The sequence below is a fragment of the Diceros bicornis genome, chromosome 37 (genome assembly GCF_020826845.1).
Source record: "Diceros bicornis minor isolate mBicDic1 chromosome 37, mDicBic1.mat.cur, whole genome shotgun sequence".
In the NCBI taxonomy this organism is placed as follows: Eukaryota; Metazoa; Chordata; class Mammalia; order Perissodactyla; family Rhinocerotidae; genus Diceros; species Diceros bicornis.
In genome coordinates, this window is record NC_080776.1 from 24,970,991 (window position 1) to 25,092,886 (window position 121,896).

General features: G+C 51.7%; 3 protein-coding genes across 3 annotated transcripts; 2 read left to right on the top strand and 1 right to left on the bottom strand.

The window, feature by feature from the left end:
- The first annotated feature begins 14,522 nt into the window (after positions 1–14,522).
- Positions 14,523–70,856, top strand: MLPH (melanophilin). Its single transcript, XM_058533488.1, is given in 18 exon segments — positions 14,523–14,574; positions 19,519–19,652; positions 36,545–36,766; positions 36,922–37,028; positions 39,110–39,148; positions 40,950–41,056; positions 42,506–42,625; positions 44,165–44,369; positions 46,536–46,675; positions 56,162–56,245; positions 61,181–61,375; positions 61,377–61,406; positions 61,686–61,841; positions 63,308–63,400; positions 64,286–64,363; positions 66,012–66,069; positions 68,545–68,645; positions 70,830–70,856. Coding segments are annotated over 17 exon segments (1,872 nt in total). The 5' UTR covers positions 14,523–14,574; positions 19,519–19,542.
- Positions 70,857–91,668: 20,812 nt separating this feature from the next.
- PRLH (prolactin releasing hormone) lies at positions 91,669–92,440 on the top strand. The gene is made up of 2 exons (XM_058533444.1): positions 91,669–91,768; positions 92,277–92,440. Exons 1-2 carry the CDS (start codon positions 91,669–91,671, stop codon positions 92,438–92,440), a joined length of 264 nt encoding a protein of 87 aa, XP_058389427.1.
- Positions 92,441–97,055: 4,615 nt separating this feature from the next.
- Positions 97,056–119,595, bottom strand: RAB17 (RAB17, member RAS oncogene family). Its single transcript, XM_058533282.1, has 6 exons — positions 119,462–119,595; positions 113,169–113,328; positions 104,616–104,767; positions 103,296–103,421; positions 98,266–98,359; positions 97,056–98,005 (listed from the first exon to the last, which is right to left on the bottom strand). Exons 2-6 carry the CDS (start codon positions 113,323–113,325, stop codon positions 97,893–97,895), a joined length of 642 nt encoding a protein of 213 aa, XP_058389265.1. The 5' UTR covers positions 113,326–113,328; positions 119,462–119,595; the 3' UTR covers positions 97,056–97,892.
- Between the last annotated feature and the right edge of the window lie 2,301 nt (positions 119,596–121,896).

A 121,896-nucleotide genomic window follows, 5' to 3' on the forward strand; every position in this document is an offset into this window, starting at 1 on the left:
GGATCGGGCTCCTGCCGCATTTGCCCTTTGGGACATTCCATTTCCCCCATTCCAGGATGAGCCGCCAGTAGGCAGAGACCTCCAGGTCAGACCTGTGGCCACTGCACTCCCAGGTGAACCCCTGGAGGGCCGGCGGTCCGCCTCACCCCAATGCCAAAGGGGCCGCCAGAGGGCTGCAGAGGGGAGCCCTGCACTGAAGGCTCAGCAGGGTAGAGCCAGGGTCTGAGCGTGCAGGGCCTGCTTGCCCCTCCTGCCCCTGTCCACCCTGCTCTGTGTCCCAGACGCTGACCTCTCTGGCCTGCACCAACTGAGCCCCTGCCTTCTGGCTTCCCGGTGGGCTCAGCCAGCGAGGGGCACCAGCTGGGGCTTAGAGAGCAGGTAGAGAGACCCTGTCCTCATCCCCCTCCCTCCCTGCCTACAGTGGCCCCTGGCTCTGCCATACCCCACAGTGCTGGGGGCGCAGCCTCTCTTTCAGTTCCACAGTCCATGTGCCAGAAACCATTCCCTCGCCTGCCCCTTAAGGCTTAAGGTGACAGTGGCTTCCACTGTGGCTAGCTCTTGGAGCAAGTCAACCTCCCTTGCTGGCTCCCCTAACTCTGCCCACACTCTGTGAGGGTCCCTGGGCAAAAATCCTTCCGGCTGTTTTCTGCTCCAACTCTGGCTTGCAGGGAGTCCCTCAGGGAAGCCCGTGGGGTGCACCGCCTCGAGCCTCCCCCCCCATGAGGCTAGGATAAGAGTGTGGGCTTTGTTCTTGGGCTGGGAGCCCTTAGGTTACCAAGTCCCCCTGGATGGGACCAGATGGAGCAAATCCGGAGCAAGGCGCAGAGGTCCCAGAGCTGCCCAGACCTTGACCTGCTGTGGATAATTACATCAAGTGACAGCCACGAGGGGGCACCCACCCACGAGGGAAGCCCCCTCAGGCAGTGGGTGCTGGGTGTGAATGGACAATGAGAACAGAGCTTCCCAGCTTCTCTGCAGAGCCCTCGCTCAATTGCCTGGAACCCAGGACACATGTTCCCACAGCCACAGTGGCCTGCCCCTCGCCAGAACCCACATAACCCAGGACATGACTAAGCCGCCAACAGGGATGGCCAGCTTCCCATTGTTTCCTGGGAAAGGCAGACCCGGGTCCCACCCATCTGCCTCTGGAGAGTTAGAAATACTGGCCCCTTCACCCATCCAGCCCTCCTGGTCCACCCACCCGCTGCCCCCTGCCCTGCAGCTGTGGCCAGAAGTGATGCCCCCTTCTGATCTGCCCTGTGGGGAGGCAGAAGCCAGGCCTCTGCAGATGGTTCGGGCCAGACAGGGAGTTGCTGGGAGCTGGGTCTTCCTAGCAGTAGCTGCTCATTGGGGTGGGGGAGAGAGGGGGCAGCCGTGGGTGGGAAGCCCCAGGCGGCTGCGGGTGGGTCCCCGGAGGCCTCCACAGGCCTCCAGCTCTTGCGGCTGCAAGGGGCGCTGGGCCAGGGATCTTGACTCTGCATGGGGGGTGGTGGAGGGAAATCCCGGCACTCCAGCAGCCTCCACCCTTTGAAGGCCCGAGGACTCCCTTAGGGGGACTCCCTCCCTCCGGGAGCAGGTCAAGTGATGCTATGTGCTGCTGTGGCTCCCACAGGTCCCCAAGAACAGCCTGCTGGGAAGTTACTTCCCAAGGGCCCAGCACACGGGGCCTTGGGCCACCAACAAACTAGGCAGGGACATTAAGAGATGAGATTTTTGTTTCTTTAATCTGATGTTGAAAGCAAAAAGAGAGCATTCAAGTAACGACTGTAGATAAAAACTCTTGGCTGGAAGGTTGGACTCCATAACTTATTTATGGCTTGGTCTGGCTTTATTTCGAATCACACAGTGGGGAGGACCTAAGAGCAGAGTTAACTAATATACCCATTGTTCTGGGCTTCAAGGTCCTAGTCGCCACTGACTCCCCATAATTGCATGGTTTTGATGAGGGTCTCCTTGTAAAAGTGCAGGAAGCTGGCCCTCCGTTCCCAGGACAAGTAAGTGCCCAGGCGGCCCCTGAGGGTCTGCAGGCAAGGACTGGAGAGCTGAGGGCGGGAAATCCGGGATTCCCTGCTGCAGCCCGGCTCCTCCAGAGGCAGGGGCCCGAGGGGCCACAATCAGCCTCACCAGGGGACAGACTGCGCGGGCGGGCCAGGCGCCTGCATGCTTGTGGGGGGCTCACCCTCCGGCAGAAACCGCATTCCTGCCTTTAATTATGCTTTTGAGTTAAGCTCTTTGGCCACAAACGGAAAGCCTTTGAGGCCCCAGCAGACCCAGATGGAGGCGGTGGGTAGATTTAGGGGGAGTCGGGGAGGGAGGACTAGTGAGAAGGTGAGACGCGACCTCATTCACTCTGCACGGAAATCTCATTCCTTGCACGGAGACCTCATTCGCGTTGCACTGAGACTTCATTCCCGTTGCACGGCACTTTCCCAAAGGCTCAGTTATGCCCTCTGAGTTCAGATGTCAGAGCGCGGGAATGTGTCCCCGCGTTAATTGTGGGGAAACTGAGGCAGCTCAGAACAGGAGTCCGGGCCATCTTCAGCCGGCCTCAGCGGGACGACACCCCTGGCCCTGCCTCCCCTTTAGGGCAGGAGGTTGGGCACTGCGCGCCCTATGGTCCGCCGGCCCTCGGCCTCTGTCGCCCCCTCTCGGTGCGGAGGAGTCACAGCAGGAAACGGCCCGGAAGCCGGTTTGGGGCTGTGCCGCCGCTGTCCTTCTCCTGAGGCTTTGCCAGACAGGGCCCGCTCTGCCGTCCCCAGGCCGACATCAGGGCAGGATGGCCAGAAGAACCTGGCATTAGTCGGAGGGCCGTGCGCCAGTCCTGGGGATGTCAAGGATAGCCCTGGAGGATGCGTCTGACCTTCGTCCCTTGCCCTAACCCCAACAGGTAGACGCGTGGTCAGGATGCCGGAAGGAGGGAAGAAAGGGGGAGAGGAAGGGAGGGAGGAAGTGTCAGTGTGAGGAGCACTGTCCTAAGGGCTTTCACACAAACACACAGAAATCTGCTGCTGCAACTGTAACAACGAAAAAGAAAATAGTAACTGCTAACGTCTACTGAGCCAGCACTAGGCAGGTGGGGTAGATGCATTCCTGCTCCCCTTGGTACTTGCTGTGCATCTTAGACAAGCACCCACACCCCCATTTAGTCCTCTCTGAAATGGGGGCGGTACTGGTACCTGCCTCATAGGTGGCTGTAGGATTAAATGTGACTGAACATGTATATCCCTTAGAACAGTACCTGACACTAAAGAAATTGTTGCTACCACTCTCCTTCTCATCTCCTTCATTAAATCAGTTAGGAAAGCATTCAGCGACAAGCTCAGAAAACCCAACTGAGAGTGGCCTAAATATGTGGCTGTTTGTTTTTCCCCGATAACAAAGAGCTCAGAGGTTGACTGTCAGCCCGGGGCACAGCTCAGCCATGCCGTCAGGGCACAAGGCTTGTCCTTCTACCCTAGCATCCTGAGCATGTTGGTTTTTGACCTCTTGCCTGTCTCCTCTTGGTTGTCAGATACCTGCTGCAGCTCCAGGCCTCACGTCCAAGTTCCAGGCAGGAAGAATGGGAAATACAAGACACGCAGGGCTTTCCCCTAGTGAGGCTTTCCTGTTTTGTTCTGGAAGGGATGCTCTCCCCAGGAACTTCTACTCCCACATCTCCATTTTCCAGAAGTATGTCATGTGGTTCATCCTAGCTGCAAGGGAGGCTGGAAAGCTGCATATTCTTAGCTAGATACATTTCTTCTTTCCACAAAAGCGGGTTCTATGAGTACACAAGAAGGGATATGGTTGTTGGGTGGGCAACCAACAGCGTCTGCCTCTGTGCTGTTGTGTGATTCACCTTAGCTGCTGGGTGAAACATATTATTTCCACCTTGCAGACAGAGAAATCGCAGCTTAGTAAGGTTGAAAATCTTCTCCAAGATCACGTAGCTAGTGGGTGGCATCCTGGTCTCCTGATTTAGAGTATTAATGTTTTATAAATTGATGATTTGTAATTGATTATGGAGGCATTTTATGACATTGATTTTGAAGCATTGACATGGATTTATGAAGCATATTTATGACAGCTGCTTTAAAATCCTTGTCAGATAACTCCAACGTCTGATTCATCCCATTTCCCAGTTCTTTGGCCAGAGAAAGCAGGCTTTTCTAGGTTTTTGGTTTTTTTTAATCTATGCCTGTTGGTGGTTCCAGTTGCAGGGCTCTGTGGCACCAAGTCCAGGGACATGTGGGAGATAAAAAGAAAACCCAGGGAACATCGTTTCTCCAGTCCTGAAGTCTCCGGCCAGTCCACCTTCTTCTACTCAGCTTTCAGAGTCTTTTTATCATGGTCTGTTGAATAATTCCCAGGGTATTTAGTTGTTTTTAGAATAGAGGAGCGGGGGAAAGTGGGTCTAGCATCTTATTCCAGAATCAAAATTCTAAGTTGTTTTTAATCGCACATTCTAACCTATCTCTCACCAACTCCCACTAAATATCCCAAAATACACACGAATTCCAAGGGGCTGGTTGGTCTTCTCAGGGGATGGTGCCATGTAAAGGACTCAGCATCAGTCATATTCAGCAACAGAAGCAGCTAGATCAGCCTTGGTGAGAGGGACCCAGGCAGCTGGACCCATGGTGCAAACACGCAGGTGACCAAGGACAGAGGCTGACCTCCAGAGGACATCCCCCAGGATACCCATTCGTTCAGTGTCCCTCCTGCAGTAGATGGCCCTGGGGAGCATTGACATGGGTACAAGATTCACACCTGGTGCCGACTCCCCAGATCCACGCGCATGCCTCTCTGTCTCCAATCTTTCCATCTTATTTCCTCCGGTTCCCTCACCAGCCAGAGAAGTTTGCATTGATGCCTGCACCTGCTGCAGAGTTCCCCCATGCTCTGAGCCCCACTCAAACATGCCAGCCTCCCAAATCACTCGCTAAATGGATTGGAGCAATATTCCCAAGTGAGGCGTATGCTACCTTCAAAAGCCAGAGTTTTATCACATGCTATGGCTCTGTCTCTGTGGTAGGGACTGCAATGTGCATAACTTGCCTTTACCTTAGAGGGTATATCCCAGCATACTCTGGATCATTAGACCCCTAAAAACTTTGCCAAAGTTGCATACCCCTGAGTCTTTGTAGGATTTGCTTCTAGCTTCTGATGCACACATGTCTTGCCTAGGCAACCAGTGTCCTTGTCACTTCCAGTGCACTGGGTCTAATTAGGAAAATATCATCAAATGTTGAACAAGCACGCTCAATGTTCCTGGGAATGATACTGTGACAGAAATCAGAGTTAGGATAGCCCTGTGACAACAGACAGAATGTGTACTGCTGTCCCTCTCATGTAAAAGCTAGCTGCTTCAGATCCTCTTTCCTGATGCTGGTGTGGTGGCTCCCCTGATGAGTGTCAGCTCAGAACCTGTATCCATCCACCCTCCAGAATGTGAGTATTTCCCTTTTCTCAGTACACAGTTTCTCTGGTAAACAGTCATAGACCCCTTTGCAGGGAGGAATGTGGAATATTTCTGGTATATATTATAGTGACATTGTAAGGTCTGTCCTCAAGGGGACCTGGCTTCTCCTTTAGTCCGTGGGCTCTGGGTCTAAGACCTGATTTAGATCTAGAGACTGGGTGGGATTGTGATATTTCATTACAGCATCTGCTCTCAGCCTCCTGTTCACCAGTTCCTGAATTCTTCTGCATACACCAATCAAGCAATGCCCTAGTTGGATGCCAGTCTTCTGAGCCCCAAGGAATGCTGTGTCTATTAGCCAGCCCCATCCACACTTATGGGCAAAGGGGCCTGGTCACCTTCCTGGATTTTCTGCCATGATGGCAGTTTTGTCCACCTTGCCTCTCATAGTCAAGCGCCTCCTCCTGAACTCTGCTATTTCAGAATCCCGGCATCCCCTTTGATGCTAGGGAATGTGGTTCCATGGCACAGTCTCCTACTGCCAACACTACAGAGCATAGCCAGTATTGAGTTGCCCAAGGATGCAGGCACTGCTGTCATTAGTGGGAGCCTGGGTGAGGGAAGTGTCTTCTGGGCAGAGTCTTTCATCTTACACATAAATCCACTCTCACATTCCTACTTCCCTAAGCCCGCTAAGCTCTCACTCCATACTCTAGCAATTCAATTGCAGCAGCATCTACATCGCATTTACATCATGCCAAAGCTTTGCAGAGCCATCTCAGCAGTGTATTTGGATAGTTTCCAAGTGTCCTTGCCGGGAAGTCAAGTCCTGAGACATGGAGAGTTCTCCGAAATCAATAAACTCAATTCACTGTCTCCAAGGTCCATTCCCACACACTCCCCCTGTTGCTTGGTAATACATATTAGCGTGGACCTGCAGTGATGTCATTGAAGATGCCCTTTATTCCCAGAGCAGGAATTTTATTTTCCCATTTGGGCTTAGCTGAGACCCAAGCCAGTGGTCCTAGCCATTGGTCCAGAAGAACTAGGGAGAGTTGGGGACAGATCTTGGGGAGAACAAGCACCCTATTGTAAGACACCCACCTCAGGTGAAGTGTTCACCCGGTGTCCAGGCACCAGCACCTCTGGGAAGAGGGAAGGGGCTGCTTCTCTGTGCCCAGAGGGTTCTGGAGATTCTGGGTGTTCAAGCTTAGACTCATCGCCCAAATGTCCCCATCCTAGGTCACAGGATTCCACCATTCTCCATCAAGGCTCTGACGTGAGCATAGAAAACCTACTCAGAGTGTTCCCTTCATAGCTCTAGCGTGGGTTTGCCAATGTCAATACAAAATGCCCAGTTAAATATGAATTTCAAATAAACAACAAATAATATTTTAGCATAAATAAATATGCCCTGTGAAATATTTAGAACACACTTATACTAAAAAAAAAAAAAACTGTTTATCTAAAATTCAAATTTAACTGGGCAGCCTGTATTTCGTCTGGAACTCTACACTGGCACTCTTCCAATTAAATTCTGGCTCTGATTATCAGCACAGTCTGCCCTAAGGTGGCAGGAGGCACGGATTTCTTTAAACATCACCATGGAGGCCTCCTGGCTTCCACAGCATGCCCTGAGGAGAGAGACCCGAGCCTGCCGTTCTAGTTCCCAAGTACGTGTTAGGTTTTTATTACAGTTTTTACATGACTTTAAACATCAGAAAATTCTAGTCAAGTGTCTCCAGAACCCCGAAATACATTTTCTCTTTTTGTTTTTTTGTTTGTTTGTTTGTTTGTTTTTTTGTGAGGAAGATCAGCCCTGAGCTAACATCCATGCTAATCCTCTTCTTTTTGCTGAGGAAGACTGGCTCTGCGCTAACATCTATTGCCAATCCTCCTCCTTTTTTTCCCCAAAGCCCTAGTAGATAGTTGTACGTCACAGTTGCACATCCTTCTAGTTGCTGTATGTGGGACGCAGCCTCAGCGTGGCTGGAGAAGCGGTGCATCAGTGTGCGCCCAGGATCCGAACCCGGGCCGCCAGTAGCGCAGCGCGCGCACTTAACCGCTAAGCCACGGGGCCGGCCCCTGAAATACATTTTCAAAGCGGATTTCAGAACCAGTGACCTCGCCGAGGTCATGTAGGATCTGAGCCAGTTTGGAAGGTTAATTTTGGAAGGGTGGAGGAGAAAAATCGAAGGCACAAAAGCGCCGTTTGACATAACGTTTCCACCCTGAATTGAAGGCGTGTGTGGTGCTCCAGGAAACAAGGTGCCCGTTTGGATCTGTGGGGTCAGGAAGCTGCGGGAGATGGGGCCGGACATTTTAACTGGGTTTAGGGTCAGGTGGTGGCGAGGGTGTGGGAAACTGGATAGTGAACGTGAAGATTGGGGTGAGTGTGAGGATGCTACAAGGATGAGGGGGAGGACAGGTGGGCTAGGATGGGGCTATGGGCACATTTCTTGGTGGTGGTGGGCTTTTGGGTCTGGCTGTAGGATGGGGAGAGGCCTGGGTGAGGTATGTCGGAATCTCCCTCCTGGTTCAGGGTTGGTTCCCGGTTGGCACTGACCCCCGAGCCCTGTACTGACGTCAGCCTGACCTGAGAGGGAGAGGGTGGCTCGAGTGAGAAATCTTGTGACAGACTTCACTGCAGACAAGGTCATTAGCAACACTGCAAACATTCAGGAACATTCTACAAGAGTTTAATGTGAAATATGAAGTGCAATTTACTTCACTGAAACCAAAATTAGGTCATTCTGTGAATTGTGGGAGTGAAGGAGGGTTGGAAACAGTGTCACTGTGATGCCTGACGTAACCGTCAGGATTTGGGAACGTGGGGGTCGGGGACGATCACCCCCTGATATAGGGCAGGGTGTGCTCGGGGCTAACTGGGCTGCTGTCTGCCCTGGTGGGGAACCGCCAGAGGGCCTCTGGGTTTGAGTCTCTATGTCTGCTCCTCACAGCTGTTCTGCCCTGGCTGTGCTGGCACCAACTGAGCTGGTCCTTCTGCTGTGGCAGGAGCTGCCCTGGGCGTGGCGAAAGTTCTGGCTTTGAGACACTCAGGCCTGGGTTTGAATCTGATCTCAGGGGCCGGCCCCGTGGCTTAGCGGTTAAGTGCACGTGCTCCGCTACTGGTGGCCCGGGTTCGGATCCCAGGTGCGCACCGACACACCCCTTCTCCAGCCATGCTGAGGCCGCGTCCCACATACAGCAACTAGAAGGATGTGCAACTATGACATACAACTACCTACTGGCACTTTGGGGAGAAAAAGGAGGAGGATTGGCAATAGATGTTAGCTTAGAGCCGGTCTTCCTCAGCAAGAAGAGGAGGATTAGCATGGACGTTAGCTCAGGGCTGATCTTCCTCACAAAAAATAACTAACTAACTAACTAAATAAATAAATAAATAAATCTGATCTCACCTCTCTACCTGTGTGACCTTGGGTAACTGCCTCAGCTTTCTGACCTGCACAACCCTATTGACACTGTATAGGTCAGGCACCCAACATAATTGATATCATAAGTCAGACACCAGACAGTGCTTGCTCAGCACACAGTAGGTCTTCAGTGAGGACCAACTGCCTTCATGCTCCTCCCCTTCATTAACACACAACAGAGATTTCCAGAAGTGGGTCTTCTGAGAGTAGAGCATAAAACATTGTTTCCTGAATACTTTCCCTTCCCTTGAACCATTTCTGCTCAATTCCTGAATCCCTGATAGTGCAAGCTCCTACTTAAGCTCATTTGGGAAAGACAAGTGCTCAACGGCCCATGCCTCACATGAACTGAAGCTTCCAGAATCCCCAAAGCCTGAGCAGTCTGATGGTTTTAGTCAAGGGCTTCATTCCTCGGGAGATTGTTCCCTCTTCTTGGCTGGGCTCTCCGGCTTATTAGAGCTCCCTCTAAGCACTTTTCAGGATCTAATTCCTTATGTGTTCAGAGGAGGGGAAAGTACCTTGCCAAAGAGAGTTTGCAAATTCTACGCTTCTGAGCACTTGAACCTGTGGTGGGAACAGCAAATGAAATTCTGTTGAGCTTGGAGTAGAAGGGACTGTTTCTGGCCCTCTAACACATTCTTCCCGGGGAGAGAAAGCAAGGATGGTCTCAGACCAACTCAAGATGAGGAAGAGGCTGAGTTGAGTTGGGGGCTGGTGCCTCAGAACACAGGAAGGCCCATGAGGGGAGAAAGCTAGAGGAGAATGACGGCCCCAGAAGTAGCAGAGCGCTCCGTGGGGGCGATGCCCCCCTCGATCTCCCAGCCCTGTGGACCCTTCTTCCCCAGGAAGACGCAGGAGCACTGAGAGGTGAGGGCAGAGCTCTGTTTGGAAAATATCGATAGTCAAAATTAAAAAATCAAGGATATCATCAAAACACATAATTATAATTATTGAACAGTATGCATTCAACAATCGTTATCAAAGGCCTACCATGCGCCAAGCACCATGTAAGGCAGCAGGGACATCAGGGTAAACATCACAGCCCCTGTTTACCCCGAGATCAGAGCATGGGGCAAAGGCATTCACAAGGTCATCGTACGAACTCGGGAGATAAATGATGAGGCTGGTTCTGCAAGAACACACAGGGGATAATGGGATCTGGTGGTGGGGAGGGCAGGGCAGTCAGGAGATGTTTTTCCGAGGTGGGGACAGTTGAACTGAGATCCAAACCGAGCTGGACTTGCGCAAGGGAATGAGGGGACGTTCTTCAGAAAAAGTACTGGAAACGGTGCCGGACGGCAACTAGACTGTGGGTGGGGAACACCATGCAGTCTATACAGAGTCAAATATAATGATGTACCCCTGAAATTTATATAATGTTCTAAACCAATGTGACCTCAATAAAAATTTCTTTTAAGAAAAGAAAAACTACGGGAGCTCAGAGAGCAAGGGGAGGAGTGGGGCGAGGTTGGGAGGCGAGCAGACAGGTGCTTTACGGAGGTCCCGACCCCCACGAGAAATTCAGCTCTGGGGCCCGCGTGTGTCCTCTGCAGTCTGGAGGACAATCACATGGCCCTGTGCACTGAGGAGCTGGCGGGAAGCAGGGTCAGGTGACGCCTCCTCAAAGGCCCAGGCCCCTCTTGCGTTACCTATGATTCCCCGCCCAGCTGAACAACCACAAAGCCAAGAGAACGCTCCCAAAAATGGGATTTTTCCCCAATTTTCTAGATTCACAAAAGAAAAAAAATTCATTCAGTATCTGATGAAGACATATTTTCTCGTAATTTACAGATTGTCTCCTGGACATGGCTGGGATTGGGGGCAGTATTTTGCCTGTGTTCAACTTTCTCGACATTCATCTCAAAAACCCAGATGCCCTGGTTGACCCGAGGCCAAGTCGGCCCTGAGGATTTAGAAAGGGGAGGATGAAGGATGGTTTTTACTGCTGCCTCCCAGTGAGCTAGAGGACCCAGGAGGGCGGTGGATGGGGGACAGCGGGCCTTTCCTCACTAACCCTGGACTCTGCCATTGCGGAGGAGGCTGGCGCTTCCAGACGCTATAGATGCTCCCTGGTGGGCCAGGGACCTCCTCTCCCTCAGGGCCCCCTCTCGATGAGCAGAGATGAGGTAAATCCACACCCAGCCCTCCTGGCAGACTTGCCCGCCTGGCAATCCCTGGAGATGGGGGACTCCCAAACTGTGAAATTAAAGGCCCTGAGGCCCATCTTCCATGGTGAGCTTCCCTGGCCAAGACAGCGATCCTTCCTACCTTGTCCTGTCTGCTCCTAAATCCCAGCAAAGACGGGGTCTCCGGACAGCCTTGGTAGACAGGAAGGTGGGCAGGCGCTCTCTACTGCCCTCTGCTGTCCACCCACCAACCAGACTTCTCGAAGGTTCACGGTGGCTGAGTGAGAGGCTCACTATTAGAGAGAGAAACCGCCTGAGACTCTGCACGACCTCCACCCGCTCCTGGCATCAGTTTTCTCATCTCTAAGGGACAGGATTGAACCAAATAGTTTTGAGCAAGAAAAAGCCAGCCCTGAGCAAGTGAAAAAGGAAGGACAGTCGCAGGGACAGGGACGAAAAGTTGGGGAGCCAGAGGGTCCGACCCAGGGCCACGCTGGGACCCCAAAGGGGAGGCCTAGGCGAGCAAGAATGTCAGGGTGAGGAGCAACAACCAAGACCCCAGATCCCAGCCAGGAGCCCCCACGCCCCACTGCCTTCCTGTCCTCTCCCTCTTCTCTGTGCCCTCCAAGTTCCCCCAAAATAGCTGAATTCAGAAATCAAGATATTTTGAACAGGATCCTCTTGTGATAACAGACATTATTCAGACAACTGGCAAAATTCAAAAAGGTTCTCATGATTAGATGACAGCAACGTATCATTTACTGATTTTGATGGTCAGATTGTGGTTTTGTAGAAGATAGAACTTGTTTACATAAAATATACACTAAACCATCATGTCAGCAACTAACTCACAAATGGGGGGAAGGAGCTCTTTGTATCGTACTTGCAAATTTCTGTAATTTTGAGATTGTTTCAACAAGTGAAAATTTTCTCATTCTAGAATTTTCTCTTAAAAATTGCCTACATCCTTTGATGCAGGAATTCCAATTTTAGGATTTTATTCTACAGATATATTGGTATAAGTGTGTATGTACAATGATACATATCATCATAAACATGTTTATTTCAATGATATTAAGTATTATCTACAAATATTTATGGCAGAAATATTTAAAATCGCAAAAAATTAAAAGTTAACTATCTATCAATAGAAGACTGGTGAAATAATTACGGTAAACTCATGCGTGGATACTCTGCAACCACTGAAAAGAATGAATGTATACTAATAGTTAATATTTACCGGGCACTCACCCAGTGACAGGTCTCATCCAGGTGCTGTATATATGTAGCGATTCAGACCAACCCTGTTATGTAGATCTATTACTATCCTCACCATGTGGAAGAGAGAAGTGAGCCTGTGGGAGGTGAAGGAACATGCCCAGGATAACACAGCTAGTAAATAGTATACCCAGGTGGGAGTCCGACTGTTGCAGCTGGATCCAGAGACCACATGCTTAACCACACACACACACACACACACACACACACACACACAATAATTCGAGAAGAATATGCAAGACACTATTAATAATTTGGAGTGGGGCTGGGGGTAGGAATAAGAAAATTTAACTTTTCATTTTATACTCTTTATATTCTTTACATCTTTATCATATATCATCGTATCGGTTTTATACGTTTTTAAAAAAACCATAGTTGAAATAACCACTAAAGTATAAAATGTAAAAAAAAAAAAAAACTTGGGGTGGCCCAGTGTTGTAGCGGTTAAGTGCACGCACTCCGCTGCGGCAGCCAGGGTTCGCAGGTTCAGATCCCGGCGCGCACCGACGCACCGCTTGTCAAGCCATGCTGTGGCGGCGTCCCATATAAAGTAAAGGAAGATGGGCACGAATGATAGCCCAGGGCCAATCTTCCTCAGCAAAAAGAGGAGGATTGGCATCCCATGTTAGCTCAGGGCTGATCTTCCTCACAAAAAAAACTTCTGCCCTTAAGGAACTTAACAGTCCTGATACCGACTTGCAAGGGATTTAGTAATTTTACAAGCAATTGTAAAGTATATGCTGAGGAAATGAAAAACATGAGAACCGGATCATATGGGTTGTGGAAATTGGTTTAAGTGTGAGTGGCCCCCATTTCCAGGGTTGGCACACTCCAGTTGACTGTGTTTGGTGACAGTGCGTATCCTAATGTAGCCCAGGGGCCTGAAATACTCAATTCACCTCCAGTGCGCTGGTGGGCACGCCAGGCTACCAAACGCTGTAACCTGACCAGCATTTTGCGGCTTTTGAAAGCTCCTTACAAATTATCAAATGTGACATCACAACGATCCTATAAAGTTTAGTTTCCTCGTCTGTAATATGGAGATAGTACTATCTGTTCACTTAATAGCAAAGATTATTTGTGTATTTATTCACATTCCTATCCTCATTTTGCAGATATGGAAACTGAGTTTCACAAGTAGTTGCTGGGAGAAAGAACGTACTTGCTGCTTGATCTTTTTCTCATGACAAGCGACAGGGAGGAGGGGAGAGTGCTCTAAGGGGCCCACTTCGGAAGAGAGAGGGAAGATGCTGATTCCCTTAAGGACCCTGGGAATTGGAAGGACAAGCAAGCCAGGTGGGTGGGAGCGGTGGCTGCGCTTGGGACGGGCTGGATTTGAAGCGCTGGAGTCCGGGCGGGGAGAGTGCGGCGGCGGCGGCGCAGCTCCCTGGAGGTTCCCCAGCCCCGCGTCCTCGTGTCCGCACCCGCCCGGCCTGCGCGCGGATCTTGATCCGGCCGAGGGCCGTGGCTGTGACCTGCAGGACTTTTCTTGGTGGACACGGCCTCGGTGCACTCCCCGCGGCAGAGCTACTGGCGCTGTGGGCTTCCCCGTCCAGCCGCGTCCTGATGCCAGGCAGGATGGAAGGCGGTGAGGGCATGGGGTCTGCGCGAGGAAACCCTGGGCCCAAAGTCCCACTTACCAGTTGGCATTCCCACTTATTAGTTAGCGGCTGTGGGTAAGGCGCTTTTCTGTGCCTCAGTTTCCCCATCTATAAAGCTAGAATAAATAGCGTTCTCCCTGCAGACTTGGCATAGGAATTAAACGAGGTACCGCATGCTCTCAGGGCGCCTTCAGGCAGGCGGGTCCCGTCGTGCTGAGGACAGGACCTTGGAGTCTGCATCATCCCGGCAAAGTCGCCGCAAACGCGCGACCCTCCAGGTGTGGGCTCAACCTTCCCCTCCCTGCCGCCGCCTTTCTCCCCGAAGCTGGCTCCGGGAGAGGAGCGGGGGTCTCCTCTGCACGGTCGCCTCCTGCGCGGGCGCCTGGGGTGCCCGCTCCTCCCTCCCCTGGGCCAGCACCCGGAGGTGCCCAGTGCTCCCGGAGCTGGGCGGGGCGCAGCCCACGTGACCCGGGCGGGCCGCCCGGGACCTCGCCCGCTGACTGCTCGGCCAAGGCAGGTCAGGAGCCCCTGCCGCCGTGCGCCCTGCGCCCTGCGCCCTCCCTGACTCCTGTGCGCCCTGCGCCCTGCCTGGCCTGGATCATCCTGCCTCGTCCCAGTGCGCCCTGACCCGACACCCCTCCTCGTCGCCTTCCTTTCCCTCCCAGGACGGGAGACGGGAGAGAGCAGCCTGGGGGTCCGAACCAGGGCCTGCACACCCCCTGGGAAAGGAGTAGGTGAGTGCGGGGAGAAACGGGAACCGCGGGGTCCGGGTGGTGCCCAGGACAGGGGACCCAGGCTCACGGAGGGTCCGCGGTGATGTGTGCAGCTCCTATGGTGTGAAAATGCCCCCAGGCCCCGGTCTAGGCTGGTGAGGGGACCGTGCCCAGCCCACTGAGCCCCAAACATCAGACCTCACCTGGATGCTCTGATCAGACTGTTCAGAGCCCTGGGGAAGCCCACTCTGAGCAAAACAGTGGTTTTAATCAGAACCCTATCCTGGGTCTGCGAGCAGATGGGGCCAGGGCTGCAGACCTCAGAAGAGACTCACTCAGGCTGGACCCCCAGGGGCCCAAAGCTATTCTCTCTCCTGGGCTGTGGGGCTGATCTTGGGGTACAGAGCCCAGATGATGTCTTGGCGTGGGAGGAGGGTCCTGGCCTTCTTCCCAGCCTCCATTATTGGAATCATCTTATGTTTGTGGACAGCCCCCCATCCTGGCCCACCCAGCCTGTTGCAGAGATGTGAGAAGGGTCTGTGGGGATGGGCATCAAAGAATGGGCACTGGCCCAGGTCCTCGCCTGAGCGACACCTCCTTATAAATCCCAAATGGTTTCACAGGCTTAGACCTTTGCCAAATATTGACAAACGCACTTCATTTTCAGTTGGGTTGGGGCCTTTATATTTTCTTTCTTTTTTTATGGGGTGTGGTGTTTTTTTTTAATCTTATTTACATATTTCTTTCTAAGAGGTTCAAATGATAATGAGGGGAGGTGAGGCCCCCACTAGCCCACTAGCTGCAAAAGCCAGCACTGCCCCGGCCCATGGCTGTGAAGACAGGGCCAGGCTGGCAGACCACGGGCAGCTGAGCTGCCACGTTGCACATGTGCGTGGGGACAGTGGCAGCACACAGACAGGGAGCCCCTGGGTCTCACTGATTAAGGCCTTAGTGAGTGAAAAACTAAAACCAGCTGAGTGGGTCTGAGAGTTGGAGGGTTGGGAGGTGGTGAGGTTCCAGAACTCGGTAGGCTCATGGGAAAGGTGACTTTGGTGCTCTTGGATGACATGTGCGCCCCAGCTCTGTGGTGGGTTCAGCCTTCTAGGGCCGACTGTCTTGTTCTTTTCAGAAGCAACCTCTGGAGGAGGCGCTCTCCCCCTCCGCCCCACCGTATGTCCAGCCACCCACTCCCCACACACACCTTCAATTCTAACTCCCTGGCATCACGCAGGGCTGGAGAGGGCCAGAGAGGCCATGGGGCCCGCCCCTTGTCCGTGGCACAGACGGGAAAGCTGAGACCCAGAGCAGAGGAGAATTTGTCCCAGGTCACGGGGCCGGCTGGGGCCTGAACTGGGATGGGAAGCCAGCTGCTGCCTCTCAGCCCCATCCTGGTCCTGCAGCCTCACCCTGGGACCCATCCTCGCTGGGGAGACGAGTGCTGAGGCTTTAGCTGCAAATGCAGATGAGAGAGCTGGGAGAGCAGAGAGAATAGCAGGTAGGAGGGCAAGCTGCATGCCGTCGCTGCCAGAGCCGTTTCAGAGCTTCACGGCTGCACCACAGGTGTGTCAGGTGCACCTGCGAGGGGGTCTTCTGGGTGGAAATGTGCTCACTTTGCAGCTGACTAGGATTGGAGTTATTTATAGAAATAAACACACAGGCCAGCTCTGAGGGCAGCACTGGGAGACAGCCAGCAAGGGTTAACACAGAGGGCCCCAGCGTTGGCACCTCTGCCTTCCCTCAGGAAGGCACCCCCCACTTTATCAGCAAGAACAGCACCACACGCCTTGACTCTGAGTCAGAGAGCACTCCTGCCATTGTTAGTGGGGCATTTAACAAGGAACTTGGACTTGCTTTCCGCCTTCATTTGCTCAAGCAGGTGACCACTAATAATCGTCATTGTTCCCAGGCTCAGGGGGCAGACGGCCCGAGAGGTGGTCAAGCCAAGTTTCCTGTAGGAGGAACCCCCGCCCAGATTTCCCTTCAATTTGGCCAAAATATGAATTCAAATCTTTAACAGACAAAGATGACACACCATTGAAATTCAGTGGTCTGGGTCCAGGATACCCATTTTATCAAACCAGTTCCACTGTCTCTTTCCAGCTCATTAACCTCTGTGTCACCCTCTCTTCTCTCTATTATAATTATTAAATGATTGCAGAAAGCTAACAGTCTCAAAGATTAAAAATGCGATTAAATCTGAGCAGTGGAACGGGTGCAAATTGAAAGTGTTTTGTTCAGGAACCTCATGACTAGGAGTTATCTACGCCAGAACAAAGCCAGGAACAGATAGAGCGTGACAGAGTCTGCCCTCCCCAACACACGCCCTGGGAGGTTCCCCCAGGCTGGGGCACCCTTTGTGGTCCAGCATGCCCTCTGCTCCCATGTTCCTCCTTGACTGTTGTGGGTGGAGGGGTATCAAGGGGAAATCCAGGTCTCAGTGAGCAAGGAAAGCAGGGAGTGATGGAGAGGAGATGACTGTGGCTGAAAGGCTGTCCCCTCCATGGATGCACATGGGCCCCATGTCTGCCTGTGCCTGGCAGAGGAGCTGCTCCTTCACCACACTCCAAGTGCCCGCATCAGGGTACCAGCCTGAGGCAAGCCAGAAGGGATGCTACAACACGTCCTCAAAACGCCAGTGACGTTTGGTTAGTGCATTTTAAATGCTGAAGTCAAACATGTTCTCCATTCGATTAAAGGCAGTTTTTAAAAAGCTTTAAGCCTCTGCATTTCATTAATTCACTAAATGGGAAGATTCAGTCACAGCAGACAAAGACCCATGTCATGGACCATTGGTTCTCAATCCCTGGCTGTCTGGGAACACGCTCCCCTCGGAAGCATCCCCTCCTGCTGCCTGGCACGCCCTCCCACTGGGCTGTATCTGCAATTTGGCATCGCTCTCCCTCCCTTCCTCTCCCTGCATCTCCTGATGTTGGGATGCAGCTAAAAATATATGAGAGTAAAATTTTTCAGGTAACATCTAACCCATGAAGCACCAACAGCCTGTTCTTGGTTTAGCTATGTGGGAAGTGTGTTTTCAAAATCTATATTTCATCATTACTGGTTTTATTCAACAGGACATAGTGAACACATTTCTCTTTCCTTAATAACTCTGGGTCGTCACTGGAACCTCCAAGATGGTGCTAAGCTGTGATGCCAGGTTCCTGTGGGGGCATGTGGGGCCGCCTACCCCTGCATGCTGGCCTCCCCATTCACGTCTCAGCATGTTTCTGCCCAGCCTCACTCCAGGCAGCCAGCCTGGGCTTCCTCCCCACCCATCCTCTTGGCAGGCACCCCCCTCGCCAGAGGTGCCCGGCCCCTCCCTGGTCCAGCATGCACCTTGTTCCCAGGCCTCTGCTGTCTTTGCGATCTGAACTGGGAAACCAAGTCGCCATCCTTATTAGAAAAAAGCATCAAAGAGAAGAAACAGGCTTAAAATGGGGCCACGAGTTGGGGAACAGATGTCCTGTGTGTGTGAAGCAAGCAGCCTCCAGGCGGTGGCTCTGACTTGCTAGTGACCCTTTCATCCATCCACTTATGGGACCTGACCATGCTCTAAGAGAATCAAGCTTGCATGATAAGAGAAATACACTTTTTCCTTCTGTTTGGCTTTTCTCCCTCACCTCACGATTTAAGGTTTTTGTAATAAAGCCTGGAATTGTGACTTCTTTAGGAGAAGAGAGAGAATCATAACAATCATAACAACTCAGCTGATGGTCATGGCTCTTTCATCTGTTCTGAAAATAGAATTTCCATGAATGTGCTTCCTATGATACAATATTTTTTTCAAAAATGGTAAAAAGTAAAAATGAATAAACCCCAGTCATCCATCAAATAACTTTTTCTTCCAATTTTTTTAAAAAACCAGAAACTATGTGCTCTAGGGGAGCATCAAGAATCAGTTTTCTTTTAATGTTTTCTTGTCCAAAATCTACATTCAACTGTAAATGAAAATGGTTTGAATGATTCTGGCCCATCAGGGCGACCTCCTCATGATCGTTCACGGTAGGCACTGTGCTTGAGGGTGGAGATACCAAGGGGTCGGTGCAAAAACTTTAAGAAGTTATTTTTCACCATTTCAAGGCAGGGAACATTTTAGTCGACCGTCATGGGATCTCTGTGGAAATTTTTATTTTAAATGGTATCTGAGTGCTGCTCAGAAAATGTCGATTTTCATAATTAACCTCTTATGTGACAAAAGCAAGGTATATTTCTAGCACAGAGCAAGTTTTGTTAACATTTCCATGGTGAACACTTCCAAATGGTCAGCCTCACTGAAAGAGAGACGTTCCCCAGAATTCAGAAGCCAGACTGAGTCTCTCGGTTGGCTTCAAGAATTCCCAGTGAGAGCAGACAGCCAGGACCCCTTCTCCGATGCTCCTGAGAAGACGGATTTCAGTCCTCAGCGCAGATTTGCTGAAGTCACACAGTGGTTTGCAAACTTTCAGTTAGCCACAGGGGAACCCGTCATCCAAGCAGAATCCCACCCGAGCCTTGGTGCCCGGAGCAGGGGGTCTAGGTGTAGCAGCAGCACTGTTCCGTCCCGCAGGAGTTGTAAGGCAAGAAGCCCAATGGTTGGAGCATTTCTCCAGGAACACACCTCTGGGGATCCCATTGAAAGCACCACCCTACCACAGGGGAAAGGAGCGTGCCCCTTGATATTGGCATCATTGACATTTATTTCACAATGGAAAGAGAATAAGGGACCCCGTGGCTAATTGTGTGAGTTCCAGGAGGCAGGAAGTAGATCTTTCTTTTAACTTTGAGGTGTGGGAATTTTACACGTGGGTTCATTTATTTAAACTACATAAGTTTCCAGACGTGTTTGCCTGTTTAAGAAACTCATTTAACCCAAGTACAGACAAACTGCCTTGGAATTCAGTGCTTTCTGTGTTGTCTCTCACTTTATGGATTAGCCGGCATCTGCGGGCTTCCTGGGCTGACTACTGTGATCCTGTGACATTCCAGGTGCGACCCTGACAAGGAGCAGAGATGGGGAAAAAACTGGATCTTTCCAAGCTCACAGATGAAGAGGCCAAGCACGTCTGGGAAGTGGTCCAACGGGACTTTGACCTTAGAAGGAAGGAAGAGGAGAGACTAGAGTGAGTGTGTGTGGCTGAGCCCGTGGAGCCTGGGTTCCTCCCAGTCCTCCAGAGGGGCTGTCACCTTGGGGTGCTTTCTTGGGGGATGAACAGCCAGACTCTGGGAAATGTTCTACTTTCTAGCCTCAGTTTCCTCATAATTAAAAGGAAGGGATCTGACTTTCCAACCTGACACTCACATGCTCCCTGAATAGTTGTATTTCAACTTGATCCAGCTTCCAGGGTGACATCGTCTCCTAAGCTGGGTGCTGCTTAGGCTGCAACGTTGCAAGAATAAAAGAGTTAAAGGTGATATATAGGGAAAGTCTTGATGCCATTCTGAAACACCCAGAATGTTGGGATCCAGGGGTTTCAGGATAAAGGTGGGCTTTCCACCTTCGTTCCCAATAGTGTTGGGTGGCACCCCATCTTCACCATGGGGGCCCCAGCACCATCTTCCACCACTCTCCCCATTGACTGAGCTAAGACCCCCCGGCATTATTTACTCCTCCCTCTGCCTTGCATAGTCCTCCCCCCAAACCACAAACATTCCTTGTCCGCCAGGCTCCCTTATGATCCTTCCTTGGTGTCTTTTGCGGATTGCTAGGCCTATTGAGAAGGAGACATTTGAGCAAAGACTCGAGGAGGTGAGGGAATTAGCCAAGCAAATGCTTGAAAGAGTGCTCCAGGCAGAGCATGGAAGGAGGTCAGAGACGTAACGGGGAGAGGTCCTGGGGGTCCTGGTAGACCTTTATAGGACTCGGACCTTTCTCTGAGTCACTCCAAGCTTCGGGCAGGGAAATAACAAGACCTGACTTCTGCTCTACAAGCAGTGGGCTACTTACTGAGAGGTGGTCAGATGAACTTTGAAGGGAGAGCTTTGCCTGCAGTGGGGTCTGGAGTATGGAAGGCGTCAAGGGCAACCCCAAGGTTGTGGCCTGAGTAACCGGGAGGATGGAGCTGCCATCACCTCACTTGAGGAAGCTGTGAGTGGAACAGGTTTGGGGGAAACCAGGAAACTGTTCAGACACATTGAAGTTTGGTTGCCTATTAGACGTGAAGTGGACAAGTGGACTCCACACACACTGGGCTGGAGCTCAGAAGAGATGTGATCGTGGGAGTTTTCACCGTACAGATGATATTTGTATTAGTTCCCTAGGACTGCTGTAATTACTACCAATTTAGTGGCTTAAAACACACAAATCTCTCTCTCCCAGTTCTGGAAGTCAGACGTCCTAAAGCCAGGTGTCAGCAGGACTGCATTCCTTCTAGAGGCTCCAGGGGAGCACACGTTCCCTTGTGCTTTCCAGCCTCTAGAGGCTGCCTACATTCCTTGGCTCCTGGTCCCTTCCTCCATCTTCAAAGCCATCATCAGCATAACATCTTCCAATCTCTCTCTCTCTCTCACCTCTGCTTCCCTTGTCATGTCTTCTTCTCTCTCTGACCCCCTTTGCCCCCCTTATTCCTTTAGAAGGGGACTTGTGATCCCACTGGGCCCACTCAGATAATCCAGGATCATCTCCCATCTCAAGATCCTTAACTTAACCACATCTGCAAGGTCCTTTTTGCCATGTAAGGTGACATATTCACAGGTTCTGAGAACCAAAACATAGACATATTTGGGTAGGGGGAGCATTATTCGGCTGACCCCAGTGTTTAAAGCTGCGGGACTGGAGGAGACCAGCAGGGGAGGGAATTCGGATAGAGAAAGACCAGGCCTCAAAGGAGACAGAGGAGGAGCAGCAGTGAGGGAGCTCCAGGTTCCAACATGGAGCAGAGTCCACAATAAATCAAGTGGAAAAAGTGGGGTCCAGCCTGGTGCCCCGAATGTTAGTGTTAGTTGGGGGGGTCTGGGTGAGTGTCCCCACAGCTCCTTGATGCCTCTCTCTGTGATGTCCCCACTCTCCATTCTGCCTTGGACTGCCGGGTCACCCCTGGATTTTCGTCATGAAGCCGCTTTCACCCACTGGCCTCTGGGAACTGCGGGGCCCTATTCACCCACGCGCGACCCCAAGACTGGCGCCCACAGCAGGCCTTGACCCACTTCCAAGTGCTGAGCAGGGGCCACAGCCAGAGGCAGATGGCCAGAGCTGCCTGCCCTGTCCCCCCTGCAGGGACTTGGTCTCCCCGCCCTGCACTTCTGCCCTCTCTCTCTACCTCTGACGGCCTACTTCTCCGTGTTCCGAGGTCCCTCCCTCTCTCTTTCCCACTGTGTCTGTGAAAACTCCAATGTTCCCTCACTTTTTTACCTGGAGCAGCTCTCTCTGCCTCAGCCTTGGCCTCCAGGCTCTGCCCAGGGCCGAGGACCACAATGCTGTCCAGACCAAGCCAGCCTGGCCTTTCCTCTTGGCAGAGGTATGATCCATCCCCTTCTTCCCAGGGAATGGATCATATCCTGTCTCCAGGCAGCTCTGCTGTTGTGGGCTTTGATTTTAAATGGCAGCTTAGATCTGCAGGGATGTGTAGGGAGGGGAACCCAGCTGTCCAGGGAGCAGAGGGAGAGACCACCTGGGCCAGGTCCCAGGCAGGCACTCTCTTCCCTGGGGACCCTGGAGGTGGTCAGCTGCTCCTTCCATCCAGACTTAGCTGAAGTGGATTTCGCAGAAAGTCCTGTGTTTCTTGCATGTGGGTGACTCCCTTTTGACAGCCGTCATCCATTATTTTCGTATGCTCTTAGTCACTTCTCATTACTGTTGAGGAAGGATACAGAGTGTGATGCCCCTCCGCAGTGCACAGCTGTGGTCATGGTCAGGGTAGCCCGAGGCCGTCTGCTCAGAAGGGGCCATTGGGGAGCGGATGGCCCACTCTACTGTGTCTTCTCGACCTGCCATGTGATTCGGGGGTGGGCTTATTGAATATTCCTAAAGCCTACGAGACAGGAAGAGGTTGTATGGGGAATCTTGATATAACAGAGCGTGATATCGTCACTGGACACGTCAGCATGCAGAGCTGTGGTGGTGCGGAAGGTCCGTATCAAAGTTGTGCTAAGTCAAGAACACTGAAGCCCAAATAGCATTACCATGATCAGTTCTCTCTGTGCAAACATGGCCTACTCGTTGGTGCATTTGGGAAGTAAAGAGTCTTGTAAACAGCGGGGGAGGGGTTAAGGAAGGGTTTTTTGTGTTTCTTATCATTTTTGATGGTTTTGTCTCTTGTTCACGGTGCTATTGGTTAAATATGCACCAAAAGGTAGAGCTGCCTCTGCCTGTGAGAAGCCTTTTCCCCAGTGTCCCCCATGACCTCCGGGGAGCTGCAGGGACCATGTTCTGACCTCAGCTGCACCTTTTAGTGCATGTGCCCTCAAGACCTGAGGGCAGGCGTCAAGAGCACCGTGAGGTCAGAACATTCGGGGTTGAGTTCTGCTCAAACAGGGTGTTGAGACTTAGAAAAGGTGCATCTGAAACTAGCTTAGAAGAGAGACTGGGTTCTTGACACCAAAATTCTACAGAGTGAGATGGCTAAAATGCCAGCAGTCTATTTTAAAGTAATAAACCTCCTTCACAGTCTCTAATCAGTGTTAATCTTAACATTTACACATTTAACCAATTTCAACATACACTGTCATCCACTGCTTACCGCCTCCTTATCCCATTCTCTGCAGCACATCTCCGGGTTTCTCCATGATCATTTGGGGGTTCTCATATTTGCTCCCAGTTCCCGATTCTCTAGTCTGTGCATCAACAATAGGCTGCACGGAGAAACTGGTCCTTAAGTCACCACTCAGTGGGGGCCATCACACACTTAGCAGCTCAGGAACTGTTCAGACCAGTTTTGATGTGTTTGACATACTCCAAATGGATGCCAAATGGATGGCCCAGCTTGAAAAACCTGCCAAGGTCATTGATAGAACAAAGTTAATGGGAGAAAAACTTGTGAAGCCAAGAAACAAACACATTCATTACTTGGAGAGAACGTTCCTATCATCCATATTCGTCGGATAGACACAGTGTGTGGCCTGAAATCAACTCACGTGCAGCTAATTTGCCAAGAGGCAATTTGCTAAACAGCCAATTCACCAAATATACCAATTTGAAAACAATCCAACAACAAAAAATGTATTTCTTATAATATTTACAAAGTTAATAGAAATATGTGCTGGATGGATTGCTTCTCAGGATTTCTCCCCAAATGGGAGCGTCGATCCTGTGGAGGATGTGGGGGCAGGGCCTGGGTGAAGTCTCGGGTACCTTCTCCCACACTGTCAGACCAGCACACCTTTCTCTCCTCTGTCAAAGCTCGTGACAAATGAGCTGGCCCAGATCCCTGATCTTCCAGAGGACCAAAGGCCCTGTGGCTGTGAGACTGGTTTCACTAACACCTGCATGACCAGTAGACTGGTGTCCCCAGAACACCAAAGCCAGGCCTGATCCAGGCTGACCCCAGTGCCGAAGACATTCAGAGCCCCCGGGGGAAGATAGAGGCCATCCCAGATGTGAAAGAGAAATCCTGGAGCATCCTCGCCACATCTCTTGAGCCTCCTAACGAGGCATTCCCAACAGAATGCGTGTTTATTCCAGGGAACAGGGTTGCTGCAGCATTGACACCATCAAGGGCTTCCCTCTGAACTGACAGAAGGAATTTCCCCTGGGGTCTAGCTCCTGAGTGCCAGGTGCCCTGTGAAGAGAGCATCTGAAGGTCTTCCCTTGCAGACTGTTTCAGAAATGCACTGAGAAGGAAGAGGGGGCCGTCTTGCCTTTGATTCAGCCCCAGGCAGATGTCAGTCTCTCCCTGAAGTTGGCATGTGCCACCACGGACTTGGGAGTGAGGTGTTTACTGTACAAGGTGTGGTGTTATTCCTGGCTTCCCATCAGGACACAGCACTGCGTTCTGAGGAATCAAAAACTCAAAGATGTACAGAATTAAGATGTTAACGACGTTGGCATCAGAAAGGTGCTTTAGGGTAGATTTGACTTAATACCAATTTCCTCCCATCGAGTCCCGGGCGGAATGAGGACGTGTGTCTTGCTGTGGATGAACTTCGAGCCTTAGCATGTGGCGACACTGTGTGAGAGAAGGGCCCTCCTCAGGCTCAGTCTACTGTCTAGTGCAGGTCTCGAGCTGGGAGCCTTCCATGGGTGCAGCCACTTCCCTGGCTGTCGGGAGGGAGGGTGGGCAACAGAGGCTTTGTTCAAAGGGGCTCCTCCGCTTCGACTGACCCAGCAGCATTGGCTTGCTGTCCTGCAAGCTGGGGAGAACTTGAGGGGTCCCATGGGGGCTGCATGATGATGGTGCTGGAAGCGAGCCAGGTGGGAGGGGGGCCAGGTGAGGCTCCTGGGGGATCCTACGGCACCTGGTGAAGGAAACCAGCTGCTGAGACCAGAAAGGCACCTGGGGAAGGTGGCTGTTTCTCACTGCTGGTGCTCTCTTTAATTCCTTTCTTCTCCTTTGGGATTTCGTTCCCTTGGAGAATGTCAGCCAGTCTGTGTGCCGGCTGAGCGAGGGGGAAATTAGTGCCTGCGCTCAGGACCAGGTTTGAGCAGCCCCTGGGGTCGGCACAAAGGTGGCGGGTGGTTTTCAAAATGAAACCTCCCCAGGGAGGACCTGGAGTGGAGGGCCGGGGGCAGGGAACTGCCCTCTTCAAGGGTGTGTCTTCTCAGAGTCAGCTCAGCCTTGGGCGGGTGAACACTTTGGTTTAATAGGGCAGTCATTCTGTAGAGCTCATAGGTGGGTCCCCTTCCCTGTGGCCTCATCACCTTGGCACACAGGTGGAGAACCAGCTGGCACCCAACAGGGAGTTGAGGGTGTTGGGAAGGGTCCCTTGTTCTTGCCCACTTGTCTGCACAAGGCCACACCACGCCTACAGAGAGCAAGTGTGTGAAGCACCCAACCTTCCCTGCCACTCCTATAGAAAGCAGGTGTGCAAGGAACCCAACCCCCCCCCACCATGCCACTCCTACAGTGAGCAGGTATGCAAGGAACCCAACACCCCCCCACACCATGCCACTCCTACAGTGAGCAGGTGTGCAAGGCCCCCGGCCCCCAGGCATCTCTCTGAGACCCTCGGTGCTGCCCGTGCTCATTTGCTCACCGAGGTGCCCACTAGCATGAGTTTCCTCAGAACTGCTCCTCTTCTGATCACATCCCACCCTCTCCCCTTGGCCTCCTATCCTTCCAGCTCCCAAACTCCTTTCTTAATCTACTCTTTGTCCTTACCATGACCTCTAGAGCCCATGGCATCACTGTAGTCCCAGTCCATTAGCATCTTCCTGGTCCATGACCTTCCCTGTGTCCCATGGCCCCATGGTGACTTTGAAGGCCCCTTCTCTGGGCTCCGTGGCCCATCTGCCAGCTGCTTTCTGGCTGCCATTCAGCACAGCTGCCTTGCTGGCCCCACTCTGGATTTCCCTGACTGTCCTCCCTGCTCTGCTCTGAGGACCTCGCTGGAGGAGGCAAGTCCTGCACCCTTGCAGCTGGGGGTCTCAGTCTATCCTGGCCCATAGCACTGCCCTACAGTCCCGCTCCTTGCTTTTCAGTGGTTCTTGAAGCTCCTGTTCCCGCAGTGGCTCTTCTAAGCCTTCACTCCCTTCCAGACCACTGACCTGACCGGTCACTCCAGCAGTGAGCTCCCCTACTTCCTCACAGAGAAGCTCAAGGCTACCATAACCTACCTCCCGACCTGCCCCTCACTTGTGTTCATGCCCACCCTTTCTTCCCTCTCTGGGCCCTCCCCCTGTACTCTGGACCCTTTCCTCTCTGCTCCCAGCTCCTGGAATGTGTCGCTGCCCCAGTTATTCCCTCTTTCTCTTCTGGCTCCAACTTGGAATGTCAGTATGATCAATCGCCATATTAAAACAAAAAATTCACACAAAGCCTCTTCTCTGTCCCTAACACCATCCTGCTGAATGCTGGCATGTCTTGCTCCTTTTATGTCTACCTCATGTTCCACTGGGTTGTTCTGGCAGCACCTTCGAGGGGCCCAATCAGTAACCTCTCTCAGCCCTTGTGCTTCCTGACCTTGGACTCTGCCCTTCTCACTGACCCCATGTCTGTCCTTGGTGTTCCTTTTCCAACACCCTCCTGCCTTTTCTCTGCAGTGACTTTGAAGGCTCCTCTGTTTCCTCTGGCCCATTAATGGAACAAATCACTAAAGACTGTCTTCCCCCAGGGTCTGGGGCCAGATGCTTTCCTGGACAGATCTTCCAAATGCCCACAGAACAAAGAATTCCTGTGCTATTTAAAGTGCTTTATACCAGAAAGAATGTTCACTAGCCTAACCCTGATACCTTCTATACTGACAAAGATAAAGAAATAAAAATACAGCCCAGTTAAATCACCATATTAATATGCCTAAGGATGTACTTGTCCCTTATGGAAGCCACTAGCCACATGCGGCTATTTACAGTAATTAAATACAATTTAAAATTCAGTTCCCCAGTCTCATTAGCCACATTTCAGCTTTCAGTAGCCACATACATGGGTAGTGGCCACCATACTGGACAGGCAGATATAGCACATTTCCATCATCACAGAACGTTGTATTGGACAGCACTGGCTGAAGAGACGAATTCAGGATTATCTCAATACTACAGAAGAGTGTCAGCATGCTATTTCTGACCATTTTTTAATTAATAAAACTGAAATAAAAGAATACTTTTTTAACATGATAAAAAAAAATCCAAAGTAGTCATCATGATACATTAATGTTAGAAAACAAGAAAAGAATTTCTAACATCGCCACATATCACTAACAATTTAGCACTGTTCTAGAAGTGCTAGCCATTGCACTTAGAGAAGGTAGCAAAATAGATAGTTTACCTATGGACAAGGAGATCAAAAACTATTATCTGCAGACAATGAAAACCCAAGATAGTTATCTGTAAAACAAAGAAAAAGAGAATTTAATAGTCTGGCTAATTACAAAAGAATGTAAAAGAAAATCAGTGTTCACTTTTTAGACGTCAAAAATAACCAATTACAAAATATATAGAAAAATCCTATTTATTATAAAAATATGAGGACATGTATATGCCCAAAAATATACATGCAAGAAATGTGCAAGAGCCATATGAAGAATAGTATTACTGAGAATACTATTCTGAGAATATGAAGAAAATATTACTGAGCAACATACCAAAAGTTTAAGCAAATAACAAGGATACCATATACTCTCGATAGGAAGAAGATCTCACTGCAAAGATGTCGGCTCCTGAGAAATTAGTGAACTGCATTCCCAGTCAAATTCCTAAGGCATTTGGGAGAACATGAGAAAATGGTATGGAAAAATAAAGATGTAAGATAGAACACTTTAAGAATGATAGGAGGAAATGGTCCATGAGATAATAAAAAAATATCTTAATGCTACATCAATTAAAATAATGTGGTCCTTTCACAGATGTAGATAATCAGTGAAACAACATGGGAAGTCACAAAATACAACCAAGTATATACAACAATTTCTAGTACAATAAGGGTAACATTTCATCTCAGTAGGAAAGGGAAGGATTAGTTAAAGCTAAGTGTTAGAACAATTGACCGGGGGGTGGGGGTTGACCTCAGTTAGATTTTTAATTGATATATTAAAAATGTAAAACATGAAACTATGAAAATTACTGGAAGAGAATGTAGGTAAATATGTATGTAATCTTGGGGTGGAAACGCCTATGTGTGATAACACAGGTAGAAATCACAACAGAAAATAGAGAAGTATTAATTAAATAAATAGGTCCATCTGAATTTAAAGAGAAAATTTTTAATTTTTAAAAAATTAGAAGAAACAATTTTAACAGAAATGGCAAAGATTCATATCCTTGATATATAGAGAGCTCCTTAAAATCAGAAAAATAAATAAGTTTTCCACATTAGAAAAACCTGAAAATCCCAATGTTTAAATAGGAAAATGATATGAACAGGAAATTCACCAAATAAGAAATGCACATAACCAATAAACATGAAAAATAACTAAAAGAGTAATAATAGAAATGTAGACTAAAGGAAAACTTTTTCACATATTTCCAAAGATGAATAAGAATCTCGATATTCATCCTGGTTAAAGAGTGCAGGGAAATTCACAGCTGAAGAGAGGGAACTTTGCTGGAGGCCAATCTGGTATAACGTAGCAAAAGCTTTAAAAGTGTGCTTACTCTTTGAAGCTAGTCCTCTGCTAAAAGTCATCCTAGAAAGACTCTAATGTCCAAAATTAGAAGCTTTGGTTAAACACCAAATTTAACAATGAATTCAACAGTAGATTCTCCGGCAGCCATTAAAAATAATGTTGTAGCAATAAATTTTCATCAACAGTTTACAAGACATTAACCGGGAAAAGCAGGTTATGAAAATGTATGGATTTAGCCCATTTCCCTTTTTAGAAAATACATAGAAAAGTCTAATAATGATAATAACAGAGGCTCCACATTCCTTGAGCTCTTTCTCGGTCTGACTCACACGCTCATGTCTTGAAGTCCAGCTCCTTCTCTGTTTCCTTGGCTGGATCCTCCGGACTCCTTCAATATTGGCATTTGGAGGGTCCAGGACCCTGCCTGAGCCCTCTTCTCTGTGTACACATGCCCCCCCAAGTGACAACCAGCACCGTGATTTTAAACGCCCTCTAGACCAGAGCTGCCCAACAGAACGAAAGATGGAAACATTCTATATCCACACTCTCCAATATGGCAGCCAATAGCACCCACAGCTATGGAGCACTTGAAATGTGGCTAATGCAACTTGGGAACCCAATTTTTCATTTTATTTAATTTTAATTAACTTAAACTTAAATAGCCACATGTGCCCAGTGGCTGGTGGCTACCATATTGGTCTAGACAACGAGTTTCAAATTTATGCCTTCAGTCGAGAACTTTCTTCTGAATTTCTGACTCACGTACACAAATGCCTGCTCCACACCTCGGCCGGGAGGTCTGGTCAGCATCTGTAACCCAGCATGTCTAAAACAGAAGACTTGATTTCTCCTACATCTCCAACACCCCCAGGCCCCATCTCGGAAACAGCCTGGTTGCTGACATCAAGTTCCCAGGAATCACGGTCAGTCATCTCCCCTTCTTCCCTCTCACCTCATGAGTCATGCGTCAGCAAGCTCCCTTGGCTCCACCATCAAAATAAATCTCAAATCCACCCACTGCTCACCATCCACACAGCCGCCCCAGTTCACGCTGCACCATCTCTCCACTGGACACCACAGGAGCTCGTCTCCCTCCACCCACACGGCCCTGTTGTCTTTACTCCCCGAGGCCCCCAGGAATCTCCTTTACCCCCGGGTCTCTCTATTGCTCCCTCCTTCACATCATTCACATCTCTGCTCAGATGTCACCTCCTCAGAGAAGCCTCCATGGATTGCCTTTTCTAAAATGGCCACCACTCCCCCAACACGGCCTCTTTCTGCTTAGCCTGCTTGATCTCCTCCCAGAGCCCTTAGTGCTCATCTGATATCATATGAGTTGTGTACTTGTTTAGTATCTGTCCCTGCCCATATCCAAGCCCAGAGAGGGCTCTATTTTGCTACTGTGTCACCAGCACTCAGCACAGTACTGACTGCAGAAAGGCTCAACAGCTATCTTTGAATTCTCACAGATGACACCACTTGGGGCTTCGTCTGTGTTCCCTCATTTAATCATCAGACAACCTCAAAATGTAGCCCCTATTATTGTCCTGACTTACAGATGAGGACACTGAGTATGAGGCAGGTTTCCCAGCTACAAATAATATCCAGAAATTGTTAACCACGGGGATATCTTGAGGGAGGGAGAGATCTTGTATACTGTTTTGTATTTTCACTCTCTCTATCTTCTAAGAGTTCTGTATTAATTCATTACTTGAGTGTTAAAAAGTACAGAAAATATAGTCACATTATTTTTTAATGTCACATAAATACAAAGGAGCACCAAGTGAATCTTCTTGAAGGGAACTTCCAGTCAATAGTCCCAGCTTCTAACCTCCCTCCCTCTGGGGAAGAGCCCAGAACTCCTATGGCCGCCCACCATCCCGGACCCGAGGGACATGCGTGTGGTGTGAAAAAGACGCCAGCCTCAACATTCTGGAATGCCTATCATTGCTGATTTGCGTGTTGCCTTCTCTTGTGCTCGTTTGAAGTCCTTTTAGTCACTGCTTCCTGTGTTGATGGAAGTGGCCTCTCAAGGTGTTTATGGTGGAAATTACTGAGTATTTCTAAAATCCGGGGAGAATGAGACTGCAGAGTGGGAGGCGCTGACTCATGCCCTCGGGCGGGGACTGAAGCTCACCTAAATAGAACACCCTGTTGGAAAGGGCTCGGCCCACAAATCAAATATTAGGCCTGCGAACCCTCCCCAGAAAGGCAAACAGGTGGTGGTGTGGATTTGCAATCCCTGCAAACAGACCAGAATTCCTGAGAAAATCTATGAAAGATCTCCCAGGGTGAGACGTGGACAAACTGTGGCTTGCTTTAAAAATAGTAATAAAAATAAGGAATTCGAAGTCACCCCTAGCTGGGCCACTTGGCACCACAGACAGGCAACTCCAGGGCTGAAAAAATAAGGGCTGAAACAGGAAGTCAGCTGCCCGCAGGCCCCGGGGGTTAACTTTGTTCTAAGATCACTCACAAGATTCCTGCGAGGCTCTCTCTCAGGGGCCTGCCGTTCGCACGTCACCACGTGTCTCTTCTTTATCGTTTTTATCATCAGGTCCTTTTCTTCAGAGGACCTCAAAGAACTTCAGCAAGTTTCTGTTTCCTTCATTATAATTCCTGGTTCATATAATCAGGACTTCAGAGCCACGTAATTGCTCTTCAATTATCAGGCATTCAGCAATTATCTCTGACAGTTATATTTAGCTTGATTGCCCTAACTTGAATAATTTTGTCTCTTAATTCTGTGACTCGTTGGTTCTTTCACGATGCAGCACCCCATTCTTAGGGTCAGACTTGAGATTTGTTTTTCAGTCCTCTGGAGTACATCCTCAAGGAATGGCATGGGGTGTGGGTTTTATGTTTGGGAATCTCTGTTTTACTCAGCTGGGAGTGAGATCTCCACTCACACACTTTCCCCTCAGAACTCTGGTAGAAAAATACACCCCCAAAGCTGTTCACATCCTGATCCCCCAAATCTGTGAGTACGTTAGGTTGTATATGGCAAAGGGAAATTAAGGTTGCAGATGCAATTAAGGCTGCTAATCAGCTGGCCTGGATGTGGAGAGATGACCTTGGGTTATCCATGTGGGCCCATTGTGATCACGGAGGCCTGCTAAGTGGAAGGAAGAGGGAGGCAGGAGAACCTGAGAGCCAGAGTGATTCTGTGTGAGAAGAACTCAACCCGCCATTGCTGGCTCTGAAGACTGAGGAAGGGGTTGTGAGCCAGCAAATAAAGGAGCCCTCTAGAAGCTGGAGGAGGTCAGAGAAGGGATTCTCCCCCAGTGCCTCCAGGAAGAGTCGCAGTCCTGTCAACACCTTGATTTTGGCCCTGTGAGACCCATGTCAGACTTCTGACCCCTAGAACCATAAGATAATGAATTGGTGTTGTTTTAAGCCACTGAATTTGTGGAAATGTGTTACAGCAGCAACAGGAAGCTGCCCCATTGCTTCCAGCTCTCAGCCTTGCAGACAAGCCACATGCCAGCCAGACTTGTGTTCTGGTCATTGCAGCCTGCTCCGTCTGCTCACACTGGCGGGGATTTTACTGCATCCTTATAGCTGAGCAGTTGTGTCAGTCTGTGGGTGGGGCCTACAAGCCAGCAACCCCTTGTAATCTGAAGGTCCAGCTCCCATTCCTTTCCTGGTTAGGAGAGTTTTCATGTATTCGTATGGTCATGCTTCTGTGACTGGGTTGAAACTCACTCACACCCAGCCAAGCTGTGCAAAGAAAAGTAGTGCATTGATCACCTCTCTAATCTTACCCATGAGTCCCCACCCCTTGAGCAGCAAGAAAGCTTAGCTTGTCAGTTTCCGTTTCCCAGATCTGCTGACTTACGTGGTCTCCTTTCACAGCTTAGTTTTCTCTCCCAGGGTCCCCCATCCCCCACCTCCTGCTTTTGGCCAGGTCAGTGGTATGTGATGGGCGAGGGGCTCATGGCCTTCACAGTGACGGAGTTGATGGGTTCTTGACTCCACACACTGTTCGCTGGCTCCTTGCTAGTCCCTGGTGCAGAGTGGAGGGTCAGGTCTGCTTCCAGGATGGGGACCATCGCTCGTATGTGAATGGTCCTCACGGGCATTGGGAGCGGCTGGCACCCACCACTGAGATCCTGATCCCAGCCATCTACCCCACATGCTGTGGCCTCTTCGTATCAACCCTTAGACCCTGCCCATCCCCTGGCCCTCTCAGCACCCTGTGCCATCCTGCTGGGGCATGGTCTAAGGATCCCGGGGATTCACCTCAACACCCAACACAAGTGGTAGAGAGCAGAAGCGCCAGCCCGGCTCAGCCCTCCTCCCACGGCTGCTCCCTGGCCTTGGCACTGGGTCCACCACGGTGCTCCTCCCCAGCTGCTCCCCGAGGGGTGTGCCACCAACCCCTGGCATCCTGGGCTCTCCCCAAAACTCTTGGAATCTGAAACCACAGCGATGAACTTTTCCTTCCCTGTTACATGAAAATCCATTGGTCTGTCTTTCATTTAGAGTGTATCTGTTATCCATGCATGATTTTGTAACACCGTATACAGACTTTCCAAATGTCAACACATTTCATTATCCAAAAGAAAAAATTCACACTCATCACAATCATCACCACTGACCTCATCAGAAACCTTTAAGTGATGGAAACTGTCAAGCTCGTGGCGGCAGATATGAGTTTTCCAAAATTCTTCTTTGTGCTTGAAAGCTTGAGTTTTGTCATTGGCAACAAATATTGTCACTTGTTTTCCTTGAAGTGACGGACTCACTTTGTTCATTGTTGAAAAAATGTCGGGCAAACACCCAAGTCAGAATAGTTTATCTCTCAGTTGTTCATTCAAGTAAAAATGATGTTTCATGAAAGAAATTTCTAGTTCAGGCTGGAGCTCAAGCAATTGCCCATTTCCTTTCATCAAGACATTGGTGGTACTTCAATACATGGTGCACTTCTCATTTCATCTCACGGAATATTAAAAAGGCTTGTACTCGGGGGTCAAGGTTAAATAAGATGAGTAACTTTTCCTGTTTCATCAGGACGTTAATGGCCGAGTTTAATCTCTTTAATCAAGGATGTACTTCATCAAAATCTTTACTTTTTTTTTTGCTTTGTGACAAGGAATAGAATGGCTACAGTTTGTACCTCTGCCTTGATCCATGCTGAGGCCCTCGTAGTTTTGCCACCATTGCTTTTGCACCATCAGTGCAGGTGTCAAAGAGCGAAAATGACAAATAACATCTTAGTGTTGTGATGAAAATAGTTTCAACCTTGGGGACCCTCTTAAAGGGTCATAGGAACCTCTGGACCACACCTTGAGAACCACTATTCTAAATCATTGCACTTAATATTCTATGCTGGTAATTCTGCCCATTTTCCTCCCCATTGTCAATTTTAATTCCTTTCCATCTTTACTTTAGCCAGCTCTTCTCCACCTCAATGAGCACAGCCTGTGGTCCTTCCATCTCAGCCTGGTTCCTTCTTTATCTCCTGCTCCCCTCTCTCATGCCCCACTTAGCACACCAAGCAGTCTTGTTTCAAGTCTTCTATTTCTGATAGTAAATCACATCACGGGGTCTTCTATTCCTGAAGGTGACTTTAACTTGTAGCTGCATGAAGACCTTTTCCCTACTGATGCACCTGTAGCAGAGGGACAGCTGGTCAACCCAGTGTTTGCACTAAGCAGGGCATGTGAATTGCTCTGACCCCACTCACCTCCTCCCCATCTGGTTGATGTGCCCTGCAGCTGGCAGGCATCGTCTGGTGTTACTCTGCTGGACCAACACGGGGTCTCCTCTTCCCTCCTTTCTCCAGCGATGAAGAAGAGAAGTTATGTTTTAAAGAATCTAAAGCAGAGTATAATTATCCTTTCCCCAAATTCAGCACCTGAAATATATCAGTCTCCAGCTACCACCCCAGGACTCTTCCGGGCTCTTATTTAGGAGGACTGACATTCTGGGATGCAGTGTGCCTCCACACATGCTCATCTTTCTTCCTGCTGTGCTGGGCTCCAGGGGTCCAGCTCTGCTGGGGTAGATAATGAGGGGCACTCACTGGGAGAGAGGCTGGACAAGGCCTGCCCGGTGAAAGGGTGGCCTCTAGGTCTTCTGGCTGATGCAGATACAGCAAGAGTGGAAATGGAGGAAACCAGACCCTTCCCACTTGGCTCCAGGTGCCTAGTGCTCCTCCGTTTGAAGCTAAGACTTGATTGACCTTGTTGATGCAACTTTATATGGACTGTAGTCAGTGAATGACAATATTCCCCTAGATTCCTACTGCCACTTGGCCATTTTTTCTTGGGTTTGGAAGCTGAGACAAGAGTCATTTTTGTGTCTGTCTTCAGGAGTATTTTAGTGAATACTTGGGAGACGGAAATCAGTGAAGTGCAGTCAAGGCCACTTGAAACCAGACGTAGTCTCCCAAACCTTCATAGAATGACTCTATTGTCTTCAGCCTCCGCCATGCTCTGGGGTGTCCCCATCAGAAACCACAGGTGCAGAGTTCTCAGAAGACAACAGCACCTAGTGTCTGTCTAATTTTTGTCACTAAGAAGGGATTAATTTGATCTCATCTAAAACTAAAAATATTACGTTTGGCAGACATTCTCTGAAATCCGGAACAAAGGGAATGTGTTTCTTATCTGGGGGTGCATTTTCCAGTCAGTTCAGTTTGGCGGGTTCACCAGGAAGCTCTGTTACTGAAAACCCGATGGTCTAGGAGAACGGTGCTTTTCCTGGGACTTCCAGGTGCTGGATGATTCCTGCTCTGGACACTCTCCAAGCCAAGCCACTGCAGCCATGCTCTACGGGGACAAACCTGGGGAGGCAGTTCAACTTGCTCCCCTGCTGGAGGAGACCAGAGCTGCTTGCTGAGGAAACGTCATCTGGCTTTGCCCTCAGGATTCTGTGTGACCCCTCTAGGGAGGGTGCAGTGATCTGTCAGCTCTCTCAGTGGGGTGCCAACCTGACCTCCACTTAGCTGGTGTTGTCCTCAGCTCAGGGCTGTAACTCAGGCTGGCGTGGCAGAGCTGGTGTGGCTGGCCAGGGCCTCACAAATAGGAGCATCAGCCTCGCCCCCTTCTGAAGGAGCCTTTCCTCTGCATCCTCTGTGACCTCTGCTGCTGCTCTGACTAGCCCGGGAACCACTTGGATTTTTCTCTCTTCTCTAACCTCCTCTTAAACAATTAGAATGGGCAACAGTTGGTTCTAGAAAACCATGTGGCCCGACTAGGCTGCATCCCCAGGACTCCACGTGGCCTGATCCCTGCTGGGCTCCCCAGAGCCACCAACTTCACCCCCTCCAGGGAAGATTGGACTCAGGGTGCTGATGACTACAGGTCCATGCCATCCAGCTAAGCAGGGTGTTTGAGCATGGTCTCCAAGCTTTGGGCTGTGCATCCAAAAAGCTCCGGATTCAGGCTCAGAGCCAGGGAAAGAACTCAGGCTTCAGGATCTCTGTCCATCCTCTTTCCATTATGTTGAGTTACATGAGGTTGTGCAGGCAGCGGTGGCCACCCCAACCTGTGATTCTGAACTTCATGGTTGGTGGCCCTTTGGCGGTAAATGAAAGTCATGGGCGTGTAGCTCGGAAAAATGCACAGTTGTCAACAGTCACAGTAATGTTTAAATGCAATTTCATTTCTATAAAAATAACGTGTTTCAATTCCAACTTACTCAAATTGCACATGTTTGAACCCAACCTGTTGGTCTTCCCCCTCGGGAGAGAGTGATTGGCATTGCAAATAGTAAGGGCTGCTTGTGGGTGTCTTTACCCCACTTTGGGTCACTGTTTCCTGTCTATGAGAGAGTCTCCGTGTGTGTGCATGCACACATTTAAGGCCTGTTGCAAAAACAAGGTGTCCAATATTGTTTCTGGTCTTTTCCTAAGGGGGTTGAAGGGCAAGATTAAGAAGGAAAGTTCCCAGAGGGAGCTGCTTTCAGACACGGCCCACCTGAATGAGACCCATTGTGCCCGCTGCCTGCAGCCCTACCGGCTCCTCGTGACCCCAAAAAGGCGATGTCTGGACTGCCACCTCTTCACCTGCAAAGACTGCAGCCACTCCCACCCGGAGGAGCAGGGCTGGCTCTGCGACCCCTGCCACCTGGCCAGGTGAGCCAGGGCCCGGAGGTCAAGTGATCCTGCTGGTTTTGGGGCCTGGCATGTCCCTTCGGTGGGGCTGGCTGAAGAAGGGGGCCAGGTGGGTGGGCGTGGTGGTGGTGCACACCTGTGTGCCGCCCCCAGCACTGAGCTCTGTCTCTCTGCAGAGTCGTGAAGATCGGCTCGCTGGAGTGGTACTACGGCCACGTGAGAGCCCGCTTCAAGCGGTTTGGAAGTGCCAAGGTGGTCCGGTCCCTCTGCGGGCGGCTGCAGGGTAAGGAGTGGACGGACGGGAGGGCATGGGCCTCTCTCTCCAGGGGACTCTTTTTGTTCCCAGGGGTGTTTTATTGCTTTAGGACCAAGCAGATTCCTTTGGAATGTGTGTAAGCACCTGTCTGTCAGCCCCTGTTTCTCGTGTTTCATATGAGGTTGGCTGCTTTTGGTGTGAGGTGCAAACTTCTGGACCCCCCTGGCCTGGCCTGGCCCACTTGGAAGTCCTGCATGCTGTTGACACTCCCGCTCTTTGAAATCATATTTTTTCCAGAGCTTCATAGCAAGTTGAGAACGCATAGCCAAGGTTCTCAAGCTCGGCGGCTGATCGAATACCCAGGCTCTGGTTAATACTACAAGTTTTCCAGGCTCTTCTTCCCTAGATCCTCTCTTTTCAGCAAACATTTCCCATGAGTCTGATGATCATCAAGACTTAGAGAAATTGGTTGTAATTCAATAGTTTGGTTTCATATTTTGACATCAACTATTTATTTCATGGTGCACTTGAAATCCAGACTGTGGTCTTACACTAAATGTGGCTTCATCTATATTGTCCACCTTTATAGGGTTTGGAGAGAGATCATTTCAGGGGAAGGATGGGAGAATGCCTGAGTTTGGAAGGCTGGTGTCTGGCATTTCGGTATCTTGAACGTCTCCATCTGGAGGACCGAGACGAGCGCCTCCCGGGCTAGAGCCCCTGCACGTCCAGAGCAGACGCTGTGCTTCTTGCACTGGGGGTGCCCTCACCGTGCCCAGCCCAGACGTTTCCCCCAGGCCTTCTGGGAAGGCACCTTGCTGTGTCTTGTGTCCCTACAGCCCCAGGTTGATAGGCAGGAGTGGAAGTTGGGCGTGGCCACCCCCAGAGCATTGGAGATCTCGCTGGGCCTGGTGCAGGTGCTTCTGAGGCATCTGAGCACATGGTTGAATTTAGGACAAAGACCACCGAGAGGCACCCTACCCTGTAATGGCTGTTAGCACCTGGAACAGCAGAACACAGGGTGAGGGGCTTCTTGGAGGGGGGTGGGGAGGGACATATGATAAATTATCCAAACCAGGACATTTTTAAGAGTAAAAGTAGCTCTCCTGATAACCATGCTGAGACTACAGACGTGACAAGGAGTGCTCTGGTGACATAGGGAGGTACCGTCACTCTGTTCTTGAGGGCTCTTCCCATCTCCTCCCTGGGCCGATTCTTTGTGGGCTGATGTCAATTTGTCTCAGGCTGGAGCCCATCGTAAATTGCACATCCCCACGCCCACTCAGCCAGCCAGGAGCCAGGCTCCGGTCTTCCTGCGGCAGAAGCTTGGTCTGGCCCCCTCCGCGGTGCTCAGGGGTGGGAACCACAGGTGGCTCCGGGAAGAGCCACACTGTGAAGCCTCTGAGAATCTCAACCCCAAAGGCGGCCCTGCTCACGGTGGGAAACCACAGGCCACATCAGAACCTCCAAGGACCTGGGCCTCGCCCTGGATGGAGCTGATTTCTAGGGAGCGGGGTGGGCTCAGGAATCTGCATTATGTAAAAAAAAGTGAGGATTCTGACGTCCAGGCAGAGTCCAGAGCTGCTGGAGCCAACACCACCCTGAACCTGCCTTTTTCATTTTCGTCACCACCAAGGGCCAGGAGGTGGCGCTGTGGGGCAACAGGAACCCGACTCCCAGCCTCTGCCCCGGGCTCAGAGAGGCGGGTCTCAGGTCCCCAGAGGGAGGCCCCCAGGGCTGCACTCTTCCTGCCGGGCGCCTGTGAGTAACTCACCCTGAGAAAGGGTGCCAGGAACACGAAAGCTGGGAAAGCTGTGCCTTTAAAAAGAAAAGTATTCAGATTTAAAAAATAATAAAAAGAAATGCTTAAAGTTAGTGTTTTGAAACCTGGCCCGGCCCGGGCCCTGTGCAGCTGATGGGGGGACCGCCAGGGGTGTTCTCTGAGTGAGCCTCCAGAGCGATGGGGGTGTTTTCCCAAGGCCCCCTAACAGGACGGCAGGTGCTGTGGGGAACAGTCTCAGTGCGGGAAGTAAGGAACCCGTCCGTCAGCACGCGGCGGGGCTCTCGGGAGGAGGTCTTTCCCCTCAACACCTCGTCTCTGGTTGTAGGTTTGCCTGACAGAGTGCACAGCTCGCCCGACATCAACAGTAGGTCCTTCATGCTCAAATGGGTTTAGTTTTGTTTCCACCTGCCTATCAGGAGTGGCCAAGAAATCTCTGTTCCAGCTCAGGAACATGGGAAATCCTTTGGCTTTTTTTAAGTGTGACTTGATCTTGACAGATGGGTTAATAGTGCTCAAACCCTTGTCCCAAGTGGAGGGAGAGGCGTGGGGAGCTGATAACTGAAAGGGTCACGGAGCTCCTGGGTCCTTCATTGTTCATATTCAATCGTGGGGCAAGGACCCCACCCTGACAGCCACATGCACCCCCGGGCCTCTGGAAACGCCTTTCCCCATCCCCTCGGTGCAGACAGAGTTCACATCTCGATGCCTTCTGTCCACTGGTTTGGTGTGAGTTTCCTCAAGACCGTCCCTGTCCAGAGAGAATAAAGATAATTACTAGGTCTGTTGTTGGAGTCCAGCAAGGAGGGGGCGCTGACCAGCCGGCTGGCACTCGTGTCTAGGGGTGGTGTGGGCACGATGAGGCTGGACCGGGTGTCGAGGTGAAGGGCCGTTGGGGAGAGGGGGTGCTGACAGGAGCAGGAAGAGAAGCGACGGGAAGGCACCTGTTCCTTCTCCTCTTTCTTCCACTCCCACCTGCTGTGGGCAGAGCTGCAGGGAGCAGCAGACAAAGCAGAAATGGGCTTGGTTTGCGGGGTCCCGGCTCCCCCATCAGAGCCGAGGGTCAAGGTGGGTCAGGAGCCAAGGAACAGCAGCTTGAACTCGGCGCGGCAGGAAGCGGGCCTGTTTCCCGTCAGCTTACAGCGCCCCTCAGATGCTTTAAATGTCCTGCCTGTTAACCCTGAGACCTCCCCCCACCCGGAGGCCCAGGGAGTGAGGGGTGGGTCACCGGGGGGAGTGCAGGGGCAGCAAGAAGTGGGCCCTGCCCCAGAGGACCCCAGCTCCCGCAGTCAGGGGTGTCCTCGTGGCCCCTGAAGGAAGGTGGATGACCCACGGGGCTTCCAGCTCTGAAACCCCAGAATTCGTTTACTGGATCCCTATCTGTCATGACCTAATGGAACAGAACACAGGCCAGACCAGTGTGAATGGGAGAAAAGAGAGGAAGAGTATGAAATCATGTGGGGAGGGCAGGCCTGGGAGCTCAGGGGAGGAAGGGGCCCTGGGGACAGAGAAAGGAGGGGAGGGAACCCCCAGGCTGAACCTCACCTCCCTCCTAGCTGTGCCTGAGGCCGGGCCTGCTGACAGCAAATGAAATGAGATTTCGAGTGAAGTGATTTGTTTGGGGAAACATGACTTCACTCTAGGCCTCCTTCACCCAGCACTACGCCAGTGTCTTCAGATTTCCTAAGAAGCAGTTGATAAATGTAGGGAGATCAACTGTAGGCAGTTGATAAATGCCTGCAGGTATGACTACTGGTAAAATTGATGCAGAGTACTGGTTTTCTGCTGTGATTCAGACCGGTTCTGATGCTTGGGTAGGTCTTTGAAAGGCCAGCAGAAGGCCTTGCCTGGATGTGTTCACAGTGGATGGATGGATGAATGGATGAGTGGGTGGGTGGGTGGATGGATAGATAAATGGATGAGTAGATGGAGGAAGGATGGATGGGTGGGTAGATGGGTGGATAGATGGATGGATGGGTGAATGGATGAATGGATGGAGAATGGAGGGAGGGAAGGATGGATGGAGAGAGAGATGGGTGGGTAGATGGAGGATGGATGGTAGTAGGTAAGAGGGAGGGTGGATGGAGAGTTGGGTGGGGGATGGATGGACAGATGATTTGCCCCAGTCTTTCTCTCCCTGGCTGGAGTCATGTAGGTGTCTGTTGCAGGTGGGCCTGAGCCAAGCCCTGGAGAGAGAAGTGGAGACAGCAGTGAGCAGACAGTTGAGGATGGAGAACTGGACACGGCAGCCCAGGCCCAGCCCCTTGGCAGCAAAGTGAGTCTTCCCCCAGCCGCCCCCACCTCTCCTTACAGCTGGAGGCTCATATTGTGATTTGCTAAAAATCTTGGTGCTCTCCAAGACTCTTCTAGTTACTTCGGCATGGGCACAAAGACTCTGCCTCCTTTGCCATGCCCAGACGGTCTCTGAGATCCAAATAGGAACGCGCTTTCAGCATACGGTCTCACCATAAGCAACCCCAAAGCAGGCTGTGGGGTGGGCAGAGCCTGCAAAGAAGCCTGCCTCGACCATCCGGCCAGAGTCCTGGGGGCACACAGGTCATGAGGGCAGACAGGGGTCCCAGAGGGCACTGGTGTCCCCCGGAGGTGGTCTTGGCATCTCTCAGGGAAGTAACTCCCCTCAGGCTCTCCTCTGCGAACATTTTTGCTTTTTGTTATAGCCAACCATGAGCCTCATTTTTATTGGTGTTTGTTTCTATTTTCACTTATTTTTTAACTTATTTTTTATGATGAAGACAAGCAAGATGACCCCCAGGGTTTCTGGGTGGGATGATGGCAAGGGAGCAGGTTGGAGGGGAGGGTGGGGCAGGAGATGATGTTAGATGGAGATACTTGGGGACTGTGAGATTCAGCACTGGCCAGGTCTGAGCCAGCCCTGATCGCCTAGTGGTTAAAGTTCAGTGCGCTCCACTTCAGCTGCCTGGGTTCTGTTCCCGGGCATGGAACCACACCACTGGTCTGGCAGTAGGCATGCTGTGGCAGTGGCTCACATAGAAGAACTGGAAGGACCTACAACTAGATTGTACAACTATGTACTGGGGCTTTGGGGAGGCAAAAAAAAAAAAAAAAACAACCACTGGCGAGGTCTGCCCAGCTGTTCCATGGGGAACATATGCATCTTTTTATGAGAAGATTGTATCTGTGCCATTTACTAGGTTTACAGAATACTATCCAGTGTCTGGCATACTCCCTACACAATACATTTAAAGAATCAAAATTATTATAATGAGGGAAGGATCGAGAACTAAACCTCTGCTCTTGGCATCTAAAGAACATGAAGCTCTCAAGAACTCTCACAACCTCTGGGTCCCACAGCAGGCACCCTCTCATTTACCTAAGCCCCACCTCTCAAGTTCAAGGGCCAGAGCACCTCTTAGTCCTTGAGAAGCCTGCCTGTCCGCAAAGGCTGCAGCCCACGGGGCCTGTGTCCTTGGCGCTTTTGAGCAGCCATATGCCTGTTAGATGCCAAGCGTGTCTCCTTCTGCTCACCTAAGAGGGACTGGGGTGCAGACCTTGTGATGGATAGGGTGGGCTCTGGGCCTCCCCTCAGTGCCACCAGGGGGCTCATTCGGGTTTGTCTGTAGTGCAGGAGGTGGATGGGCCCACGGAGGCGCCCACCCCGCTGCCCAGGGGTGAGGGGCATCTGGTCCCATCTGTCAAGCTGACCCTGACTCTCCTCCTCTTGCCCATGTCTGCACCTGCTAAGAAAAAGCTCCTCCTCCCCACCCATGGCTTGGACTTCGAGGCAGACTCTGATGACTGCACTCAGATTTGTGATCACCCTCGTCGCCTGTCCTCAGTCTCGGCGGCCATGGACAGCCTGCAGGTCAGTGGGCTCTCGTTTCTGCCCCCATCCCTCCCGGGATAACCTGAGCGACAGGTGCTCAGGCCCCAGGTGGGGAACGGGGCTTTGGGGCGCAGTCTGATGGCCATGCAGTCATAACAGGCATCAGGGCATGACTGGCAGGGCACAGTTGGGATAGGGGCACAGGAACCAGAAACTTCACACCCTCCTAGGAAACGTCACACTCTCCAGTCTCTGGAGAGGCTGGGCTGGCAGCTTGGAGAAGTTGGGGGTGCAGGGCGGGAACCGAGGCTGGGCAAATAAGTCAGGGGCCCAGGCTGCTTGTCACAGAAATAAGGCAGAACCCCCCGTGACTCGGAAGGGTAAGACAGAGAAACCGTGTCCATGCTGGAGCCAGACAGGACCTGACGTGTACTTAGACCTCTGTCTTATTAGTAAGGGTCATATACAATTTATTGCCCAAACTAGGATGACCTCGCGAGTGGAAGAGGCTGCCAGGATACAGCATCCACAGGGGCCATGCAGGAGAACCAGGAGATGTGGTCACTCTGCTCCTTAGCTGTGTGACCTTGGTCTGGGGAACCTCTGAGAGGCTCCATCCGCTAGTCTGGAAAAGGGATATAATCTCCACTTCACAGGATCACTTTCAGGACTAGAGGCCGTGCCAGGCACACATGGACACTCGCATGCAGCAAAGGGCAGCTTGGGCACAAGACCCAGAGCGTCAGCCCCCTCCAGCAGGACCCCCGAACTCTGGGTGTCTCCTGGGCTGTGCCGGGCCAGAGCTGGGGCAGGGCTGGGTCTTCCCAGGCTGATCTGAAGACCCCTGTAGGAGGAGGGGACAACAGGGTAGGGAGCCAACACCCAAGAGGGCTTGGGGCCACAGGTTCCGCTCCAGCTGCAAGTCTGGCGCCTGCAGTTTCCATTTCCAATGGACTCCAGGGCCTGGGATTGCTTTCTCCTTATCCCCAACAGCCCCAGCACAGCCAAGCTGGAAGAGAGCTGGGGCATGTGGCTTCCTGAAGCCCTCAGCACCCCCTTTCCTTGGGGACAATGGTACAATAGAGAGGACCCTCTGCCAGCCCAAGAAAGGGTGGAGGAGAGGTGTCAGGGTTGCAGCTAAGGGGCCACCAGGGAGCCCTACCCCCACCCACTCTCGCCTTTTTGGCCTTCAAGGATTATTAAGGTGCACACAGGTAGAACAATGCAGCCCCCCAAAAATAACTTCCCCCCCACTTCCTCAAGGCTCTGGTCTCCGGGTGGATGTGAGCCCCAGTGGCATCAGAAGTGTTTCAGGCCCCTTGTGTGATGCATGGCCCAGGCATCAGGAACCCCAGCCTCCCACAGAGACAGGTTGCAGAATAGGTGATAAATGCTCTCTGCATGATTTTTGAAATTAAAGAGAACCAAGTTGCAAGGGGCCGGAACCAATGGGTGTCTAGCGTTCAGTCAGTCAGATGACACCTGGAAACTCTCAGTATTTGGACTGGAAAGACCCACATGTCAAGGAGCTGCCCCCTCCTAGTAAAACCCTGTGGCTGACAGGCCCCATGTGCTCAGGCCCTCACAGGTGAGCCCTGCGCAGATGAGGCCACCTCCCAGGAGGCCGTGGTCCTGGAGGAGGTTGATGCCAGTGCCTCTGGGTACCACTCCCATCCAGAAGAGCAGACAGACACTCTCTCCCCTGCGGGACGGACCTCCCTCACTGAGCTCTGCCTGCCTGGAGAATCCTGCACAAAGGCCCTGGGGATCGCTGCTATGTCTGGTAGGTGCCCTTGGCCAAGTGTGCTCTGCATGGGGGAGGGGGTTGCTGGAAAACCTGCCCGCCACCCTGGTTTGTGCAGACACACTAGCTGATTGACAGGAGCCCCTTCCTTCCATGTGGTTGACCAGCATGTGCAGTCCTGGCAAATGCCATCAATACCTGCCCTCCCTGGCTGGGTGCTCCCCTTGTAACACTCAGAAATACCAGCACCAATGCCTGAACTGGTGCACAGCTCACGGTCACCTTTTAGGGAGGACACTGGTGTGGGGTAGGGACATGCAGGTTTCCCTGAAATGACTAGGACCAACGGTCACTGGACCGACCGTCCTGAGAGGGACAGGGCAGCCCCCAGCCTGAGGACCAGTGGTGCACCTGGGGCCACTACCCCCTGGCCACCGTCGGCTCCCAGCTGTGAATCGGGAGGTCTGTATCTGCTGGGAACCCAGATTTGCACAGTTAATTCTGTTGTCAGACAGTTTGCTCCATAATGAAATCTCCAATTGCTGTCTTCTCCCGTGCCCTGTGGGAATGTGCACGCTGGGTTCGGGAGCCCAGGCACCCGACTGATGTAGGAGCAGATGAGCTCCCAACAGCAGCCCAGCCTTCCCACTAATGTGCTTCCCACGCAGCCGCAGCGTGGGGCCAGCCACCGCGAAAATGTGGTTAAGACACTGTCTGCCAGGAAATCGGCCGGCTTTCCGTTTTCCCTTTTCATTATATTAGAGGGACCATAATCTCATGATCCACATGCTCATTAGGATCCTGGAGGCATTCTGGGGGGGAGATGGGGCTTTACTTCCCCCCTAAACAACAAGTAAATGAATCTACATTGACCAAGCCCTAGGATCGAGACACGGACGCACTCATTTCCTCCCATGATCCCTAATCACCTGAGCATGTGGACGGGGCGGCAGGAGGGAGGGAGAGGCCCAGGGAGACTGTATCGTGCTGAGAAAAGGCGCTTGGGAGACGGCGGTTCTGAGTTTCAAGTCCAGTTCTGCTGACAAGCTAACTACCCTATTGCATTGACTCTTAAGACATTTTTCACCTCATCTTTTAAATTGGGAGCATCTCACAGTGAATTGGTGAGAAAGGAGTGTGTTGGAGTTTGACAGCATTGTCACTTTCTTAATATCGCATCATACAACCTACAAGTTCTGAGACTTAAGGAAATATGGTATGCTACTTGATCAAACCACTTACCCACCGTGCCTCAGTTTCCTCTTGTTAACACCTAACTCATCATGTTGTTGTAGACATTAAATCAGGTGGTTGTATCTGTTAACTATTGTTGCATAACAAGTTATCACAAACTTATCAGCTTAAAGCAACACACATTTATTATCTCACCACGGGCCACGGTTCCAGGCCTGGCTTAACTGTGTCCTCAGCACAAGGCCCCGCAGGCTGAAACCGGTGTCACCAGGGCCAGAGTCGCACCTGGAGCTTGGGCCGTCCCGCAAGCTCATTCAGGTTGTTGGCAGAATTCATCGTGCTGATGCAGCCTATTTCCTGTCAAGGACAGAGCTTACACACTCATGACTTTGTGGTGTTGTATCTTGCGTGATACCTTCCACGTGAGGGTCAACTCTGAGCATTCCTCCTTCCCCCACTCCCTGCGTGACTGTGTGTGGTGCTATCCAGGCTAGCTGGAGCTGTGGGTGGGCAGTTTTTGGTGAGGACATGGGGACAGTTTTCTCCCCACTGGAGCCCAGGAATAAGCATTTCAAGCCACACCATAGGTGACGCATGCCCACAAAAGTCTGCAAATCACTAGTCTGAAAACAACCCACAGCGACCAATGTGGAAAGACTTCCTAAAGTCACCTCCATTCGTGGAAACTTCCTGGGACCCACGTCTGCCACACTCCACACACACGGAATTCAGTGTGGGGTAATTATATTACATTTACTTTGCCCACATGGCTGTCAACTCTTCAAGTCCCACGGTGGGTGCTGGGGACTCTGTTTTCTGAAGTTCCTTGTGTGGGGCCTGTACTCTGCTCCCTTGTTATTTTGATTTAAGGATCTCAGTCCCATAACATCAAAGGAATATAATCGTGTCTTCATTTTCTTTGATCTCTCATTTTTTTTTCATTGGAAACAACACATCCATTGGCTTTCAGCCTTTCATTCCAAGTAATTCAAACTTGCTCTTCCTCCAAAGGGGCAAACGTCATGGGGAATGAGCAGCTCCCCTCCCAGTACCTGGCCGACGTGGACACCTCTGATGAGGAGAGCATCCGGGCTCACAGGGGGGCCTCCCACCATTCCAAACGCAGAGACCGGACTCCATCTGAGAACCAGGTAAGGCTGCCGGGAAGAAGTCATTCTTGTCGCTTGTTATGGCAGAACCTTTTTACCTTAACAAGGGGTCATGTTAGAGAAGTTAAAGCTTTCCGTATTTTAAAACTATAAAGTAAAATTCACATAACATAAAGTTAACCATTTTAAAGTGAGCAGTTCAGTCACACTGAGTACAATCACAATGTTGTGCAACATCACCTCTATCTAGTTCCAAAACATCTCCATGAGAAACACCCCAAAAGAAAACCCATACGCATTAAGCGCTTATTCCCAATCTCCCTCCAACTCCTGGCAACCACCAACTACTTTCTCTCTGTGGATTTGCCTATTCTGGGCATTTCATATAAACAGAATCATACTATACATGACCTTTTGCATCTGGCTTCTTTCACTTAGCACCATGTTTTTGAAGTTTATGCATTTTGTAGGCTGTATCAGTACTTCATCCCTTTTGATGAAAATGTATATTTTATACTCTGTCAAGTATTATGTCTTTTACAAGAAAAGAGAATAATCTATCCGTTATTTTATATCCTTACCAGGCTTTATATAGGTTTTAAGAAAATTCAACTTAGAATACTTAACACCTGTTAAATTAGTGAGAACCACTCATGTTGTAGACACTGATTTATGAAATAACACATCACAAGATTCCTTTGAGTACCATGGATTCCCTTGGCTGAATTTAAACCACGATCCTGTTTACAATTGATTTAACTTTGATCAAGCGCATTTGACTAGGGGAAAGGCGGTAATGTTTTATACAAGAACATGGTGACCACTCAGTGGATACAGACTCACCAAAGTCTGATGGGACCTTGACTCCTCTGGATAAAATCGTGGGGTTGGGGCTGTTTCGTAGCTGTTGAATCCAGAGGCACCACACGGGGAGGAGGGTGAGCAGGCCCTGCTCTGGATGGAGAATCCGGAACCGTGACTGCGCTGAGGTTGGTCTCCTGTGCGTGTTCAGGATCCTGGATTGATGCAGGTCCAGCTTCCTCTGCACGCTGACACGTGGCCCAGAGCTCCCCCCGGGACCCCCTTCTGGGTGATTTGGGGGAGGATGCGTCTGTGGAGCTTGCTTTTGGGGGACCTATAGGCTGAGTTCTGGGCTGTCAGGTGGAAAGACTAACCCAATGTTGAGCATGTCCGGGAAAGGCAGACAGATGGTGCTCATGTGACGGTTGTTACAATTCAAGCCACAGACGCGAGAGGCAGGGGACCAGAGGGGCAGGCGAGGGGGCCAGAAGGGCTCTTCTGCGGGGGGCTTGGGCCTTCCTTGCCCCTTACCCCTTCTCTGTACTCAGATGACCCAGGAGGAGCGTTGCCCGACTCTGCAGCTGCAGGCTACAAACTGCTCTCCCAGGGCCTTGGGCTAAATCATGGTGGTCACTGCCCAGGGGCATCCAGCAATCTGTAAGGCTGCCCAGCAGGGCCGGGGCTTCCTTGAGCCCTCTGCCACCGTCAGCCTGAGCTGCAGCGGATCTGTTCTAAAGCTGTCTGCACGAGCTAGACCTTCGCGGGCGGGAAAAAAGTAGGGGCGTTGGGCTCCCCTCAGTCTAAGCTGATGTAGAAGAGGTTAGTGCTCGTCCAACCTCAATCCCTTCACTGCTAAGCTCCAGGAAATGATCGGCCAAAAATGAGCAGCAGACTTAGAAGGAGTCTTTCTTTGTTTGGCTTTTTGGGAAATAGAGTAAGTTTTTTAATTCTAGAATTGATTGTGCTAAAATATCACAGGGGCAGAAATGTGGAGTTTTTAAACTCTGCGTCTCTCCTTCTCCAGAGTCAGTGCCCTTGGGCACAGCTGACTCTCTTTCCTGTAATGTCACCTAGAAGTGTCCCAGACCCAGAGGCCAGGAATTCCTCCTGTGCCTGACCTCCACCTCTGAAAGAAGTACAGGTCACTTACCCTTTGCCTTAAGCACTGAAGGATGTGAAAGGCCCTGAGAAGGCCTGCAGTGAAGAGCCGTCTACCATTCTCCACCCAGGATGGGCCCCACAACTTGGAGCACAGAATCCTCTCTTATAGAACAGCAAGGAAAATGCTGATGCAAAGAAGTATCCTTTGGATCAGACCAGGGGGTGGCTGGCCTGGCCTCAGGGAGAGCTGGAGGACGGTGGTGGAGGGCCAGTGTGGCCAGAATAGAGCACTCCCCAGGAGAGAGCCCTCCCCAGGATAGGGCCTTCCCCAAGATACAGAACTCCCCAGGATACAGCCCTCCCCAGAATGTAGCCCACCCCGGGATATAGCTCTCCCCAGGATAGAGCCTTCCTCAGGATACAAACCTACCCAGGATACAGACCTCACCAGGATACAGACCTCCCTAATATAGACATATTCCCAGGTCAGGATACAAACCTCCCCAGGATAGAGCACTCCCCAGAATAGATCACTCCCCACTATACAGACCACCCAAGGATACAGACCTCACGAGGATAGAGACCTCCCTCATATAGAGAGTTCCCAGTGTGGTCAGGATACAGACCTCCCCAGGATAGAGTACTCCCCGTGATACAGACCTCCTAAGGATACAGATCTCCCCAGGATAGAGCACTCCCCATGATACAGACCTCCAAAGGATAGAGAATTCCTTGGATAGAGACCTGCCCATGATACAGATCTTCCCAGAATAGAGACATCCCACAGATAGACATCTCCCCAGGATAGAGACCACCCCAGGATACAGACCTACCCAGGATACAGACCTCTCTAGCATAGAGACTTCCCCAGAGTGTTCAGGATGCAGACCTCCTCAGGATACAGATGTCCCCAGGGTAGTGGCCTCTCCAGGATACACACCTCCCCAGGATAGAGATTTCTCCAATGTGGTCTGGATACAGACTTCGCCAGGATACTTCCCAGGAGAGAGACCTCCTCAGGATAGAGCCTTCCTCAGGGTACAACCCTAGCCAGGATACAGATCTCCCGAGGATATAGACCACCCTACTATAGATCTTTTCCCAGCGTGGTCAGGATGCAGATGTCCCCAGAATAGAGCCCTCCCCAGGTCAGAGCTCTCCCCAGGATACAGACCTTCCCATGATAGAGACCTTCTCATGGTAGAGACTTCCCCAGGATACAGACCTCTCCAGATAGAGACCTCCCTGGGATAGAGCCGACCCCATGATAGAGCCCTCCCCAGGATACAGACTTCCCAGGATACAGACCTCCCAGGTATAGAGACTTCCCTGGTGTGGTCAAGATATAGTCCTCACCAGGACAGACCCCTCCCCAGGATAGAGATCTCCCCAGGATATAGACCTCCCTACTATAAAGAATTGCCCAGTGTGTTCAGGATACAGACCTGCCCAGTATAGAGCCCTCAGTGAGATAAAGTCCTCCCCAAGATAGAGCATTCCTCACGATAGAGACATATCCAGGATACAGAACTTCCCAGGATAGAGACGTCACCTGCCTAGAGACCTCCACAGGATACAGGACTCCCCAGGATACAGACGTCCCTAGTATTGAGACTATCCCAGTGTGATCAGGATGCAGAACTCCCCAGGATGGAGCCCTCCCAAGAATAGAGGCTTCCTCAGCATAAAGACATCTGCAGGATACAGAAATCCCCAGGATAGAGACTTCCCCAGTGTGGCCAGGACACGGACCTCACCAGGATATAGCCCTTCCCAGGACAGAGACCTCCTCAGGATAGAGCCTTCCTCATGATGCAAACCTACCCAGGATACAGACATCCTCAAGGTACAGACCTCCCTAGTATAGCGACTTTCTCTGTGTGGTCAGGATGCAGACTTCCCCAGGATAGAGCCCTCCCCAGCATAGAGCCCTCCCCGTGATACAGGCCTCCCCAGCATACAAACCTCCTTAGTATAGAGACTTTCCCAGTGTGGTCAGTATAGAGACTGCCCCAGGATAGAGCCCACCTCAGGTGCAGACCTCCCCCAGATAGAGCCCTCCCTGGGATAGAGACCTCCGCAGGACAGAGCCCTTCCTGGGATAGAGATCTCCCCGGGATACAGATCACCCCAGGATAGAGACCTCACCAGGATAGATCCCTCCCCAGGTTACAGATATCCCAGGGTTACAGCCCTCTCCAGGACACAGACCTCGCCAGGTTAGAGCCCTCTCCAGGATAGACACCTCCCCTGGATACAGACCTCCCTAGGATACAGACCTCCCTAGTACAGAGACTTCCACAGTATTGTCAGTATACAGACCTAACCAGGATAGAGCCCTCCCCAGGATAGAGACTTTCCCAAGATAAATCATTCCTCAATATAGAGACCTTCCTAGGATACACACAATCCCAGGATAGAGACCTCCCAAGGATACAGACCTCCCCTGGTTACAGACATCCTTAATATAGAGATTTTCCCAGTGTGGTCAGGATAAAGACCTCCCCAGGATAGAGACCTCCCCGAGATCAAGCATTCCTCTGGATAGGGAATTTGCCAGGACACAGACCATCCCAGGATAGAGACCTCCCAAAGATAGAGTCCTCCCCAGGATAGAGACATCCTAATGATAGGGACCTCCCCAGAATATAACTCTCCAGAGGATACAGAGCTCCCTTAGATACAGAGCTCTATAGTACAGAGACTTTCACAGTGTGGGCAAGATACAGTCCTCCCCAGGATAGAGATCTCCCCAGGATAGAGAACTTCCCAGGATAGAGACCTCCCCAGGATACAGACCTCCCAAGTATACAGACCTCCCCAGGATGCAAATCTCCCTATGATAGAGACCTCCCCCAGGTACAGACCTCCTCAGGATAGAGACCAGCCCAGATTGAGCCCTCTGGAGGATACAGACCTCCGCTGGATACAGATATCCTTAGTATAGAGTCTTCTGCAATGTGGTCAGTATACAGACCATCCCGGGATACAGCCCTCCCCAGGATAGAGACTTCTCCAGTGTGGTCAGGTTACAGACCTCCCCAAGACAGAGCGCTCCCCAGGATAGAGCCCTCTCCAGGATACAGACCTCGCCTGGATACAGACTTCCCTAGTATAGAGACTTCCCCAGTGTGGTCTGGATACCGACCTCTCCAGGATAGAGAACACCCCAGTGTAGAGGCCTCCCCAGCATTGTGCCCTCCCGAGGATACAGACATCCCCAAGACACAGACCTTCCCAAGATAGAGACCTTCTAAGGATAGAGCCCTCCCTAGGATAATGACCTATGCAGGATAGAACCCTCCCCAAGATAGAGACCTCCCCAGGATATAGACTTCCCCAAGATACAGACCTCTCTAGTATAGAGACTTCTGCAGTGTGGTCAGGATACAGACCTCGGCAGAACAGAACTCTCTCCAGGATATAGACCACCCCAGGATACAGAACTCCCTAGTATAGAGACCTCCTCAGTGTGGTCAGGATACAGACTGCCCCAGGATAGAGACCTCCCAAAGATAGAGACATTCCCAGGGTAGAGATCTTCTCAGGATAGAGCCTTCCTCAGGATACAGACCTCCCCAGGATACAGACCTCACCAGGTTGCTGACCTCCCCAGGATACAGAACTCCCCAGGATACAGACTTCCCTAGGACAGAGACATTCCAAGGATAGAACCCTCCCTCAGATACTGACCTGTGCAGGATAGAGCCCTCCCCAAGTTAAAGCTGTCCCAGTATACAGACCTCTCCAAGATACAGACCTCCATAGTATAGACACTTCCACAGTGTTGTTAGGATACAGACCTCCCCAAGATAGACCCTGCCTAGGATGTACACATCCCCAGGATAGAGCCCTCCACAGGATACACACATCTCCAGGATACAGCATTCCTCAGGACAGAGACTTTCCCAGGAAACAGACCATCCCAGGATCGAGACCTCTGCAATGTAGACACCTCCCAAGGATAGTGACCTCCATAGGATACAGAACTCCCCAGGATAGAGCCCTCCCCAGGACACAGACCTTCCCAGGATAGAGACTTCCCCAGTGTGGTCAGGATACAGACCTCCCCAAGACAGAGATCTCCCCAGGTTAGAGACCTCCACAGAATACAGACCTGCCTAGGATACAGACCTTCCCAGGATACAAACCTCCCTATGATAGGACCTCCCCAGAACACAGCCCTCCCAAGGATACAGACCTCCCCTGGATACAGGCATCCTTAGTATAGAGAATTTCCAGTGGAGTGAGGATACAGGCTATCCCGGGATACAGCCCTCCCCAGGATAGAGACGTCCCCTCGATACCGACCGTTTAAGGATAGAGACCTCCCCAAGATTGATACATCCCTAGGATACAGACCTGTCTATTATTACAGACCTCCCCAGGATAGAGCCCTCCCAAGGGTACAGAACTTCCCTGGATACAGACTTACCTAGTATAGAGACTTCCCCAGTGTGGTCAGGATACAGACCTCCCCAGGAGAGAGCCCTCCCCAGAATACAGACCTTCCCAGGATAGAACATTGTTCAAAATATAGACCTAACCAGGATACAGAAGATCCCAGGATAAAGACCTCCCCAGCATAGAGACCGCCCTGGGATAGACACCTCCCCAGGATAGAGCCCTCCCCAGGATACAAACTTCTCCTGGATACAGACGTCCTTAGTATAGAGACTTCCCAAGTGTGGTCAGGATACAGACTTCCCCAAGGTAGAGACCTCCCCAGGATACAGACTCCAAAAGGGTAGAGACCTTCCCAAGGTAGGTCCCTTGGATAGTGACCTACACAGGATAGAACCCTCCCAGGTATAGATCCCTCCCCAGGATACAGGTCACCCCAGGATACAGACTTCCCTAGTTTAGAAACTTCCCCAGTATAGTCAGGATACAGACTGCCCCAGAATAGAGCCCTTACCAGGATAGAGACCTCCAAAGGAGAGAGCCTTCCTCATGATAGAGACCTACCCAGGATATAGACTTCCCCAGGATAAAGACCTCCACAGGACAGAGGCCTCCACAAAATAGAGCCCTCCCCTGGGTACTGACCTCCCCATGATACAGACCTCCCCAGGATACAGCCCTACCCAGGATACCGACCTCCTCAGGATACAGACCTCCCCACGATACATACCTTCCCAGGATACAGACCTCCCCAGGATACAGTCCTCCCCAGGATAGAGACCTCCCCAGGGTAGAGCCCTCCCCGTATGGCAAAGCCACAACAAGCAGAGGAGCTCCGAGTTCCCTAGTCAGAAGACTGTGGGATGAAGACTAGAATCAAACTGTCTATTTTCAGTAAGTTTTTAATTTATCAACTTTATAACTTGCAGTAAAATCCATATCCCAGTATCTAGCCCTGCTGGTACCAACCATCCTTTATGCCTCTTTGAATCATTCTCTATTTCATGTTCGTATCTTGGCTCTGGAATTCTTTTTCTTTTTTTTGTTTCTATTGATTTTATTTACTTCGACAAACCTTTCGCCTAGAATGTGTCCCGTGCGTCTTTATGTAAAGGGAACTGGGCAGCATAAAGAGCAGCCTCCGAATGCAGCAGCGTTCCCGTGTGTCAGTGAAAGCCCAGGGCAGACTCTAAAGTGCCTCTGTGAAGGGGCCTCTGCAGGGCCTGGTAGGAACCCTCACATCTGCCCGCCCCGCAGTGCAGTGCTTCTTTGCCCAGGACTCACAGATGTGCCTGGGGGCCCGGAGTTGTCCAGAGTAATGTTTTATTGGGGTACATCTGAATGATCCTCCTGTTACCTGTTGCTTGTCTCCAAGTATGTACTCATGGTTAGGGCTTTCTGGATGAGGGATATTTGGGAAGGACTTTCTATAAATAATGGCTCAAGCCAAGAGAAGGCCAAAGACAGCACAGTGTGTGGTATGAGGGACGCTTCCATGGGTCTGAGGTCAAGGAGGGGGCCAGGAAACGGACCCCTGGCGTGCACCCCTGCCCCGCGTTGTGGGGGGTGAGCCCCCACTCCCAAGAGCAGCCCCAGGGCTGTCGATGCTGTGCTCAGGCTGCAGACACTGACTTGGTTTCCCCATAAAAGCCTCACCAGTGCCAAATGATAGCTGTTCATTTTAACCCATGGCCTGTGTCTGAATTGCATTTGTAAATTGTAAATTTTGGTTTTGTTGCATACGAATTGAAAGCACTGGGAGTTGATACTGAGTTTTACATCCATCCATGTCTGAGTAACAGGGTAATCCGGATGGTTTGAGCTCACACAGGGGCAGACACTGCCACCAAAGCGGGTCCACTTCTGGGAGAAGAGGGAAAGGCACGACCAGCTTTGTGGGGGCTGCTTGTGAGCACCTGAGGAGCAGGTGTTCCGTGGGGGTGTCTCAAAGGGGCCAGCACTCTCCTAACAGATGGAAAACCAGGGTCGTGTTATATTTATCGGGTCCGTGCTGTTCTGGAGGCCTCCCCCCTCCTCGAGGAGAGAGCCTGCCGTGGCCAGGGCGTCCCTCACACAGCAGCACTGAGCCCCGTAGCTCACCTCCTGGCCCAAGACCTGCTGACCTGTCCTTGGCTCCATGCTGCCCCCTCAGCTCCTGCCCCTCCTCCAACCCCAGATGAGAACATCCCAGGTTCTCATCGTGGGATGTTTTTCCTTCCTCTTCTCTCTGGAGGTGACAATTCACAATGACGGTGTCGGGCACTGGTTGGGTGGGGCTCTTCCTCTCCAGGTCTGAAGTGGTGGCCACGTGTTCCACGCGCACTGTGCTCCTCAGGAGACAAAGGCTGTCTGCAGAGCCCTCTCCCTAGGGGTATTGATCGCTGCCTCTGCAGATGCCGAGTGCAACCAAGAGGAGGGTCTCAATTACCAGCGGCCACTCGAGGCGAGGGCAACGGGCCCCTCCCCACGGAAACCCTCCTGTCGACGTTTCTCGGTTTATGTTCTGCTTTGGGCAGATTTGCCCACTCAAAGCCCTCGGTGCTGTGAAGATGAAACTAATCACCTACTGAATGACGCAAGAGCGTCTTAGCTCTCTGCCGTCTCCCTCTTCAAACAAGGCGAGCCGCAGAGGAGGTAGCGGCAGGAGAGAGGCGTCTGCTGTGCTTGGAAGGAGACTGAAGAAGAATCGATTTTCTCGTGTCCCGGTCCGGGAGCTAATAGACTCTGGTGACTCAAGAGCCTGGTGACTCAAGGGATGGGGAGGAAGTCGTACTTGTAGTCACTTTAGGTTGTCACCTGGCCCACAGTGACCCAAGGCTCTGGCCAGCTAATGGCTTATAGTTTATCAGCCTGGCGTAATTCGCACTTTCCTGTGCCGATCAGGATGGCGGTGACAATAGCTGCCCCACAGTCATGACACATCGTAGGCCTTTCAGAGTCAGCTTTCTTGTCTGGCTGAACTTGTCACCTCTCCTACTTTATTCACCCCCCGCTCCTATGCCCCCTCTTCTCGTACTGCCCCCAGCTTTTGCTTGGTGTTCCAGACCCTTGGTGACAGAAAATGGGCTTCACAGTCACCCTTCCCAGGTCACATTATGGGTGATGGCCTTACCTTTCCTTCCTCTGCTTGGGAATTTGGTACTTCTGAGGTGGTGGGTGCCGGGTCCTGCTGATGGGAGTGGGCTGCATCCTCCCGCCACTGTTTCTCTCCCTCTGCTGCAGATCTTTGAGCTGAATAAGCGCATGTCAGCCGTGGAATTCCTGCTGACCCACCTGGAGAACACAATCATGCCTCCCTCAGCCAAGGTAACGCCCAGGCCAGGCAGGTCCCAGCGAGGCAAGGAGAAAGGGCTCCGAAGCCTCTTTGTTAAGGGAAGTTGAGGCACCAACGCTGGCTTTGCAAGGAAGAATCTCTTGAGGTTTCCCAGATTGTAAGCTTGAGCTTCACGTGTGGTGCTCAGAGAGCCGGGTGGGTTTCCACCACACAGCCCAAATGGGGTCGTCTGCCCTGTCCAGGCCCCTTGTGGGCCGCCGTGCCTTGATCTTGGGCATCTCTGGGTCCAGCAAAAGGTGCAAGAGAACTCGGCAGGAGTGCAGGTGTAACAGCCTTCAGAGCAGATGTAACCAGAGAAGGGCTGGGAAGTCAGGGTGATGAAGAACCCAGGGAACCTCGCTTGGTCCTACAGCCTCTGGGGGTCCAGGCCACCAAAGCGGGGTGGGGTCTCCTTCCACACCATGCTTGTGATATATGCTCAGCACACCAGGACAGCCTTATGGGCCCCTGGCCTAATGCAGGTGTGTGCGTGCGTGCATGTGTCTGAGACACAGACAGCCGGGGGTGCAGTGGGGTGGGGGGCAGCATTGCTCAGACCCAGGCCCCCATTCTGGCTGAGCCACAGTCATGGTCCCAGCACCAGGCACCTCTCTGCAGCACCCTAGGCTTGCAGCTGCTTGGCTCTGTTGGGGCCAGGGCTCTGGAGAATCACTGAAGCTGGGGCTGGGCAGGGGTGGGGAGCGGAGCGGGAGGCCTCGCGTTGGACCATGAGGGTTACCCCTGGGCAGAGCTCTGGCAGACGGGAACTGAGGTCCAGCCCACGTGCCACGCGCCCAGCAGAACCACAGCCACCTTTAATGTTGAGGTGCTCTTTTCTAACGTGCTCTATGGGTCGGCAGGGCCAGGCCAACCATTTGCCATAATTTCATTCCTGGTTCTTAAATGAGGAAACTGAGGCCCACGCTCTTGTGGGTGGGAGTCCAGAGCCCGTCGCTTGCAGGGAGCACACACTGGAACACCGAGAGGTTTGGGGAGAGGCGCTCTGCCCCTCGGGTTGCTTCAGGACAGGCCCTCCCCGCCTGAGTCTGTGTCAGGTGGCCCCCAATGCAGGCCCTGTGGCCCCACAGGACCCCAGAGCTTGTCCCCAGCCCCCAGCCCCCAGGCTGCCCCCACATCCTGCTGGATGCTGACCCAGATCCCGCCAGCCCGGCTCTGCCTCCAGCCGGCACCCAGACATCTGTGGCCCACCTCCTCCACCCTCTTCCCGCCAAGTCCCCCCTCCTCCTCCACCTGCTGATGCCCCTCAGCAGCACGGCACCTGGGACAGTTCTCCTGCGGCCTGCCTGTCCCTGTGGTCAGCGCCCCACCCCGGACTGGAAAGGCTGTGCCTGACTGAGCCCCTCGCTCTAGTTCTCACTGGACCTCCTCACTGCAGCCTTTTCCTGATAAAAGTCACAGCCCTGGGCCCAATTAAATCAGAGAGATCCACTCAGCACAGGGCCTGCCTGCAGGCTGCTCACACAGTCTGCATAAGTACATGCTGCTCGCAGGACCACCCTCCAGACCGGTCAAGGGCTGGACCCCACAGAGGCCTTCGGCACAGTAAGGCTGTCGACCCTGATGGAGTGGGCCTCCCGCACCAGCATCACCAAGGCAGCCAACATCCTGATTTTCCCAGGACCAATGGGTTCCTGGGACAGGGGACTTTCAGGGCTGAAAGCTGGACAGCTTGGTCACCCTGGCTGTATCCTGTCATGCTGGCCAGTTGCCATCACATGTATATGTTGTTGTATGTTTGTATACATACGCACATGTTGGGCATGTGTGCGTGCATGTGTGTGTCTGAACGTGTGAATTTATTTACTTGCAAGGTAGAGACAGCACCTGCCTCTAACGATGGCTCATAAATCTCCACCCCCACCCCCATTAGCTCCCCTGTGTCCTGGCTGTTGGCAGCATCAGGCTCCCATTTCCCCTGGAGACTCCGCAGTTTCTCAATCCCATTCGCTCTGCGAGAAAGTTTTGTTCCCATCAGACCCAATAGAATGCACCCACTGAACGTCACCATGGTTCTGCCCACCCGTTGGGGCCTCTGAGGAGATTCAATTTCTGAGCTTCATCAGAAGATTGGGATCTCTAGAAGAACTTCGCAGAAAAACGTGTCGCTTCCTTATCGGCTCTCTCTAGCTGGCCCCTGAGCATCCGTTCTGTGAGGCCTGCTGGTCTGCCTCAGAAGGTTCCATTCACAGAGAAAATTCAATGCTGGCGAAACTGCCCTCCCCTTGCCAGGAGGAATCGGGGCCAAGGGGGACAGAAGCTGGCCTGGCGGGTACCGTCAGTGTGAGTGGCTTCCTGGTGGTGAAGCCTCTCCTTCCAGCAGCTCTCCAGCGTCAACCGGTGACCCGCTCCTGAAAGGAAGGGACGATGGGGAGGCGTTCCAGCTCTCGGGGGACAGCCCGGCGGGGCTCTCACCTCCTACTCTCAAGGCTGCCTTGTGGGCCAGAGAAAGCCGTTGAAAGACAGCCAGTGAGTGAATGAATGAACAGGCGAATGAGTGAACTCTCTTTCTTGGTGGCTCTGTCATTAAGTCGGCATGTGATCTGCCATCTGGGAAGAGCCAGCGATGTTGAGGTGCTGCCTCATGCCAGGCGCTGGTTCCTGGGCTGGGAAGATGGCAGTGAAGTAAACAGACAGGACACGTGTGCTCAGGGGGCTTACCTCCTAGTATCCAGGCAATAAGCAACCAATCACAGGTCAGAAGTGGAGGAAGGCAGAGGAAAATAAACCGAGGAAGGGGGCTGAGTGGGGCAGGGGCAGGGGCACCTCACTAGAGGTGCATCCGCCCAAAGAGCTGGAGGAGGCACAGGAGCAGCCCCGCAGTGTGGGGTGGAGGCCCCAGGCAGAGGTGGGAGCAGCGGGTGGGGGTAGGGGAGGAGGTCAGACCCCTCGGAGGCCACTGCTGGACTCTGCCTTGTACTCTGGGACGGATGGGGAGGTTAGAGTGAGGAGGGCTGTTACTGGCTGATGTTTCAAGAATCCCTCTCCCTGTTATACTGAGACCAGGCCATGGAGATGGGAGGCCAGTTAAGGGGCTGTTGTGGTGTCCAGGCCACAGAAGGTGGTGGTTGAACCAAGCGGGGCCGGACCTGCGTACCTTTTCAAGGCAGAGCCAATGGGGATGGGTGTTCAGGATGAGAGAAAGAGAGAGGCAGATGACTCCAAGATTTTGGGCCTGAGCGAGCTTTTTTTTTTTTTTTTTTTGTGAGGAGATCAGCCCTGTGCTAACATCTGCCAATCCTCCTCTTTTATCGCTGAGGAAGACTGGCCCTGGGCTAACATCCGTGCACATCTTCCTCCACTTTATATGGGACGCTGCCACAGCATTGCTTGCCAAGCAGTGCGGCGGTGTGCTCCCGGGATCCGAACCAGCGAACCCCGGGCTGCCGCAGCAGAGCACGCGCACTTAACCGCTTGCACCACCAGGCCGGCCCCCTGAGGGAGCTTTCAAGGATGGAACTGCCCTCAGCTGAGTCAGGGAGTATGTTTTCATCTCATCACCCACCATAACTTTATATTGGCTATAAAAGGAGATCGGGATAATTTTGCCATTTTTTTGTTTTTATCTCATAGCTCTGGTAGCTTCTCGGAGCCAATGCACTAAATCCCTTCACATAAGCTCTTGTTCACAGGCAGACATAGCTGCCCAGTGAACCGCTGTCCAGAGTGTGAATGGGCGTGGCCACCAGAGCCGGCTGCAGCCCGTGCCTGCTCTTAGCAAGCTAAGTGACACCAGGCAGAGATATCAGGGGTCCACACCTCCCCCTCCCCACCCGAGGAATAAGGGTAACAGACTGGCATAAAGGAAGGACTCCTCCCTCCAAGCAGTTGGTGTTTTAGCTGTTAATTCCCTTTTTTCCTGACCCTGTTTATGCTCCAACTCCAGCTGAAGTTATAATACCACCTACAAAATTTATGACCGAAAAATACAGCACAGAAAAATAGTTTCAAGAAGCAGAGACATAGCTCGACTCTGGGCTGGGAGACTGGCCAGAGATGAACACTCAGTTTCGCTCTGAGTTTGTTACTAACCAAGGCAAATAAACAGAGGTTCTGGGTTATATAAACCTCGTCTAAGACGAGGGAACAGGTTCACCCAGGGTGACAAACATCTAGATTCAGGAAGGGATCTGTTGTGAAGGATGTCACCACTGCGTCACAGAAGACATCACCGCCGGTTCTCATAGCTCTGTCTACAGTTTTCCAAAAGTCACGAGTACACTGTTCCCGTGGGCGCTTCTCAGTCCTCTTTGAGCAGGCGTCTGGGAGTGCCAGCACCATTGCAAAGCCGACATGAGGCTCATGCGAGACGGTGGACACGTAGACACCCATGAACTGTGGAGAGAATGCCGTTGTCATTATGCAAGTTCAGGACACTCCCCAGAGCCCTAAGCTGATGCAGAATTTCTAGGTGGGGCTGAGGTCACAGGGCCATTGTATACTACAGTCTTAACACAGGGAGAGGGCAGAAAAAACCCAGAGACCTGAGCCATCAACACCCCATTAGCCTCAGTTGGCCAGATGCAAACAGCCCGGGGCTGTGGTCTTGGTTTGGCACCTTAGAGGTGCTAATGCTCTAGAAAAAGGCTTGGGCACCCGAATTAAGGGCAGAGGGAATTGTCCTCCCATTGTGAAAATGTCCACCAAGGGAAGCTCAATGTCTTGTTCAAGAACAGTGGGTCTTAGAGAGCCCCGGGTGCCGTCAGGATCACCGGGATAGCCCCCCTGCAGGGCCTGGTTCTGTAGGGCTGGGACCGGCCCGGCATGGGCACTTTGGGCGAGCTCGTGTGGAGAGTGGATGGAGGCCGCAGATCCAACAGGAGCCTCAGGTGCGCTCGAGGACAGGCCGCCTCCCAGAGTCCCGCCTCCAAACACAGATGACCAACTGAATGCAGATCCACTCATTTCAGTGTCTAGCTGCCAGCGCACCCACGGATGCCGACATAGAAGAGGCGACTCTAAGGAGAAAGCTGGAGGAGTTGACCAGCCACGTCAGTGCCCAGGGGACCTCGTCAGAGGAGGAGGAGGGCAATGATGAAGGGGCAGAGCTGGACAGGAGCACCTCTGTCGAGGACCTCCTCGAGGTGGCCCCGAAGGTGAGGCCACTCTAGCAGTCTCAGCAGGACACAGGCAGAGGTAGGGCCGAGGATTAACAGTCCAGTGGCCAGTGGTTTGTAACTAGATCACCGGCCCGCCCTGGGGCTGGAAGCCAACCCCTGATGGGTGCTGACAGCCCATGACAAGAGCCACACAGCTGCCCAGTCCCTGACTGACCAGCGGGCCGACCAGCAGGCCAACCAGCGGGCCGACCAGCTCCAGGAATTAAGAGAAAAGAGCATTGTGAGGCTGGGGCCCATGTTGGTGAGAGCCCTGCGTCTCCCACTGGTGGTCACATTTGGTGTTTCCCTTTCCCAGGTGTGCACAGCCGCTGGACAAACGTACCGACAGGAAATGACCCCTCGGGGCCCTCAGGACCCCATGCAGCCCAGCAGGACCACGGACGAGGAGCTGTCAGAGCTGGAGGACAGAGTGGCCGTGACGGCCTCCGAGGTCCAGCAGGCGGAGAGCGAGGTAGCTCCAGTGGCCCCAGGGAGCAGGTGGTTCCCCAGGATAGACAACAGCAGGGCCCCAAGAGTCTGGCAGCAGTGGATGGTCCCCTGAAGGGCTCACACAGAGCCCACCCCATCAGCTCCAGGAAGGAGCGTGGGGGTCTCTGGGAGAATCACCCGTCCCACCACCCCCTGTCCCCAACCTCTCCCCTTTTCCCATTTGTCTTGGTGAGGCACAGACAGGGTTTTCAGCCACTGGAGAAAGATGCTGACACTTGCCACTCCCTGTCCCATGAGGAAGGGCTTCTCCAGAAACAGGCTTAGATTTTAGGACAGCCCCAGGGCCCGGAAGCAGGCGCTGACCTGAGTGTCATCCAGTGAGCCCCAGCATGGGTCCAGGGCTTAAGTTTGGGTGGGGGTCTGTCGGTAGTGTACCAAGGCCAGGGGACAGAGCCGGGGCCTCCCAGGGACAGCCAGAGTGACTGGACTCTGCTCTGCCCTCCCCCTGGGGACCCACAGAGAAGAAGGGTCTGCCCCTCAGACTGCGGGAGGGCCAGCACCCACTGCCCGTTCTCACTTCTGTGCTCATTGGCAAGTGCTCCTCAGTCCCCGAGGAGGAAGGGACCCGTCACTAGAGCTGTGCACGTGCAGGGGAGCAAGCCAGCCTGAGGACTTTGCAGTCATGTATTCCTTCTTGCCTGGCAAACAATTTTCAAACTCCTGGAATATGGCAGGCATTGTGTAGGCCACAATAGATATGAACATCTTAGCCTGAGCCCTGCCTTCATGGAGCTTGAGTTTTTAGTGGGAGGAGACAGACGGCAAACCAAAGACCAAGGAGATCATTTCAGTTCATGAAGAGATCTGTGTAGACAGGAAGTGAGGGTAACCCAGGAGGGTGTTCGGGGTGGGCTGCTTAGACAAGTTGGTCAGGAAGGAACATTACAAGAAGGCGGCACATGCAAAGGCCCTGAGGTGGTGCAGAACTTGGTGTGTTCAGGGATGAGCAGTAAAACCCTGACACTGGAGCAGAGGGAGTGAGAGGGAGAGTGGGAGGCAGGTCCGAGAGGAGGGAAGATTCCAGAGAGCCCTAAGGGCCACAGAGAAGAATTTGGGGAGCCATTGGAGGGATCTGAACGGGGATGATGGGGCCTGGTTTCTGTTTCCAGAAGCTTCAACCTGCAGCTCTCCTCCAGTCACTACCCCTCCTTCCATCCCTGATGGGGGCCAGACTTCCATGCACCTCCAGAAAATGAACAGAGCCCCCGCTCCTCCCACCTGGGGGTGAACTGCAAGGAACACCCAGCCCCCTCCCCAACAGACACAGAAGATGAATGAAAATAGGACCCCCAGGAAGTGGGTCTGGTTAGGACCCCAATCTTAAGGGGAAACATACGAAAATGGGTGAATCAGGGGCAGGTGTTCTTTCAGCCCTGTGACGTTGAGATGGGACATGGAGTGACATCTGTCTGTCTGTCATTCCCCCAGGTTTCGGACATCGAGTGCAGGATCGCAGCCTTGCAAGCGGCGGGGCTCACCGTCAGGCCCTCGGGAAAGCCGCGGAGGAAGTCCAACCTCCCGGTGAGCAGAGTGGCCACAGCGCCCCAGGGAGGTTGTGCCCCAAGACCCAGCCAGGAGCACAGGGACACCCGTGGGCCTGAAACCAAGGGCTCCGGTCGGCCGTCTCTCTTCTGCTTGAACCGCAGCTGCGGTTTCCTAAGAGCCAATCAGTGAACTGTGCCGGGCTGGGATTCTTTTCATTTATTGTTGTTGTTGTTTTAACTGAGGAAGGTGCCTTATGAGGGGGCCCTCAGCTCCTACTGTGAGAATTTGAAACACATCCACATGCACGCACACACACACACAGCTTAGTCCAAAAGAAGCCACCTGAATGGTAACATCTCAGGTTGGCAGGCTCCATAAACAACCGTGTGTGGCTAAGATGGGTGTGACTAGCATAGATGGCTGGGGAGGGACGTGGGAAGGGGCCTGCCCCACCACAGACCAACGTCCTTCTCTCCTTACTCAAGTCGGGATCTGCAGACAAAATCAGCCAGGTGAGGAAATCGGGCAGAAAAATGAAAGATACTCCCGGGAGAGTCCCAGATAGGGGTGCCAGGTAAATTACAGGATGCCCTGTTAAATTTGAATTGCATATAAAAAACGAATAATTTTCTAGTGTGAGGTTATCCCATGCAGCACTTCGGACATACTTACACTAAAAAATTATTTGTTGTTTCTCTGAAATTCAGAGCTAACTGGGTGTTCTAGAGTTTAATTTGCTAAACCTGGCAGCCCTAGTCCCAGAGCGCTGGAGGGGTGCATTTGGGAGGGCTGAGGTACCTTCCCAGCATTCCTGACCACGTGTTTAAAGAGAACGTCCATCCTGATGTCCTGCTGGCCCACCCTGTGGCTGGAGGTTGAACAAGGCAGTAATAATGTACAGACTTCTTCCTCGTCCTCCAGATATTTCTTCCCCGACTTGTTGGGAAAATTGGCCAGAGGCCTAAGGATCCAAATGCAGACCTGTCGGATGAGGTCAAGGTATGTGCTGTTCATCCAACCTCTAGAGGCTGGACAAAGGGTGAAAAGTCGGCACAGCTTTTCCAGAAGTGTGACAAGTCCGTGGAGCAGTGGGGACTCGGCAAATCTCAAAGGTTGATTTCCTCTGAGGTGCACACTGAGACAAGGGGTGGTGTAGAAGTGTTTGCCGGGGGAAATCCAGGAAAACCCAGCGGGGGGGTGGGAAGGTGGACAGAGAGGGAAGCAGGCAGGCAAGCATCTGACCTTGGCAAACCCTGTGCAGGGTGACCAGCTCAGGGTGACAGGAAGCTCTGGAGACAGTGTGTCACCCTGGAGTTGTCCTGTTCAGGCACCAGGTAGCCCCTCCATGCCATCAGTCACGGATGATGTAATTCCCAGGCTCTTCTGCCCTGCCCTGTGCAGGCACAGCGGGCCCCAGCGGCCTGGGGACAGGCCTCCATCTAGGAGACGCAGGTGCTGCTGCAGGAGGGAAAGCACGGGGGCCAGCGTGCACGACATGGCACAGGGACCTGGGGCGATGTGGGCGGAACACTCAGAGCCTGCCTCTCAGGAAGATGGTGGCACCGCTAACAGCTGCGGTGCACAGAGGAAGAGCCCGCCTGGGCGGGGGGAGATCTCCTGGGTGTAGGCGGTGAGGTTAGGAGTGGGGTTGTTGATGCCGCTCCCAGAGCCCCAGAAGGAGTGGCTTCTGTTCCAGGTCCTGCCTGATGCCCCCTGTGAGCTCTAACGAACATCTCATCACTTCTGCTTATCAGAACAACAGTAGATAGCTCTTTATGGTCAAAAACAGTATTTTTTTTCCATCCTTCCATTTGATGTGTGTAAACCCTGGTGAACAGGCATTGATAGTAACCCTGTCGTGCTGAGGACAAACTGATGCTCAGGGAGATTGACACGCTTGATCAAGGTCACACAGACCACACGTGACAGAGGGGTCTCCGCCAGGCCTGCTGGCGCTGACCTCGCACCCTCTCCTTGGGGCCGTGGTGCTCCCTGACTCGTCCGGGAGGCCCAGCATCTGCCATCCGGGTACAGCCCACTAAACAAGCCAGGCAGATCCTAGGGGGCCAGAGCTGGGAAGGTTTTTGGGGCAGTTAGGCCATTTTGCTCTCTCTTCACCCTGAAAGAAGCAAAGCAGAGAATGAATTATCCCACTGTAGAGAGGTTGTTAACAGGAAAGTGCGAGGGAAGGAAGGCCTAGGGACCAACAGCCATGGGGAGCTGGGAATTGTGTTAGGTACAATTAATCTTCCAACATCCCTGTAAAGGGGGCTACTGGCCCATTTTCCAGTTCAGGAGACTGAGTTCGGAGAGGATATGTAAACCGTCCATGTCCTGGTGGTAGGGGGTCACACTAGGATTTGAACCCATGTCTGAGAGGCTGAAATTTTTCCTCTTTCCACCACGCCACCCAAAGTTGGCGGTTATCCAGCAGCTAAACTTCTCTTTTATATTCTGGCACTTGGTGCTTAATTGATTGCTAACATGCATTTTAATATTGTTAAAGTTCAGACATTGCTAAAGAACAGAAGACAGTTGACCTGATTGATTAGAATCTGGAAGAATGATGAGAAGTCCAAAATCAGCTCCCAGTGTTCCTAAAAATTACAACCATGTAGCGAAGCCCAGAGACGTTTCTTTCTTCTAGGTCATGGCTGTGCCCTACCTGCTGAAGAGGAAGTTCAGTAATTCCCCTAAAAGTCAAGGTAAGAGTCAGCCGCTTCCCTCAGCCTCACAGCCTGGGAGAGGAGCTCAGGGGCGTGCAAATGGCCGGTCAGGACTGTGTATTCCCACGTAATCTGTGGGACACAGCACCTCGTGCCCCTGACGCCCGAAGGACACCCCCGATGCCGCTCCAGCCACCCTCAGGGACGATGCCAGTGAGTAGTGCTCCAGATAACTGGAATTTGCTGCTGTAGGCATGCAAAGGTGGTGGTGTTTTCCATGATTTTCTGTGTAAGTTGTCCGAATACGGTGCACAGCTCTCGACCTTCTTACACGAAGCACAGAACATAATTGAGCCTTCCTTGATGTGTCAGTGTGACGAGGATATCAGCTTTGTCCTGGACGGACGGGATGTAAGGCCCAGCTGCCTCCACAGCACATGGCCGGGCTGTCCAGGAGTCTGTGTACTCGTCCACTGCTCAACTTGCAACCCGGCCTCCGGCCACCAGAGGGAAGCGGCCCCTTTCCCAGTTCAGGGTCGGTCCCTCCCCTGTTGAGCTATTTCAGGCCCTTGTGCCATTGTGGTGTCTCCTGTTATCCTGTGTCTGAGAGCTTTGCCCTCATCACCCCCTCGTCCCAACTCCAACAGAGCCAGGGTCCCAATAGGGAGCTTTCTTCATGTCCTTCATCTGCTCACAAGCAATTGTTGGCTCCCAACTGCCTGCAGAATGAAGTGGGATTTCTTAGCTCAGACTCGTACCATTTGCCACACCCTGAAGCCCAGCCTGTCCACCTGCCCATGGATGCACTTTCCTTCCCGTTGGACAGCACACACTTCTCAAGCAGACGCTGGTTTCAGGGTGCTCCAGGTGAACACGTGCCTCTGTCATTTGCCTGGGCTGTGCCTTCTGCCCAGAACACAACTTGCTCCCTTTCCCACCCACCTCTGCCCTTTGAAGTCCTGCCAGGCCAAGCAGGATGCCTCCCCACCAAGGTTCTCCCCCACCTCCTTGGGGCACTGTGGCACATCCTTGCACATCCTAATTTCTAGCCCCCTCCATGCCAGCTCCCTCTCTGCACCCCAGAGTCCCCAGCACACATGCAGGTCAGTCCAGGGACAGAGCTGGTGCCCAAGGCCCTTTGAGGTGAATCCCTGATTCAGGGCCATCAGCTATACGGGCGACTTTGCCAGAGAGACTGGCTGCTCAGGACCTAGTAGGGATCCTGGAGTACCACGTGCTAACCCTGGAGGGGAGTCTCCAGCAGGTCTCATGGCTAAAATCCACAAGGAGGCAGGAGAGCAAGGGTGAGTTCCTTGAGCCTCTCTGTAACTGATTTGTCCAGTCGAGAGGCCTCTCACACCCAGTCAAAGGCCAGAATACTTCACCACCAGGCCCCCGAAGCTCACGGGCATTTCAGGGTCTAAACAGCACGGCTGAGGCTTCTCGCCCTTCCCCTGTCTCTCCTACCCCCATGAGCAGCCTCAGTGTGACAGGGTGGTCTCTCCCCAGTCTGCCGGCGGTCAGACCCACACGGGCAGGTCCTCACCCCCCAGTGTCAGGTGGGAAGGGCCACGTGTGTCCTCACTGCTGGGTAGTTGTGATCCCTGGGTTAGCAACACCCTGGAGCAGGGATGTACAGCAAGGCTAGCAAAACGTACCCTGTCCAAATGGGACAGTAAACAGTGGGAGGCTGGTAGGCCAGCTCTCAGAAAAAATAAAAGCTACAAAGCCCTGATTTGTGACATTTGCCAATTTCCGTGGTATAAATACTTTCCCGGCGGCTGGTTTCAAGCCACCCCGTGACATCACTGAACATAGAGTTGGGAAATGAGGAGACCTGCTCCAGCACACCCCCAGGAGCAGGCACCCTGTGTCACAACCCCAGGAGCAGGCGCCATGTGTCACACCCCTGGGAGCAGGCACCATGTGTCACACCCCCAGGAGCAGGCGCTGTGTGTCACATCCCAGGAGCAGGCACCATGTGTCAGGCAGGGCCCACCTGAGACCCACGAAGTGAAGAAAGGCTGCTTCTGCCCCATCCCCCACAGTGCGCTCACCTTGACTATGAACACAGTTGACTGGGATTTGAGGTCAAATGCCCCAACTTCACTTCCAAAGCCTGGAGGAGAGACCCTCCGTTCTGAAGGTCAGAGTCCCAAGAGCCCTTAGGCCCGTTGTCACAGCATAGAATTAGAGGAAAGGAGCGGATACACCCTGACGCTAGTGTGATGGCTTTTTCTATTGGTTTTTTTTTTTTGCCCATGTGAGCATCTCTGGGGCCACGTGAGGCAGGAGTTTAATGCCTGCTCCAAAGCAAAGGAGAAAGAGTCAGACTGAACTGCTCATTTGCACAGCTGCTAAAGTGTACATGCTTTGTTAAAGTTATTTAATGCTGTGGAAACTTCTCATAAAGGGACACATCCATTTTATGCTACTTATTACATCTCTTAGGTGAAGACACTTGTTTGGGGTAAGTTTGGGATTAATAAGCACCCCCCTCTGCTTTCCCCACAGGCAAAGATGACGACTCATTTGATCGGAAAGCGGTGTACCGCGGGTCCCTGACACTGAGAAACCCCAACGGCAGGAAGGGGGCTGCCAACCACAGCTTCGCGGTAAGGTTCTCTCCTTTCCTGAGGCAGCTTCAAAATTCTGTGAGCTGTCAGATTTACATGTTGATAGTAAGTCTTCAGAGTAAAGAAAATTGGGATAAACTAACAAAGTAAAATCGGCAAGAGATTTGAACAAAAGTTGAAAACATTTCTTAGAGGTACCAGAGTATACGGATGATGGGTCGGTCTCTGCTCACCTTGGGGTGGGTCTCGGCTAAGGGGAGTGGACAGTCCATGAGACAGTGAAGACATGCAGGGAAGGGGACAGTCCATGAGACGGTGAGAACACTCAGGGGAGGGGACAGTCCATGAGACGGTGAGGACAGTCGGGGGAAGGGACAGTCCATGAGACGGTGAGGACACTCGGGGGCACTCTCCCCACCAGCCTGCCCAGCGCTATAAAGGTCATTCAGCCAGACCACATGTGCAGATGCCAGGGTCAAGGCTGTCCCCCGACTTACATGGGAGAGGGCTCTCTGCAGAATGAGCTTCCCAGGCTCCTCCCAAACCCCAGGAAATATCAGGCTGCAGCAGGCAGGGTGGTGGCCTCAGTTCCTACAGACATGCATCTTGAAGACCCTTTTCCGACACCACGGTCCCTCATGTTGTCAGCAGCACAGGAGCCTGTCCAAAGCACCAGCTTTTCTCACACAGGTGCTGCCTTGCAAAACAGCACTGTGACAGCTGGAAACAGCTGACCTCTAGGGACAACAGGCCATGATTGAGATCTAGACACCCCTGACCCCATGGCTGTCCACACCCACATCCCACCAGCACTTGGCCTGCTGGCTACAACCACTACCCAGCAGTAATTCAACTTCTTACCAGTCACGAGAGTCTGAGCAGATGATTTGGCTGTCTAGGAAGACTGAGCTATTGCTTTGGTCTTTCCATGAACTGCATTTTTTTTTTGAGGAAGATTGGCCCTGAGCTAACATCCGTTGCCAATCTTCCTCTTTTTCTTTTTCTCCCTAAAGCCCTAGTACTTAGTTGTATATCCTAGTTGTAGCTCCTTCTAGTTCTTCTATATGGGACGCCATCTCAGCATGGCTTGATGAGTGGTGAGCAGCTGCACACCCAGGATCCAAACCCTGGACCGCCGAAGCAAACTTGTGAACTTAACCACTACGTTGCTGGGCTGGCCCCTGAACTGCATTTTTAAAAAGAATTTTGGGGCCAGCCCCGTGGCATAGTGGTTAAGCTCGGAGTGCTCTGCATCAGTGGCCTGGGTTCATGGGTTTGGATCCTGGGCGTGGACCTACACCGCTCGTCAGCCATGCTGTGGCGGCAACCCACATACAAAATAGAGGAAGATTGGCACAGATGTTAGTGCAGTGCTAATCTTCCTCAAGCAAAAAAAGGGGAGGATTGGCAACAGATGTTAGCTCAGGGTGAGTCTTTCCTAGCAAAAAAAAAAACAAAAAAAAGAATTTCAAAGTATCTCACAATAGAGACACATGAAAAAAACAGAGATAAGACTGTTCATGACTATGTGTGAGCCTTGAGTTGGCAGACAGCGAGGTGGAGCATACGGATTTGATAACAGCCATCATGAGGCCACCACAAATGAGAGGGGACGTGTGTGTAAGGGGACATGGCGGAGGGCAGAGACTCCCTACAGGGCCCTACCTTAGCCTGGAAAGAGGCCATCTGGACAGTGGCCAGAGCATGACCATCCCCAACAGAGAACTGATGATGATTAATAAGAAATTGCCAGCAGGGACTTGAGGAACTAAATGCTTTCAACTTAGAATATACCTCCTTGTGTTTCAGAGCTTTAAATTGTCAAATACTTTCCATCCATCCAACCCACTTGAGGGTCAGTGTCATCTACCCAAGTTCACAGCTAGGGAAACAGGGGCAGAGAGAGGTTGAGTAAAAAACCCCAAGAGGGTTGACCAGTGCCTTCTGACCAACATGTCCATGTGTTTGTGCGAGTAGCTGTGTGCCCTCCTGTGTATGTGTGTAGTTGTGTGCACACTCTGTGTTCACCTATCTGTGTACATGCCCATGTGTGTACACACATGCATCTAAGTTCGTGTCTACCCATGTGCACAACTGTGTTTGTATGTGCCTCTGTGCACACCCGTGTGTGTACCTGTGCATGTGCCTGTGTGTGCAGGTGTGTATCTGTGTGCATACCCACCTTTGCATGCCTGTGTGTGCATGTGTGTTTTTGCTTCACAGAAACCTGTGATGACCCACCAGCCCTAAAGAGAGAGGTTCGTCGGAAGAGGACAGAGTGACAGACTGGCCCTGGCCCTTGCTTTCCCTCCGCCACCGCCATCGTGTCCCTCTATCTGCCCTGTACTTTCTGCTGTACACCGTCCAGTGGAGAAACAGGAAGAATCCCTGTCCATGATGGATCTCCATCTGTGAGAGGACAATGATCCTCAGATCTTCAGCTGCTCACCACGTTCACTGACAACCTCCAAGGCCTCTCCTGCCAGTCTGCTCTGATCTGTGAGAAACATCTAAGCCAATATGTCTTTCCTTTAGGACGATGTTGTTTAAACTTCTTGAAGGACACACAGAAGACCTTTTTCAGTGTGAACTTTTACCCCTTTCACTGCTGGTTCTCTTATGTTGCTTTCATGAATGGAACAGAATAGGGATGTCTCAGTGGCACCATCCATCTGTGCATTCTTGACCGTGTATATCGGACCGTGAGCAGGTGTGTGTGTTTCTGTGTGGGTGTAACTGGAGAAGGAAATTGAGTATCAAGACAAGTGAGTGAACTCATGACCAGCTGAAAAATGAGGGAGGGATAGACCCTTCAATCCCCCCACACTCACACCAATTCTGCAAGTTCACCTGAGGTTCACAGACTGGGAGAGATTACACTGTGGTCAAGGGCAGAGCATGCACGTGGTGGCAAGTGAGCATTTGATCAATGCCCACATACAGGCACAGGAGACCTGATGGGAGAGACGGTTGACGGGGCTCTAGACAGGCAGGCGGAAGACTGGGATCCAGCCTGGCACTACCTCTCACTATGGTGGATCCAGTGGGACAGAGGGCCAGGACCAGTTAGCGATGCCTGCCGGCCACTTGCCGTCGGTTTCATAGATGAGCCCCAAGTTCTCCTCCACCTTGGACAGTCTAGGATTCAGGGTGTCTGCATGGCTCACTCAGTTGTACAGGGAGCCCACTGGGACCCTCCAGAGCTGGCTTTGAGCACAGGAACAGTCATCACATCTCCTCCTCACTGAGCATGGCTGTGTCCTTCACAGGGACTCATTTACTTAATCCTCAGATTTAATTTCAGCCCATTTTGCACAAGAGGACACTGAGCCCTGAGTGTGAGGTGGCCCCCCTGGAACTAGAAGCTACTTTGGTAATCCTCTGATACTTTCCAAAGTGACTTGGGGTCAGCTTTAACTTTTCTCTCTCAAATCTCTGGGTGTTTGTGTTCAATTGAAATGGTGACCAAAAGAAGAAGATGGAGAAATGATGCCCCGGACCTGTGGTAATGACACTTTCTTCTGACCTGACTGTGCACACAGCCCCATGCCGTGGTTGTGCAGACCCTACACCACCAGCTTCACACTGGCACTGAGCCCAAAACCTCAAGTCACCACGAAGCCCATGCCGTTGACAGGCTGGTACACGGCAGCTCTGTGTGCAGATGTGGCTTCTTGGAAATCAGCATCTGAGCTGATCCCAATGACGCGGCTTTAGATTGTGCTGGGCTTTGTGGAAAAGATGGATCTGATACTCCTTCTCAGCATGCAAGTTGCTTAAAATATATAGCTCTAAGTTAATGCTAAAAATGATTAAAAGATTCCTAGAAATGAAAGGGGATCAATTTCTTTTTTTATGTACCCACCTCCTCATTCACAAAGTAAATTCAAGTCAACATGACTTCCCAAGAGTCAAAGAAGAGACAGTCCTGGCTGGCCCTGAGCGTGTCCCTGGATGTTCATATAACAGGACAATCGGTCCTTGGACCCCAGAACCCTAGTGGCCGTTTAGCTCCGTTACTAACTTGAGGACAGAGAACTTCCAACTCCTGAATATACTGGCTCCTCTTGCAGAATGCACCTTCCCGGGGGTCTCTGCACTGTCACTCAGTGCCAATTAGAGTCAGAGCACATATTCATTCATTCATTCATTCATTCATTCACTCACTTAGCAGCACTATAGAGGAGCCTGGCAGTGTGCGAGGCCCAGTGAGCTGTACTCATCTTGTGGGTGCTTGGCCAAGATGCCAAGGTTTTGAATTCTCCTTCCCAGCCTCCTGTGCTGACTCCTCCGCCTCTCCCAGCCCCCTTGATGCTGAACCTCCTCTCCGTCCCCATCGAGTCCCACAGCTCTAGGCACCTGTGGGCTGGAAGTGCCACCCAGACACCCCGACTTCCACACCATGTTCCAGCGCCTCCTCCTCCAGCATCTCAGAGTCACCCTGTCCAACTGAACTCTGATCTTACCCCCAAACCCTGCTGCGCCCACTAATGCCAGCTCTGTCCTTCCAGGGGCTCAGGCCAGGGCTTGGAGTCACCCTTTACCCCTCTCCATCACCCCCGCCTCCTATCAGGAAACCCTAGACACTTTGCTCTCCAGGTGTGCAGAATGCCCCACCTCCCGCTATTTCCACGCCTCTGATCTTCCAGATCATCAGCTGGTGTGTTCCTTACGTGAAATGTATTTTTATGCAGAAGATGTCCACTTGGTTATTTTCCATATATCCAGGTCCTGTTTCACATGCCTCACATCTTCTCTCACCTCCTTTAGTACACTCATACTTACTTTACTGTCATATCGTGTTGCATCGATTCTGTGCTTTTGCTTCTGATGTCATGTGTGATCCAGTGCGTTGTTTTTCTCTTGACACCATCATTGTAACTTGTGAACTCGCGTCCCCTGGGAGCAGTGGCTGCTCTGTCTGCCGTTCGTGGGGGCAGCCCAGGGAGTCAGGAGGGTCACCATGCACCCCACTGCCAAGCCCCCTTCGCCTCCACCTTCAAGCCCCTGCAATGGTGAGAGGAGGCAGTCCTCCGGCCTGGGATCCACCAGTCCTGTTGGTCTGGAGGGGCGCCGTCCATGGCAGCTCAGCCTGCCTGTTTTCTCAAAGGCCCTGCTCCCGTTTCCTCCTGAGGCCACCTGCCCCACAGTCTAGGCCAGGGTCGGCAAATCTGGCCACACCCGTGTCCTTCCTTGTCGTTTGTGGCTGAACTGAATATTTACTATATTGAGTATTATAGCATTGAATATATAGAGTTGAATATTTACTATCTGGCCCTTTACCGAAAAAGTTTGCTGACCTCTGGTCTTGGCCTTTGCCCCTGACATCTGCAGCAGGGCTGGCAAGGACTGTCCCCAGGCAGCGCCAGCCAGGGTGACAGGAGAGCTAAAAACGGCCCTCTAGTTTTCCTTCTCTCGGCCACCTGGGCAGCCTCTCCTGCGGGCCACCGCCACCACGGCCCCAAGCATTCCGTCTCAGGCAGCCCTCCACCTCCCCACAGGCCTCTCGCAGTCTGGGATCGTTTGTGATTTCGCTCGATCATTTCTCCAGGTTTTGTTTGGTGAAAGGAGCCAGCACCTCACACTAACTGCCATCTTGGCAAAAACGGAAGGCGTCATATCTAGGACAGGGCACTCGCTGCTCAAAGCCCTCGATGGCCCCGTGGCCGTGCTAACAAATTACTACCTTTGTAACTGGGCCACTTAAAACAACAGAAACTTATTCTCTCACAGTATGGGAGGCCAGAAGTCCAAAACCAAGGTGTCGGCAGGGCTGCACTCCCTCCAGAGGCTCTAGGAGAGAATCTGCTCTTTGCCTCTTCCGGATTCTGGCAGCTCTAGCCTTCCTTGGCTGCATCACTCCAATCTCTGCCCTCTTTACGTGGCCTTCTCTTCTCTGTGTCTTTGCCTCTTTGTCTCGAATTTCGCTCTGACTTTCTTTTATAAGGACACTTGTCATTGGACTTAGGACCCATCTGGATTATCCAAGATAATCTCCTCATCTCGAGATCCTTACCTGAATTACATGTGCAAACACTCTTTTCCAAACAGGTCACATTCACAGGTCCCGGAAGTTGGGATGTGGATATAGGTTTTGGGGGGCCAACATTCAGCCCACTACAGTTAAATTAGGAAATCTATTATAATTTGTTTACAGAAGTCGAGCAATGGGACCCCCATACGAGATTCTAAGAGAACGTGGAGCAAGCACGACAGGCACCCCCTGCTCTCAGGTGTGCAGCCTCCTCCTCCGGCCTCTGTGGACCCAGGACTCTGCTCTCAGCAGCCTGGCCCCACGCACACATAAGGGGGAGCCTGGGCAACACCCTCCCTTCCTGGTCCATCCCAGGGGCACTGCCCTGCCACCTCTTGTCCTCTCAGCCCCCATCTTCGTGGAAAGCACCCTCGGGTTCCTTGTCTTACTTTGCCCAATAGCAGGAGACTTGGCACTCACTGCCCCACAAGGCCAGAGACCCACCTTGTGCGGGTAAACCTCCAGTGCTGCCAGTTTAGAGGAGGGAGACGGGGAGGGGTAGACTGGTGCAGTGTGGTGAGTGGCCGTGACTGGACGCCCCAGGGCCCGGCCTGCCCAGACACAGTGGAAATGCTTCAGGAACAACAGCTGTGTATGTGGCCCCACTGAGCAGTCGCTTGGGAGCCCGAGCACAGGGCAGCTGCATCTGTGGGGTCTGCAGCAGCCAGGGCGCCACCCCAGCAATGGACATGCAGCCACCAAACCGTGGGTTTTCAGCGGGAACATCCGGTAGCTGCAGCCACGTCCGTGTACTCCCCTCCCACCTGGCCCGCGGAAGCAGGACTGACCGTTCTAGATTGAGCGAACCCCAGAGCTCTTGGTTTTTCTGGGATGTGGGAGGCCTCCTCATGATCCAGACTGGTGGGCACACAAGTGGTTAACTGGAAAAATTAGAGAAGTGGCCGTATTTGGACCCCAAGCCAGTAAAATCGTCCTTATCACTAATCCACACAACAGCCCTGTGAGGTGGGTGTCCTCAGCTTGTCTTCTAGAAGAGAAAACGGAAATTTCAAAAAGGTCATAGGACTTGCCCAAGCTCCCTCTGCTGGTATGCATGAAGCCGGAATTCAAATTCAGAGCTACAGGAACCCCAAAGGCAGTGTGTTTTTGCCATATGAGGGGTGTCCAGTAAATTACAAATGCTACTCCCCATGCCCTCTCCTGGGCAGACATTGCTACTTGACTGTGACTTGCTTCCCTGTCCCCACGCAGCCTCAGAACCTCTTCATGACATGCCCCCCCCAGGAAGCCACTTGAGAGGACACTAATCGTCACCTCAGCTTTTCACCCCAAATCCAGGCTGTGTCTCAGGGTTGGTTGGGTTCGTGTCTTTTCAGCTCCTGTAGTTATAAGCTACAGTGCTTTAGGGTGAGAGTAGACCAGGCGGGTTTTTGCCACATTCATGGATGCTATTGAACAAAGAAATGGAAAAATAAGATAATATAAAAAGTAGAATTTAAATGATGTTTGTGTTCACACATGTAAACATTTATATGCAAAGGACCAAGATTGACAGGGAGGAGGGGAAAGGTCAGGTGGAGGATGCCGGGCATCCCCTGGGCCCCTGCTCACGCCGACTTTTCCACCTGCTGGAGGGGCCTCTGCCCAGGGCCCACGTCGATGGGGGTCCTCGAGCACCTGCTGTGCTCTAGGGATGGATGCCAGCCCAAGGATCTGGCGGCGGGCCCAGCTCTCTCCCTGTCTTCCAAGAGATGGCAGACTTGCTGACAAATAACAGTCACATAACCCATGACTGGGGTTTATGGAAATAAGTTACGGAAACCTCCAGTTACGGAAACCCAGAAGAGGGAGAGAGCACCCGGGTCTCGAGCATGAGTGACCATCTCCAGAGGCGATGGCACATGGACAGCCTAAGGCACGAGTAGGACCGAGTCCACCAGGCAGAGCGACGGAGGCTCCCTGTGGCTGTAATGGTTTTAATTTCAAAACCTCCCAAACCGCCCACTCTCCACTGGCTTTTCCGTGGACAACGCTGTGGGCTCACTCCACACAGAGCCCTGAGGCTGCACCCTGGGGGGAGAGGGGCCTTCCTTTGGGATCAAACAGGCAACAGAAACAAGACTCAAGTCTGTGTCCCTAAGGGTTGACCCAACAGGCGGTTCCTGCCCTCCCTGAGCAGGACAGGGTTGCTCTCCAATCTCTCACCCAAAACTAAGGTTCGAATCCCAAAGTGCGTTGCTGGGAGGCAGGTACCCCCTGCGTCTTCAGGAGACACAGGAGCCCACACTAACAGCTGTGTTTCTGGCTCCCCACGACATCAAGTAAAAGGAGATTTTTTCCTATAATTCCCAATATTATTTATAAATTCCGTTATTTGGAAGAATTCTCTGAAGTTCCTTTTTCTAGCAGATGGCCATTCCAGAGACATCTTTACTGGAAGCTGAATGCAGACAGTCAGGGACCAGCGACCCTGGTGCACACTGAGCCGCACGCCTGCTTCCAACCAGGGAGAGAGAAAAGTCAGCGGGTTCATTATGATGCCAGGTGGAGAGTAGAGACAGGATTTAAAACATTTATCCAAAGGTTTATCCTCCAACAGTCTTCTTCATCAGGGAAAAGGGAAAAATCTTTACAAGGAGTTGAATGCATAGGTCTCCCAAAGATCCTTCACAGTTAAAAGCAAGCTTCGAGCGGGCAGCACAGATGGCTCTGCTCACATAACCTAGCGTCCGACATATTGCCATCCAGCGCCTAGCTCTCCAAAGACACCCAGCTCCCTGCAGACTGCTGGGGAGAGCACAGTGTCGCAGGTTGTCCCTCCCAGGTCTCCTCAGGCCGCAGCCAAGCACACATTAGAGTGTCGCAGTTCCACCACAATTTATATCAAGCCATTATTTCAGTAAGTTCCAAGGACTTTCACTTCTCAGCAGCGCTATGTGGAAGATCCCGCTTCACTGGGGACCAAATAACCCACCCCCAAAGGCGTAATAGAACTCTGACGAGCTTGGCTTCTGACCCCCAGCACTCAGCCTTCAGCACGCTGGCTAGGGCCAAGTCATCTTTAAGCACATCCACAATGCCCGTATCTCCAAAGTTACTTTTATAGAGAGGTTTTTTTTTAATTGTGAAATTTTAGTTGTACATTATTGTTTAGCAGTCACCATATAAATGCATCCCTCCACCCCTTGTGCCCACCCCCCTATTCCCCTAGCTGGTAACCACCAAACAGTTCTATCTGTCCGTGTGTTGGTTTATCTCCCACATATGAGTGAAATCATGCACTGTTTGTCTTTCTCTTTCTGACTTATTTCACTTAACATAATACACTCTAGGCCCATCCATGTTATTGCAAATGGGATGGTTTTGTCTTTTTTTATGGCTGAGTAGTATTCCATGGTATATATATACCACATCTTCTTTATCCAATCATCAGTCAAGGGACACTTGGGTTGTTTCCATGTCTTGGCTATAGTGAACAAAGCTGTGATGAACATAGGAGTGCATAAGCCCCTGATTTCAGGTTCGTTGGGTAGGTACCCAGTAGTGCAATAGCTGGATCATAAGGTATTTCTATTTTTAATTTTCTGAGGAATCTCCATACTGTTTTCCATAGAGGCTGCACCAGTTTGCATTCCCACCAGCAGTGGATTAGGGTTCCCATTTCTCCACAGCCTCTCCAGCATTTGTTGCTTTTTGTCTTGGTGATTATAGCCATTCTAACAGGTGTAGGGTGATATCTTAGTGTGGTTTCGATTTGCATTTCCCTGATAATTAGTGATATTGAGCATCTTTTCATGTGCCTATTGGCCATCTGTATATCTTCTTTGGAGAAGTGTCTGTTCATTTCCTCTGCCCATTTTTTGATCGGGTTGTTTGTTTTTTTGTTATTCAGCTGTGTGAGTTCTTTATATATTATGGAGATTAATCCCTTATCAGATATATTGTTTGCAAATATTTTTTCCCAGCTGGTGGGTTCCCTATTCATTTTGATCCTGGTTTCATTTGCCTTGTAGGAGCTCTTTAATCTGATGAAGTCCCACTTGTTTATTTTTTCTTTTGTTTCCCTTGTCTGAGTAGACATGGAATTCAAAAAGATCCCTTTATGGCTGATGATGAGTAATGTACTGCCTATATTTTCGTCCTGGAGTTTTATAGTTTCAGGTCTCACCTTCAGGTCTTTGATCCATTTTGAGTTAATTTTTGTGTATGGCGAAAGAAGATGGTCTACTTTCATTCTTTTGCAATTGGTTGTCCAGTTTTCCCAACACCATTTATTGAAGAGACTTTCCTTTCTCCACTGTATGTCCTTAGCTCCTTTGTCAAAGATTAGCTGCCCGTAGATATGAGGTATTTTTTGTGTGTGTATGAGGAAGATCAGCCCTGAGCTAACATCTGTGCTAATCCTCCTCTTTTTGCTGAGGAAGACCGGCTCTGAGCTAACATCCATTGCCTAATCCTCCTCCTTTTTTTTCCCCAAAGCCCCAGTAGATAGTTGTATGTCATAGTTGCACATCCTTCTAGTTGCTGTATGTGGGACGCGGCCTCAGCATGGCCGGAGAAGCGGTGCGTCGGTGCGCGCCCGGGATCCGAACCCAGCCCGCCAGTAGCAGAGTGCGCGCACTTAACTGCTAAGCCACAGGGCCGGCCCTAGATATGAGGTTTTATTTCTGGACTTTCAATTTTGTTCCATTGATCTGTGTGTCTGTTTTTGTACTGGTACCATGCTGTTTTAATTACTATCGCTTTGTAGTATGTTTTGAAGTCAGGGATTGTGACACCTCCAGCCTTATTCTTCTTTTTAAGGATTGCTTTAGCTATGCGGGGTATTTTGTTGCCCCATATTCTATTTCCGTGAAGAATGTCCTTGGGATTCTGATTGGGATTGCATTGAATCTGCAGATTGCTTTGGGTAGTATGGACATTTTAACAATGTTTATTCTTCCAATCCAAGTGCATGGAATATTTTTCCATTTCTTTATGTCATCATTGATTTCACTCAATAATGTCTTATAGTTTTCATTGTATAGGTCTTTCACTTCCTTGGTTAAATTTACTCCTAGATATTTTATTCTTTTTTTGCAATTGTAAATGGGATTGTCTTCTTGAGTTCTCTTTCTGTTAGTTCGTTGTTGGTATACAGAAATGCAACTGATTTCTGTAAGTTGATTTTGTACCCTGACACTTGGCTGTAGTTGTTGATTATTTCTAATAGTTTTCCAATGGATTCTTTAGGGTTTTCTATATATAAGATCATGTCATCTGCAAACAGCGAGAGTTTCACTTCTTCGTTGCCTATTTGGATTCCTTTTATTCCTTTTTCTTGCCTAATTGCTCTGGCCAGAACCTCCAGTACTGTGTTGAATAAGAGTGGCGAGAGTGGGCACTTTTGTCTTGTCCCTGTTTTCAGAGGCATAGCTTTCAGTTTTTCCCCATTGAGTATGATGTTGGCTGTGGCTTTGTCATAAATAGCCTTTATTATGTTAAGGTACTTTCCTTCTATACCCATTTTGTTGAGAGTTTTTATCATAAATGGATGCTGGATCTTGTCAAAAGCCTTCTCTGTATCTACTGAGATAGTCATATGATTTTTATTCCTCGTCTTGTTGATGTGGTGTATCACATTGATTGATTTGTGGTTGTTGAACCATCCCTGTGTCCCTGGTATAAATCCCACTTGATCATGGTGTATGATCTTTTTAATGTATTGCTGTATTCGGTTTGCCAATATTTGGTTGAGGATTTTTGCATGTATGTTCATCAGGGATATTGGTCTGTAGTTTTCCTTCTTAGTATTGTCTTTCTCTGGCTTTGGTATCATGGTGATGTTGGCCTCATAGAATGTGTTGGGAAATGTTCCATTTTCCTCTATTTTTTGGAATAGTTTGAGAAGGATAGGTATTAAGTCTTCTTTGAATGTTTGGTAAAATTCTCCAGAGAAGCCATCTGGTCCTGGACTTTTATTTTTTGGGAGGTTTTTGATTACTGTTTCAATCTCTTTATTTGTGATTGGTCTATTCATGTCCTCTGTTTCTTCTTGATTCAGTTTTGGGAGGTTGTATGAGTCTAGGAATTTATCCATTTCTTCTAGATTGTTCAATTTGTTGGCATATAGTTTTTCGTAGTATTCTCTTATAATTTTTTGTATTTCTATGGTTATCTGTTGTAATTTCTGTTTTTTCATTTCTAATTTTATTTATTTGAGCCTTCTCTCTTTTTTGCTTGCTGAGTCTGGCTAAGGGTTTGTCAATTTTGTTTATCTTCTCAAAGAATCAGCTCTTTGTTTCATTGATCCTTTCTACTGTTTTTTTTTTTTATTTCAATTTCATTTATTTCTGCTCTGATTTTTATTATTGCCCTCCTTATGCTGACTTTAGAGTTTGTTTGTTCTTCTTTTTCTAATTCTGTTAGGTGTAGTTTGAGGTTGCCTATTTGGGCTTTTTCTTGTTTGTTAAGGTGGGCCTGTATTGCTATGAGTTTCCCTGTCAGGACTGCTTTTGCTGCATCCCATATGAGTTGGTATGGTGTATTTTCATTTTCATTTGTCTCCGGATATGCTTTTATTTCTCCTTTAATTTCATCAGTGATCCATTGGTTGTTTAGTAGCATGTTGTTGAGTCTCCACAGCTTTGTCACTTTCCTGGTTTTTTCCTTGTAGTTGATTTCTAACTTCATGGCATTATGGTCTGAAAAGATGCTTGTTATGATTTCAATCTTCTTAAATTTATATAAGCATGCCTTGTTTCCCAAGATATGGTCTATTCTTGAGAATGTTCCATGCGCGCTTGAGAAGAATGTGTAATCTGCTGTGTTTGGATGGAGTGGTCTGTATATGTCTAAGTCCATCTCATCTAGTTTTTCATTTAGGTCTATTATTTCCTTATTTATTTTCTGTCTGGATGATCTGTCCATTGATGAGAGTGGGGTATTAAGATCCCTTACTATTATTGTGTTGTTGTTAATATCTCCTTTTAGGTTTCTTAATAGTTGCTTTATGTACCCAATAAAGCTCCTTTATTGGGTACATATATATTTAAAAGTGATATGTCTTCTTGGTGGAGTGTCCCTTTTATCATTATATTTTATTTATGTTTTTTTTAATTTTTTGTTTATTGCAGTAACATTGGTTTATAACATTGTGTAAATTTCAGGTGTGCATCATTATGCTTCTATTTCTACATAGATTACATCATGTTCACCACCCAAATACTAATTACAACCCATCACCACACATATTGCCCCTCTTTGTCTCAATCATTACCTATTTTATCTGGAAGTCAACTTTGTCTGATATAAGCATGGCACACCTGCTTTCTTTTGTTTGCCATTAGCTTGGAGTATTGTCTTCCATCCTTACACTCGGAGCCTGTGTTTGTCTTTAGAGCTGAGATGTGTTTCATGGAGGCAGCATATTGTTGGGTCTTGTTTTTTAATCCATCCCACCACTCTGTGTCTTTTGATTGCAGAGTTCAGCCCATTTACATTTAAGGTAATTATTGATATATGGGGGCTTGTTGTTGTTATTTTATCACTCTATTTCCGGTTCTTTTTCATTTCTTTTGTTTCCTGTCCTGTGTGTTTCGGACTACCAATTCAGTTTGGTAGTTCTGTATGGGGGTTCTCTTAGTTTTCTCTTTCTTTATCATGTGTGATTCTGTTCTGATTATTTGGTTAGTGGTTATCATGAGGTTTGTATAAAAAATCTCGTGGATGTGACAGTCCATTTTTTTGATGGCCTCTTATTCCCTTAGACTAAGTCGATTCAATCCCTTTCCACTTCCCCTTCTAAGCTATTGTTGTCACATCTTATTCCTTCTTGTGTTGTGAGTTCGTGTTTAACATGATGAGGTTATATTTATGCTTGGTGCTTACCTTCCCTTGATCTTTGGTTGTATAATTAAGTGTTTGCCAATCTATTTTGGTAGAGGACTGCGATTTTTCTGATGTTGTCAACTTATTTCCCTCCTTGTTCAAAACTTTGAATCCCTTTTCTCTTTTTTCCCTCAGTGATGAGGGCCTTCTTGAGCACTTCTTGTAGTGGGGGGTCTTGTGGCAATGAACTCCCTTAGCTTTTGTTTATCTGGGATAGTTATTATTTCTCCATTGTATCTGAAGGGTATTTTTGTGTGTGTGTGAGGAGGACTAGCCCTGAGCTAACATCCAATGCCAATCCTCCCCTTTTTTCTTGAGGAAGAGTGGCCCTGAGCTAACATCCGTGCCCATCTTCCTCTATTTTATATGGACACCGCCACAGCACAGCTTACCAAGCGGTGCGTTGGTGCGCACCCGGGATCCAAACCTGTGTACCCCGGGCCACTGAAGTGGAGCCCGCACACTTAACCGCTTGTGCCACCAGGACGGCCCCTGCAGGATATTTTTGTTGGATAGAGTATTCTTGGCTAAAAGTTTTTGTCCTTCAGAATTTTGAGTATATCATTCCACTCTCTCCTAGCCTGTGAAGTTTCTGTTGAGAAATCAGCTGAGAGCCTGATAGGAAATCTTTTGTATGTTATTTTTTTTTGTCTAGCTGCCCTTAAGATTTTTTTCATTGTCATTGACTTTTGCCAGCTTTACTACTATATGCCTTGGAGAGGGTCTTTTCATGTTGATATATTTGGGTGGTCTATTTATTTCCTTCAGTGATATTTCCAGCTCCATCCCCAGGTTTGGGAAGTTCTCATCTATTATTTCTTTGAACAAGTTCTCTGCTCCTTTTTCCCTCTCTTGTCCCTGTAGAATACCTATAATCCTTAGGTTGGATTTCCTAATTGAGTTGGATATTTCTTGGAGAGATTCTTCATTTCTTTTTAGTCTTAGTTCTCTTTCCTCCTCCATCTGGAGCATTTCTGCATTGCTGTCCTCAGTATTGCTGCTTCTTTCCTCAATATGGTCACCTCTGATGCTTAAGGCTTCCAGGTTTGTATTTTTCTCCTCTATTGTGTTTTTCATCTCTAAGATTTCTGATTGGTTTTTTTTTTATAGTTTCAATCTCTTTTGTGAAGAAACTCCTGATTTCATTGAATCATATGTCTGTGTTTTCTTGTATTTCATTAAGCTTTTTTATGATGGCTATTTTGGATTCTCTGTCATTAAGGTTATACATTTCTGTGCTTTCCAGGTTGACTTCTGGGTGCTTGTCATTTTCTTTTTGGTCTGGAGATTTAACATATTTTTGCATGGTGCCTGTTGGTGTTGGCTTACTTTTCCTCATAGTGAAAATAGATGGTTGCAGTTTCCTCTTGCTGCTGCTGGGTGGGGGTCAAGGGCTGTGTATTCTGGCCTGCCTCAATCCACGAGCACTCTTGTTGGCCCCTGGCTGATCTGAGGCATGGCTGAGTGGAGGCTGCTGGGGGGGAAGCGTGGGAACAGCTGAGACTGGAGCGCAGCTAGGCTGAAGCAGCTGGGGGTCTGGTGCGGGTGGGTTGAAGCAGCTGCAGCTGAAGTGCCACTGGGCCAAAGAAGCAGGGGCTGGAGCGCCACTGGGCTGAAGAAGCTGGAACTGGAGTGCACTGGGCCGAAGAAGGAGGAGCTGGAGTGCACTGGGCCAAAGAAGCTGGAACTTGGGTGCAGTGGGCTGAAGTTGCTGGTGCCAAGTCAGCTGGAGCCTGAGCATAGGCCAGGCCGAAGCCACTGGAGCCAGGAGTGGGGGAGCGGTCAAGCCGAAGGAGCTGGGGCTGTGGCGTGGTGGAGTCAGGGAAGTTGGGGCCCTGGCTTGGTCCAGCCAGAGCAGCTGGGGCTGCGGCATGGTGGGTCCTGAGCTGCCGCTGCCCCTGGTGCGGGGATGCAGGCTCGCCCCGCTGCTGGTCAGGCCTGGGTGCCTGGGAGCTGCTGCCTCTGGGGACAGGGCTGAGCTGAAGTGCCAGTCGGGAGGGCTGGGTGGGGGAGGGGCACTTACTTTCGCCTCCCTCGTCTCAGAGGTTTCTCACCTTGTTGTCGCTCTCTGCTCTCCTGAGGGGCTAGCTTGTTGAAACTACCCTCACAACAGTTCCTCTCCCTCCGTAGGGGGATCCCCTTGGGCTGTGAAGGGTCTTGGAGAGCACCAGTTTTCATGCGGTGAGCCAACCCTTCCCCTCCTCTGAGAGCCACGTGGTCTCAAGTCTCTGGGTCGCTTTCCTTGGGGAAGGAAGGGAGCTCCTCTTACCTCCTTCCACTTACTCTGGGGATTCCAGCACCTCAGTCCTTGGGGGTACGGGTACCTGGGTGCCTCAGACATCCCCTACATTGTGTGAATAGCTTCTGTTGGAATATGAATGTCCTTTTTGTTGTGTCTTAGAGGGGGAGAGTTCAATGGGGGAAGCTCACTCCACCATGATGCTGACGTCACTTGAGAGTTTTTGTTACATATGAGATTTCTTTGTGTTTTATTGGGAAGAAGACAGAAGAGATTGATAAGCTAAGAAAATAAGATCAGCAAGAGAAAAAGTCAGAGTCGTCTCCCAACCAGCAGCCCTGATAATTCCTCCAGACATCCTTCCATATATTAGCTTTTAACTAAAACTCCACAGGTTAGTTTACTAGTAAGGAGGAGGAGCCCGTTCTGGACGTTACCTCACACCTATGGCTCCTCAGGAAAGAGCCGGCCCCAGAAAGATGTGTTTTATCCTCTTATGCTGCCCAGATTCCTCCACAGCAAAGTCTGCCCAGAGACAGCCTTGCAGGTAACTAAACACACCAGCCTCTCAAGTATTTTCACATCTGCAGCTCCATGGCAGCTGGGCTCAGAATCCCAAGGAAACGGTCATGCTGGAGAAAGTAGTATGTCGCTACATCACTGCAAATCTTGTAACAGTCTGTGATGGTCAGTTTTATGTGTCACCTTGGCTAGATGATGGTGCCCAGATGTTTGGCCAAACACCTGACTAGATGTTGCTATGAAGCTATTTTTTTAGATGTGTTTTTTAGATTTAAATCAGCAAACTTTGAGTAAAGCTGATCACCCTCCCAAATGTGGGTGGGCCTCGCCCAATCAGTTGAAGGCCTTAAGAGATAAAGACTGACTTTCCCGAGGAAGAAGGAATTCTTCAGACTCAGGCTGCAGCTCTTCGCTGGGTCTCCAGCCTGCTGGCTTGCCCTGCAGATTTCAGAATTACCAGCCCTCACAATCCCATGGGCCAGTTCCTTAAAATTTCTCTCTCTAACTCCAAATATGCACACGTACACACACACCCCACTGGTTCTGTTTCTCTGGAGAACCCTGACTGATACACAGTTCCCACAGAAGCGCCTTGTCTAATGTTTCACACGTCATTGCATTTGAAGCTTGGAAACCATTTAGATGGGAGCCATGTGCCAAGGTTGGAGCATGCCGTTTCTATCACAAATGCAATGCTAAGTTCCCAGAGCCACCGCCCCTGGGGGCAGGAGGAGACGCCCACTGCTGTTCATCTCTCCCAAAACTTCATCTCACTCCAGTTCTCAAGGGCTTCAATTTCCATATGACTCATGCTTCGGAAACTGCTTTTTAATTTGCAAACGAGGGCTTTAAAAACTTCTGAAGAATTTGAACTGCTAGAAGCCGTCTACACAAGAAACAGCTTTGCTGGTAACTGAACGCTCTGTTCACCACCGCCGTTCTCCAGCAAGCTCTCAGTGGCTCCCAATTCCCGAGGCTTCCTCTTCCCCATCAGGTTGTGCTATGTCTTTCTAGGAGTCCAGAAGAATCCCGTGTTTAGGAAACACACAGGCCAAAGCCACAAAGACTCTGGTTTCTTCTAGGAACAAGCACCAGAAAGGACCATTTCATCAACCACTCAGACATGTAATGGAGCCCTGCATTAGTTTCCTGTGGCTGCCGTAGCAAAGTACCACATCAAGGTGGCTTAGAACAAAACGAACGTATTCTCTCATAGCTCAGGAGGACAGAAGTCCAAAATCAAGGTGTCGGCAGGGTTGGTTCGTTCTGGAAACGCTGAGAGAAATGGTCCCATGCCTCTCTCCTAGCTTCTGAGGGACGCCAGCAATCCTTGGAGTCCCTTAGCTTGTAGCAGCCTCGCTCCAGGCTCGCCTCCGTTTTCACATCGCCTTTTCCCTTGTGTGACTCTGCGTGTCTGTCCTCTTCTTACAAGGACACCAGTGATTGATTTAGGGCCCACCCTGGTCCAGTAGGACCTCATCTTCACTTAGCTAATTATATGCGCAAAGACCCTATTTCCAAACAAGGGCATATTTTGAGGTTCCGGGTGGACATGAATTTGGGGGAACCCTACTCAACCCACTGTGGAGCACCATTACGGTCCAAAAACCAAAACCAAGAAAGCTATCTGTCGTCATGCTGCTTGTCGAGCTCCTGCTGTGTGCCCGGTCATCTACCACGTGGAGGGAAAAAGCTCCAAGATCTCAAAACTGTGAAGTTCACTCCAAAGAGTGGGATCCTCGTAACTATGGTAGGAACAAGAAGAGCAAGGAGGGGTGAGCGCCTCATGGGGTCTCTTCCACATGGGGCTCCTTTACCTGCAAAGAGCAGAATCCATTCAAACCAGTTAAATCTCATTAACATATTAAGTGAGAAAAACACTGTGACCATTTCAATCATGAAGAAGATCACACAAGAAGAAATAACTAGCTTAGCAAATAGAACTGTGGTGGCCAGTATTTTTGTTCCCAGGTACCCATGGCCTCTGGGGGAGAGGGGGTCCAGAGAGGGTACTTGCTTGCTTGGGTTCAAGTTCATATGCACCACAACTCAAGGGGCCACATGATGTCCTGGGTGAAACACTGACTGGCCAAAGCCAGACAAGAGCACTTGGCTCTCCCTGCCTGAGACCCGTGACCCGGTTAATGAGGGTGTGGGAAGAGCTCTCTGGGATCCCCGCTCCAGTCAAACCTGCTCTGGGGGAATCCAAAGACCAAAGCACACCGAAGCCACGTGCAGCCCGAGAAGCCCCGGGCCAGGCCTGCAGCCCGGGGTTCAGCGGGTCATTGCGAGAGCAGGAAGAGCCTGCATCTCACTTGCGTTTGCTCCGCTGCCACCATCTCAACATCGCCAGCTCTCAGAGCGCCCCCTCAGTAATTCTGGGTCCTCCAATGGGCGCCACCAGACACCAGGTGGTGGGGGCGAAGGGGGGCACCATTTTCCTTCTCTCGGCGGGGCTGAGGTCTCTGCTTCCACACTGAGTGGGTGAGGGGCTGGAGTGATGCCACGATGCCTGTGCCACCTCCCACCCCAACTGCTATGCCCCCCATTGCTGGACCTCAAAAGTGACAAGGCACCAACAGCGCACTGTGATGAAGCTACTCTGCTGAGAGGGGGGAATTTACTATCCCTCCTACACACAGGCGCGCACACACACACACGCACAAGCACATGCACACACACGTGTGCGTGCACACGCACGCTCCCATGCTGATTTCCAGGAAGCAGCCCCCAGCTCCTGGGGTCCCACAGTTTCTGTTGCCCCATGTGGCCATGCGTGGTACTGGGCATGCGTCCATGAGGACCACCCGGAGGATCCCCCTCAAAGACAGGAGCCCACCTCATGACAGCAGGTCTCTGTCACTGTCACCGCTGTTCATAAGAACCCCCTGGGAGCTTCGGGCCATCACTGACCCTGAGCTACCCCCAGGAATTCTGACGACCTCCACCCACCCCAGGGGATCCCAGGCACTGGGAACATCTAAAGCCCCCAGTGAACTTCCCCTGCAGCCAGGTGAGAGCCCTGCCCCCAGCCTCCATCCCCCATGCTTCTTATACTATCCCCCTTACCAGTGCCCCCACCAGTTCTCCCAGGGAGCCCACCGACCACAAAACCCACGTCACCAGGTATGGGCGGCCACGGAAGAAAGGAGAAACGCATGTGATGGATCCCCTGAAGGGAGAGTGCTGCTCCGAAGCTTCTCCTAGCATAGGACGGAGGGACATGGCGTGGCACGTTGCCCTCCTGCATGCACCCAAGGGGAGCAACCCTCTCAGTCTCTTCTGCCAGGATAGACTCCTTAGGATTATGCTCAAATGCACTTAAATATAATCTATAATTACTCAGAAAAAGTTAGGTTCTGAGGTCCAAGTTAAACAGTAGAATATTGTGGTTATGTAAAATGGCATAAATATACAGATTTTTAATAACTTGAGGACACGACTATTAAATGAAAAGAATGAGATTCAAAATGTATAAATACGATGACTCTACCAAGAGAATACCCCTCCAGAAGCAAACACATCACATGTGAAAAATGATTGGCTTTTTTGATGTTATCTGTGCTTTTTTTTCCTACTTTTCTGTATGCACTAATACATTTCCAAATGTAATATATAAATTGCTTTTATAATAAACTTGTTTATTGTTTATAATAAAAATACACATATTTGGGGTCCGGCCCAGTGGCATAGTGGTTAAGTTCTCGTGTTCCACTTTGGCCGCCCAGGCTCCTGGATTCAGATCCCAAGCACAGACCTGCACACTGCTCCTTAAGCCATGCTGTGACAGCATCCTACATACAAAATAGAGGAGGACAGGCACAGATGTTAACTCAGGGTCAGTCTTCCTCAAGGAAAAACAGGATGATTGGCAACAGATGTTAGCTCAGGGCCAATCTTCCTCAGCAAAAAATTAAAAAAAACCAACACATATTTGTTTTGTAATAATAATAAACTTGTTTATTTTAAACATTAATTATGAAGACTCTATAAAAGCCTAGAAAAAATATTTTTTAAGTTATATAAACAGGACGTGAGAGTGGTTTGTATAAAGAATGCAACTCTATAAAACCACATAGGTGACGAGAAACGACCAAGAAGGATCACGAAGAGATGGAATGGTTGGGTCGGGTGGGGGTGACTTCCCTTCGCCTTTCCACTGAAAGCCGTGGTTTGAAGGCGGCGTGGAGAGGAGGGGCTGTGGGGCCACTTTCCTGCGTTAGCGGCTCCGGTGCCGCGTGGACCGGCAGCGCCTGACTTTGCAGTCTGCCCCAAGGCCGGCGTGAAGCAGGAAGGCTAATGCGTTTTAAAACCACTCGGCCCAAATGCAATTATACAACCCAGGAAGGGACAAATAACCTCGCTGATGAGAGTTTAAAAAAGAAAAAAGACAACAAATCTCTCCTGATGCCTCCCTGTGAGGGAGGCGGGGCGGGGGGGGCGCGTCTGAGGGGTGGGCTGCTTCCTCCTCGGGCTATAAAAGGAGGCGAGCAGGCTCCCTCCTGGGTCACTGCTGCCGCCACTGCACAGCGCGCTCGCCACGCTCCTGGTGTTTCGCGGTGAGTAGCACTCGAGGCAGGCGCTGCAGAGCATGGGGAGTCCCTGTTACTCTACCCTCCTCCTCTGTAAATCTTCTCTCCATCCGGGCGTGGGGCGTGGGTCGGGGTTCTCCTAAGGCCATGCCTGCTCTCCCGGCCGCCAGGTCCAGCGCTGAGCAGGACAGGCAGGGGCAGCCACCCCTGCCCACCTAGGGTCCTGATGCTCAAGAGCCGTCCGCAGTGGAGACAAAAGGCGAAGGCTACTGTGCAACTCCTCTGGGAATGCAGACCAGGAATCCCACTGGGCCGACAGCAGAGAGACCTCCAACTCACAGGGCAGCGGGTCCTTGGGATCAGGAGCCAGGCACTGCTAACGTTGTCCTAAGACGCCCTCCACCCAGCGTGGGTCTCCCCCCAAGGGGGACGAGCAAACAGCCCGGCCCATTTGGATGCATCTCTTTATTTCTCTGCTTTCATGGTGGCATCTCCATTTCCTCTAAGTCGGGGCCCCCACCCCACCCCACCCCATGTGTGACACTCCAACTTGTCTCCATAAAGGAGAGGGGTGGGCATTTTAAATTGCCAGATGGAGAGCACCTTCCATGGGGCTCAGAGAAAGGCTGGAAAGTCAAGGTCAGCAGAGGGGTCCTCCCTGAAACAGACAGGGCTCCTGAAGTGCCACGGGGAGTGGGGGCACCTGCGGGAGGAGTTGCTGGGTCTGCCGGATGGATGCTGTTTAGGCAGGTCAGAGCCTCACTCAGGCGGGGCGAAAGGTAGATGTTCTGGGTACCTCTGTTGCCCACAGCACCCTCTCTCCCCACCATCTGTAATGGGCGTGTCCTGCTGTGTGAGAGCAGGTCCCATGTACTGCAGGTTTATCTTGAAGACTCGGCAGTTTGGATCTGGGGTCGTGGGGAGGGTAAGTGCTCTCGGTGAGGATAGAGGATGCTGACCTGTCTACAATGCCCGGCTGTCAGCTGGTGTCCTCCAACGGGCGTGGGGTGGGATGAACTGGGCGTCAGGAGGTCCTGGGCTGAGTGAGAGAAAGAACCCTGCACGACAGTCCCAACCCCTGAGCCTGGTCCAGGCTCAGCACCCCTAGTCCCCCGGCAAGTCGCTCCCTCCACCTCTGCAGCAACCATGGGCTCTTCGGGGCCAGCTCCCCACAGACTTGCTTGCCTCTGCCCTCCCTGTCCGGGTGCACAGCACACACAGCGGTCCAGAGGTCTCCACACCTCCTGGTTCCCCAACACAGACAGCCAGACAGCCCGGGGCTGCTCAAGACAGCCCGCCTCTCTGCATCCATAGCTCATACACCTCCCAGGTTCCTTCTGATGACTGAGCCCATCAGAGGCTGACCCACATGTGGTCACCTCATTTCATGCTCGCTGTACAGAGGAGAGAAGCAGGTCCCAGGGAGGGCGAGCCATTTTACAAAAAGCCAAGTTTGCCTGCTACTTCCGTGCTCACCTCCACCCTAGAGGAATGCACAGCAGAGTGTGGCTGTGTGCACACACACATATACACTAACACAAACACACGGACACTCACATACACATGTACACAGACATGTAACTACAGGCACACACTTTCATTTACTCAAGTGCACACACCCATACCCACACCCTATCTCACACACTCTCTCATATATACACGCACACTCTCTCAGGTACACAGGTGCACTCACATACACATGTACACTCACACGTGATGCACGCGCTCATGCACACATGCAAACACACTCACGCACACGCACAGTGTTCACAACATCCAAGGCTCCCAGCGTTGTGAGCACGCACCCTCACACTGGCTTAGTGTTGCTGTTGTCCGTCTGCCCCAGGCTGCGCCCTCCCGTGTGGAACCCCACCTTGAGCGGGGCATCCGCGAGGAGCTGAGGGGATGAAGGCGCTGCAGGCCTGGCTCCTGTGTCTGCTGCTGCTGGGCCCAGCCCTGCGGGGGGCTGCAAGCCGAGCCCACCAGCACTCCATGGAGATCCGCAGTGAGTGCCTGGACCCCAGACGTCAGCCTCCCCGCCCCTGCCTCCCCAGGTGCCGTGAGTGGAATGTGGTCGCCTCCTAACCTGGGATGCCGTCCTTGCTAAGTGTCCAAGGTCTAGGGGGCTGGCCTCCTGTTCACCAGGCCTCTCCCCAGAGTGGCCCTGTCACCTGCTCCCCAGTGCTCCTGCCCAGCACACGGTTGAGGGGTTCACTTGTCTTCACCAGGGCGGCCTGGCAGAGCGAGCTGGCTTTGCCCATGGGAACCAGGCGAGGTTGGGTTGGTCCTGCAGTGGGTTCAGATTCCCATTTCCCAAAGCCAGCCCACCATCCACAAATAGCCTCACAGGATCCTCTGGGCGCCCCCTGCTTTGCAGGTGGGTCCCCGCAAGGCCTGGGCAACGGGGCAGCAGTGAGCTGAGCATGTGTGCTGGGCCCTGCAGACTGTGGGGCACATGGCGCACACACCAGGGCACGCGCATCCATGCACCGTTCTCGCTCTTTCCTTTCCAGCCCCTGACATCGATCCTGCCTGGTACACGGGCCGCGGAATCCGGCCAGTGGGCCGCTTTGGCAGGAGGAGGGCAGCCCTGGGGGATGTCCTGCAGCGGGGCCTCAGGCGCCAGCAGGTCTGCTTCCTCCTGGAAGGAGGTGCGGAGTCCTCCCAGGATGAGTGACCGCCCAGCTCGTGGAAGAAAACTCTAGCATCCTTCCCGGACCCACCCACCTCTCCTCCACAGGCTGCTTCCCCTTGCATCCTAATAAAAGCGGCTGGCCTTGTTCACATGTGTCTGTGTGGTGACAAAGCAGGAGGTGCTTTCCCTCGTGGGGTGTTAGCCTAGAAGGACACTCAGAGGCCAGCAGCCCACAGGCTCCGTGACCCGCCCGTGACTTAGCCAGCACTAAGTAGGAGAGCTGGGATCGTCCTTGGTCACCTGCAGCCTGTAGGGCCCTCCACCCAAGCTGCCCTGAATGGTCGCCCAGGCTGCGCACTAAACGAGACCAGGGACACCGTGCACCACCCTGTGCCCTGCAGGAGGCCCCCAGAGGAAAGCAGCACCGCCCCTCAGCCTAACAGTCCCCCTCTGAGCTGCCGTCCTTCTCCCTCCCTTGTTGGTACGGGGAGGAGAAAAATGATTGTGGGCTGTTTGCTTCCAGTCAACAGTGGGGAGACCTGCACCTGGATTGCTCCCACCCGCCATCGTGTCCCTTTGGCGCCTGATTCAAATTGCACAGGAATGTCTCCGTGTCCCTCCTCAGATGTAACTTGCTGTGGGGACAGGGGACACATCACCACTAACTGGGCGACCGAACCCAGCCCTTACCTTCTCTGAGCCTCAGATCCACATCTGAACACCCCGGGACATAACAGCCACCTCCTTCCTGAGCTCGGGTAGGCACAGCACCTGCTCGCCGGCCGGCATGGGTGTAAACCCGCTTCCCCAAGGCCCACTGCCAGTCCAGCCCGGGGGGGAACACGTTTAACCAGTGACACCCACACCCAAAGCTCGAGCCTCTGCCTGCACCCTGCTTGCAAGGTCTCGGGAGCCCACCCTGACCGCAGGACTCCTGTCCACCCACACTCAGGAGGCCCAGTGGCCAGGACCCAGAGCAGGCCTGCAGGACCCCAGAACCTGGCTGTCCCCGCTCCAGTTCAAGGAAGGTGGCTCCACAGCTCAGGGAGAGGAGGCAGCGCTGACTCAGACCACCCACAGGGGGCTGTCCCAGGGGCAACCCCACCTCCCCAGCCGCGAGTAGCCCAGGCGAGGGCAGAAGGCTGGTCTCCTCCCAGGAGAGAGCCCCCGCCACTGTGGCACCTCCCAGGGTGGAGTGAGCATGTGGGGAGAGGAGAGGGGCCAGGCCTGCCCCCAGGACAGGCAGGTGCTGGGCCAGGCCCGGAAGACTTCACAGCCCGGGACAGTAGTTGGGCGGTTTCTCAAGAAGGTAGACATAGAGTGACCGTATGGTCCCCACCACTCCTGGGTGTGTACCCCCCAGAACTGAGAGCAGGTGTTCAGACAAATACTTGTGTAGGAATGTTCATAGCAGCACAATTCACACCAGCCAAAAAGCTGGAAACAACTCAAACACCCATCAACAAAATTAGGACAATCTCCTACATAACCACAAAACTACCATCAAGCCTAAAAAATGTCATAATCATTCCATATTCAAAAATCCCCGAGTAGGGCAAGGAAGTCTTGATTGTCCTTTTTTTTTAAAACCAGCTGCAGTTAGTTATTTCTCTTTAGTCCCTAATGTCCTTATTTTGTGGTGACATGGACTTTCACAAGAGCCCAGACGCATTATCTTGTAGAATGATCCACGTGTGTGATTTGCCGATTGTTGTCCCATGGGGTGGTCACCTTGTTCTTCTGTCCTCATATTTTCTGTCATCTGAGAGTAGATCTGGGGCCCTCAGTGGATTCGGTCGCTTGCTGTGGGCACCATGCTCTGTGTCCTTCCCACGGCGTCATATCTGATAGTGGGTCCCCGGGTCCCTCTCTGACAGACGCTGAGTCTGATTGTGTGGTCGAGGCTGATCTCTTGATTGTGAGGGGTCTTCACCGTGCAATCTGCAGACACCCGGGGCCCCAACACAGCAGCCTATTTCCCGAAGCGCTCTCAGCCAGTGATTCAAGCATCCGCTGAATACCCTCGCTGGGAGCAACTGTTAGATGAGCAAATTGTTACATGAGCAATTGTTACACGATGGTGATTTTCTAATTCCTTCCACATTTATTAGCTGGATTCCCCTAAAGGAGATATTTCTCTCATTTTTTTTCTTTCCTCTTTTATTTTCTTTTTGTTCAACACCTTACAAATAATTTTTCATGCTCGAGTTGTCCTAAATTTGGTCAATGGGAACCCCAGGAAGGGAACAAATTTTAAAAGAAGGATGGGTCCCTGAGCCAGCTCCTCTGGGCAAAGGGGACTCTTCCAGGGGAGTTGGAGGGGGCAGGTTCAACCAGAACAGAGAAGAATGGAAAAGCTTACAGCCACAGGCAGGGCAGCAGGGTTGCTCCGAAATGCCACTTATCAACCTCTCCGTGCCTCCTGCCTGCACCACATGGGCGGCGGCGCGCGCGCACACACACACACACACACACACACACACACACATACACCAGCTCATGAGAGGACCAGGTCCACATTCAGGCTAAGAAGGGCCAGAGCAGCTTCCCAGGCTGCGGACGGGACGGTGGGCTCCCAGACTGGCCTCCCCCAGGACTTGGGGCCAGTGCAGTCCTGGAAGCCTTTATCCCGAAGAATCTCTGCCATGATGCCTGCCAGCCCCATAGGCTCATCCATGACGGGCACGCCTGCCCCACGCCCGCTGCCCCACCAGCACCAAGTCAGGTGTCAGGACGGAGCTGAGATAAGGTGGGTGAAGCTCTGGCACAGAGAAAGCCTTCCATAAACGTCTGTCTGTTGTGGTGCAGGCTGTTTCTAGGAAAGCCTGCCTTTTCTTTACATCTCTGGGAAAAAACAGTTTGTATCCTCTTGTTGGATACACATTGGTTAAGCACCTGGCATGTACCAGACATTGTATCAGAAACTGGGCACCCCACAGAAGGACAGACAGAACCTCTGCCCTCATGGAGATTCTCCACCTTGCCTGAATATTAGGTTCACTTGGGAGGGCTCAAAACTCTCAGGGCCCAAGCCGCACGGCACACCGACTTAACCAGAGCCTCTGGTGGGCGCAGGGGTGCTGCTTGCAGAGTCTCCTGGGTGATTCCAGTGCAAGGTTGAGGCCCACCTACCTCGTGGGAGAGAAGGAGAGGGAAAGGGGCAATCACATCCCGGGCAACAGGGAACCCCGGCTCCATGACCACGTCACACCCTGCCCAGTCTGGGGGCCATGAAAGGATGCCTGGTGGAAATGCATCCAAGGATACATTTTAATAATAAATTCTAGCACAGTGATACTAGCTTGACAAGACAGGAGAGCAGTAGGCACAGAGATACAGACATCCTACAAATATCATCGTTATTTCCCATGTCCTATTTCATCCATCCACTCACCAGAAATTCCTCTGAAACCCTTGCATTTAGCAGCACTAACGCGCGCAGGACCTGGGTGCGGCGGGGTTTGCCTTACGCGATGCTGGAGCGCCATCTAGTGGCCAGAGCGACATCAGCCTCCCGCTGCCTGCAAGGTGGGTCCCGTCTGGTTGGCGCAAGGGGGTCCCCAGCCCTGAGGACACAGCCTGGCACACCGGGACTCACACCTCACCTGCTCCATCTGTGAGGGAATAATTGTATGAAAAACTGTCCAACCTCACTACAGTCAGAAACTGCACAACACGCGGCCATAAGCTGCCAGGTTTCACCTATGAAATTGTCTAAGAAGAACAGTGTGAGTGAAAATCAAGGGAGCAGGCTCTCTCGGCAGCTATTATTTTCTTTATTTATCCTTTAGCTTTTCTCGAAGTCCATCACAAGACTGTGGAGTCTGCTTTTGTCTAGAAAGATCACAGGAGAAGTTTCGTATAGAATAAGCGTCAGGAAAGTCTGAATCCTCGGGACACCTGGGCAGTTTCCATCTCCCCGGAACAGAAGCTGGATCCGCCAGGGGCCCAACTCCCTCCAATGAGGACAAGGCCTGCCAAGGAGACCCAGGGCCACCCCAGGCCTGACGGATGAGGGAAGGTGCAGCGGCCAGACCCTGGCAGGGGAGGCCTCCTTGAGGGGAGCCGTGACCTTGGGTGGAGACATGGCCGTGCTGAGGTGACCTCACCGAGACAGATCCCAGCCAATGCCTGGCCTCCGTGCCCTGTCTGTCCCTTGCCAGGGCTCCTCAGCTGAGCCCCACTGAAGGTCCAGGCCCAGGGACCGGGATGATGTTCCCGTGCAGCGTGGACGAGAGCAGAGAGCAAGCCTGGAGGAGCAGGCTGAAGGAGCCCCTAGAAATGCTCGAGCACCATTTTTGGCTGTCATAAGTTCAGAATCAATGGGGAAGGATGCTGTGCATTTGTCCTTCTGCCAATCCTTACAGTCGATATAGCGAAGCCACCCTTTTCAGATGGATGACAATGTCTTATTATTTAAAATTTCAGATCTGCTTATCAGAGTCCCAGAGGCAAGGAGGAAAACCAACATTAACCCCCCAAAAATAGCCATGTTTGAAAGACCTTCACCTTGCCACTGGGCTTACCTCCCAGAGCGGCCATCTGGGCCTCTGTAAAGGCCACAGTAATGAGGTGAATACATGACGTGTCACCACAGAGAGACGGCCTGTGCCCGCTGTAGTCACAGCCTGCCACGTGGGCTCGCCTCCTTATTTACTCACCATGAGCCCCCCTAGAATATGCGCCATGACAAACCTCACCTTGCAAACTCACCAAAGACCGGATTATAGAAAGCGGTTTAATTTTTGGAGACAAATGTATAAGCGGGACAACTTACACCTCAGGTTAAAAGTCTGAGTCCTCACACTCATTGGGCACAAAAATCACGTGGTCAAATTCACAGGCAGGAGAAGGGAGCCTCCCACTGCACGCTGGCAGACCCCGTTCTCCCCTGGGACAACTCACTGCGATCCAGTGAAGATGGACCCAGCCCCAGATCGATCGTCACTCCACTTCTTCCTGGCGCTGCCACCTCCATCTGGGCCTGCTCCCTCCTTCCCCACTCCCAGGAGCAGGGGGCGCAGCCCCCAGGCAGCCGCTGCCCAACACCAGGTGTAAGGCAATTGTCCACCCACCACAGTCACCCACCACAGTGATCAAAGTATTTTTCTGATCCGCGTGTCCCCTCTGGCCCATTTCATCCCTCTGCGTCTGGTGGCCAGGCAGCCGAGGGGACAGCAGTCCAGGCAGGGGCAGGTGCACCTGGCCCGGGCATCCGGGAATCAGTCAGTGTCTGGGGAGGTGGGGCTGACATCCCCTGGGAGCCATGTGACACCGGATCCTCTCCTGAGTGACTCCTATCAGCTTCGGAAAGTGGTTATTCTCAGGGACGCCAGCTTCCGTGCACCTCAAGGACTCAGGAACTAGTCCGCATCAATGGTGAATCAAAATTAGTGCCACCGTCCACATGGAGCTGGCAGCGGCTCACGCTGAGGACCAGCTGGGGCCGGACGTGGGGGGCATCCTCCCCACGGCCCTCCTGCAGTGGCTGCTTCTAGTGGGCACAGCACTTGGCCTGCCCCGCAGGCCTCTCATTCAGAGCCAGCCGAGCGTCTCTCTGCTGTGTCTGGTCCTTCTTCCTCTCTTCTCTCTGCAGCAGCTCTCGGGCTGTGAACACAGAAGGACCGTTGTTTGGAGTGAAGCCCCCGGACCAGCACACGCCCTGCAGGCCAGACAGTCCCAGGGACCGCCCCACCACTGGAAATTTACCCTGTGCCATGAAACATGGGCCCTTGACTGCCCTGTTCACCTCTAGTCCCTAGAGACATCTTTTTGGGTCCCAGGATGCCAGGAAAGAAGGTCCGATGAAGCAGATCCAGTGATGAGCCCCCACCCCGGCTCTCCTGGGGGGCCCATCACTCACTCACCCACTGCGCTGAAGACCTCGGTGACCTGGTGGTTCAGTCTGGCCGAGGTTTCCATGAACAGCAGCCCCTTGCTCTCTGCAAACTCCTTCCCTTCCTGAGGGAAACAGCCACAAACATCCCACATTATTCACAAAAAGGGTTTCCTAAGGACACTCAGATGCCTTCTTTCTTGTCTGTTTCTTCTAGTGTCAAGAGCCACATGTGCCTAGTGTTACCATTTTGTTTGAGGATTTTTGTTTTGTTTCCAGCTTTGTTGCGACATTGTTGACTAGTTGCCTCCCAACAGTAAGGCGCAGGAAACAGTTGCAACCTGTGGAGAACCTGGGTCCTCGAGTTCTGCTTCTTGGCACCCCAGGATCAGGGAGGAGGGGCGGGTGGGGAGGGAGCACGCTGGCTGGAAGGGGGCTCTTCTTGGAGCTGAGCACCGCGAAGGGGCCTCCTCTCCCAGCAAAGTCGGAGAAGGCCAGTGTCCTCGGCATGGCTGCCCTCCCGCCGTGGCTCTCTGGCACCCGTGGGCTTTGACACTCGGGCAAAGAAACCAGTGAGAGCCAAGGAAACCTGGAGGGGAGGGGCAGAGAGGCCCCGGGAGGAGCCCACCTGGACCCCTCCTCGGGGCTGCCTCGCTTTCCCACACGGGTGAGGCCTGCATGGAGTGACAGCTATCACAGAGCAAGGGCGAGCGTGAAAACACCAGGGCTGCAATTTGTGGTCAAGGGGAGAAGCGGTCACAGGAAAGCCGAGGCGGCACCCAGGACTCAGGGTGAATGAGGGCCTGGGGGCCTCCCCGTGCAGGCTGCTCCCTTGAGCCCCCCTGACTCTGCTAGGAGGAGGAGCGACGCTCAGGTCATCCTGCCTGAGGCATGGCTGTGCCCACAGCATTGACCACAGGGGTGTCCACTCCCCACTCACTCAGCCCACCGGGCTCTACTCCTCCCACTGAGCTTCTCAGCCAGTCCCCCCAGAGGCTCCACACTCCCCTCTCCCCTTGCTCCCAACAGCCCACTGCCCCTCCCACCCCGCAGTGAGCAACCTGACCTCCCCGGCTTCCTGTGCCTGCAAGTTTACTGCTCCACCGGGCAGCTCTCAGGGGCCATGGCTCCAATGGCCACTTAGTTTGCAAACCCCTATCTCCTCCCACTGGCTACAATTTTCAATGATGGCTCCACCATGAGCGCCTCAGCACCCCTCAAGGATCCAGACTGATGCTGTCTCCATGAATTCCCTTTGCCCTCCCCCCAAATTTGTCTGAACTCTTCGTTTCACTTTTCTGTCTTCCAGTTTCCCTCCAAGGAAGCGGGTCTCTCTCTCCCTGGAGGGGCGCCCTCCACCTGGGCCCTCTGTCTCTGGAGCAGAGCCCTCCGCTTGGGCCCTCTCTGTCCTGGAGGGGCGCCCTCCACCTGGGCCCTCTCTGTCCTGGAGGGGTGCCCTCCACCTGGGCCCTCTCTGTCCTGGAGGGGTGTCCTCCACCTGGGCCCTCTCAGTCCTGGAGGGGCGTCCTCCACCTGGGCCCTCTCTGTCCTGGAGAGGCGCCCTCCACCTGGGCCCTATCTGTCCTGGAGGGGCGCCCTCCACCTGGGCCCTCTCTGTCCTGGAGGGGCGCCCTCCACCTGGGCCCTCTCTGTCCTGGAGGGGCGCCCTCCACCTGGGCCCTCTCTGTCCTGGAGGGGCGCCCTCCACCTGGGCCCTCTTAGTCCTGGAGGGGCACCCTCCACCTGGGCCCTGAGTCAGCTCTTCCTCTTACATCAGCCCCTGATGTGTGCCTGGGATCTCCCCACACTCTTTCTGCAGCTGCTTACGTGGCCCTTGTGCTAAATGTAGCAGGAAGGGAAGATGCTATTGAAGACAGACCAATGACAACTGGGGACACTGCATCTACCTGCAGGGAGGGTGTGACATAACTCAGAGGAGTGAAGGGAAAACCTGCGTGGAGGTCCCTCCTGGTTACTGAGGGGGTGAGGGAGGCCTGCAGAAGGACTGGACACTTCCAGGGAAAGGCAAACTTCCAAAGAGGTGCAGACCTGGCCTGGAAGGCGCCGAGATCAGCAGGGCATCTTAGGGGGTGGGGTCACAAGGTGGCAGCTTTGGTTGGGAGATGGAGAGCTGAGCTGCTCTGCAGGAGGGAGACTTAGGGAGAGGGGGTGGGCAGGGAGGGAGGCAGAGAAGGGCAGGCCAGGGAGGATGCTGGCCACCAGAGAGGAGAGAAAACCCAGGGTCTCGAGGGAGGCTGGGGCTCAGGGAGAAAGTGAAGTGGAGAGAGAGGCCAGGGTCTTCACACACAGAGGCGTCTAGTTTTCTATCTTGTTTGTTGGGCTGGGCTACAATGTCACCCCAGTGCACTCCTCTGTTTAGAAAAAATCTGCTTGGTCCACACAGCCTTTCATTGTTGAGTTGTTGGTGGAATCAACGAGCTAGTGGCCTGTTGGGTTGGCCTAACGGAGAGAGATGAGAACAGCCACAGAGTTGAGTGGGATGGAGAATTATGCAATGCAGGATATCAGAGAAGGGGGGACTGGAAGATGCAAATACCTGTGAGTCCCCGGGTGAGCCCCTGGGCTTCTCATCCTACACGAGATGAGGACGTTATTATTTGTATTCTAAAGGAAGAAGTGACCTGGTACAGCTGGAAGACTTGGAGACTTCGAGTAGCATATATCTGAGTCACATGAATGAAACCCAAATGTTCCCTTTGCCCAACTAGCTTGGGGATTCCAGGTGGGGTCACCTTAAGGGTTTGTCCTCAGGTCCAGTGGGCCTCTAGTCCCTAAATTGCAGGCCCCCAGCCCTCCCTCTGCCAGTTTGTCTCCTTGAGGTCCCCCAGGATGGGGTTCATGTCTCCTTCTGTGGAATCAGCATATCCAGTGCTCAGATCTGGGCTTGTAAATTCATTCTCCAATAACGGGAATCAGGGCTCCTTGTCCAGGGCAGAGGCAGAGAAAGTACAATAAGAGCCTGGAACAACTTGATGAGTCAGAAAGTAAGGAAGAGCTCACAGAATGATGGGGGCGGGTGAAAGGACATAAAAGGACATTGCAGCTGGCTTGAAGAGCTCTCTCAATGGCCAGTGAATGTTCATTTCCTGATTTGATCCTCGTCCTGTGCTTGTATAAGATGCTAACATTTGGGAAAGCTGGGAGAAGGGCATACAGGACTTTCTTGTACTATTTTTGCAACATTTTTTGTAATTCTGAAATTATCTTAAAAAGAAAAGCCAAAATATTAATTTAAAAAATGCACTGCCTGCAGGTCAGCCTTGCCTCTTCCCGAGCCAAGGCCCCCTGTGCGGTTCCCCGGGGCTGGGGTGCTGCTGTCTGTGGCACCCTGTCCCCCTGGCCACTGAGGCCCGGCCATGCTTAGTGGGAGCTCAGGATAAAGAAGAGGCCAAGGAACTGGCCTGGGGCCTGGGGGCCCATGGGGTCTACAGCGCAGGCCCCAGGGTGGCCTTCCGTGCCATCTAAACTGCAAGGTCTCCCTTCCGCAGGCAGGTCGGGCTCGGCCCACGGCAGGGGTGCTGTGACAGCAGAGATGGAGGGTGCCGCTGCCCGAGGCCCCTCACGCCCCCTGAGCTAGGCTGCCTGCCACCCAGTGGTCTCCTTGCCCAGGCCCTGGCCTCCCCAGCTCACCGGGACCTTACCCCCAATGCTCTTTCTAGATCACCCATCAGTCCCATCCCCAGCTCTCAAAACCCTCCAGGCCCTCCAGGGGCCTCCAAAGCCCCCAGTCCTTAACCCCACATGCCAGGATCTTGCTTCTGAGCCCAAAGCATCTCACACGGCCTTCTCCCTCTCCTGGGGGCTCCTGCCTTCCCTCTGCTCAGGGGACCCTGCCCTGCACCCGCACCCTGCCTATCCCTCTGCCTGCCTGTCATTCTCCTCTTCATTTGTCCCATCCTAAAGCCTTCCTTAAATCCACCCTGCACACACCTGCTACACACACACACACTCACCTACACACCCTCCTAGATACACACACACCTACACACTCCACTTATACACACACAGACACACACCTTCTACATACACACTCTCTGATACACACACTATACACACACACCTACACACCCTCCTAAACACACGTAAACACCATCTACACGCACACACTTCCTATACACATAGACACACTCACACCCCACTAGACCCCTGCCCCCACTCTTTGCTCGCACAGCACTGTACGTGCGTCTCTCCGCCACACTTATTCAGCTATTGGTCATTTTACAGAACTACAACCTTTTTCACTTTTTATCCCTTGCTCAGTTCCTAGCAAAGAAATTTGGATTTGTTCATTTGCCCCTTCTTCAATAATTTACTCAACACAAAGAAAAAGATCTGAAAACCCACATTACTCAAAGTGGGATAGAGGGGTCCTGGTTTCCTCATGACCCCAGGGACCTGGCCAGGGGCCCCGGCTCATTCCCTGTGTGACGCCAGGCTGGCCCCTCAGCCCGCTCTCAGGAGGGCTGGCCTGGGGGCTGCTCACAGCTCTCCCCACCCTCGATAGCGACCACCTCTAGGCCTGACCTTTCCAGGAAGGACCTGAAATCTTTGGCCAAAAGGGAAACTAAAGTAGGAAGTGTGTGGGAGTGTTTATGAATGTGTGTGCGTGTGTGGGAGCGTGCGGGTGAGTGTGGGGGGGTATGCGTGCACACATGTGTTTGGGTGTGTGGCTCTGTGTGTATGTGTATGGGTGGATGTGTGTGTGGTGTGGGTGGGTGTGTATGGTGGGTGGGTGTGCATACACACACGTGTGTGGGTGGGTGTGTATGGTGGGTGTGTGTGCATGCACACATGTGTATGGGTGGGTGTGTATGGTGGGTGTGTGTGGCGTATGCACGCACACATGTGGGGGTGGGGTGTGGTGTATGTGCATGCACACACGTGTGTGGGTGGGTGGGTGGGGGTGGGCATGTGTGGTGTGTGTGCGTGCACACATGTGTGTGGGCAGATGTGTGGGGGTGTGCATGTGAGTGGGCATGTGTGCTTCCGGGTTGCTCCCTTCTCCTCCCAGGGGACACAATGACTGGCCTCCAGTCCTACCTCAAACATCACCTCTCGCTCCTCGCCAAGGTCCGTCTTGTTTCCAACCAGCATCACCACGACCTCTCCAGGCTGGAACTCCTTCTCCAGGTCCTTCAGCCACTGCTGAGCCATGCCGAAGGAGTCCTAAGAAAGAAGAAAACTCATGGGTCATCTCATCAGCTCTCCCAGGAAAGAAAAAGCAGGTGTCAAGGCCACACTGTGTAAAATGTCATATGGTCCCTCGGGCCATACGACAGACCCCCCACGGGCTGCTCTGCTCCCCCGAGGAGGGGTGGCTGCATCTTTTTCTGGCTTCGGGTGGTCTGGGCCACACAGCAGCTCCTTTTCCACCTGACAGGGCTCAGGAGGCTGGAGGACGCAGGGCGTTCCAGGTCAGACCTCAAGCTCCTGGATGCCCTCAGGGACCACTTCATGCAGGAGATTTTGGGGGAGTGGCTATCACCCCAAACCCTGATCCTAACTGCAGCACCCTGCAGACCAGGGATCGGGGGCTCCTGTCCCGGCCCCACGTGTCCCCTCTCCCCTCCCTACAGCAAAGCTGAGCAAGTGGTCTACTTTTAGCCCTGCAGCGGCCCCATCGCACTGTCCCCACCCTCCCTAACCGCACCACGGAGAACTCTTTCCCTGTCCTGCTCCCCTGCCCACCGCCACTCACTGTCCCCCCACACCCCAAAAGGGCTAGTCCCCGCTTTTCCCCCATGTCTCAAAGGGAGACTTCCTGCAGGAAGCGCCTCCCACTCCCTGCACCCCAGGCTGGGTTTGATGCCCTTCCCACCAACTCCCACAGAACCCTGCCCTTCCCTTCTCCTGCTCCAAGTATCTGCTCACTTGTATTTAGCATCTGCCTGGGTGACACTGTGCAGGGACGTGCAGCCAGGGGCTGTGTGTGTCCCATTTCTGTAACACCCTCTCACCAACTCAGCAGCACTCAAGGAATCAAGCAGGTCGCTTGCTCAGCTTTGCTGTAGGGAGGGGAGAGGGGCCACGTGGGGCCGGGGCAGGAGCCCCCGATCCCTGGTCTGCAGGGTGCTGCAGTTAGGATCAGGGTTTGTGTGCTCTGTGTGGGATGTTCCAGGAGGACCACAGAGGAGCACAAACCCAACCATGCAGGAGGAGGAGGAGTTGTCAAGGAGGGCTTCCTGGAGGAGGGGACCAACTTGCACTGAAGTGTTCTCTACTGGTTGTCAGGATTTTGCCGTTAGTAACAGCACAAGCCAGTCACCTAACGCCTTCAGAAGACAGCAGCCCTGTGCCTGAGAGAGTAGAAGGCAGACGGCTTGCAAGGGAGGGTGAGGACACGCCTGAGGGGAGCCTCACCTTGCTGGTGATGTCATACACCAAAAGTGCAGCGTTGGCGCCCCTGAAGTAGAGGTGGCAGACGCTGTGGTACTTCTCCTGGCCGGCCGTGTCCCAGATCTCAAACTTCAGAGACGCAGCACCAAATTCCACCAGCTTTGTGAAGAATGCGCCTGGAACAGAAGCCAGAGGGAGCTTTATCCAGAGGACGATGCCTTTATCCAGCTCTCAGGTTGGGCCAGCGAGAGCCTGGGCTCCGCAAACCGCTCAGAGAGATGGCTAGCCACGTGCTTCCCGTCGCCCGTAGCCGAGGAGGCTGTGCAAACACCTCTGTGGAAGGTGGCGGTTTCCATACACAGCAGTTACAAGTCACCTGCTGCAGACGCTTGGTGGATTCCACAGTGGCTCTGGGTGGGAAGATAAACTCATAGGGCTCTGACTCAAAAACCTCTGGATTAGGTGTGATGCGGGAGGGGTCTCCAATAACCAGGGGTCTGACACGTCCCTGTGGGCTTCCAGTGATGTAGCTGAGCCCTGGGGACCCCTGGAACCCTCCGTATCCCTGCCCCACTGCCACTGGGCGGTCAGACCAACCTTGCCAAGGGGTACTCCAAATCACACCAGCTCCTCCTCCAAGTCCTTCCCGGCCTCCTGCTGACCTCTGGCCTCATCCACACCTCTCCCTGCTGACCTCCCTTCTCCACTGTCCCCTCTGCTTGGAATCCTCCCTCCTCCCCACCTACCTGTCCACCGAGATCTTCCGGCATCTCCACAGCAGCTGTGCCCCGACCCAGGAGCTCCCTGTGCTCCTCACACACCCAACGGCACAGGTGGACTTCTGTGTTCTCACCTCTCGCCCCTGAGGACTTTTATTCATTCACATCCCTGCTTAATAATTACACACAACACAAGATCTACCCCCAATCCCTTTCATTGGACGTACTGGGCAATCCACCTTTGGTTGGAGACTTTTTAACCCCTGAGCTTTGCTTTCCAAAGTGATGTGATTTTAAAATAACCGTTTAGTAGCACTAAGATGTTCTGCCCCCATAGTGTGTGGGGTGTGTCATATACAGAACTAGACCTGGACCAGGAAAGGGCCGGGGAGGCCGGGTGTCCAGAGCAGGGAGGAGCCGGCAGAACAGGGGCTCCGGTCAAAGCTGCTGCCTGCCCAGACCCCGCATTGAGTTTGGAGCCTGTTGGGGAGATTCTGGCAAACACAGCCACGTGTTTGAAATTAAACTTTCACTGCAAGACCGGTGTGTTAGTTTCCTGGGGCTGCCGTAATAAATTACCCAAACTGGATGGCTTAAAACAACAGAAATTTACTCTCTCAGTTCTGAAGGCCAGAGATCCAAAATCAAGGTGTCACTAGGGTTGGCTCCTTCTGGAAGTTTTGAGAGAGAATCCTTCCCATGCCTCTCTCTCGGCTTCTGGTGGTTGCCAGCGCCCACTCCTGTTCCCGGGCTTGTAGACACATCACTCCCATCTCTGCCTCTGTCTTCACATGGCCTCCTCTGTGTCGCTGCGTTTCTCCTCTTCTTATAAGGACACACCAGTGGTTGGATTCGGGGCCCACCCGAAATCCAGAATGATCTCATCTCAATATCCTTAACTAATTACAGCTGCAAAGACCCTCTGTCCAAATAAGGCCACATTCACAGGCACTGTGTTAGGATGTGAATGTATCTTTCAGGGGACACAATTCAACCCGCTACAGATAGAGAACAAGGGAGGAGGTTGGGCTGAGATTTTAGCACAGAGCAGGTAAGACCATGATTCTCTGTCATGAGAATCTAGTGTTCGGTGGCTCCTAAACAGAAGCCACTGACCGTGGTCCTCCACCTGCACGTCCTGCATGTTCCTGCATGTCCACGAACTTGAAGTCAGGTAAACTTCCTAGATGTTATGGACTGAATATTCACGTCCCCCATCAAATTCATATGATGAGGCCCTAACCCCCAAAGTGGTGGTATTAGGAGGTGGGGCCTTTGGGAGGTGATTAGGGTTAGATGAGGTCCTGAGGGTGGGGCCCTCATGATGGGATTAGTTCCCTTATGAGAAAAGACACAGAATTCCTCTCCCTTTCTTTCTATTTCTTTCTCTCTCTCTCTCACTCTCTCTCTCTCTATCTCCTCCTTCACCGACGCTGTGCAGGCACAAAGAAGAGGCCATGTGAGTACACAACCAGATGGTGGCTAGCCACAAACCAAGAGAAGAGGCCTCAGAATGAAACCTACCTTGCCAACATCTTGGTTTTGGACTCCCAGCCTCAGAACTGTGAGAATAAGTCTCTGTTATTGAAGGCGGCCAGTCTGGTATTTTGTTATGGCGGCCCCAACAGACTCCGACATTCGGTCACACGAAGCTGCAGTCTTTATCTCAACAGTACGACTAATGGCTCCCAGCTCACACAAGGCCACTGTCAGGATGGGACAGGACATAAGTCACTTCACGCAGCAGCTGTTCCATCAGGACTGACAACGATGTGAGGGTGAGGGCCATGCAGGGGCCTCGGACGGAGGTCAGTGAGCTGCATGAATTTGTCAACTTTCTTAAACCTTCTAAATCTCAGTTTCCTCCTCTTTACCATGAGCCAATGGTGCCGTCTTCCCAGGTTGGTTGTCAAACCTGGGAGAAAAGAGGAAGCGCAGAGTCTGGGACATGAGGCTCCCCTCCCCCTGCCGCCCTCTCTGCTCTCCCGACTCACTGTCCAGGAACACCGCCCTTTTAGCCACATCCTCCGTCTGTCCTCAAGCGTGTCGAATCACATTTCTGAATTTGATTTTGGTCATATCCTAGAAGTCGTCACTGCCAGGTTACACACGGGCATGAAACTCAGATTTGCCTCCTCCATTTAGCTATCTTAGCTTCTGATATTTTCCTTTTCCACTTTGAAAATGATGGCCAGTGGTTGACTTTAAATCATTGTAAAAATCCCAACAAGTTTGCAGGAAGTGCAGGGTTTTCAGTGCAAGCAATGATGAGGCACAAGTGACTGGAAATTTACAGAACCAGAACCTTGTGGTCCCTGGAGAGAGACATAAGGCCCTCAGGTGGCCCTGGGCTGGTCTCCAAAGCAACCTTCCACGCCCGGCCCCGTGGACTCCTTGGCTCCAACCCGGAAAAGAGCCCACGTCCATCATCTTCCTTGTGCAGGACCCACGGGCCACAGTTCCACTTCCTCACAGCTAACCCCAAAAAAGGATCGAAAATAGACTTCCAAGAAATCCAGACGGACTTGGAGATTTTGCCTGAAATGCTATTGGCAACAAGGTGGGTGTGAGGGAGGTATTGGGCCAAGAACTAGGAATCTTTCACGTTTCTAGAACACGCTGGTGGAGATAACACATTGGCACATTTTTATCAGACTATAATCTGACCCGGGGCCACCTGGCACCCTGTTTTACATGGTGGCTGCCATCGCGGCACAATCCGGGTCTCTTGCCTCCTCTGGACTCACCGCAGACCTCAACACGGCTGCGCAGCGACAGGGTGCACTTTCCACTCCCGCCCCCCAGCCTCTGAAACGCAGAGAGCTCAGCTCCGTTCTCTCTCTCTAGGGGCTTCTGGACGCAGGAGTGCCTTCGCCTGGAGAGCTGAATAAACCCCGATAGGCAGTGAATGACTTAAGAATTAACTGGGACTGCTCTCCAACTTGTATTTTATCGCCCGCCCCAAGTTAAAAGGTGTCTCTACTCAATGTTAACGTAATAAAAGTGGTTTTGCTCTTTTACCTTTTAATTTAAATAAACTGCTGATTCTGCTCATTTAAGCCCTCTTTGTAGGATTCGTCTTTTTGGTAAAAGTTCTAAGCCGATTACTGGTTGAAGGGAACATGAAATGGATAACTCCTTTTCGGGGGTGCCAGGGCTTCAGCAAAGTTTAGTTTCAAAGGGAAGTGGGATGTGGCAAAGCTGACTGTCAGTGCCTTGTCCTTCCCACACCAGGCCCAGCGGGTCCGGGATTCATTTTGGCTTCTGCTAGCACATACGCGTGAGAGCACTAGATGTCACTGTCCTTCCAAAAGATGTCACCAAGGAAGTGCAGTGCAGGGAAATGGGCCAAAAGTCCCCCTCTGTGGCTAGTTGGGATTCCAGGATGGGGGGTCTATGAGAGCTCAGTGGGGTCTTCGGGAGCTGTTGGTGGTCCAAGACCCCGGCCACAGTGGTCACTCTTTGGAACTGCCCATCTCCCCGGCCAGGCCCTCTCCTGCAGCAGGCCTGGAAGCCTTCATGGTGGCTGGGGGTGGCCAGAGTTCCAGGGTTTTTCTGGTCTCCTCCCAGCAGGAGAAGCCCCTGGGAGGCTGTGCTCGCTTGGGATCCCCACTCTGGCTCTGCTTCAAGTACCTGAGTGTGTCTGTCACAGTTAGGGCTCCGGCCTTGGCTTCCTCCAAACGGATGGAGTCTTGCCCCAGGAACGGCTGGACTGCTGTCCTGGCCCATGCGCCATTCTGGAGATCTGTGCCCAGTGCTTGTGTAACTCTCCACTGTGGGGCCACCATACACACTCACCAACAGCTCCAGACCCTCTGGAGGGGGCCCAGGGACCCCCAAGCCTCCTGAAGGCTGGAGTATCTTGAAGCTGGCCTGCCCTGAGGTGGCACCACAGTGGACATGTCAGGCCGCGTCCCACCCCGGCTCTCAGGAGTGCAGGGTGGGTGTCTGCAGACAGGGGGCAGCACGTAAGGACTGTGAGGACCTTAAGTCGTCACACAGTAATCCACCACTCAAGACACCCTCAAGTCAGCCTTTAAGGAGGGCCCACCACAGGAAGGGGGTTCCTTCCCATTTCACAGATAAAAACGTCGACACGAGAGAACAAGCCACTTGCCCGCTGCATCCATTCTCCATTGTTAGCTCATATTTACTGAGTTTTCTGCAGGCCAAGGGCTCGCACACGGCCTCCTTTGTTTCCCAGCTCCCACACGAGGAGGAGGTGTGCCCCCAACCCCCCGCTGGGGCCTTGCTCCTCGGCTCACCCCCTCCAGGAACGGAGCACGTTCTCTTGATAAAGCCAAGGGCGTGCATGAAACAAAGAAACAGAAGCGTCTGCCTTCAGAAGGTTTTTGTACAACACAGACTACTTCCACAGAAATTAAAGGGATGATCATATTCCATTTCCTCAACTGAAAAGTGGAAATATCCACTTTTATAATAATATAATAAGTATAATAGTATAATAATTAATAAAATAACATATAATATAATACTAATAAATATCATAAGTAAAATACATAATGTCATTTTATTTATTAATTTTTATAATAATGTGATAATGATAATAGTATCCACTCCACAGGTCACAATCATGTCACAAGGTATGTAAGTTGTGTGACATAGACCCTGAGATGTAAGCAGAGGAGGCCATCACCCCCCTCAGGGGATTTAGCTCCTAAAAGCAGAGGGGGGCTTGCTCCCCTCTGGATCCCCAACACCCAGCAAAACTGCCAGCACATGGCAGGTGCTCAGTAAGCCAGAGCTGGCCCCCTGGGCTGTGGCTGATCAACAAAGAAGGATTGCTGCCCGCTAGAGGGCTGGGGGCCACGTCTAATCTATTTGGGGTGTTCTCTGCCTCCGCACCCTCCGCCCCCACCATCCCAGCGTCACCCGTCACCTGAGCGAGTGGGGACAGAGGCACCAGCCCCAGGGCAGAGGCAGAGCCAGCCTGTGGAACAGGTTCTCCCTTTGGAGAGAGGACAAGCCTAGGCCTGGGGGAGGGGTCTGGGAGGGGGAGGGGCGGCTAAGCTGCCAGGGCAGAGGTCAGGAGTGGAGAGGGCACACCCAGGCCTGCTCCCCCAGCAAAGACCCCCGCCTGACTTGGGCCCAGGTCTGTCCACGCTCCTGACCGTCACAGTCCCCCTGAGGAGAATGAGGGCAACTTGGATAGCCTGGGGAGGAGATGCTTGGCCCCTGACTTGCAGGAGCTGAAGGAACCCCGGGGGGTTTCTGTGGGCAGGGTGGCTGGGCCTCAGCCCCACCATCCTTGAGCTGCAGCGGGCTGGGGAGAGCTAAGCCCGCAGGCTTCTTGCCTGGGAAAGTTAGTGAACTTGTCTGAGGTCCCCTCTCCCCCCCCCTGTGAATACAGAATGCCAGCTCTATCCCCAGGCTCAGCATGGCTCTGTGGTGTGGGCCCCTTCTCACCCTCAAGATGGGCCCAGCACATGCGGATCCAGCTGAGCTAAGTTCTCTCTTGTGGGAGATCAAGATTTGGCCACCCTGAAATATATCTCTTTACCTTGATTATTTTCTCTGACGGACATTTGACCACCCCCACTAACTGCCTAAAGAATTTGACATGGTGGCTCCTTCCTGAAACAGATCTTCTATCTGATGGCTGTAATATAATGTAAAATAGATGTTACAATAGGAAAGGCACCAACAAGCCCATCTTATCAGAAATTCTGTCTCTCTGGCCACATTCTCTGGATGGCCCTGCGAGGAGTTGCCAGACATTTACATTTATAAGGGAAATCTCCATTTGTAAAGATATCTCCCTCTCTGTCTTGGGAAGAAGGGGGATGACTTCATTTCTAGAAACTTATCAATGTGGAAGGTGAGGCCTTAAATCTGCATAATAATCTTACCCTTGTTTACAGTGCTTTAGTGGTAATCTCCTGTAACTGACACCCCCGACCCCCAACATCCTCCTTTGTCTTTAGATGAAGATGGTATTTAAGACGAGAATTTCTGCTATTGTGTTGAGAAACACAGTGTCCTTGGTTTCTCCCATGTATACATGTTATTAAACTTGGTATTATTTTCTCCTGCTAACCTGTCTTGTTAATTATTTGGCCAGCCATAAGAACCTTAAGAGAAAGGGCAGAGGGAGATTCTCCCCCTTCCCCCACACTCTCAAGCCAGTCCCCACACCACCCTCTCCAGCCTCTCCACTCCTGGGATCCCATCCGGTGACCACTCACCACCTCTTAGGGTATCATCTCTCTCTCTCAGACTCTATGAGAGCAGGGGTCCCTAACTTTTTTAATAAAGGGCCCTACAGTAAATATATTAGTCTTCAAGGGACATAGGCCACTGTGGCAACTACTGCCAGAGAGAAAGCAGCCGCTGAGGATACATAAATGATGGGCATGGCTGTGTTCCCACTAAACAGGCAAAAAGAGGGGGGGGCCCTGTGAGCCACAGCTTGTCCTCCTGTGTCTTATCATAAGAGCCAGCCCTGGCCGAGGTACCTGCTGTCTCTCTGTCATCTTGAATCCCAGTCACCCAGGTCCCCAGCTCTCAATCTCCCAGCTTGGCCAGGCCCCCTTCTGTGGTCTCTACTCTCGACTGAAGCCCCTTGAGGCCAGACTTAGTACTTTGTTGTGTGCGTTTTTTAAGCCCAGTCCAATATCATGGGTGAGTGGTGTCGATTTTCTTGCTGATGGAGAGGGCTGCACTGTGTGCCCCTCAGCAGACCTGAATGCTCTGTCTTCACTAGCTCTCCCCAAGTTCCCATCCTGGAGCCAGCCCCTCACCCCTCCTTCTGCCTCTCCCACCATGAGCTCTGGGGGCCTGACCCTGCCAGATCCTCTCAGCCCCCTGTATCCCTCGGGACTCTTAGGAACCTTCTTCCTGAGAAAATTGAAAGATCCCAAGTAGAATTTTGTGTTGTGTTTCTATGTCTGATGTGTCTGTTAACTTGTTCTAGAATCCTCCATACATAATGCAGGCCTGAGACAGAGGCCACGTCCAACAGATACTTGCTAAATTAGTAAATGAATGAATGAATGAATGAGTAAATAAATGAATGAGTGAATGAGTGAACGAGTGAATGAATGAATGACTGAGACAGTAAATGAATGAATGAGTGAGTGAATGAATGATTGAGTGGACTCAGAGAAACAGATGGTTTATCGGTGGCAGAGTCCAAATTTGAAACAGAAGCTCTGACTCTAAGTGAGGTGGGTTTCCACCACACCCGCTGCCTCCCAGGAGGATTGACATGAAGAACGTCTTAGGTTTCCCTATTTTAGGTGGGAAATGGGGTTTTCACCCTCAGACAGGATGTGAAGGAGGCTGACAGCCCAGTAGATGCTCCAAAGACCTCTGAGAGCCGTTAACGTGTTAGCCTCTTACAGAAGCGCAATGAAAGGGTCTGCCCTCCCTGCCGCTCCTTCCTCTGCTCCCCCACCCCCCAGCCCCGCCAGGCTGGTAAACCGAGTCCAGGCAGAAAGGGAGCTTCTCTTAGGTAAACAATCCAGGAAAGTGGTGTCAGCAGGAGGGCGACCAGGCAGGGTGAGACGCCCGCCTGTGTAGGCAGCTGAGTGGCAGAGCCTGGAGGCCTTAGGGGCTCCCCCGGTCACGGGCATCACCCTTCAGGGGGCCAGTGACTCTGACACTGAATCAGCACCCCGCAGCCTTCGGCTGAGCTGAAACCTGACTGTTCTGGATTCCGCGTGTGTGCCTGATGGAGAGGGACCTCATCCCCTCGCTGCCCATGCTGGGCACGGCCCAAGGCTCCAGAGCTGGGAAATTCCCAGGCTGCCTCCTCCCCATGTGCCCCACATGAGGGTCAGCCGCCCTGGCTTCTCTGCTAAGAGACTAACAAAGGGCACTCTGTCCCCACACTTACATCCCACTGTAGGCAGAGTACTCTTGAAGTCATTCCTCACGTACCGGAGAGCCAAGCTGGACTTGCCCACAGAGCTACTTCCCAGGAGGACCAGCTTGAACACGCAGGGCTGGCCTGGAGTAGCCCCGGGGCTGGGAGCCGCAGCCACCTGTGCCATGCCCTGCAAAGAGACAGCGTTTGAAGGAGTTTGAATGTCTGATGCCAAATAATCTTGGCAAGTTCACCCCCTGGGACGTGTAGGGGAAGAGGGAGAATCCCCCTCTGCCCTTTCCCTTAAGGTTCTTATGGCTGGCCCAATAATCAACAAGACAGGTTAGCAGGAGAAAATAATACCAAGTTTAATAACATATATACATGGCAGAAACCAGGGACACTGCGTTTCTCAACACGATAAAAGAAATTCTCGTCTTAAATACCATCTTCAGCTAAAGACAAAGGAGGATGTTGGGGGTGAGGGGAGTCAGTTACAGGAGATCACCACTAAAGCACAGTAAACAGGAGTAAGGTTATTATGCAGATTTAAGGCCTCACTTTCCACATTGATAAGTTTCTAGAAACGAGGTCATCCCCCCTCTTCCCAATACAGAGAGGGAGATACCTTTACAAATGGAGATTTCCCTTATAAATGTAAATGTTTGTCTGGCAACTCCTCGCAGGGCCATCCAAAGAATGTGGCCAGAGAGACAGAACTTCCGATAAGATGGGCTTGTTGGTGCCTTTTCTGTTGTAACATCTATTTTACATTACATTATAGCCATCAGATAGAAGATCTGTTCCAGGAAGGAGTTACTATGTCAAATTCTTTAGGCAGTTAGTGGGGGAGGTCAAATGTCCGTCAGAGAAAACAATCAAGGTAAAGAGATATATTTCAGGGTGGCCAAATCTTCATCTCCCACAGACACTTCCCTGGTGGAACACTGGACGGCCTTGAACAGAACAGAACGGCAAGTCAGAAATGCCTGGGTTGACACCCCAGTCCACTCTGCACCTCATCTCCCCATCTGTAAAGCGGGGTGAACAAAAGCTGTGTCGTAGGTCTGTCGTGAGGAACCATGTTGTGAGAACCCAGACTTGGAAAGTGTGTCGATGGTGCCCAGAAGAGGCCACAGCATAATTAACGCTGCACACCCTGACAAATAATGGTCGTGTGCTGGTTATCATATTGGCTTATTGTCCTCATTCCATTAATTCTCACTTTTTAAAAATCTATTACTTATTCCAAAAAGTATCTGAAGCACCTGGGAGATAAAGTGCTCTCTCAGTTTTTGGTCCACGGATTAAAGTTGGTGTTCCAAAAACATCTACCTAAAAAAATAGTTGATGTTTCAAGGACCTCCAAACACTTTGGCCCTTCCCACTGCATCTAAAGCCTCAGAACCCGCAGTGATGGGTCCCGGAGAAAAGCAGCTCTGTGATCAAAATAAATTTGGGCAAACCCTGCATATTCTTTCATTATAGAAAACTTCAGGCACATCCCACAATAGAGAGAATGGAGGTCCTTCTGATGGACCTCAGGCGTCCATCATCCACGTCCCCAACAACCAGCTGTGGTCAATCTTGTTTCACCCGCATCCCCAAACCGCCCCACCACCCCCACCAACAAAGAGCAGTTTGAAGCAAATCCCACACATTCTGTTACTTCATCTGCAAATCCCAGTATATATATGTATATTCTTTTTTTCTTTACAATCTATTTGTTGAAGAAGTCAGATTGTCCTGTAGTTCTCCAGGCTGGATTTAGCTGATTGCATCCGTACATTGTCACTGAATATGTTCCCGTGAACTTTGCATTTTCTATGGCCTGGTGGCTCAGAACAGAAATCTGATCCGATACAGGCTCTCTTTCAGCAAGAATGCTTCATGAATGTGATGTGCATTTCCTCAGGAGGTAAATAATGTCCAGGGCTCTCTTTGTGATGTTAGCAGTCATTGAAGACCATTACTTGATCCACCATTTCATTAGGCAGCTGCAAAATGGTGACATTCTAATGTTATCATTTTGTCTTCGTTTATTATCTAGACTACTTCTAGGAAGAGTACCTTCCCCTAAAAATATCCAAATCCACCATGGAGGCAGCTCGTCCTGCGAACAGAGTCTCCTCTCCCTCCTCAAGAGGGCGGACTCCCAAGGGTCGGGTGGGAATGGAGGAAGGGAAGGGATTTTGAAGAGGAAAGGAAAAAAGTGAGAGCTTTAAGAAGCAGACCACGTTCCCTTGCTGCCCCCAACAGGCAGCGCAGCCACAGTTGGCTTGGGTCCGCCCTTCGGGGACAAGAGGAAAAGAAGTGAGTTTGGGATCGAAGTTTCAAAACAAACAGGACTGAGTCCTAAATACCGTTGAGACTGTTCTAAACAGAAAGTGGCTGGAGATTTACGAGGTCTGGCAGAGACGGGCTCCTGGGCTCGTCTACTGGGGAAGGGGGTGCAGCTCAGCAGAGCCGGTCGTTCTTGGAAAGCACGTCTGGAACCCCATCTTGTATGGGAGACTCGAGTTTCACCACTAATTATGATGCTTAACGGTGTCAAGGGATGATGTTTCAGAGGAGTAGAAAGATAGTGTTTTAAATTTTCCACCTGTGTTTTTTAAAGCTCCCAGGTGATCCCAGGATCTGCCGAGGCTGAGAACCAAATGCAGCTATGATTTTATCAGTTTTCTTCAGAGCTGGGAACAGTGCCTCTCACATAGCAGGTACTCAATAAACACCTGAGGAATGAATGAATGAGTGAATGAATGAAGTGAAACACAGGGTACTGGAGAAACATACAGGAAGGGCCAATGACCCATCAAAAATCAGTGTTTTAAAATATTTGCCCAAACTGAGGACAGTTTCTTGGGGCCTGAGGCAGGACGTGAGTGACTTGGGAGGGAGCAGGTCTCCCTGAGAGTTAGCCAGGGTGGGTTGCGGGGGGCTCTAGGAGCAATGTGCTCCAGACAGCAGCCCAGGCCTGCCAAATCCACAGACCTGGCACCCCAGTGAGGGTCCTGGAGGGGCCATTCTCCTCTCTAAGAACCCAGCCACCCATGCAAGAGCTTAAAGTAATTCCTTGTACAGATTTCTGACCCACTACTAGAAAACTGAACTTGAAGGCAAAGTCAAATAAACAACATGAACAAATGGAAAAGCACAGGGAAAGTCAGCTGGCCCTCCAGGGTTAAAATTTACCGCCTGGTGAGTCAACTCTGCCAGCCAACCACCAAATCACCAGAATTCTGAACAAAGTCGAGGAAAAGTAACAAAAAGATGTCGTCTCAAAGTTCGGATATTGCCAGAGACGACCCATCAACTCCACCATCAAATAAACTGTGGACTTTGCCTTCAGGTGAAGCTGTGAGATCTGCTCGCTTCTCTCTGTTCAAGTTGATGCAAATCTCTCTCCTGCTGCAGCCACCTATCTGGTCTCACAGCTGCTACCCATGCCCCTGATCATGTGTCTAGTCCCCATAAATAGCAGTTGATAAAATAGACAAAAGTCTCTGCCATCCTGGGGCCCACAGTTCCCTTTTCCCCTTCTTGATTGAAATTATCTCACTTGTTAGCTCCACCTTAACTCGTAGAATTACTTTTTAATGACATCTCTCTCGCTGGGCTATAACCTCTAATGAGATATAATTTATATAATTATTTTATTAATGTCTTATCTCACTTGCTGGGCTGTAACCTCTCACGAGAGCAAGGAGTGTATTCATTGAGCATACAGTAGGTGCTCAATCAATACCTCATGAACGCACGCAGGAATAGCTTAGCAAGAAGCCATAATTGGGCGGACGTTCTATTTCCACCGTGTGGTTTGCACAGTCAGTCAAACCTCAGGTAGCGTGTCAAGCAGTGAACTGGAGCAACCGCGAAAAGAAAGAGGGGCCTGCAGCAGGCACTGAGAGCAGCTTCGATCTGGCAGCTCAGCCCTGAGTGGCCAAGAACTGCTGAAAGTCATGCTCCTTAAGGCCACCCTGCACGGGTACCCAGATGAGGCTGCAGGGGTGGGGCTGACCAAGTCTAACGGGCCGGCCACCTCCACAGAGGAGCAGGGTGGGCATGCTCCCGGACCCCTGCAAGCTCGGGCTGCACAGAGGCTTCTATTGAAGCTGAGCAAGGAGCCTTCGGGGGTCCTGGTGTTCTCCCATCTTACAGAGAGAATCAGCGTCTTTTCTAAAACAAAGATGCAGAATTCTAAGCCAGAGCAGGCTGGCTTCATGTTCACACTGGATCCACTGGGCACGAGCATGATTTCAGCCGCTTGCAGAGACCGGCATGACGTGCTTCCCACGTTAACAACAGCAGTACAATGAGCCTGCCCAGGGGAGCCGCCGGCCTGGACTCATTGGCCAAAAGAACATAAGCTCAACTTATAAAGCACTTTTTTTTTTTGCCGAACTCAGAGAAACAGAGAGTAGAGTGGTGCTTACCATGGTCTGGAGGGTGGAGAAAATGGGGAGATATTGGTCAAAGGGTACAAACTACCAGTGATAACAGATCAGCGAGTTCTGGAGATTTAATGTACAGCACGGTGATTATAGCTAATAATACTGTATTATATACCTGAAAGTTGCTAAGAGACTATATCTCAAATGTTCTCACCACAAAAAAGAAATGGTAATTACATGACGGGATGGAGGTGTTAGCTAACACTCTGGTGATAATCATTTTGCAACATATAAATGTATCAAAGCAACATGTAATACACTTTAAACTTACACAATGCTATACGCCAATTATATCTCAGTAAAGCTGGAAAAAAGGAACACTTTTAAGAATGGAATTTCCGAGCTTTCTGTGCCACCCCAGGCTAATACCTTGTTTCTTGCTGTAAGTACTGAAGGCACCTGCTTAGAAGAAGTATTCCATTGATTTGTACTATAATTTTACATAGGGAGAGAGTTCTAACACAACCACAGCAATGCATTCTCAAGTATTTAAAGATATCCCTTCAAGTTTTCTTTGCTATTTATTTGCACAGATTAATAAAACTCTTCTTAAATCAAGAAAATCTTTAGCCCAAAATATGTCTGAATTAACCAAAATAGGTGGAATACGAATAAATGTGCCATTACTAGGATACCACATACCAGCATCTTACTCCTTTGGCAATGATACATCTCTTTGTTTAAAAATATTATTTCACTATAAGTGTAAACACATAATTGTCAATATGAAAAAACTTAATTCATAATCTCACACCCTTAATACAACCAAGAATGGTATTTTGCCTACTTTCTTCTACTTTTTTCCTATGAATCTTAAAAACAAACAAACTGTAGTTTTAACATAAAATTATGTATTCTATCTTTAAAAAAAGTCCTAACATATATCAGAGGCAGTTCTCCACATTGCTATATATGCTATATATGCATTCAACATATATATGTTTAATAGCCATGTAACATTCCTCCAACTATTCCAATTTGCTGAACCATTTCCCAGTTACTGGATTTTTACTTGGTTTTCATCTTTTTCTGTCTAATAAATCAGACTGCAGTAAGCATCTTCATGTGTAACTTCTTGTGTGATTACATGTTGTAAGCTTTTGATAATCAGAGATTAGAGCCCTCTCTTCAGAGAGAAAATTGAAAGTGTGACATCTGGCCCCGCCCCCAGACTTCAATCAGGATGGGGTCATTTGAAGTCTTTCTGAATACAAAGATGTTCTCAGGAATGCAATATTCGTGATTAAGGTTAATAGAGACACTCCTTCCACACATCTTGATTTGGGGCTTTTCCATTTCTTACAAGCTCATCTCCCTTCCACCAAAGGAAAAAAGAAAGGATTGCAAACCCAAACTAGTCTTTTTTTGCGGGAGTGGTGGAGGGTGGCGTGGAATTCCAGAGAAGGGTCTGGTTTGCTGAGTCTACTGTCCAGATGTCCCTCGCAGTCCCGCTTGCCCGGGCGTAAAGAGCACCGAGACTGCTGTGTAGCTATCTGTTCCCACGTCGATCTGTAGGAACTGCGCATCTTGATCCATCTGAAGTGGATTCCTCAAAGGGCTCCTCTTCATTACCAGCAGTTTTATGTTTAAGGCCTTTAACTGGAATTTTCCTGAAGGCCACTGTTTAAACAGGAATCTCCTTCCGGGAACCTAACCCAGCAAGCCACGGGGACCCAAACTTGGGGCACCCCAGGCCCCAAGCAGAAAAAGCTCCTTGCCACTGGCTGTGCCCATTTGATTCTGCACATGAGGATACACACACGGACACTCATGCAAATACATACGGACACACGCAGAGACACACAGACACAAACAGACAAAGACACACACACACACTCAGCAAAGTGCACGGAAGTTTAAACAATGACTCACGTGTTCCCCAGGCCTGCTCACTTCCAAGGAGCCTGACAGCTCATCATCACTGGGTCCTGCAGGGCTGCTACCTGTCCCCCTTTCTCCTTCCTCTGGCCTGGGGAAAAGTTTGCTTCCCTCAACAGATGGGCGGTGGCTGCGACAATGGGGACAAGCAGAGGCTCTGCTCCAATGGAAAACAGGTAAGAGGCAGCAACCTCTGGCCAAGGCGTGCCTAGCCCCCCCACCCCACCCCCGCCCCAGGGTCAGGCCTCTTCTTCCCACCAGGCTCCCAGGGCAAGGTCCACGGTGGTCATGTGGTCCCCTGGGGCAGGGCAGGCAGGAGGCTGGACTGTGAGGCAGCGCAGGAGCACCTGGGCCCCAGCCGGAAGTACACTGCAGTCCAGTGGTAGCTGTCACCCAACTCCCGCCGAGTTTCTCAGCCTTGTCACGGGTCTCATTTTCCCTCACTCCTTCGTACGGCTCTTTGCTGCATTTGAAACCAGCAGCCCAGAAGAGAAGGAAATATTTTGGCCAAATGAATGCATTCCTTCCACAGGCAGCTGGAAGCCAACTCTTGCGGGGCCCTGCACCTGCACCAGGGGCAAGCCAGGGGGGCTGGTCCAGGGTCAGATGACCAGATCCTGTCTGGATGCCACCTGGAGGCGGGGGGCTATGTTTCTCCAATGCCCTTTCCCAGCTTTGTCACCCTCCAACCCGACTGTGTGCCTTGGCGGATGTGGGAGGGTGCAGGTGCAGGACAGAGGGAGAGGGACTTCCTCCTGGTCTCCCTAATTCTTCATGCAACTCTAGCTGTGGAATTTCCTGGCTCAGTGGTGATGGAATAGTCTCTTCAAGATAAGATTTTTGGAGTCTCTGAGCATAGCTGGGGAGGGGGGTTCCCTGGAAGGTAGAAAATTGTCGGCCATGAATGTCGGTCCACAGAGTCAGTGTACAAGCAGCTGGCTTTCTTTATGTTCCCATAACTCACCTTAATTTCAGTGTGGGCTCCCGTCCCACCAGGCAGCAGGAAGACACGCTCAGTCATCGCCGTGGTTCCCACACCCTGTGGGGTACTAGGGTCTTATGTTGGAGGGGACATCTGTGCTAGGTCCCTACTGGGCTCTTCAGTGTGGGGTCTTCTGGATACACCAAAGGGGAAGCTCGAAACCCCTAGAAGAGTCACTCACGCCAGTCCCACACATCCCCTCCCCGCACTGCCATGAGGTCATGAGCCACACTCCCCACCCACATTACCAGCATCCATCTCAGAGAGCAGCAGGAGCAGGAAGAAGGCGTCTGAGAGCCCAGGCACTCCCCCGTGTCCTGTACATGACTGCAGGAGACCAAGTTCACCAGATTGGACTGAGGTTTAGAATCTACCCCCCAGCCCCCGCCACCCTCGATTTCCCAGTGGAAGAGGGCTCATGCAGAAGGTCTAGTTAATTAACATGAAATAAAACTACATTAAGAATTCCATGACTTGTGGCCCCAGAACCCTCAGTGACTGCACCAAGGCGGGGGTAGGTTGCTCCCGGAGCTCAGAGGAAAGAGCCCCAAGTTCGTTGTGCTCCTGCCACAATCTGGAATGGGACCAGCACAGCACCTCCTCCAAGCCCTGAGCGGACAGGGGCTCAGGGCCTGTGTGGGTATCTACCGGTGTGTAACAAAGGTCCACAAACACAGAGGCTTACAACAACACACGTCTATCACCTCAGTCTCTGTGGGTCAGGAGGTTGGGCGTGGCTTCCTGAGTCCTCTACTCAGGGTCTCACAGGCTGCATTCAAGGTCCACTTTCAGCTCTCAGAGGCGGCCCACAGTCGTCATGTGGCCCCATCACAGGTCCTCTCATACATAGCTGCTTGCTTTTCCAAGGCCAGCAAGAGAGTCCCTGATTTCTAGACTTTCTTTTACAAGGCTTGCCTGATTGGGTCAGGCCCACCAGGCACAACCTCCCTTTTCATTAACTCAAAGTCAACCAATGTGGGACCTTAATTACGTCTGCAAAAACCCCTTCGCCTTTGCCATATAAAGAAACCCAATCTCAGGAGTGACAACCATCGTATCCATAGCCCTGGACACATTCAAGGGGAGGGGTTATACAGGGTGTGGACACCAGGGGGTGGGAATCTTGGGATCCATCTAGAATTCTGCCTACCCTAGTGCCTGAGCCAAGGTATCCACAGGGAGGGCACACCCCACCCAGGTGATGCAGAGGGAAAGCTGCCCATCAACACCGCTGGTGGATAGCGAGGAACCACCCCAAAGGGCCTCACCGCTTCCCATCACGTGAATCCTAAGGGCACCATGGGAGGCTAGAACTCAGACACTCAGGAGGGCCCGGGGGCTCAGCACTTCCCTGGTCTTGGGTTACCCGGCACAGCCCGTAATCTGGATGGGTCTTTTCCCTGCAACCTGCAAGATCCTCCCACAGGGACCTCAGCAAGTCACTCCC

Excerpts from the sequence above, each read along its gene's own strand:
- PRLH (XM_058533444.1), top strand. The coding sequence starts at position 91,669 with ATGAAGGCGCTGCAGGCCTGGCTCCTGTGTCTGCTGCTGCTGGGCCCA. Across the intron at positions 91,769-92,276 it reads GCACTCCATGGAGATCCGCA|CCCCTGACATCGATCCTGCC; the intron begins GTGAGTGCCTGG and ends TTTCCTTTCCAG.
- RAB17 (XM_058533282.1), bottom strand. The coding sequence starts at position 113,325 with ATGGCACAGGTGGCTGCGGCTCCCAGCCCCGGGGCTACTCCAGGCCAG. Across the intron at positions 104,768-113,168 it reads TACTCTGCCTACAGTGGGAT|GCGCATTCTTCACAAAGCTG; the intron begins GTAAGTGTGGGG and ends CTTCTGTTCCAG. Across the intron at positions 103,422-104,615 it reads TGTATGACATCACCAGCAAG|GACTCCTTCGGCATGGCTCA; the intron begins GTGAGGCTCCCC and ends CTTCTTTCTTAG.